Source organism: Dermacentor variabilis, chromosome 10, assembly GCF_050947875.1.
Source record: "Dermacentor variabilis isolate Ectoservices chromosome 10, ASM5094787v1, whole genome shotgun sequence".
Classification (NCBI taxonomy): domain Eukaryota; kingdom Metazoa; phylum Arthropoda; class Arachnida; order Ixodida; family Ixodidae; genus Dermacentor; species Dermacentor variabilis.
The window spans coordinates 93,592,023-93,736,201 of record NC_134577.1 but is presented as its reverse complement, the minus strand read 5'-3'; the positions used below and the strand labels follow the sequence as shown (position 1 = coordinate 93,736,201).

The 144,179-nt window shown below is 47.7% G+C and overlaps 1 protein-coding gene across 1 annotated transcript; it reads right to left on the bottom strand.

Annotated features, from left to right (window-relative positions):
• Positions 1 to 36,929: 36,929 nt before the first annotated feature.
• On the bottom strand, positions 36,930 to 123,502 carry LOC142559339 (tyrosine-protein kinase SYK-like). Its single transcript, XM_075670952.1, has 18 exons — positions 123,396 to 123,502; positions 120,401 to 120,681; positions 115,185 to 115,384; positions 110,726 to 110,922; positions 106,616 to 106,751; positions 97,795 to 97,995; positions 92,348 to 92,626; positions 88,924 to 89,205; positions 76,125 to 76,349; positions 71,424 to 71,646; positions 69,705 to 69,824; positions 68,520 to 68,626; positions 64,272 to 64,338; positions 62,732 to 62,813; positions 58,916 to 59,117; positions 55,846 to 55,986; positions 54,112 to 54,224; positions 36,930 to 48,633 (listed from the first exon to the last, which is right to left on the bottom strand). Exons 1-18 carry the CDS (start codon positions 123,500 to 123,502, stop codon positions 48,564 to 48,566), a joined length of 3,033 nt encoding a protein of 1,010 aa, XP_075527067.1. The 3' UTR covers positions 36,930 to 48,563.
• Positions 123,503 to 144,179: the final 20,677 nt, after the last annotated feature.

Below are 144,179 nucleotides of genomic sequence, written 5' to 3'. Positions count from 1 at the left end.
GATTGTCGTAGCACGCAGTCGACAGCACGCTGAGAAGGTGTAGATTCCGGAGCCCTTTCAGGTTCTGTTCAGGTTCAGGGAAGGAAATGACGCTTAATCAGCAGACTGAACTCCGGCTAACAGCTACGTGACGCGAAGCACTCGCGGTTTGGTAGACTTGTTCCGAATCGTAGATGACCTGCAGCGAACGCGTAATGCTTTGGCGGCGTGTTGCGAACTGATGCTGTAGGGCACAGCGCATGGCGGTGTTAGTTATTATACACAGTGACCTAGGTTGGCGTCAGAGGGGTTCATTGTAAGGGAGTATAATACACGTTGCAGAATTCTGTTTTCTAAAGTGAGCCTTGCATACAGTACAGTGATGTTGCGCTGTTGGATATAGCAATCATCTGGAACGGAATTGACAAAGCTAACTTGCCAACGAATTGAGGTTTTGCAAAAATTTTATAAAGTAAGCGCATTCACAATGCTAAAAATATTCGAAAGATTAGCAAGCATACGAATATAGCGCAGGTGCGAACTTACGTGCTGGCGCCTGATGTAAGCTTGAGTCGAAAATATTGTGACACGCTGACGAAGAAGATGTTTTGATCATCGTCGGAAGAAGACGATGTTCTGGTCTTCGCGCGCTGTCTACCATCATGTCAGCCGACGTAATTATTGCAAATATTCTATAAATACACGTCTGACTATTTTTAACCCCGTAACATTTTTGGTGGAAGTTGCGGGATCATTATGAAGACGGATTTAGGCAGCGGGCGCCTCTTGGCTGCGTATACAATGCCAGCTCAAGGCGACGATGCTTCGTGCCCGTCTGCACCCACGCCCACCGTCATTCTAGCACAACCCCGCGACCGACGAACCTTTTCTGGCACCGACGACACTGATGTTGAAGACTGGCTTCAACTATGTGAGCGGGTGAGCGCCAGCTACCACTGGGACCAGACCATCATGCTCGCGAATCTGGCATTTTACCTCGTGGGCACGGCACGCGTCTGGTTCCAGACCCACTAGGAGGGACTTACCAGCTGGGACATAATATGGAAAAAGAAACTCGAAGATTTGTTTGGCAAGCCTGGTGGACGTCAGCGCGCCGCCCAAAAAGACCTCGCTTCTCGTGTCCAGACATGCACTGAATCCCGTCTCACTGACATCCAGGACGTGCTCGCTCGGTGCCGCAAAGTCAGTTAGTTGGTTTGGGTTTAATGGCACAAAGGCAACTTTGGCCATGCTGCGCCAGACACAGGACAAAATGAAATGCAACTTTAGAGTAGGTAAACCTGTATTACATTATAGTTGGTGTAAATCACCAGTATGTTCTAAAAAGTCGAACAGGTTAGAGAATGGCACTTGGAGGTGACCTACTAGTAATAGGGCAGGGTGTAATGGAGTGTGCAAATTGTATAGGTGTCCCTTGGTGTCCTCCGTCTCAGTGTGTCGATGTGTGGACATGTTATTAGGATGTGTATGACTGTGAGAGGTTCAAGGCATATTTCGCAGGTTGGCGGGTTTTCTTTCCGGAGGAGGAAATTGTGCGTCAAATGTGTGTGTCCAATTCGAAGTCGACACAAGATCAACTCGTAGAACCGTTGCTGGTGACTGCATGATTTCCACTCGCCGATTACAGGTTTAATAAGATGTAGCTTGTTTTCTGTACAATGGTCCCATTCGTGTTGCCAGTTTGACGTTAAGGCCTTCCTAATGGCACGGATACTATCTTTATATGTAGGTGTTGTGTTTATTATGTCTTTGTGCCCTGCCATTGATGCGCATCTATCCGCTGCTTCGTTACCCGGTATACCAACATGGCTTGGCACCCAGCAAAACCTAATTGACCTGCCGTATTTGTTTATTGTTATCATGTTTAAGATATCCCATATCAAGGGTTCACATTCGGATTTCATGTGAAGAGCCTTCAGCGTGCTTTACGAATCAGTGTATATGATTGTTTTCGTGTTTTTCAGCGATGATCTTTTTAACCACAGCCCATAATGCATAGACTTCAGCTGTGTAGACAGATGCGTGCTGTGGCAAACGAATACTTCTTTCCCAATGTTCTGTTACGACCCCCACACACACGTGTTCTTTTGTTTTGGAGCCATCAGTGTAAAATTCCGTGTAATTTTGATATTTGTCCTGTAGAAAACGGAATTCTTTAATGTGTTCGTGGGGGGTGTATTTCTTCTTTAAATGTGTCAATGTGCAATCACATAACGGCGCGAAATCGTGCCACGGGGGCAAACGCTGTGGTTTTCTCGCTACCTGAAGGAATTCACGAGGAATGTTATAATCCCGAATATATTCCTCATATCGTAAGACAAGCGGCTTAATCATGTTTGGTTTGTTTGTATAGTGTAAACGTGAGTTACACTGTGTGACAATGTTGAAGCACATGTGTTGTGGTGAGGACTGAATTCTTAGTACGTAAGAAAAAGTTAGTAGCACTCTGCGCTGCTGTAGAGGAGATTCATTGCAGTCAACATACAAACTCTGCACAGGCGATGTTCTGTAAGCGCCACTTGCCAGTCGCAGTCCAAGGTTATGAACTGGATCAAGTCGACGGACGTAAGACTGTCTGGCAGAACCGTATATGATGCTACCATAATCTATTATGCTCCGCACCAAAGTACGGTAGATGCGTAGCAGGCATTCACGGTCAGAGCCCCAGCGCTTCCGGGACAGGACTTTAAGGACGTTAAGTGCATTGTTCGCTTTCATTTTAAGGCTCTTTATGTGAAAGTTCAACTCTTTATCAAACAGAACACCCAGAAACCTGTGTTCTTGTTTTACTGGTAGTGTGGCTTCTTGTAGCATAAGGGTGGGATCTGGTTGTAGGCCTCTTTTTTGTGTAAAGACAACACTAATAGTTTTTTCACTTGAGAAACGAAAACCGTTTTCAGACGCCCAATGTGTTAGTTAATTTAGTGTAATTTGAATTTGCCGTTCACAGGATGTCAGGTTCGATGTACGACACGCAATTTGTAGATCATCCACATATAATGAATGCATTACAGAAGGTGGAATTACCTTATTGACCGAGTTCATTTTCACCACAAACAATGTTATGCTTAATATGCATCCTTGTGGCACACCATTTTTCTGAATGAATACACGTGACAGCGCCGTTCCTAAAGCACCTGGAATGTTCGGTCCGACATGAAATCGGCCAGACATTTGAGGATTCTACCTGGGATTCCTAAATCTGCTAAGTCCCTTAAGATACCAAACTTCCATGTTGTGTCGTACGCCTTTTCTAGATCAAAGAAAACGGTGAGGCAATACTGCTTGTGTAGAAAAGCCGCACGAATCTCGTGTTCTAGCCGGACTAGGTGGTCCGTTGTCGAGCAACCTTTCTTGTACCCTCACTGATGGATATCTAGAAGGTTTTCCGTTTGAATGACGCATGTCAATCTTATGTTTATAATGGCTTCATAAGACTTTGCAAGGCAACTTGTGAGCGCTATAGGTCTGTAGCTGGTTGCTGTTGTGGGAGGTTTTCCAGCTTTCAAGAAAGGGATAATGATGGCTTTTTTCCACTCTTCCGGCATTTTTCCCGCGTCCCAGATTATATTAAAAAATGAAGCAAGGTTTCAACTGCATTAGGAGATAGATGAACGAGCATTGCGTAATGTACTCTGTCCGGACAAGGTGCTGTTTTTTTGTCAGTGGTGAGTACTGTACTGATTTCTGGTAGTGTTAAAGCGGCATTATACATTCTTTCTGAACTTCCTGTGGTCGAACGCTTTAGTTTTTCTGCTAATTGCTTATGTTTTTGAAATGCAGCAGAGTAGTTTTCCGAGCTTGATATACTATGAAAATGCTGCCCTATTATGTCTGCTTGTTCTACTAAATTAGTTTGTGTGTCTGGGATGAAAGTATGGGCATTGTGTAAAAAGCGTAGTCGCCTCTAAACTTACGAACCTGATCCCACATTCTTTTGGAAATTATCGAGCTATTTATTGACGAGACAATTCTTCCAGGACTGTCTTTCGGCTTGTCTGCGTGCGTACCTGGCTTTTGCTTTTGCTTTTTTGAAGGAGAGTAGACTGTCTTGTGTTGGGTATCACCGAAAGATAGCCCATGCTTTGTTTTGCAGTTTTTTGTTTGCGTACATTCCTTCGTCCACCAGGGTTTTAGGTTCTTTTTAGGAAGCCAGACGATTGTGGGATTATTTCTGCTGTTGCAGCAAGTATACAGGCGGTGATCCTATCATTCATTTCATCTATGGTTAGCTCATCTGATATGCTGTCCAGAGTGGCCTTTTCAGTAAAGAGGCCAGTCTGCTAGATGAAGTTTCCAATGGGGTGGCCTCAGTGGGATGGTAGGACGAGGAGATGTCCTTTTAATTATAGCAGGCATATGGTCACTACCATAAGGGTTATCAATAACACTCCACTGAATATCTCCAAAAAGAGAGGGAGAGCCCAGTGCCAGATCTAGTCAACTCATAGCTCCTGTGCTTGGGCCGCACCGGTGTTTAAAAGGCATATGTCGCTTGTTAGGATAAAATCTTCAAGTGTTTGATCCCTTGTGTCGGTTGTTTTACTACCCCGCAACGTGTTATGTGCGTTAAAATCACCGCCTATTAAAAATGGCTCAGGTAGCTGGTCTAAAATTATCTCTACATCTCTTACGGTAAAATGTGAATGTGGTGGAATGTACATTGAAGAAATGGTGATGGTTTTGTGAGCTAAAACGGTGATAGCAACGGCTTCTATGTGAGTGTTAATGGGAACTTCTCTGGCTGCTATACCACCTGGCAGAACAATGGCTACACCACCTGACAGCCGGTTCGCCTGAGCACGGTCGCGCCGTACAACAGTGAAACCTTCTAAAATGTTTGTGTTTTTTGCCTAGGTTTGTTTCTTGTAAGCACAGGGCTACAGGAGAGAAGTTTATTAACATGTCTTTGATGTCCGCGAAGCTGTGTAAAAGCCCTCTACAATTCCAATGGATAACAAAAGCCATCTTAAAATTGAAAGATAAGAAATGGCACTATGGAAAAATTAAGAGGTGAGGTATAGGTGACGGATTTAAAAAGGCTAATACAAATGAGCGATAACCTTTAGGTTATCGCTTTGTCCACATCTGTCAAATCAGCATGTCCAAATTTTTGGCACTTGAAACATCGCTGGGATTCGGGATATATTGGTCTCACATTGACTTTGACATAACCTGCATCGGGTGAAGTAGGCATTACACTTGTTCCGAAGGTGAGTATAACATGTTTGGTGGGGAATTCTCGGTTGTTTCTGCGGATTACTATTTTTTGTACTTTGGTAACATTTTGTTCCTGGAAGCCTTGCAGCAGTTCCTCGTCGCTTAAGCCAATAAAGTCTTCTTCAGATATTACTCCCCTGCTTGTATTAAGTGTGTGTGGGCTGAAACAGTCACTGTCGCCTCGCCAATACTGGTAAGTTCAGACAGTTTATCTGCTTGATCTTTACTATTCAATTCAAGGAGGAGGTCCCCGCTAGACATTTTGGAGGCTTTGTATGTCCGTCCGATTTTATCTTTCAGGCATTTGGCTACCAAGAATGGAGAGAGCTTTCTAACAGGCGTGTTGTTTTCACTGTGGACTACATAGTACTTGGGGAAAGACGGAGCGTTGCTCCGAAAGGAAAATTGGAATGGTACTTCGGGGCGGCATCTATTCAGACGCCGATCATAAACAACAGAGGCTTGCGCTGCCATAGGAAAATATGTATGTTCAGCAACAGCGCCGACCGCCCACCACAGAGCCCAACGAGGGGACGCGGCTGAGCTTGTGTCCAAGCCTGCACGGCGCCAGCCGTACGCCGTCACTATAACCAAATATGGTGTGCCCAAGGTAGGATAGCCACACAAGGTTAACCCTTGCCGCCATGGAGAAAGGAAGTAAATGGAAGAGAGAAGAAGACAGGACGAGATCAAAAAGTCAGAGAGAAAGACGAAGATTCGAGGAGAAAACAGGAAGAGGCGACTGTCGATTTCCCTCGGGTGGGTCAGTCCGGGGGTGCCCTCTACGTAAAGCAGAGGCCAAAGAGGTGTGTTGCCTCCGCCGGGGGGCCTTAAAGGTCCAAACACCCGGCATCGGCTCAACCCCCAGGATCCCCCTTTCCCCGGACACGGGTGAGCCGCGCACGGCTACACGCGGGAGAGTCCAACCCTCGTGTGCTCGGGTACGTGGTGTCGCAACGCACCAAACGCCGGCTGACGCAGACGCCCCTGCGGGGCTGTGCCGCAAAGGGGATCCGAAGATGTCCAAACCTGATAAGGTTGCACATGTCATTAAGGGTATAGCAGATGATGCCTTCCATTTCCTTGTCTTCAAGAATTCTTCCACTGTGCAAGCCATCATTACCGAATGCCGGCGGTTTGAAGAAGCCAAGAGTCGCCGCATTGCTCAGCCATTTCCCCGCCTTCCCAACGCGGCTGCTACGTCCACCTGCGAAGACCTCCGCAGTCCGCCCACACCAAATCGCTCTGATGACATCCTCCATGTCAACCGACTTGAAATAGAAACCACATCTCCTGTCACGACCCCAACCCATGACTCCGACAATTGCCAGGTGACCGTCTCATTGATACAGTCCATCGTGCGCCAAGAATTGGCCAGCGTTGGCTTGACCAACGTCTGCTCAGTTAATTGGCCTCACTACACTCCGTCGAGCACTGTCATACGCACCCGTAGCCTGAATGCCCCAACGCGGTATCGCAACCCCGCCGAATGGCGTACTCCAGACGACAGGCCTATATCCTTCACTTGTGGCCGTATCGGCCATATTTCACGTCACTGCCGGTCTTCGTGGATTTCGACCCCCTGGTCCTACCACCCATCTCACGGCCCTCGCGCTGCTCCTAGGTTCGCCCCGAAAACGCCGCCAGCAATTTCTGGCGACACTTCTCGTCCTACCCGCTCTAGCCGCTCTCCTTCGCCGCGTAGCCGCTTCTCCCGATCGCCCCCGTCTCGTCTATCACCGTTCCCTAGCTCCTTCCGGCGCACCCTTCCGGAAAACTAACGGGTGCAGCGCCTGGAGGTGATGCTGCCAAACCGACCTGACGCAAAAATCCTCTTTTGACCTTGCCTACACATCGGAACCTCATTAACGTGAACGTCGATGGTGTACATGTTACGGCTCTGATTGACATTGGCGCGCACGTATCTGGGATGAATGCTCAGCTTCGGAATCGTCTCAAGAAAGTCTTCACTCCTGCCCCTTCGCCTGTGGTCCAAGTCGCCGACGGTGGAACACCAGCCGTTATTAGCATGTGACCGGCTCGCGTGAGTGTCGCCGGACATCATACTTCTGGTTTATTTTACGTACTAGAGCACTGCCCTCACGACCTCATCCTGGGCCTTGACTTTCTGTCTACGCATTCCGCTTTGATAGACTGTTCTGCTGGTGTTGTGCAACTCGCTTTACCTGCTGCTATTGACCCGCCAGATAGTGCTCCGATACGGCTATGTTCCACAGAGCATATCCGCCTCCCTCACCGTGCCGTTACCTACATAGGTGTCTCCCCCGTTCCACCTGTACCAGACGGTGACTACATCGTATCTCCTAATCCGTATGACCGGCTCTCGCATAACGTCGCTTTGCCTCACACCGTCGTTACCATTTCGGACAACATGTCCTGCCTTCCGCTTGTGAACTTTGGACTCAGTACACAAGTACTCCCGGGCGGAATATCCCTGGCGCAAATAACGCCAGCCAGAGACTACCATATTTCGACTTTAACTTGTGACAGCTCCTCGCGTTCAACTCTTGCTTCGCCCACTGTCCCTTCAGACTTGAATGCCCTAACAAAAATTATTGCTCCCGACCTTCCTCCCCAGCGTGCTCAAGAACAGCGTTGCCTCCTAGCCTCATACTGGGACATATTCGACCTTGGAGAACGCCTTCTAAGACAAACATCTGTCGTAAATCATCGAATAAACACCGCTGATGCGAGCCCGATCCATCGGCGGCCCTACCACGTCTCGCCTACTGAGCGACATATCATCCAACACGCAGTTGACAAGATGCTTTCACGAGACATCATCGAACCATCTTGCAGCCCATGGGCCTCCCCTGTTGTACTAGTTAAAAAGAAGGACAACAGTTGGCGATTTTGCGTCGATTATCGACACCTCAACAAAGTATCAAAGAAAGACGTCTGTGCGCTACCACGCATTGACGATGCCCTGGATTTCCTACATGGAGTACAATATTTTCCGTCCATCGACCTTCGCTCCGGCTACTGGCAAATTGCTGGCGATGAGATGGACCGGGAGAAGACAGCTTTTATTACTCCCGATGGCCTGTATCAGTTCAAAGTGATGCCTTTCGGTTTATGTAATGCCTCGGCCACATTTGAACGAATGATGGACGTCCTCCTACACGGTTTCAAGTGGTCCATCTGCCTCTGTTACCTGGACGACGGGATCGTTTTTTCTCTTACTTTTGCGACACACCTCGAGCGCCTGTCGACGATCCTATCTGTTTTCCATCAGGCGGGGCTACAACTAAATTCGTCCAAGTGCCACTTCGGTTGTCGTGAAATTTCTGTGCTCGGGCATCTCGTCGATTCTTCTGGTCTACGCCCTGATCACGATAAAATACAGGCAGTCAAAGACTTTCCCGTGCCTACATGTGCCAAGGACGTTCGCAGCTTCTTGGGCCTTTGCTCCTACTTCCGTCGGTTCGACCGAAATTTTTCGAACGTTGCGCGCCCTCTCAATCAGCTCCTCAAGAAAGACGCTGCATTCATTTGCGGCCCTGAGCAAGCTGGTGCTTTCAACGAGCTGATTTGGCTGCTTACGTCCCCTCCCATTCTCGCTCACTTTGATGCGTCAGCTCCAACAGAAGTCTGTACCGATGCCAGTGGCGACAGTATTGGAGTTGTCTTGGCACAGAAACAACAAGGGCGAGAACGTGTTATTGCCTACGCCAGGCGCCTTCTTTTCTCTGCGGAGAGCAATCATTCTATCACCGAACGCGAGTGTCTGGCGCTCGTATGGGTAGTGGGTAAATTCCAGCCCTATTTGTACGGCCGCCAATTCACAGTCATCACTGATCACCACGCTCTGCGTTGGCGTTGGTCCCTCAAAGATCCTTCAGGGTGCCTTGGCCACTGGGCTCTGCGGCTCCAAGAATACAACTATTCCGTTGTATACAAGACCGGCCGGTTACATCAAGATGCGGACTGCTTGTCGCGTCATCCTGTCTACCCTCCTGACGTTTTTGCGGCCGGCATACCTGTCACCGTTCTCTCTCTGGCTGCTTTTCGCGACATTGGAGCCGAACAACGTCGGCACGCCTCCTTGCAACACCTTAGTCAACGGCTCACTTCAACGACGCCCGATTCTTATTCATTTCGCATGTTTGAACTTCAAGATGGTATATTGTACCGCTCTAACATGCACCCGGAAGGCCCTGCCCGACTCTTCGTTGTGCCTGAGCATCTGTGTCAGACTGTTCTCGCCCAGCTTCATGATGTACCGACTGCAGGTCACCTTGGCGCGTCGCGCACTTATGACCGCGTACGTCAGCGCTTCTTTTGGCCTGGTCTATACCGTGACGTCTGCCGTTATGTCACTGTGTGTGATCTTTGTCAACGACGCAAAAAACTTGACTTACCATCAGAACCATTCTTCCGTGCAGGTGTTGATCTTTTAGGCAATTTACTACGTCTGCTACGGGAAACAAGTGGATTGCAATAGCAACAGACTACGCCACCCGACATGCAATAACACGGGCTCTTCCGACAAGCTCTGCAACCGATGTCGCTGACTTCCTGTAGAAAATGTCATCCTTCCCCACGGCGCCCCTCGACAGCTCCTCACCGGCCGAGGCAGCTACTTTCTTTCTAAAGTTGTCAATGACATTCTACACTCGTGCGCGACTAAACACAAACTTGCTACTGCTTACCATCCACAAACGAACGGTCTAACCGAGCGCCTTAACCGCACCCTTACTGACATGCTGTCCATGTATGTCTCCGATGACCATCGCGACTGGGACGTTGCGCTGCCGTTCGTTACTTCCGCCTATAATTTGTCTCGCCATGATACCGCAGGCTTCTCTCCATCTTCCTCTTGTTTGGCCGCGAGCCTACGTTACATTTCGACAGCGTTCTGCCTGTTAGTCTGAATTCCACATCCGAGTACGCCCGTGCAGCCATCCTCAAAGCACAATGATGATGTATGGCGTTTTGTGGCGCAAGGGCCAGGTATGGCCAAAGAGCACCATGTCTGTGCTAATGAGTTTGCAGTGTACTTATGATTACTATGGAGTTGGCGTGAGGTGGCTGTAAAGAGGCCTTAAAATATACGCTCTAAAGTGCGTAAAATCTCTATGATAAAATTATGGCGATGACGTATGACTTGTACTATGAAAATTTAGATGCATATAAAAAGAATGATACGATAGGTAAAATATATCAGATTATGAGAAATGCCAGAGCACTACTGCCTCCTTAGAGCCCTTGAAACACAAGGGCCTGGAGGCATGTGCTATGCAAAACAATTATCGCAGTGGCATCCTCTCTCGAGAGGAGGCGCTACGAATTCATGGGACTAATAACATTTAAGACCACATCTCTCAGAAAACCTAGCACTGAGTCTGTATTAAAAAGAGGTTCTGGACCAAGAAGCATTGCAGGATGAAGAGGTATGTGCTGTCGGTATGCTAATGAAAAATGTCTCTTTCTCTCAGATTCAGCTTCCCGACACTCCAGGAGGACGTGGAGTACGGTCAGCCTCTCCCCGCATCTACCACAGGTTAGAGGCTCACTTCCGGTCAGTAGAAAGTTATGGGTGCCATATGTGTGTCCTATTCTTAAACGACAGAATCGGACATCTGTTCGGCGCGACTTTGTTGTAGAGGGCCAGGGTCCTAACTGTGGCTTTATTAGGTGGAGCTTATTATCTTTTTCCGCGTCCCACATGCGTTGCCAGTAGGCCCGCAGTCGCCTTCGCAAGAAAGGCGTCAGATCTGTGACAGGCACCTCAGCGGTAGGGTTAACGGCTTGCGATGCTATAGACGTGGCCATCTCGTCCGCCAGAACGTTGCCCTCAATGCTCCTATGGCCAGGCACCCAGCATATAATGATACGCTGGTTAGATATGTACGCTTTACACAAGACGGAATATAGTTCATTAAGTACTGGATTTTTGTGTCTATAGGGTGACATCAAGGCCTTCACGACGCTTAGGGAGTCTGTATATCGCTGATTTTTGAAGTTTCGATTTTCCTATGTGATTTACAGAAGACAGTACTGCGTAGGCCTCGGCCGTAAAGATTCTTGTTTCCGGATGCAGTACACCAGATTCTGAGAAGGACGGGCCGAAGGCAGCATAAGACACCCCGGCATTTGACTTCGAAGCGTCTGTGTAGAACTTTGCGCAAGAGTGCTTGTGCTGGAGTTCAAGAAAATGCATTCGGATTTCTATCTCTGGTGCGTGTTTTGTTACTTCTAAAAAGGATATGTCACATTCAATCAACTGCCACTCCCAAGGTGGTAACACCTTGGTTGGATGCATTAGGCGAAGCTCGCAGAGTGGGACACCCATTTGATCACTAAGCTCCCTCACACGAAGCGAGAAAGGCCGTCTTACAGAGGGACGGTTGTGGAAAAGTGTAGTACATGTCATATCGTTAACAGTGTGAAAACATGGATGTTGATGATTGGAATGTATTTTCAGGAAATATGTAAGGCTGATGTAAGTTCTTTGTAGATGGAGGGACCATTCACTTGATTCCGCGTATAAGCTTTCAATCGGGCTAGTTCTGAAAGCGCCAGTGTAAGTGAAAGCGCCAGTGAAAGCGCAAGTAGCCGCCGCTGCGGCTACTTGCGCGATGTTGCCTAAAATCGAGCAGTGGTTGACGCTGGTGACATGCACTAATATGAAAGACAAGGTGAATATAAGCAAAACAACAATCACAACGGGTCTTCGTTCCTTCTCAGTGCCGCGGTTGGATGCCCTGCGGCCACCCGCTACTGCACGACAGGGCCATGTGCTGGATTACTGGCGATGCACGGTCCCCTTCGTCGCGACCGTCAGCAGCAGAGCAACCGAACGGCGCACTAGAAACTTATCAAGCGTGATGAGACCCCCCGTGAGAGTGAGGGCGAAGTCTGGCGTCACTCGGAGCACTCTCGCCGTCAGCGCGCGCAGCGCGATAGCAGCGCCCCGGTGTAGCCCCGCAGCCGCTCCGGTCACCTAAGCCGCGGTCCGTTTACTTTTTTGGCCGATAGTACGTAGACGTACAGCACAAGACGTGGGACGAGATACACTCATACGTAACGTTTGCCTATAATACTGCTACGCAAGAAACAAAACACTTCACGCCGTTTTACCTTCTTTACGGCCGTGAAGTGCAGACTATGTTAGAAGCAATGCTGCCATGCGACAACATCGATCACCTCGATCGCGCCCAAGATGCCGAACTCTTCGTGCAACGCGCGGAAGAAGCCCGTCAGCTTGCTCGAATGCACATAAAGAAACAACAGAGCATCGATGCGCAACGTTACAATCTCCGCCATCGACAAGTCGAGTTCCAACCTGGCGACCAAGTTTTGGTCTGGACTCGCGTGCGCCGAAAAGGACTATCCGGGAAGCTTTTGAGTCGCTACTTCGGACCTTAGAAAGTGTTGCAGCGAATTAGTGACGTGAATTACGAAGTCCTTCCTGACGGAAGCCAGCCTCCCCGGCGTCGACAACCGCAATCTGAGATTGTGCACGTTGTACGGTTGAAAGCGTACCATAGCCCCTAAAATACGACGTTTTCAGCTGCTTAGGTAAGTGTGTTGTTGCTCGTCCCTCAGTGCCTTGCGACTATAGCGCACACCACAGTGATTGTGACTATAGCTTATGTGTTCGTCCTAGGCCATCTCGGCGCTCTCACGTCAAGCCTATGTGTGTTTTCATTCTTTTATCATTATTTTTTTGAAGAGGGGGTAATGCCACATGGTGTGGCACAGCAAGGGGACTGAAGAAGAGAACGAGGTTCGTCTTGGCATCGCGCGTCAACGGTTACGTTTCGTGAAGTACAAACGCCTGGATCCCCATTCAGCACGTATACTTCAGCAGGGTATACGCGACAATATATTTATTCGCGCTCAAAATGAGTTGAAACGTGCCTTCGCATTTGAAATGCATAAGCTTCGGCCCTGTCAAGCCGAGCAGATGAAGTTTAGGCAAACGATGGTCCTGTTTAGCGAAAATGAAGCCTGGTGCCGTTGAGTTCGCGCGCCCTCTGCCGTTGGGTCTGAACCTAAAGGTAAGCAGTTAGGACAAAGGAAACTGCTGTTATAGCTGAGGTGACACTATGCGGCTAATATGTGTAGATGTGTTTCTTTTGCTACGATTGTACATTTCATAAAATCCATGCGCCGCTTCCACAATAATTGAAGACAACAGCGATTTGTAGCTGTATGTGTCCATGGTATCAAATGTACCTCTTTGGTAAATCCGACGCGGGAGGCTGCGCTCTAAGACGGATTGAATATGCGAAATCTCTCAAGAATGTCTAAAATAATAAAAAAAGCGAGGTGCAAAAGCAGAAATCAACGACAAAAACTCCAAGGCAGCCGCGTCAGCAGACAGAACTCGGCGTGCCTTTGTCGGCCGCGCTCTTAGCATAACAACGCACTCAGGCCTGCTCACCCACTAGAAGGTGCCACATGCTGCCCTGGAGAAGTCATTACTAATTATTCGCAATCCTTGAAACGCACAACCGACGCACACTCGACATGGGGCGCAGGTAAGTAAATCAACCGCTGAAACCTTTCCGAAATGTTCCCAACGGTAGAGGGCGCGGATTCGTGATTCCAAAGAATTTATGCACTATTATTCACTTCACTTTGCCGAGTGCGTGTAGCCTCTGCCTTACGGGGGTATGAGCCATTGCCTTTGAGGATATGACCCATTGATGATGATAGTTTTCGGTCGACGTTACGCCAGAAAGAAACCCCGGAACCCTAGCCATAGACGGCTTCGCTGTAAAAGGCGGATTATGCCGATCTGCGCCGAACGAGCTGCCACTGTTCAGCTGGATGAACCAGATGTTCGGCATGTCGATGTACAATTCCCGGACACCCTGCAACTGCTGGAGGTCTGCCGGACCACGTGAAGTCACGCCACTAAACCAGACGGGAGCTTTCATGGTTTCGCGTGACAGAAAGGTAAAGTGGTTGTGGCCCGAAAATATTTTGACCAATTTTGGAGCGCTGATTGCAGAATCAGAAAAAGAGAACAGTTCGAAATAGCTTTACGTTATAGCACCCCTCGTCCTCAAGCGTTCAGGGTCGTTCCATTTTCGTCATGCCTGCTTCGTGATCTTACTGTCGGCATGCCGTACTCGTCACGCCTTGTGCCCAGGCAAGTGGCCCAAGCCGTCTAACAGCTTGGGCCAGTAGGTATAAGCTCGTGGCCGTGATGCCCTCATTTCAGCTTTGCCATCCGACTCACGTCATACCTTCGTCATCAAGTCCTAGTCGTCAAACAGTCATCATGACGTCCTCATCACGCTGCCCCCTTACGATTTTCATGAGAGCAGTAACGTGATTCTATTTTCGTCATGCCGTCGTAGTCATACCACCTCCGTTGCCATTCCGTCGTCGTCATGCCATCCTTATCATGCCGTTGTCGTCATTCCCGCTTCATCCTCTTCGTCATCATATAGCCGTCGTCGCGCCATCGCTGTCATACAGTTGTCATATCTTTCTCATGTAATCGTCGTCACGTTGTCATCATAGCATCGCCATAATTTGAGAATTGACATCTCATTGTCGTCAAGCCATCGCCCTTATATGCCTTTGTCGTTCCATCGACGCCATTACCTCGTCATTCCATTGTCACTGCGTCGACGTCATAGCCGTCGTCACGTCTCCGTGCTCATGCGCGACTTCGATAAGTAAGTGCCATAATAAAGTGGCACAATACTGGAATATTCGGCGTATCACCGAATCAACAAAAGTGTCAGAATCACCACTACACGTGCTAAATAAACGTGACTTCAGGAATATGGCCGGTCACTATACGTTGCTCGATTGGTATTAGCATTACGGTCAGCAGTAATCGTGAGACAAGCTAGACCGTAACTTTTTATGAAGTTTTCTTTTTGTTGCATAATTAGTATCAAAATGAAGACGGTCACCCTCTCTGTATTAGGGACACTTTCATTGCTTTGACGGTGCGCTTAATGCGCGGCCGCGGCCGGAATTGGCGCTGTAGCTTAGGCCTGGAATAGGAAGCTGTTGGAGAGGTGCGCAGTGATTTGTCGGGAAAGCGTCGCCTCGACCACAAACGCATTTCGTGTAATAATCAGATCAGGTGACCGCACTTCTCTTGTTGATTTCCGAGCTTCGTCTCCTTCTCGCTCTCATACGATGCCGTAAATCAAGTGCGCTGCCACTTCAGTTGCACTGTAATCTTATCAAAAAAATTTTTTTTGGTAACCAAATTGCCTACGATGGACGTTTTGCAGCATAATTGTTTTTTTTTCGTTAGGTTCTCAAAAGAGAAACGATGCTTTTGCAGCTATAGTGATATTCACGTAGTGCTTTCACCCGTTTACGGCGTAGTCAGTCGATGTTTCATTTCTCACTGTGAGAGCACAGAACTCGATTACTCAGTCACAAATTCGCGCGCCTGCAAGAGTATTCATGGGCCCTGCCTTGAATTGAGGGACGCCAGGGTTCACGATTGATCTGCCGACGAACTGGCTGCAGCGAAGGCCGAGTCGCTTGTTAGCGCGAACATCTTGATTCGAATCATTCTTTACGGAATTCAACCCAGAGCTTCCTTATCTAGCTACTTTAGCGAAGTGTTTTACTTTTTCACGAAGTAAAACACATTCAACAAGAAGAAAGAAACGATAGTTTGGATGATAATAATTTATGGGGTTTCGGGTGCAAAAAAAAAACGGTCTGATTATGAGGCGCGCCGTAGTGGAGGTCTCCGGAAATTTTGAACATCTCGATTTCTTTAACGTGCACTTAAGTCTAAGTACGCGAGTGTTTTCGCAATTCGCCCCTATTGAAACGCGGCCGCCATGGCCGGGTTTTGATCACGTGACCTCGTGCTTAGCGAACCTCGCCGGGTTTTAATGACCGAAGTTGCTGTGGGGCTGTTTCCATATCGAATAGGCCAACAAATCATAGTGGAGGACGCGTGCACTTTCACCACCGCTGGGTTCCTTGAACCACCACCAGATGGCAATCGCATCCGCGCTTGCGGCGGTCATGCGAGGAAAAAAAGACAGTAAGCTCGTCTTCGTGCATCCGCAGCAGCAGCATTGCATTAGCCTCTCTACAATGCCCGAATAAAGCCTTCCGAGTAATTTTGTGGACATTTAAGAAACACAAACTGGTGCTTCCGACTCCTTGGGCACTCGCACAAAGCTTCGCTGTATATGGATTCCAACACGTTGGATCTGCTGCAGTTTTAGACTGTACTATCTTCAGGATCTGCCAACGACGACGTGATGGCCGTTGCAGAAAACTAGGCTACAGAAAACGGGGTTGAACTCTCGAAGAATCCTTCGCAATATAACTTAACCATAAACAACATTAACTCAACGCAAAACGTCGTGTCCGACGATTGCGATACTCCCTAATGAGAAATTTTAGTGTAGCTCATGTTGATCAGGTATGACCACATGGGGTACATGTCATGCAACAGTACATGGTACACGTGAATTCTCGCATTTCGCCCTTAACGAAATGCGGTCGCTGCAGCCGAGTATCGAACCCCATACATCGTGCGCAGCAGTGTAACGACATACCAGCTAAGCCGCCATGATAGGCCACGCAAAGCAAAGCGCTCGTATGGAAGTATTTACTGGCAATCTTGCGACAGAAAACCGAGTGGTGGTGAGGTGAGACTACCATATTATGTCTAGGCACACCCCCGAAAAAGCTGAATGCCGAAGCCAACTACGTCAGCCGACAAAGTCCTCGGAAACGCCTTGAATGATTTGCGTTCTCCTAGTACCCACATGAGCCTCGGACTATTTCTTTTCTTTTTAATTTTTGTCCCACAACCTTCGCAGCTTGGAAGACGCAACATGAGATCTTCGCAACAAACGCAATCAAACCGAGGCGACTAGAAGCGACTGCTTGGCTTATATCGTGGCAACGCCCACATGGTATCCTATAATGATGGCTAGGCTCCGCGATTGTCACGTGACGCTCACTCTTACTTTTACTCTTTCCACCGTGGTTGTATGCCTCACTAGAATGCATTCGACGAGCCGGCAAGTCCGGCCCACTCGACCACGTCCTAGCAAATTGTTCCTCGACAAAGGCGAAGCTACCGCGGTGGAGCTGGTGGTCGTGCGCTACCATGCCGTGCAGCTTGAATGCGTCTTCAGTTTCATTACAGTACAAATAAACAGGGTGACTCATACTTTGGCAATGGCAGACACAGCTTCATCGGCGTAAGCATGCACAGCCGTACGTTGCCGAAGTTTGTCACAAGGCCTTGGGGTCCGCAGAGCGGTGGGCCAGCGCTGAAATAATAATGGGCGAGAATCCCACAGCCTTAAACGATTTGATACATAGAACTAAGGAATTAGAACTGCGCACTACATCGGAAAAATTACGCTTATTTTGAAGTAAATAAACCAGCCAAGATTTATCCGATCACGCTCAAAACGCCGCAGATATATTGCAGAACTTTTCCGAACAGCAGTGTCGAACGAGCAGGGTTAAGCGTGAGTCTTTGGCTAGTGGACTACCCCTTATACATAGAAAATGCATTGAGCGCTACTACAACATCACGTATCGGCTATTCCGTGATTCGCAGACGTGCTCTTGCTGTTGGTGCTTTGTGTTTTTCCTTTATGAACTCTTAGAATTGGGATTCGAATTTATTTTCTTAACCAAGGTTTCTACGTATACGGCTTTCTCTGCCCTCGCACTCTCCACGTTTCGCAGCTAATAAAAAAGAAGCAACGCTGAACCTATTAATGCGTACCTTGTACAGGTTCAGGTCGAGGCGCACGCCGTCGTAGCTGAGAACCAAGCAGCGCAGCCTCTCGTTGAACCAGAGCAGCTCTCCGAGTCCTTCGGGCGGGTCACAATTAGTGGCGCCCAAGCGCAGCTCCCGCACGTTGCAGCGGCTGAGGAAATCGAGCGAGCCGAATCGCGGCACCCCCATGAACGTGAGCCGGCCTCCATTGTGGCTGACAGCGAGCTCGGCCGCGTCGTCGGCACTCACGTCGAGGCCTTCCCGGCAGCGCCCGCAACTGGAGACGTCGGCGTACACTCGGACGTCCAAGTCGTTGAGCGAGGGGCAGGCGAGGGCGAGACGGCCGAGCGCGCCCTGCCGTCGAATGCCGCAGGGCGACGCCGACAGCGCCGTCAGCGACGTCAGCCCGGCGTGCTGCAAGACTGCGGTCATGTCCAAGTTGTCGGCGCAGTGGAACGAGTTGACGTTCAGCTCGGTCATGTGTTCGTACTCGCCGTGCCCGTTGATGCTCCTGAATTGCTGCAGGAAATAGACTAGCGCGTCGTGGTAGGCGCCATCGGCGCACGGATACTGCAAGTTGTTGAACATCCCGAGCAGGACGAGGCAGAGGTTTTTCACGCGAGTCCACTCGTTCGTAACGCCAGCCTGGCGCATTTCATCTATCGCAGTGCTGCTGGGGTGTACCACCACGAGCGTCTGATGGTTCGTCAGTGCCTGTTTACGCCTGCAGAGATCACGCATAAGCCAGCAGTGCCCAGTAGTGTGCGGGTTCCGAGTGCACAGCACGTTTCCGCAGAGGACGCCGCAGTCTGTGGAGTTCATGTGCGGATAGGCAAACTGGCACGCCGTCGAAGGAACCTCGGACGTGAACGTGAAGCGGCGCAGGCTCTGATGACTTTCCCACAACTTCCTGCATTTCTCGCTGGCGCCCGCGAACTGCCCCCGAAGAAAGTGAACATGCAAGTCGTTCACGTTGGGACAGTGCAGCATCAGGTCACTGAGAATGTCGATGTTGTCGCTGCCAGCGACTTCGACGTATATGCACCGAAGGCTCGCAAATTGTGGGGCGAAGTTGCTCCTCGCCAGGTTGCGAATCGAGCGGGTCTGGAGGGGAGACAAACGTTCATCTATTGTGAACTCGAGAGTCTCCAACTTCGTCAGCGCCGGGAGGACCTGTATTCGGACGTCGTACGGCTTTAACGAACTAGCGACGCAGCGAAGGCACCGCAGCTCCGTGCAGCTACTTATCAAGGTGCAAAGGTGAGACGGGTTCGCGACCACGCAGTTTCGGAGCCGCAGCTCCAAGATATCGTGGCGACGGTACGTAGCCAGTCTTTCCATCAGCACTTCCGCTGTCTGGGCGGCGGCCATAGTGAGCATCATGGCGACGACGTTCGGCGATATCACGCACAAACAGATGTGGATAAAAAGACTTGGCCACTCGGCCGGTAAAACCGGCCGTTGGTCTAACCGCACTGACGACGCTACATCGTCGAAGCAGCAGGTTTTCGGTGCGCGCCATGTCGTGAATCACGTGACTACGAAATTTATCAGCCATCTCAAGACGCTTTCTGGGTTATCACAGTCACGTTGTTTAGGTCGCGTTATAGGAAGTGAATTGTTATCGCTGTTTTCAGTCTTTTTGCACGCGCGTATGTTTTTGCGTTTGTAGGTTTGAAAACGACTGTGCAACATGGTGATAATAAGTTGATTAAGGTAGCCACAGCACGTTGGCAAGAAATGCCGATAGCGGTGGGCACACACGCATAAAAAGGCGCGCATGCGCAATTCCAGGTTGTCGAAAGAAGGTGCTTACTTAGTTGAAGGGCACCCGCCATGGTTGCTCAGTGGCTATGGTGTTGGGCTGCTGAGCACGAGGTCGCGGGATCGAATCCCGGCCACGGCGGCCGCATTTCGATGGGGGCGAAATGCGAAAACACCCGTGTGCTTAGATTTAGGTGCACGTTAAAGAACCCCAGGTGGTCAAAATTTCCGGAGTCCTCCACTACGGCGTGCCTCATAATCAGAAAGTGGTTTTGGCACGTAAAACCCCAAATATTATTAGTTGAAGGGCGCAAGAATACAGCTTGGCAAACCCTCGAAGTTCCCGCGTTATTTGGACCCGCCATTTACATTTACAGACCCTCCTTTTCCATAATGGTTATATTGATCCATTTAAAGTGCTCTTTTTATACATCCTTTTATTCACACTTTTCTGGCCGCATGCATCTGCTATTTTTATTTTGTTAGCGGCGATTTACCATTTCACTATGTAAAGATATTGGATTTGTAATGGGATTTAGGAAAACAGGTGATGATTAGCCTAGCAGCAGCGAACAGCCCGAGCTCTATTGCTTGGTTTGGTTTGGTTTAGTGCTTACGGATATGGCTCAACCCATTGCGGAGAATGAGCCATGAATCGGGCTTCAGTTCGTAAAAAGGGTAGAATACTTAAATTTTTGTAATTTAGGAACGATAATGAATTAATAATAATCATTAAAATCAATGTTGAGCCATACTTTAACATTTTGAAGTTAATATATTTGAATTCATATTGAGAGTAAAACAATAAATTTAACATGACAGTCTCTTTGTATCGCATACAAAATTAAATATGGCATCACGTACGTTCCTATTGCTGTGTCCCAAGAGACAGCATCATAAGAAGCGTAATGACCGATCCAAGTTGGCGAAGGGGACCTTCCAGAAGTGGTTTTCTGTGCACACAGCGCATTCTCGACGTTCTCGTCGACTTGTCGGGCCGAACGTGAGGGGCCTAATCGTGCGCTTTCGTCGCGCACACTTTTTGAAGAGGCAGTGCGGAAGTGCCTGCGGAATGGTCACCCATGACTGGGCGGCTTCGGGTTGACTCCAGAAGCGTCTTCGACAGTGCGCTGTTATCCACGCACGAACGTGTTCTTCGACAACTGCGCCGGTGTCTGCGGCAACTTGCTCTTTGGTCAAGGCCTGCAAATTTGGAGTTGCTGGCTGATCGGTGAGCTCGGCGAAATTCGAGGACAACAACCCTGCCGGAGAAAACACGCGCTCGCGGTGATCCGCTTCACAGACGACACCACGGGAGACGACGGCATGCGTGAAGCCGGCCTCTGTAACGACTGGACCGGCGTGAAAAACGTCTACCTTGGGCTGCGCAAGCCGTTCATAGATGGCCAGTGCACATGCGCAGGTGGCGTCTTCCACGGCGCCTTGGTTGACTTTTTTGCCACGATTCAGGAGCGTCAGGGGGTCTGGCGAGTTGGAACACCTCACCGAGCTGAACGTCAAATCGTTTCACTGCGCCGGCGACTTGGACACGACTGAAGTGCTGTGCGACTCCGAGTTGACGTCGCCCAGGGCGCTGTCGACGTCGCTCTGCGGGATTCGAAGGCCTTGCGACGGCCCGCGCTCTCCTGCCCATCTGTTAACAACTTAGGTGTCCGCGTGTACAGCAGATCCCCGTGGTTTTAGCACTGCCAGGAATACCCCGACCTGAGCGCCGGCAACGCGGCTGAGCTGACATTTGGCCACAACGGCGGCCGGCTCACGTTCAGCCGGAGTTCCGCGCTTCGCCTCGCCCGATTTCTTGGCCCGCTGCAATGTGCAGGAGCTGCGCATGCGCACCAAGCATTGTGTTCTGCCTTCGAAGCTGGGAGACCCGAGCGAAACCCACGAGAAGTTGCGCCGCCTCATTCTCGGCTACGACACGCTACAGTTTGACATGGAGACGTTCGAGATAGGAGGTATTACACTTCACGCGGCGCAATGCGTTGCACGTCTTTTTTTTTTTTTACAGCGAAGTTGGTATTGCGACTAGGATCACTCATAGACGTTATATGACGGTTTTCATGGTTGCATAAATATAACTAAATGACTCCCGATGTCTATATTCTGAAGTGTTCGCATAGTTAAACGCAATGAGCAGTCAAGTTCCGACAATTAAGGGTTAAATGAAAGTTGTTATACCTTCGTTTCCGGCCTACATTGAAGCGTTACATGAAACGCCTTAGTTTTGCCTGTTGCGCGGGAGGACCATAAACGTAAGAATATTTCAGATTTAAGAGAAATAGGAACAGCTCTGTGGCTGACCTGCACCAAAAATTTAGTCTCTAGCGTATTCTTTTGCTCTGAAAATATTTACCGAATACTTGCCTTCCCTGAATTTTTATACGTTATACTTCGCATGTAGTTGCTATTCCCCAGTGTCTTTGGCAAATCATGCAAAGCACGGGTACTTTAGTTCATTGAAGAAGGAGGCGTGTCGTATGGGACGAATGATAAGTGTTTCATCAATGCAGCCTAATTACAACCTTTGTAGAAAGGTATTTATTCAAGCCTTCCAGAGTGTAATACTGCAACTGCACGCTATATTTTGCAACAACTGCACAAGACACCAAAGTCAAATGCGGTGGAAACAGTGGTAATGTTAAGCGTAATGTGTGGCGAAACTTTTGTGTTTCTGGTATAAATAGAAGCACTTCCAGGAATTGCTGAACGCTCGTTTTTTTTTCTTGTGTCTTAAGGTTTATATCTGCTTATTCGTACAAGTGTCTGAGAGCACCAAGGGGTATTGCAGGGGGGGATTCTTAAGGAAAAAAAAACATAAGCAAAAAAAAGACCGCCCCGCAGGGGCGTCTGCGTCAGCAGGCGTTTGGTGTGTTGCGACACCATGTACCCGAGCACACGAGGGTTGGACTCTCCCGCTTGTAGCCGTGCGCGGCTTAGCCGTGCCCGGGGAAAGGGGGATCCTGGAGGTTGAGCCGATGCCGGGTGTTCGGACCTTTAAGGCCCCCCGGCGGAGGCAACACACCTCTTTGGCCTCTGCTTCACGTAGACGGCACCCCCGGACTGACCCACCCGGTGGAAATCGGCAGTCGCCTTTTCCTGTCCTCTCCAATCTTCGTCTTTCTCTCTCGCCTTTTTCATCTTTCCTGTCTTCTTGTCACTTCTCCTCACTTCCTAGTTTCGCGGCGGCAAGGGTTAACCTTGTGTAGCTAGCCAGCCTTCGTTATGCTGTATTTGGTTATAGCAGCGATGTACGGCTGGCGTTGGCAGGGTTCCTCTAGAAGGAACTTCTGTCACGTCCCCCTGTTGGGCTCCAAGGTGGGTGGTCGGCATCGCGGCTGAAAACCCAACTGTACTTATGGAAAACACTTTTACTAAACTCCCTGACCACCTTCAGAAACGAGGGCGCACCGAAGAGGTCTTTCAGTTTTTCGGACGCCAAGTCCACAATTTCCCTCGTTTTCATGTGATCCACGCAGAAAAACCAGCTAAACAAGTGCGAACAATCTCACCGTTCCTTGTATCGAAGTCTCTTACCGAAGTTTTTGGTCCAGGATATAAGGTGTCGAGGATGGCTAGCCGCGACCTCCTCTTGGAGCTCCGTGATCAGAAGCAATTTCAGAAACTGCCTCAGCTAGTATCATTTGGGGAGACCCAAGTAGTAGTAACACCGCACCGCACGATGAATACCTCCCGCGGCATTGTCTCGGACGATGATTTGCTGGAGCTCACTGAGGCTGAGCTCTTGGAGGGCTTCAGTGAACAGAATGTTATAAATGTCAAAAGAATTAAGATGAGGCGAGATGGAAAAGAAATCCAAACGAAATACTTGATAATCACCTTCGGTTCGAGTGTCCTACCCGAGTCAATCGAGGCCGGGTATATGAAATTCCGTGTTAGGTCGTACGTGCCAAATCCCCTCCGATGTTTTAACTGTCAGCGTTATGGCCACAGTTCGCAGAGCTGCCGAGGCCGCCAAACTTGAGCGAAATGCAGCGCGCATGAACACACTTCTGAAGCTTGTGAGAATTCTCTCCACTGGGTAAACTGTGATGGGGAGCACGCCGCGCACTCGTGGTCATGACCATACTGGAAAAAAGAAAAGGAAATTGTAACAGTTAAAGTTAAGGAAAACATAAGTTTCAAGGAGGCACGCAGGCAGGTATCGTACCTGCCCAAGAAAACCTTTGCCGATGTGGCGCGTCAGGGGGCAGCGTCACAACGGCCTCCGGCGGCTGTCCGACCCACAAGCAGTGAGTCGGCAGCTACGCCATCTGTCCCCGCGGCGGTTGCAGCTAGCGCTGCTCCGCCAACCCAACAGACGGGGCCATCGACCCCGAAGGTGGGCGCAGCCGAGGCTGCCCCAACCACTGAGGCCCCTTCCAGCGCAGCCAAATCCCTCAGGGAGCCCCATCGACCTCCAGGCTGGTAAGCGCAGGGGTCTTGCCTTCCGAGGCAGGACTCTCTCGGAAAACCTCTCGCTCGCAAGAGCGCTTGTCCGGCGTCTCACAGGAGGCAATGGACACTACACCTGTCCTCAAGGCGCACCGAACGCCTAAGGAGCGCCGAGACTCGCTCGAACGCTTCAGAAAGGCCAAAACCCCTATTACAGGGCCTCAGAAGGGCTCTGTAATCTAAGGCATGCCATCCGTTTCCGTAAACACAGCACCAATTTTCTCTAAATATGGATACACAAATTATTCAATGGAATGTCCGAGATCTTCTTAGGAATCTTAATGATGTGCAAGAACTCATCCATAAACACAATCCAAAAGTGCTGTGTTTACAGGAAACACACTTAAAATCAAAATACACAAACTTTCTTCGACAGCATGTTACTTTTCGCAAAGATCGCGATGATGCTGTCGCATCATCGGGCGGTGTTGCAATTGTAATTCAAAAAAGCATAGCGTGTCAACGTTTACAGCTACGAACGGCCCTTAAGGCAGTGGCGGTTCGAGTTGGCCTGTCAAACAGACTTATCACTATTTGCTCGCTTTATATACCCCCACATTACAAACTAAGCAAACATGAATTTCAGTCCTTTATAGATGAATTACCAGAACACTAGGTTGTTCTTGGCGATTTCAATGCACATAACTACCTGTGGGGTGACCCTCGTATAGATGCGCGAGGACGTCTTGTTGAACAGTTCCTTTTTTCTTCTGATGCGTGCCCGTTGAATAAGAAGGAACACACATATTACTCTCTTGCAAACAGAACCTAATCTTCAATAGATTTTATCATAGTCTGCCCTTCTGTACTGCCTGAACTTGAATGGGAAGTTACCGACAACCCTTACGGCAGCGACCACTTCCCTATACTGCTAAGATCACCTAAAGGAAAAGAATATCCACCGCACACTCCTAGGTGGGAGACTGACACTGCTGACTGGCAGAAATTCCGAACGCTAACTAGTATATCATGGGTTGACATGTCCTCGTTAAGAATTGATGCTGCTGTTGAGTATTTTACAGCCTTTATAATAGATGCTGCCTCAAAATGCATATCAGAAATAAATGGCCTATCATGCAAACGGCGTGTCCCGTGGTGGAACGACGATTGTAGGATCGCTCGTAAAACACAGAACAAAGCGTGGGGGTTGCTACGCGCCTCTCCCACTGCGGAGAATCTTATTAACTTTAGGAAAGTAATGTCCCAAGGCAGGAGAACCCGCCGACAGGCTAGAAGAGGAAGTTGGGAGAAGTTTTTATCGAGTATAAACTCCTATACATATGAGGCTAAAGTCTGGAACAAGGTCAATAGAATAAGAGGGCGACAAACATATTCACTCCCTCTGGTAAACACACAGGGCGATACACTGAAAGACCAGGCAGATTCACTTGGGGAGCACTTTGAGCGAGTGTCGAGCTCAACGCACTATTCCCAATCCTTTCTTAAACATAAAGATATAGTAGAGCGTAAGCCAATCATACGAAAATCCAGGCAGAATGAACCGTATAACCGGCCTTTCGGTATTGCCGAGTTGAGAGCTGCCTTGAACACATGCAAAAGCTATGCACCGGGACCTGACAGAGCCATGTATGACATGATCAGAAACCTACATAGTGACGCACAAGTTACACTTCTTACACTATTCAACACTATTTGGGCTTCGGGATACCTTCCATCCACATATGGAAAGAAGCGATTGTGGTTCCTGTTCTAAGGCAGGGCAAAGACCCTTCCTTGGCAACAAGTTATCGTCCGATAGCTCTAACAAATTGTATGTGTAAGATTTTTGAAAAAATTATAAATCGCGGACTTATACATTTCCTTGAGCTCAACAATAGGCTCGATCCTTATCAGTGTGGCTTCAGAGAAGGGCGGTCGACAACCGATCATCTGGTGCGCATTGAAGGAAATATCCGCGATGCATTTATACATGGACAGTATTTCCTATCAATATTCCTTGACATGGAAAAAGGGTATGACATGGCATGGCGTTACGGTATCTTGCGAGACCGGTCGGAGATGGGCATCCGAGGAAATATGCTGAACATAATTGTAAGCTATTTGTCGGATCGTAGCTTCCGCGTGAAAATCGGCAACGTATTGTCGCGACCTTTTATACAGGAAACAGATGTACCCCAGTGAGGAGTACTCAGTTGCACTCTCTTTATCGTTAAAATGAACAGACTTCGTCCTTCACTGCCACCGGCCATTTTTTATTCCGTCTACGTAGATGATATACAGATAGGTTTCAAATCCTGCAACCTTACAGTGTGTGAAAGACAGGTGCAGCAGGGCTTAAACAAGGTGCCCAATTGGGCAGACCAAAATGGATTTAAAATCAACCCGCACAAAAGCTCTTGTGTTCTCTTCACAAGAAAGAGAGGCCTGGTACCTGATCCCTGTGTAGAACTGGGTGGACAACAAATTCGCTTCAAGAAAGAGCACGAATTTCTAGGTGTTATTCTCGACTCCAGGCTCACTTTCATTTCACACATAACATATCTGAAAAAAATGTCTAAAAACCATGAACTTACTTAACGTTCTATCCCACACTACATCGGGTAGCGAGAGGAGGTGCCTGTTGAATCTTTACAAGAGCCTAGTTAGATCACGGTTAGATTATGGTGCCGTAGTATATCACTCTGCTGCACCGAGTGCGCTAAAAATGTTAGACCCCGTTCATCATCTGGGTATCCGCCTGGCCACTGGCGCATTTAGAACAAGCCCGGTGGAAAGTCCATATGCACAGTCAGACGAGTGGTCACTACATTTCCAGAGAACGAACATCAGCTTTACCTATTTTCTCAATGTGCGCTCCAATAAAGAACATCCGAGTTCCAAAACTGTTAACGACTTAACGTGTCAAACACTTTTTCATAATCAACCCTCCATGAGACTTCCTTTCTCACTGCGTGCAAGAGAACTTAGCACGGAAATGGACGTCCCTGTTCTCGAACATCGACTATTGCCTCCAACTAAGCTATTACCGCCCTGGGAGTGGCAGGTGATAGACTGTGACGTATCCTTTGTAGAGGTCACAAAACACGCACCTGACATCGAAATCGCTATGCATTTCCGTGAACTTCAATCGAAGTACAGCTGCTCCGAATTCTACACAGACGCGTCTAAATCACATGCTGGTGTATCTTATGCTGCTGTTGGTCCCTCTCTTTCTATATCTGACTTATTGAACCCGCAAACAAGTATATTCATTGCAGAAGCTTATGCAGTACTGTCTGCAGTAAGACATATACAAAAATTAAACCTCGACAGAGCAATTGTATACACAGACTCGCTAAGTCTCGTAAAAGCGTTAATTCCATTACAAAAGCTTAAATATCCTGATTTCGTTGAACTCTACTCCCTCTTATGCAGTATTTATATATCACATATACATCTAGTAATATGCTGGGTAGCCGGTCATAGAGGTATCGAGGGTAATGTACTGGCTGATTAAATGGCCACATAACTCACACCACCAAACACTTTTTCTGCAGCTGCTGTCCCTGTCACAGATCTGAAGCCTTTCTTGCGTAAGAAACAGCGACAACACTGGAAACGCATGTGGAACGCAGAAATAAACAATAAACTGCACGTTATAAAGCCACAGCTAGGTTTTTGGCCCTCCCCAACAAAATCCCGGCGAACAAATGTCCTATTCTGCCGCCTCAGAATAGGGCACACATTTGGTACACACAATTTTCTGCTTACTGAAAATGAACCGCCAACCTGTGGCCGATGTGGTGAGAGGCTGGCCGTTCTCCACGTCCTCTTGGAGTGCCGCAAAGCCGAACCTGAAAGAAAGAAGCATTTTCCTCTTGCATATCGTTATTGCATACCTCTTCACCCAGCTATGTCTCTTGGTAAAGAACCATTTTTCAATACCAAAGCAGTCCTCAATCTTTCAAATGAGGTTGTCCTACATGTTATGAGCCCAATAATTTCGTAGCGCATCCTCTTTCTAGAGGATGCCGCTGTGATAGTTGTTTTATATTGCACATGCCTCCAGGCCCTTGTGTCGCAAGGGCTCTAACGAGGCCATGGTGCTCTAGTAAATTTTATAAAATTATGCAATTTTTAATATCGAATAAACGGAAAATCGGACATCCACCCGTTCGTAGCAATAGCTACAAAGGAAACCCATACGGGTTCCTCGAAAGAAAAGTCTCATAGTTGAAGAAAAATTCGTCCTTGTCCGGGACTCGAACCCGGGACCACCGCCTTTCCGGGGCAGCCGCTCTACCATCTGAGCTAACCAGGCGGCTAGCAGATGGCAGGGCGAAGTCGAATTTGTCGACAACACGAAGCAAAGGCAACAGTTTGACGAAGTAGTTCTGCGGAAACCCGCAAGGTGGAGAGAAGTAATGAATAAACGGAAAATCGGACATCCACCCGTTCGTAGCAATAGCTACAAAGGAAACCCATACGGGTTCCTCGAAAGAAAAGCCTCGTAGTTGAAGAAAAATTCGTCCTGGTCCGGGACTCGAACCCGGGACCACCGCCTTTCCGGGGCAGCCGGAAATCGGCGTTTATTCATTACTTCTCTCCACCTTGCGGGTTTCCGCAGAACTACTTCGTCAATTTTTAATATCATATCGTTATCTTGAAATGCACCTCAATGCTCATAGTACGCGTCATTTGTCATCGCCATAATTTTATTACACGCACATCTTACGCACTTTACAGCGACTATATTTTAGGCCCCTTTACAGCCACGTCCCATCAACTCCATAGAACCTGTCACTCCACTGCAAAATCATTAACACTTGCATGGCGCTCTTTGGCCATACCTGGCCCTTGCGCCAATAAAAAACCACACATTCATTCCTTCAAAAAATGACCGCCCTTCCACTGCTGTGAAGAGGGGTGCACGCGAAGCTCGGGATCCTCGGCTCTTCGTTGTAGCAACGACTCGGCTTCACGCTCTCTCAAGGCGAGCGAGGTCGGCACGTCGACGACGAGCACTTTCTCGAGCGAGTTCCCGGTGGCGTTCATCAAACGCCGCCTGTTCTTCGGCCGAACGCACAACGAGCGGCCCGTTCCCGCTGCCGCACCTTCAGCACAGCCTGCTCTTCGGTGGAACAAACCAAACGCGGCCTCGCCATCTGACTGCCGCGCCTGAATTGGCCGGAAACGGGCGGCGCGAGGCGAGCGAACACGCTATAATATCCTTTCCCTCCTTTGGAGGGAGGGGGCGTCTTGCGCTGCGTCTAGTTTTTCATGCATATGAAACGCCGCTTTAAAGGTAGCGTATGATGAAATGACACTGGGGGAAATTCCAGCGCAGCATACACGCTTCTCACATAAGCAGCACTTTCGCGAAAGAAGTATTTTGTAGATCGCGGGCTTTTGGCATGGCGATCACACAGTCTACATCCTCATAGGCTGTATAAACCAATTATCTTATGGAGACGTCATAGAGAGGACTTCCCGTAACCTTAAACGGCAGAAACCTAATTGAACATGAAGTGATGTCTCAATGTCCTTTCTAAGTGTCCGCTGGAGAATGTCGAGAAAAATATACAGCATTCCTACAATCTATAATTCTGTGATATTTGGTCTCGGCACGTGGACAGTCGACAGTTTGTTGACTACGGCACAAAGCATCCCCTGGAATTCAACCAAGTTTTGTGGACGCACGCGTGTGTTTGCCCGAATTTTGAGTGTGTGGCTGTGTCCTCTCTGTAATATATATTCAGTTTTGCTTTCAATGTTGTTAAAAAAAACTGACCTAGTGGTCTCGCAACCAGCAGGTCGGCGGTGAATCGGTGGGCCGACAAGCGATTTTTATTTTCGCTCTGCTTGAGTTTTTTGTTTTTTTACCACACCGAGGCCGACACGAGTGAGGTAATACAAACTTCGTTTGAATATTGAGTTGATTTAAAAACGCATGCGAGAAGGTGCAGGTGCAATATTAAGGAAAAAGGATGGAGAGAAGAAAAAGCGTAGCGACAGGCTGACGTGTCTGTTGTGCCAGAGAATCACATCACAGAAAAGAAAAGGATAAATTAATGCGCGAAGCTGAATGATATGCGCTTACTACTGGTTAGACGATAAAAACGACTGAAACTAAGAGCACGTTTTCCATTGAAGAACATTCCTATGTATTCCAGTGCGTCGACGTAACCGGGACAATGAATTGTGGGAGAACATCATTGCAACAGCGCGGTTACAGAACTTTAAGCTCTTGATCACATTGCAGATAAATGCAATGGGACGCGAAAATGAACAAGCTCTGGTTTATTCCTCTGAGACCATAGTAAATTAGGCAAGATGGTCCTAATTTCTTTGCTAAGTAGCGTTGTGCTAGTGCTTGGCAGCCAAGGTTTTTATTTATTAACGTAGTACTTCTGCGGAAGTTATTATTTCCAGAAACAAACCAGGCCAAGCAGTTTTAAATGCGTTAGTGTTTGTCTGAACAGTTTAAGCCTTATGGGATCCCAAGGTGAGAAAGAGTACTCAAGTATTGTGCAAAAACTTGTGTTGTAAAGATCGTCTTTTACACTTTTAAGGACTTCACGAAAATTACGTCTAATAGAGTTGAGCATTCTCGATTACTTTAAAGTGACGCATTCGGTATGTGCATTCCAGTTCAAATTTTCCGAAAAGTAGACCCCAAGATATTTATAATTTTCAAGTCGTTCAAGAAGCAGTCCATTCCAATTATAAACGGATCTCACGGGAAGGCGTTTACGGGAGAAAGAAGTTTGCAGTTGGTTTCTCCGATGTCGTCGGTTTACTAGTCCGGGCACCCTGTTTACATTTCTTAAAATAAGGAACAGGATATGGCCAATGTGCAAGCGCAATTCGAAGTAGCATGATTAGCAAGTTTAAGTGCGGAACTTCCAATAAATCCTGCTCACAGGTTGCCCCGAAGATTTATTACTGGACTTTAGAAGTGGCGCGGAATTGAGGCCGCCGCCATGACATAGCCACATATGCCACCAAGATCAAGTTCACTGAAAATAGGCGGGCTACTATGAAAAACTTGTGTGCGAACTTAAGTGCGTGTGGCTTTACTAACTGCTCTTGCAACAACAAAAAATTCTAAAACATATTTTTTCCAAATGTCACGCTGCCCCTAACAGCTACGTTTCCCAAAACCCGGAAAGAACTGCGCGTTACAAAATCTTCATATTTGACAGAAATTAGAGCACTTTTAAGTCCAATGTGTCCCGAAATGCTGAAGTTACCGGCCTTATTAACTGTATTACAAAAAATTCATTAATCTTCGTTATTATGTTATTTGCATGCGTAATAGAGTGGTGCAAGCATGTAATACGTTCGCCTGCTCTCCTTGGTGAAATAAAGCAGGCATCTCGTTTCAGTTTGATAAAGTTAAGCAACACGTAATGTGTAATGTGTAAGAAGAGTTCAAAAAGGGAACATGTATTGCGGTTTTTGAAATAAATTGTGTACATAAGCGCTCTGGGGCGTTGTGTGAAGAAAAGAAAGGGGGTGGGGGTTGGGGAAGAAGGCCTACGACGAAGATATGCAGATAAGAGAGCTGGTGTTTCACCCCAAACATCTCCCTTGCTGGACAGAGGGCACGCCGGGACGTCAGCTATTTTTTGACAGGTGTCCTTGATGAATTACAAAAGGCACGTTGTTTACATTTGTTTAAAATTATGGGCAGGGTATAGGTAATCTGTAAACAAAATTCAAAGTGTGTTGGGACAGATTGCATACCTAAGCAGTAAAATGCATATACAGGCTGTCCGCAACGTTAAGACTGTGTTTCATGAACAATGCAAAATTTAACGCGTTGCCTTGGGCGAACTGTGAACTGCGAAAATGGGGTGAATGACATGGCCGATATTCTGGCAAAGTAAAATGTGTCTGGATGAACTACTGCAATTAAAAAATTATTTACCAAGTGGCCGAAAACGCTCTATGCTGGCGAGCATTCAAACGGACCGGTCATATAGGGTGAATGTTTTAAATCGTCTGATTTAATTGCAAGCAACTAAATTTTTTATTGCAACTGCTAGGAAGAAACAGCATCGATGGCAACTGGGTGGCGATTCTGCAAGGTCGAACAAGTCTGCAGTTCCTTTTTTCTTTCATTCTTAAGGATACCGAATGAACGGGTGCGGGCGTCATATAATCATATAGAATATATATGAATATATTCTACAATTTACTTTTTCACACGCGCATAAAGCATGTGTACAGAATCTTGACCACCATCGTTATCTGTCCGTGTGGCCTGTAGATTGGAAGCGGGTTTGATGACGCGGCAGCTGACAACAAAGCCACGACATGGCAACACTGGCGGCAAGCATGCCATGAAAAAGGATTCATATTTATCACGATTCTTTCTTTTACTAGTCCCTGCGGCCTTCGGCAACAAACTGGTGCAACCTAAGCTGGTCTACTACGTTCATGTTTTACGACATCAAGAAAGAATAACCACAGTCCTTCTTTGGTTTTAAAGGAGACAATTGTCGCAAGATAGTGCGGGCGTCTAAGCAAGTTACTTTTTTGGGCGCTCTTTTCGGTATTTCAAGCGTGTGAAATCGTCGTGCACATGCCTGATACTCAACATGGCGTATGCTTGTTATGGTGACCACTTGTGGCAGACTAGTCGCCATTCCACCGTCTCAGTGTCTTCCCTGGTTCCCTGAGAGTGATTCCCTGAGAAACTGCTGCCTCATCTGCCACCTGGGAGCGTTGTAGTTATGGACAATGCAACTTATCACTCCGTGAAGCAGAAAAAGGTGCTGCCAGTGAGCAGCCTGAAAAAGGGAATACTGGACTAGCTTACTACAAAGGGTGTTGGGTATGGCGAGGGCATGGTAAAGGCTGAAATCGCGAAGATCGTCGAAATCACGAACACGGGTGGAGACCAGTACCGAGTGAACTGTACCCTCGTTGTACTCTTGGCCGCCTATCACTGCCAACTGCATCTGATAGAGTTCCCGTGGGGTGACGTCAAAGTTTTTCTGGCCAGGGAAAGCAAGACATTCAAGATGAGAGACATGGAGCCGCTGGAATGGAAAGGGAGGCAGCAAGTGAGTGCTGAAAAGTGGAAGCACGTATAGCACGTTCTAGATGAAGAGGACTCGATGAAGAAAAGGCATCACATCATTGGCGATGTTCTCGACAGTCTGGACCCTGTGTTGGTGAACCTCGGAGAGGACACAACGAGTGATGATGGCACAATCGCTGCTGATGAAGACGACCTTCGGTGCGAGCCCCTGTGATGGCCTTCATCAAGACGGGCTGTGAATTCTATATTTCTTTATTATTTATTTATTATTTTACAATACTGCCAGCCTTGTTACCAGGCCTTAGGCAGAAGTAGGCATTTAGAACAAAAATAACAAGTATGAAATAAGATCAAACAAGATAATAGACACTGAACAAGTATCTGCATAGCAAACAACATGAAAAAAACCTTTTCACAATCATGATTTGACTGGTAAAAACGAGGGATGAACGCTTTGGTTTATTCACAAAGTGCAGATACAAAGGATGAAACCATTGGACAGTCGACAGTTGTGGCAGGTAATGCGTTCCATTCGGAAATCGTGCGCGGGAAAAAATAATTTTTAAATGCGTTGGTCCTGCAGGAAAAATCTCTAACCTTTTTGTTGTGATAATAGCGTGTATTCGGTGCATTTTATGCGTGTCTTTTTTAAGTGTGTATACCCTTCAAAACGATACCTGTCCTGTGAGGTGTTCCTTTCTGAAGGGCTTTCCAATAGGATAGGCAGCTGTAGCACTTAAGTTTTTGTTGCTGTGGCTTGGTAGTTGTCGAACAAACTTGATTGTTAACTTAGCCAAGGGCCACGACAAGAGGCTGCATGAACACGACATTAGAAGTGAGCCCCATTTTATGAGCCTCGTCAAACGTTTACGTGAAAATTAGTTGTGTTCGGGACCGTCATGCGAAGTAGCGAACATTCCTTGAGCTTGCATTTCACCATAGGATCTGGTTTTCTGGTCTGACATATTTTGAATTGCCTTTTTTTCTGCAGATATAACTTATGTTTTATTAGAGAAATAACTACAGATGTTTCAGTGCTAATCTGCAATGATCGAAGTTCATGGCTCTCAAACAGCGCTTTATGCAATAAGTAGGCCGCCCTGGGGACCACAAATACATAATACAGAAACTTTCTCGAAAGAGCATGCACATTTTATTTGTATCTTTCTGAAGTGCACAAATAAATACCTCTCCTGTCAGGCGTCCTACATCTCTGAATATGTTAGACAATTGTTGTGTTTTCTGTTTCTTTTCTCTTGCGCTGTGACGTGGTGATGGTTGCTGAATAAACCTGCTTGTGCAATGATGAGGCATCCCGAAAACATGGGGCTGTCCGTTTCCCAGTGGCTTTGTGACACTGCTGAAATGACGCAGCGGGGGGCATCATGACATTTGTATCAAAACTGCAACTGATAATTATCCATGATACCGGCTGAAATAAACATCCCCACGGTTATGTTGCTGGCGGTGCAGTCAAACCGCATAAAACATGTTTTGGGATAATTTCTGTGATGTACAAGTTGCAGCCATCTTTTGCATCCTTGCTCCTCCCGTAAAAAAAAAAAAAGCCCATCTACTGACCACAGAAATGAATTCCAAAACGTTTAGAACTCCACGGTAGGGTAAATAATTGTGAAAAGTACATGCAACTCAACATAGTGTTAGAGTTGTCTTGCCGGGCTCTTGCACAATGATTTTTGTCGAAAATAAATTGATGCGACAAGCCATTATGAGATAGACAGAGAGAGAGAGAGCACAATGATTTTTGTCGAAAATAAATTGATGCTACAAGCCATTATGAGAGAGAGAGAGAGAGCAACATTTATTCGAACCATTGAGGTGGTTGCTCTTGAGGTCGAGTGTGTGGAATCCTCATTCCAGGACTTCACTGGCCATGGCTGCTCGACGTACTTGCTGGACGAGAGCTTCGAGAAATTTGGCTTTGCCGCATAGCGTATTCTGCTGACGGACCACGTTACGAAGAAATCCCGAGGCGTGCGCCATATACCGTTTCACTGTAAAATGATATAATATCCATAAAAACAGAACCAACTTTACAGGAAAGGGGCTACATTTATAAGTTTTTTATCGGCTTCCGTGAGGACCAATCGTAGGACACGAACACCCGGCAAGTACGCTACAGAACGCAAAAGAACAAAAGCACTGCTCAAACAGTGCGGTGGAGTGTATTTGGCGTTAGTCAGCGACAAAAGATTAACGTAAGAAACTTCTTCAACTAGACCCATCCGAATTTGAACTTGCGCGCCCTGAAACTCGCATGACCTCGCGGTACGGGCGTTCAACCGATCAGGCCATGGCTGAAAGCGAGCATGGACTGAAACAACGTGAAGGAGCTCGCCTTCCTGATTGGCTGAAATCCGGCCAGCTTCCGCCGTGCTGCAACCAACTTGGGAAATGAACTTTGCAGTGTTTTTGTGGTTGTAGACGCGGCTATGACAGCTTTTGTCGCTTTTAAAGTACATTATGCACGTATGGTAGTCTTATCGTAAAAAAATGCCATGAAAAAGAAGGCTGTATGTTAAGTCATCAAACACCCACTTAAGTACTGTGGGGATCTTGATCTGAATCTGCGTTAATTCATTAACTGTTTTTCCATTATTTTCTTTTTCGATGCTTTGAGCATGGTGTTACCAGAGGCTTTTATGCTACAGAGATGGTTCGATATCTAGCTTGTACCGATTCAACGCAGTAAACGAAGGTGAACTGGCCAAAGAAAGAAGTATTGATAATCAGTAGAAAAACAACGGAGGTGTCTGCCTGCAGCCAACATTCCGGCCATAAAATTTCTTACAAATATTTCTAGAAAAAGACTCTGACCCTAGTGTCTGTCGAACCTCCAAGAAAGTTTGTCAGCCAGTATGGGAATGATGGCTAATACATGAATTAGCCTAAACTTCGTCCTCCTGGCCTCAACTAGCCATATGACTTAGGATATTGATGATTTCCACCAAAAGGTTGCCTTTAATGAGCTAGAATTAGCTAATGATTATGCTTGTGTTCAAAGTGTTATTGTCTGATGCATTTACAAAAGTACGATTTCTTCACTGAGTGCCGATGGAGTGTAGTAAATTGGGTAGTAGTCACAAGAACGTCTGAAGCCACAAGCACGAAGATCGTGCAAGTCCATGTACTAAGCAATATTAGCATAATAGCTAAATGACTGCGACACCATCGTTTCTGCTAGTAGTATTACTAGCACTCTTTAGTGTTTCGACTGGCTTAAATGTCTTCATGAGGGGAACAGCTCCTTTCATGGGCAGGATATGTATTCCTGTTGCCCTGCAAGAGCGATGGAGCTAAGCAGGTAAAACTAGCACGGCGTTAAAGACGGAAGCACAGAAACAAAAGCCGCACATGGTGTTGCCCCAGTCTTCCGCCCTTTGCCCGTTTTGCCATGAAATGTCAACTCGCGCAAGCTGTCAACCTTGCCAGCCTAAGCAACTAAATCTGAGTAAGCTGAGAAGCGGATAAGAAAGTTGGAAATGAAAAAAAAATAACACCGCATTCAGGAGCAGGCACAAAGATGCCAAAGAGAGTAGCGATCTTCATGCATAGAAAGTGACGATCTCGGCTGAACCACGTGAGGCTATAGCCGTATGTTGGTGTACCTTGTGCTCTTCGAGTGGCAGCATCAGCTGCGGACGTTCCATGCGTTCGTCTCTTCTTTCCGACGCTGCAATGTACGCGGCCTGGTTTAGATGTTTGAATGAGTACACTCGCAGACGGTTGCAAGAATTATACCTGTTTATTTCCTTCTATGTACATATGTACACGGTTTCACTCAGTCACACAGACGTGCACCAGTGTAAAAACGATGGCTATACAATGACAGCAGGCGGGCACCGGCTTTGCTTCAGTATTTTTTTCTTCTTTTTGTTACTCCCACTACGGTATTGTACACACAGTGTGTTATCACAGCAGACCGAGTACTGCATGCCAAGAGCTACGCTGCAAACTGAAACGCTAGTCTCCTAAGGGCGCTCTCGCACCGCCCTGACAGCACGAGTGTGGGGGTGAGCCGCTTGCGCACTGGAGCCACTGGACTGCGCTGCCAGCGGTTCCTCCTTTTTGTCGAGGCTACTAGATCCTGACCCATGCTCGTGCAATTCCATCGTCACCGAAGGGGCGGGACACTCATTTACTCGCAGTATCTCGTAACGTATTGCGCAGGAAATCAGCGAGAATCCAGTATGCAGATTTCGGGGATACAGAAGGGTGAAAAATCATCCCTGCTAGTTTTTTTTCATCACAGCAATTTCTTTTCCTCAAGCTTCAGAACCTGACATGCCATCACACTCTGACCTGTCGAAATTGCAGTGGTGCTTCAAGAATCCCAGTGTCTATACGAATTTGCGGTGTTTTCTGGCAACCTTTATGGAGCGATATTAAAATTTCTCGTGAAATTGGCAGTAATGTGTCAATGATCCCTATACGAATATAAATTTTAGCTGTTGTTGATTATGTAGAAACAAACTTTCCAGAACCACCTTGCTATATATAGACTTTCCACTCTGCTACATGAAATCTCTGTGCTGTATGTAGAGAAAACCTCCCTACAGAGATATTTCATTGATCCATTCTTGTCAACAGATGTCATGTCATGTGGCTAGTGTAGAGCTTACAGGCTTTAGTCGGCAAGAATTGTAAGTCCATGAGTCCCCACAGGGCGTCATAGAAAATCTACAGACTTCACATTAAGTTCCTATGGGGTTTTACAGGTACTTTAAATAAATTGTTTAATGCCGCATTCACGTCGAAAGCTCTCGTTGTCGTGCTAATGGTCAACAATAATTGTAGCTACGAACTGCTATTCTGAAAGGGAGAAAAACTGCCGTACTTCTTTTTTCCCTTTAGCTTCTCTATCGTGTAGATTCCAATTTACAGATAACCTAATAAACCACTTAAATACATAATCTGTATCCCGCCACCACACGGTTAGATGAATCTGCGCCAGGAGAGCAGCTACAGAACACCACATAATATTGCACTCCAAAGAAAAAAAACCAAGGATGTCCCCTCTACACATCCTCTACGTTCCAACAGTTAAAGAAACGTTCAGTAAGGTTACGTTTCCTGGTGATGTCAGAATCGAAACAGTTCACAGTGATCCGTCGAAAGCAAGCATGCTTCCTGTTTCTGGTTCCCGGCTAAGACGCCGTTACCGCAGCTTCAAGGGAAGCAAATATCAAGCATATGCGTCTAGTTGAGCTATAAAAACGTGTTCGTTCGTAGCGAATGCATTGGCGAATGCGCCGTGCTGTGAAAATCTCGTGATGGTCAACAACGAGAATGGACAGGGAAAGTATAAGGGAACGTTATCGTGGAACCGTGAACTGGTCTCACCTTTTTCGTCATCGTCTCAGCTTAGAATCAATATTTTCAAATTCGCAAACGTTTCATCTATTCTTTCGACAGAATTAAATCAATATAATATAGTAATAACTAATGCAGCCATCACAGCCAGGTGTTCAATAAGTGAAATCCTATTTCGAACTTTGATTTTTTGTGCTTTGCAAATTTGCAAAAGCATCACCAACAAAAGTTATCTCTTTGCAGTTGCTCCTCCAGCGCCATTACGAGCACATTTTCTGAAAATGGTCATTGAACTATCTACTAACAATAGCAACACAGCCGCGATTCGGGTGAGTTGTTATATCACACGGGGATTATGGGTACCGCTAAAAACACAAAGGTAAATGTGCAAGATGATGTAACGCTGTGTGTCATCGCCCTCTGCCCTTTCATTAGCACGACTTAAGATATCAGGAAAGCCAAAAAGCTTTGAATTTGGAACCATTCTTTACATTAAAAGCCACGTGGTTGTAATCGATGTGGGGAAGTGCTCAATAATGGGACTCATATAAAACACTGCTTTCTTAATGGATTGTAACAGAAGTACCACTTCTTTTACCGGTTAGTTAGCTTATGAGACGCACATTTTTAAGGGTGCTCCACTAAGATATGACAACAACCCCAAAATAGATTAACTATGCCACGGTCCCACTATATACGATATTTAATAGGTCCAGTGAGGCGATTTGATGGAATAAGTGTCATATCCCTTTTTCAGAAAAGTGCATTCGAAGACACTTTGTCTTGAGTTTCATAGATTGTACAAGTTCATAGATGGTGACATTCGAAGGTTCGGTTGCAGTGTTTTAACTCGCAAAAAGTGAATAACAAAAGCAGTACTCTGAGATACGTGGGGTGCAAGTATGGCCATATTGTTAGCCAAAACGTTTGTCATCAGCTGATTTTTCTAAACGTGTCTGGTATGCCACGTTCTGTTAGTTCGCTGAGTAATAAAAATTCGTTCTTTGCACTGTGGCATTGAACTTCGTGACTATTGGCAGTGCGAGAAGTGCTGTCGACAGCCGTTGTATAAAGAACCTCCTGACATATGTTCAGTTGTATAATCAAGTCACAGGGAAGGTATCGGACGAAGGAATGTAAACCAAGACAAGTGGTACTAGCTGCGGTTGTTCCGTGAACTTTAGAAAGGTCATAACTTCTAGGCCTTTCCAAAGGAGACTGTTCATGATTTATATTTTGTTGCCGTAATTATAACATCGCTGAGTTAAATAAATTAAATTATGTGGCTTTACGTGCCAAAAGCACGACCTGATTATAAGGCACGCCGTAGTGGGGGACTCCGGAATTTTGGACCTCCTGGTGTTCTTTAACGTTCACCTAAATCTAAGTACAAGGGTGTTCTCGCCTCCATCGAAATGCGGCCGCCGTGGCCGGGCTTCGATAGCGCGACCTCGTGTTTAGCATTAAATCGCTCAGGTGGCTAGGCTACTTCACTGTCATTAAAAAGAACCTGCTATTGCAGAGATTCTTATACTTAATAGTATGAGTTATCAGCTGTTAGTGCTTGTTGAAAATGAAAATATGGGGGCTGAGCTAACATGGATATATCAAAAAGTTATTTCTTTAAATTTTCCAGAGCAGCTGGGTCTGAACGTTCTCCTGACTTCTCGCACTAATATTCTTGAAACAATTTTGTAATACTTTGCTTAAGCCACATATGATAATTAATTCTGTTTATGGCAAAGTCGTGCCACAGCTTTTTGAGATAACACATTGGCCACAATAATATAACTGCACTGCTCATGGTGGAGTTAGGTGAACTTCAGAACAAGACTAGGGGAGGGGGGCTGACAAAGTGCTAATATATTGGTGGTAGGGCTTTGGTGCGCGAACATATATTTGCCATGATATTTAGCGGTTATGGCCTTGATTAGGTAATCCTTTGCCTACAGGGAATCGATTACACTCAGTGACACAGTTCAAATATCACTCGGATTTTACTGCGTGCTTCGGATATTGAAGAAATTTTAAACGCGATAATGTACTATCAAGAAGCGGGATTCCGTGTTTTGTGACTGATAAATGCCAAGTTAGGCGCCCGCAACAAATATAGGAAATGCAACCTGTGTGAATAACGACAGCAGTCACAGTGATCCTCCCTAACAAATTCGAAGGCCTATTCAAATAAATCTATGTGGAAATTCAGAGTTTACTCGCCATCTCGGGAGCGTTTATCAATATTTAAAAAAAAAACATGATTTTCACATTGTATATCGGTTCTAGCACACGCTTTGTCCATGTAAGACCAAGCAACTTTGAGCGAATTCACTCAAGTGCGTGTTCCATTTCATCATGAACGCTGACATTCAGCCACGAACGCTGACGGAAGTCTCGTTCTTCACCTACGTATGAAGCTTGGGCTCATGCAAGAACATAAACTTCGTCGCTACGAAAAGCGTTCCATAACACTATAGTTTAAAAGAAATATCGGCGCCAGACTCTATAGCAGACCACACAGAACAGATCATCCAGTGCTGCTCTTTCGCTTAGGCAAATAGGTCAGCCATTGTCTATGGCATCCAAGTCGTAACATAAATGAATCCGATGACACATGCGCACCACTCACTGGACAGACATTGGCCTTGTATGAAATAAGCTCATAAAGTTTACGAGGAGCCGAAACCCCGAAAAAGAGAGAGCCAGAGTGCGGATTACTTCTTGCTCCGCACAGCTTAAGAAAAAATTAAGCATTGGCAAAACGTTCTGACGGCCAGGGTGCACCCCAGCGATATTTCTAGGGTACGTTGCACGTGAGACCTTTGTAACATTGCCAGAGTCATTTCGCAAAGAAGCAACACTGTGCCGGCAGCCAAGTTGAAGAACATGCGAACGCCTCGAACGAAACTGTTGCAGCATTGTTGCGCCATGCACAATTAAAGAAGCCTTCCTTTTTTCACAAAGGAAGGCAGCAGTTTCTCAAAAATGAGCGAAGGATACGAAACCGCGTTGTGGAACCATGCGACTAACTTCGCATGCAGTCGTCCACGTCCGGGAGACATTCACCCTACAGCACACAAGTTTAACTCACGGAGCCTGAAGTTCCTGTCGCGTACCAGCAAATCGTGGTACATGGGGAATTTGTAGTCTGGGCTGCGGACCAGCAGTTGCGTTGTGTCACGCTCAACAAGTTTTAGAAAAAGTTCTCTTGTGAAACAGAAAGGTAAGCTAGGAAACAAAGCGCTTTCGGCATACAAACACATGCCCGAAAGTTATTTTGCAGATGTTACACTGCCGAGGCTCCGGGACGACCTTAGTTTCTTGATCTTGTCGGCGCATGTTTGCGTGGGCGCCCCGGGGTTCCTGCTACAGTGGGCACATTTTTGTTAATTTTATTCTTTGTGTTTGCATGCTAAAATGTTGTCACTTAGTGCAGGAGCATCGTTCGTGAAACAGCCCGCTGCGGTTGCCAGCTTGTGCATTCGTTGCATGCGCATACGCTTAAGAATGCTGAGCGAAAAAATTTTGTTCGGACTTCTCTGACGGCAGCTACGGCAAAATGACATGCTACTTCCGGCACCGGGCACTGAAAACAAGGTATGCACTTTGAAAGATGACAAACGTTATGGCACATGATGCTATCCAAAATCAATCAAACAGCATTCTGCTGACGCGTTAGAAGTACAGGATCTACTAGTGTGAGGACAACAAAAACATTCAGAAGATGCAACTAGTTCTGAAAGTGAAAGATGGCGCACATTTATGGAAATCTAACACGAATACTTCCGCCGAACGCTTCATTACTCTAAAACAGATGGCAACAGATCTAATTGCAACCACACCTGACACCTTCTACATCTACTTTGCAGAATTGTCCGTCCACGCATGGACTTAATCGGTACAGGACGCTCCCTACAGGCGTACGGGGTGGCAACATCACTTAATCTGCAAGCCTCTACAGCTAAGCAAGGGCCTCTGATGCGCGAAGCGTTTCGCTGACCATTGACCCCAGCGACGCAGCCATAGGACGACGGTGAAACAACAGCACGGAACAACACTCACCAAAACTACCTGCCATCCCGAGGCTCAGACGGGAGGGCGTTCTCTTTCAGACACTACCGCTAGAGGGCTACAAGAAGCGGCAGCAATAACGCAATGCTACGCTAGCTCGTGGGCTGGCGATTGCATTGCAGTGCATAGATGCCTACAGCTTTATCCGGACACATTCCTTTCAGCTGCAGGAGTGATGGCATTCAAAGATGGCCCACTGACAACAGTTGAGGCCGCGCTTCGTCTTCACGGTCAAGCGTCATCTTGTTTTTGTGTTTGAAATCCTTTGCAACATTTCATCACCTCCATTACGGCAGGGAGTGTTCTGTTAACGCCAGAAGAGGGAAAGCCACAGGTCATTGCGAGGGTTTACGCATGTCACTTAGAAGCACACCGAAGGAAAAGAAGACAGAAAAAAAAAGGCATCGCATCGGGGCATTCTACTTGTTCAGCACCGCTGGAGTTGTGTATGGTGAGAAAATTGACTGGGCGTCAAGCAACTGAAAACGTTCGGTACGCCGTCTAGCAGAAAGACACCACAACTTTGAGAAAAATGTGTTCCGCGATACCTTTAAATGAGGACGCAAGTGGCGCATTACAAGCCTTTACATATGAAAGTGACGTGGTAAGCACTGTCTTGACGGAGAAGTCACGTCTTCAGAATGTGTTATACCTCTGCGCACAAGCCTGGGAGAGAATATAATCTGGGCCAATTATGGCCATCCACACCAATTTCTGCGATTCAAGTCCTTCTTCGGCTTTTCTAAAGCTTTGCGGTAGAAGTCTACTATTGGAAGCACACTTAACTGCGGATATTTGGAAGCGACATTCCGACTTGGTGTGCGCAAAAGTGTGTGTCAGCTGCGTTCCGTCATGCTACTGAGCTTTTCTGACCAAACCGACTAATCATACTTTGACCATACCAAGTGCTGTGGCACTGTTGATGATCCTGTCAGGCTGCCAACCTGGATCACTGCTGTTCTAATACATAGCCGCATAAATATGCAGAATGACGTGGTTTGAAAGCCGACGTGTACTTATGACCCCCAGTGCAGACGTAGATGGTTGTTTATCTCAGTACCCCTTAATGCGTACTGAATTTAGCGGTTTTTAAGGAGTCAAGAGAGCTCTCTCTAACTCACGACGTGGCTTATTTATTGATTTGAGAGCATGAAACTATAAGGAAAGTGTAAAAATCTCCGAAGTTTAGTTTCTGAAGCAAAAGAGGAATAGCATCGATAGCATGTGCCGAAATCTTGTCACGCTTGATTTTATTTTACACTCTTTTGTGATCATGTGCTGCATCGGCTGGCCAATCATAGTGAGGACTGCAGTGCGGCATTGTACCGAACCAGTAGCAGAGGTTAGAAGGAACGGAAAATCAAATAGACAGTTTGAAAATATGGCCACAGGTAACCATAATTTCCCGACAGGTGCAATTTGCAATGCTTGGTGACCAGAGCTCGGTTAACAGAGATGCGTGTTTGATCAGGCCGGCCGTAACTTGTCACTTGTGCTGTGGTGAAGATGTACGAAGTACAAGAATGCAAAAATATAAACTATCTGCATATTACCTGCAGTGAGGTACTGCTAAACAATTTCGTTTCTTCCAATGCAGAACTTACGTGAGACATCAAATGTTAAAAAGTTGCATATTTAATTCTGAAGCTCTCGCACTTTTCCTACCCGAAATGTTGCTGCTATTAGATGAAACAAATAAAGTAGGCTAAGCAATTGTTCCACGATGGTTTACTTTCTCCATTTCATAAAATTTGCATTTGCAAAGGAACTGGCGGGCGAATATATATAACGAACAACGGAAACGAGGCTTTCCTACGCACTCAGTACGTGTTGAAATCGCAAAGACCGCGTTTTATTTCTTTGTAGTTTCGTAAGATAAGGACGGGTATTTTGCACTGACGCTATTTGAGCAACGATCAAATGATGATGCAATTAGTGAGACGTTCTTGTACGCAAATTTTGATGGCTGTCTAAAATTTGAGCAACGCAGTGTATTTTAACGCGACAGTGTTAAGGGCCCCGTGTCGCGAAAAATCCGGTGTCCGCGTTGGACGTCGTCTGACGAAAAATCATTCCCAATAACGACCACGCCGTCCCTTCACGTGGCGCAGAGGTGTTCCTGAACTAATTGAATTCCTCAAAGTAAGATGCATCAGAAAAATTGTAAAGTGCAACCTAAACACAACCTACACACATGATGGCGTCGGATTGTAATTTGAATATACCAGAAAACATAATCCGATTGCGCGGAAACTCAAGCATAAACTCCTTTTCCGGCATTTCTACCATTCATAGAGTGGCGCGGCCTTCTCGTTTCCTTGCAGCAACACCATCCAGATGGCGCTCGCCTCCACGCATCCACGGCCCACGCAACAGGCGGCGTTTCTACCAGAAAGCTTACCAGCTTGCCTTCGTGCATAGCGTTCCCCGCCAGCGTTTCCCGGTAAACATTACGGTTACATAAGATGCAGTTGCGGGAAGAGTGAGAAGCAGTCAGGGATCTTTGAATGCTATTGCGTTCCACTCTTAAAGGCAAAGCTTAAGGGTTCTCTAAAATTTCGTTCTGTCTATATATGTAACTGAAACATGCAGAATGGACGAGCAGTAACGAAGCAGTGCACGCAATGCAAGCATTCTTGATCTCTGTTCTAGCCATATACAAAAACAAAAAGAAACTTGACACATTCGAATGATGCAGCGTAGAACCAATGCTGCCTTCCATTCTTGAAAGTGAAAATGGCAAGCGGTTATTTCGGACAAGATACATCGGTAATGCGTATACCTGTGGATCGAAAAGACAATTTTCACTGCACTGTGATACAGCGTGTAGTAAGATGTTACTCCATATTCGTTCGGGATAAGCACAGTTACAACCAACCCCAAGCAGTGCCACAAGGTCTCAAATAAGGTGTGAGAGAGCGTGCTATCGCCTGCAGAGCATGTCGGCTGTTTGTAAAGGTCCAACACCCATAAGCCACCTTTTGGGCACTTTAACACTTTACCAATAATAATATTTTGTTTAGTAAGCACCTTCAAAGTGTCCTTGGGGCGTTACCAAATGCCCCGAGTTTTAACGTCTTCCCATCATGACTACGGTCACACTTTCTTGATTTATGGCGACAGTTTGCCGACGTGCTATTTTCCATCGAAACCTGGATGAATGTTTCGGACCTGACTGTTTTTACCGATTCTATACATTAAACATGTGGAGCCTGACCACTATTCCAACGTTAAACGCATTCTGCTTGTGATTTTACTTACGGTCCACATTGTATTATTTTCCTTGCAGTGTGCTTCTGTGTCAACAATTATGTTGGCTTGGTGAAATTTAGTTGTCTCCCATAGCGGTTACTGTATTTAATGGAGATACATTCACTGACGATTTGCTGGTGCAATGTCGGTTTTATCGCAAAAAAATTGGCAATGAAACGAACCAGTTTCAATGAATATAAACACAATTATTTAAGCCATATTACTATACTGTCATAGCAAGTTTAAGAACGATCCGCTTGTGATACACTAAGTGAGCTGCAGCTATTTTGTGAAATCTGAACTTGAAAACTATTTCTATTCTGAAACATATCATGTCCTATCGCATTTGCATGGGTAACGTGAAATTGTATGCGTCTGTGTTGTGTGTGTGCGCTTTGTTGGTAAGTCAGAGCTGCATCATTGGAATCCACATGAATCCCAATCCTCGGAACCAAAATGATATTGTTACGTGCCATTGACGCTATTAGGGCTGTGGAGCCTTTAAGCAGTCTGAATAATTAAGGCTGACTTCAAAGCTTTTACCGTTGCGGAAAGAGAAGATGGACAATATGGTAACAGGATAGTTAGCCCCATAAAAATGTAATGTGCCCCATTGCAGCTATATCCAATCACCCGATACAATCAAATAGGTTTTGCATGAGATCGCACCGAATTCGGAGACATCAAATTTATGTAGAATATCGGCTTCCTGGAATACAGAGCCCAAGGAGCATGCATTCCCTGTACGCCCAGTGAAAAATAAAATGTGTTCTCCTAAGCTGCTTTCATTGTTGAATAAAACTGCACTCTACTCATGTCCATTTCCAAGATAGAGAAGGAAAGTAGCATGAGCTTTCCAACCTTCAGACTATGCAATTAAAGAGTTCTTGAAAAGGAAAGTGAGATCAGGGCCTTTTAAGAAGAATTATGTTGAAAACATTACCAAAATTTCTCGAGAATAACGCCAATAGGTATGCCCGTATAGAACCGAAGCACAAGAAACTGAATGTACGTTATGGACCAACACCTTTATAGAGCTTTCGTACGACAGCAGGACAATAAAAAACTTCAGAACGCGGCGGCGTCCATCATCTTCGATATAGAAGATGTTCTTTCTTGAAAATAAGGAATGTGAAGATAGAAAACAAGCATAAGGGCTCGATAAATGATTTGTCAGGCCTGTCGACACTTGCCTGAAGTCTGCTGAATAAACACTGGACAAAAACAGTGGTTCAGGAATTCTATAACAGGCGATCAAACACAGCCCGGAAGCCTAATGTTCGAACGCAAAAAGAGCCCCGATGTTGAAAAAGATCGCGGAAGGTTTTGCCTTCTTTACGAGATGCTCCCAAACTTTTACACTTTCGTCAAGGCAGTACTTAAAACTGGACTAAGAACTTTACAAAATATTGAACACTTCAAGCACTGAGATGCCGAGATGCCGATTTCAACCGCAATTTTACATTATCGAGAAATGATGACCATAAGAGCTGAGCGGAATGAACGCGGAAAACTTGTACCGAAGGAAGTGGGTCAGGCAGGAAACTTCGGCATTATGAAGAATCACTCAAAAGTCGCTCTCTTTGAACATGTGTGTGTTTTTTTTCTCTTTGTTTGAGCTGCACACCGTAACGGTAGTAATTCATTATTGCGTTCCTAGTAAACTATGAAAAATTCTAATCGTGCCCTTCCGAGTGCTATTCTTGCGTCCCAATCACTGGGCTGGGCTTGGTGTCCCTCAGAGGTGAATCGTCCTTGTGCGTAACGATGACTTCATAAGCTCTCACTAGACGACCTGGTGTCTTCGTGGCTTGCTTGCTCTAAGAAAGAGAAGCTTTAGCGTACACGCGTTTGAAGTGCGCAAGATGGCGGACGGGAAGTATGCTAGACTTCACGCACACGTGTGCACGCCATGTTCTTTGGAGGGTAGAACGCCTGGTAACCAGAGCTCTTCAATCATACCAGTGGCAGAACTCTCCATCGACCCCATTTATCAAAAGCCAAGTACAGTAAATGGCTGTCGGTGATGTGACCAACTGCCAAATCACCTAAGGTGAACAAATTAACTATAATACACCACGTTTTGAGCACAGCGACAGCGAAAGAAAGTTATCTATGTTAATTCTGAACAAACCCAAATAAAGCCATATTTTCTGTCACTACCGCATTTTTAGTCAGCCACATGTAGTTCTGCTGAACAGACAACTGGTGATGACAATTTTCAATTTGTTGTTAACTGGGTGGATCATAAATCATGTAAACATAAGGCTCCAGAAAAAGCTACCCCAGAAAACGAGGACTTTTATGAGGAGTTTTGGAAATGGTACGATTGAAGAAGTCTGCAGGTAACTGCGTGTGTTTCTTTTTAACATTCCATTCCCTCGGCAGTCGTACTACTGTGGCTCAGAGAACTCCATCGTTTTCTTGGCCTTCTATACTGTTCTCGATGCGGTGTCAGTCATGGACTAGAACGTTTTTTCAAGCACGCTCCTCACACTGACCGACTGACCGACCGACGAAGCAACAGTTAAGCGCCATGAGCATTTGTCGACGGTTGCGTGGTGGCGCCTTCCTCCTCTAAACTGCGGTAACAACATCACAGATTGGTGCCTTGAGGTACTGTGTTCCCGGCTGAGGAGCCGGGTGTACCGCTGACGTCGGATTACTGGCAGCGTCTAAGCCATCGGTGCTTGTACCACTCGGACACTTGGTCTCGCTGGCCGTGTCATGAGCGCCCAGTCAGGTGCAGTCTTCTAGTGCCTCTCGTAGCGTGGCGCAGATTTCAGTGAAGGAGGGCCGGTCATCGGGCCTGCAAAAGAATGTGCGGCAAGATCAGAGCCCAGTAGTGGAAGCTTCCATGGCTATGTGCAAAGTCATTCGAGAAGTCCTGTCTTGAAAGTCTGCTAGTTTGTTGCTACAGCACCTATGCATATTGTCAGACTTGATCGAAGACAATTCAGAAACAAAGTAATAAATAGGCATAAGAAGCGCGGTACAACCAATTTTTACTGAACCGTTACAACAGAATTTTTTTTAAACTTTCACAGATGCGTATGTACTGCAACGCTTTCCGTCGAACGTATACTGCGAAAAATGAAAGGTCACGCAATCAAAATAAAGCTTTGAAGCCCTCGCTTTCAACAACAACCACGGCAAATGTGTGTGGGCTGTGTGAGGATTGTGTGAGTGGTATATAAACATAAATCACCGCCCAAGCACTCCGTACAGATGGTAAACCAGCGAAGATGAAACGTGCGCACCCGATGTTTATCACTCGGTTAATCCCGGCGGTTTATTAAACGACGGCTTGGTAGGCTGCCGGATTCTTGGTACGCAGTTCTTGCTGGCGCACGGCTGCACGAGCGTGTTCTTGAGCCCCGGCTACAGCGCCGGCACGGCGTAGACGAGCAGCGCGCTGGCTGGCCTGCTGCTGAGTTGTGCAAGCAGAACGTTGCCTCGAAGAGCGCGGCTATGAGCTAGCTGCAGCCTCCCAGTTCCAGTTACGCACTCTCTGGTAGCCGAATTTGGTCAGTCCACAGTTCTGCGGTTAATCGAATCTTTCCAGATGCAAAATTTCATACGGCTTGTACGGAGAGCTCACTTCGCTATCCCGATTACGATGAGCCTGCTGAAATTACATGTTGAAAGGTTAATTTATAGATTTTCTTTAAGTAACGACTAATTGATTACGACATATAACTTGTCCCCCTCTGGCCTTCACGGCTGAATGCATGTCTCCTAAGGAACGGTCCTTTTATTTCAAAGTAGCTCTTCTTGAATATTACTCAAAGTATTCGTAGAAATACGCGGTATAGTGCAAACTGTAGGCAGGCACATAACCCCTTAGAGCTCACATTGCCAGAAACAAACAAGACACTTCACCCACCAACCGAACTCCCAGTCTCGACCGCACTCGCGACTCAAGCCGGCGAAGAAGTCGGAGCAAAAGCTAGGACCGCGGGCCTGGCTATGCAACCCAAGACGTCGCCTGGCCAGCTCTATCATCAAGCCCTACTCTCGCCAACTCCTCGCGCAACCCACCCCAGGTAAGCTGGGATAAGGTAGCCTCTTCCTGCTGCTTCTCAAACCAGACTGCTAATAACGAATCCCTCCTTGAAAAAAATACAATTCTAAAAGCCGAAATTCAAAGACCTAAATTAGAACTCCAATCTCGTCACCCCTCTACTTCAACATCCGAAGCCCCTCTCTCTAACACGACCCTTTCGACTCATCATCCATCAGCCCTACCTGAAACCTCTTCACACCGCCCCATGGACACTAGCCCCTCCACTGAACGGGAACCGCCTCACCCTCCCCCCAGCAAACGTAAAACTCCGAGCACTCCGCGATCAGAGGACACCCTAGACGAGACAATCTTAAATTATAACGACAGACTAACCGCTTTGGAGACTAAATTCCATAATATATTCACTGCAATTGAAAAAATCAATACAGATTACACAGCCAGGAATGAAAAGCTAGACAAATTTATTGAATTCGTACAAGCGCACATCCAACAAACTACAAGTTGGATAGCTGGAGTCACCGCGAATCATCCTAACATAGTTGCACCTGCTCGATCCGCCTCCCCACCTGCTCCGCTTAACAATGGCCAATAACCCGACCCGCTCCGAGTTTGAAGTGTGGCAGTGGAACTGTAGGGGGTTTCGAAAAAAGAAAGCACACCTCCAGCAGTTTCTAGCCTCCTCTTCTAATCTCCCAGCTGTCACTGCGCTTCAGGAAACTCACGGACTAATCAGCTTCCCAGGTTATAATGTCTATCAGAACAATATGGTCTCCCGGCCCGATACGGCAATTCTTATGCAAAAGCACCTCACTGCCAATCACTCCCAATTCGACAGCGTCGATATAGAGCACGATTTTCTAGAAATTATTCCTCGCAAAAATAATGCACCTGGCCTTTATATTCTCAATATCTATAGTCGTCCACAAGACAAACATCACCGCTTTGACTCCCTTTTCGCTCAAGCTATTGCCGCTGCCACCCACCACCCCCTCCTAATCCTTGGAGATTTCAACGCACCCAACCATTTGTGGGGTCACTCCGTTTCTACTCCTAAGGGCAGAGCCCTATGGATCCACATACAAGACCACAGACTCACATTACATAACGACATCGATGCACCAACCAGGCTAGGCAATAGCGTAGCTAAGGACACCTCCCCCGATCTTACGCTTACACACAGAATCCAACACGTCACATGGCACAACTCACAAGTTAACCTCCGCAGCGACCATTACATCATTACCATCACACTACAATTCAAACGCAAACCCTTTGCACCCAAACGCCTCAGCCTTACCAATTGGGACAATTTTAGAGAGGCCCGCCAGATATCAGCTCCCACAAACATTCAAGAAATTTCAGAATGGGTTCAGCAACTACACGCAGACGCCCAGACGCACACTACCACTCTGCCCCCCGAAACCGCTCTCACTACGGTTCATTCCAAGCTTCTACACATGTGGGAAGCCAAACAGTCTCTTCTCAAACGGTGGAAGAGGCAACGGTTCAACCGAAAACTAAGACTCAGAATTGCCAAATTAGACCTCCAGATCCAGGAGTACGCCACACAACTGGCCTGCCAGCAGTGGGGCCACGTATGTGAAAGCATGCATGACAACCTCGATAACAAGCGCACATGGCAACTCTTGCGACACTTATTAGACACTACCACATTGCGCACACACCACAACCATAGCATAAACAAACTGCTACATGCACACAAAAACAATCTCAACGGATTCTTCGACGACCTCCGCCATAAACATCTGCCTCCCGCTCAGAAGTATGACATGCCAAAATATACTGGCGAACCCAACGACCTACTTAGCGCCGCTATCACGGAAGCAGAGGTTCGCCATGCCCTCGCCACCCTGCGCACAATGTCAGCACCAGGCCCCGACCTTATTAACAATAAAATACTCCGCAATCTAGAAGACAACTCTGCCAAAGCCATCACGGCATACTTCAATCACTGCTTTGATACTGGCACCCTCCCAAGTTCGTGAAAAGATGCCAGGGTAATTTTTATCCGAAAGCCAAACAAACCCTTCAACACTTCTAATCTAAGGCCTATATCACTAACCTCTTGTCTAGGTAAAACACTCGAACACGTCATCCTCAACCGACTCAGTAAATACATGGAGGACAACAATCTTTATCCATCAGAAATGGTAGGTTTTCGAAAATCTCTCTCATGCCAAGATATCATGCTTCGAATGAAGCATGACATCATTACACCCAATAGCAGTCTAGATACGCAAGCAATTCTCAGTCTGGACCTCCACGGCGCCTTCAATAACGTTTCACATTCCGCCATCCTCCGAGAGCTTAATCTCACTGGGGTTGGCGGAAAGACATATGACTACATATGTACCTTCTTATCCAACCGTACCGCAACGATACACATAGGCACAGAGCAATCCCTTTCATACGCTTTAGGTAGCTACGGCACGCCCCAAGGCTCAGTGCTGTCCCCTTTTCTTTTTAATCTTTCTATGATGCCGATGGTGCAAGCATTGCGGTCTATTCCCGATCTCAAGTTTTCACTCTATGCCGATGACAGCACTCTTTGGACGACTGGCGGCTCCGACGGAAAGATTCAAGACACTCTACAGGCCGCAGCAGACGCCGTCGTGGCTCATGCCGGGGCTATGAATCTCACATGCTCCCGTCAAAAATCCGAGCTGCTACTTCTGCCATCCCACCGGGGGACCGGAAAACACATGTCTAGCATAGAGGTAATCCTAAACCACATCCCCGTTACTAGAGTGGACAGGCTCCGGGTGCTCGGTTTACACATTCAAAGCAACCGGCTCAACACATATAATCTACATACACTCCAGACCACGGTCGATCACACCCTGCGTCTTCTAGGGCGAGTCTCCAATAAACATGGCGGACTAAAGGAGGCCGAACTTCTCCGCTTGATTCAGGCCTTCGTTATCAGTAAGATTACATTCGCAACACCATATCTACATTTCCTTAAATCAGAATCAGATAAGATCGACACTCTTTTACACAAAATATATAAATTCGCTCTCGGAGTCCCCATACGTACCTCCACTGAAAGGCTAATGCTTACTGGAACTTTCAACACACTTTCTGAACTCACAGAAGCCCACCTCACATCCCAATATAGCAGACTTTCTAACACCGCAACAGGTCGACACATTCTACAACCTCTTTCTATCACTCCGGCATCCATCATCAAGACTAAATACACCATTCCACATCACATACACGAGAACCTCTGCATCCCACAACTTCCTAAAAACATGCACCCTGTGCATCACAAACAGCGCAGGAGGCAGCGAGCAAAGGCTCTCCAAAAACAATTCTCCACCTCTAAAGACGTGCTCTATGTTGATGCAGCCGAATATGGGAACAGAAATCATTACGCAATATCAGTCATTAACTCTCACGGGCAGGTCGCTGCGGCCGCCTCCATTCCTGGCTCTTCCTCGGAGGAGGCGGAGGAAGCGGCCATAGCCCTGGCCCTCACAATTCCAAATTCATCAGTTATCGTTAGCGCCTCCAAAGCAGCCATACATAACTTCGGAGCGGGTAGGGTCTCTTAGCCAGCTTTTTCTCTCCTCTTGGCTCATCCTTTCAATCAAACTGTGGCATTAATCTGGACTCCCGCGCATGCGGGCCTTGCCGGAAACGAGGCGGCTCATGCCAGTGCCCGAGGATTTACAGTCCGGGCTCAGGCATCAGATGCGTCGGACCTCGCCACGGAGGAGGCGCCGTTTACAGCGCGGGATCGACTTATTACTTACCACGAAATCTGCACACACTACCGATTAGACCGCTTAACCTTTCCGCCACTCATGGGCAAATCCCCGCGTAGGTGTGAAGTTCTGTGGCGACAGCTGCAGACTCGCACCTTTCCGTCCCCTTACCTCCTCCACCGCATTCATCCCGCCATTTACCTTTCTCCCTCTTGTAAATTCTGTGTATCTCCCAGAGCAGACTTAAACCATATCATGTGGGGGTGCCCTAAGCACCCCCTTCCCCCTTTCCTCAAGCAATTAATATCTAGTGAGGAGCAGTGGGAGGCTGCCTTGCGCAGCTCCAGGCCAGATCTTCAGGAGGCCATCCTGGAGTGGGCTGAGAGGATAAAGGAGGCCTACTTCAAGTAGTTCCTCCCCCCACCCTCTATTCCATTGCCCCCTTCCCTTTAAAGAGGGATAAATAAAGTTTTTCATCATCGAAGGGTACGAACTCAGTGGTAATATTTAACCCGTAAGAGCGGCTCACTTGTATTGCCAACAGGACAGCATCAGTTGATAAACCCGGTCAGGACAGTCGTCAGGCTGTTCCAGACGCTTGCCGCTTTCCAGCATTGCCAGAATGCTCTGGCCCGCCAGTCCCTGTTTGAAAAGAGAGAAGAAAACCGTCACTCACTCGTGCAATGCCCGTAATGTATTCGATGGCGGCAGCAGCCAGTAGGTGTTATCAGCACGTATAGGGTGAGCTAATCTATCTTTGAAAATATTCTGTTGGACATTTCAACGTACGTATTTATGTCAACGTCAACTGCGTTGACCACGGCCAACGAAAAGCCATAGACGGAGTGACATCACTGACGATCGCTCCATATATAATGCAGCATCTAAATAGTTCCAATATGGCTGATTAGGCGAGTGCTGGCATTGAGACAGCCTCCAGGCATATTAGCTCATTGGTGGCACACATATCGCCATATGTGCATTTCCATTAATGGTTTTGCATTCCGTTTATTCTAGAAAGCAATGTCCATATGCTCATGCGGCTTCCATGTGTTTGGCACACATGCTCTCCATATGTTCCATACGAATTCCATAAGCTTCCATATACGTCCATAAACCTATACGTTTTCCATATTTTTTAAACGAAAAATATAAGGGATTTATTTGTTTTCGGTAAGACGGCATGTGGAATTTACAGTAGGGATGTTATTTATCGTATTATTTTGTAGTTGTAGTTGGTAGTTCGCGCTTTTGCTGGACTGTTATGCGGGCTGCTCACAATAGCTGCTGGATGGTGGTCCTTAAATATGCAGCCTATGGCAAGCTTGTCAAATGCGAAGAATTTCTTTTCCCAGTCGCAGCCATGGAGAACATCGTCACGCTCAAGAATGCAGTGATTTTGTCTTGGGGGCCGAAATGGGGGCCGATTCCAGAGACAGGGCCGCTCCAGAAGCTAGGGTGTCTCGATGGCAGCGCCACCATTCAGGCTCGCGATTCCATTTGACCGAGTCGGCGCCGCCTTTTGAAAGCGTCGGTGCCTATTGGCTCTTGCTGGCGCCGTCTTGTACCGCTGTGGCTGCTTCACGGGCGTGTTTCTCCGTCGTGTTTCTGATCACGTGTGTGCGTGTGTGTGAGGGCGCGTGTGTGTGATGGTTGGTGCGCGCGTGTTCGTGCGAGTGCGTAACTGCGCCTGCATGTGTGCTCGTGTGCGTGTATGTGTACATGTGTGTGCGGGCGTTTGCGAGTGCGTGCGTGCGCGTGTGCGGATGTGGGCGTGCGTGTGTTTGTGCTTGCGTGTTTTTTGTGCAGCACGTGCGTGCCTGTTCGTGTGCGTGTGTGCATGTTTGCGCGTGAATGCACTCTGTGTGTGGCTGCGTGTTCGCTTGTGGGTTTGTGTGTGCGTGTTTGCGCTTGCGTACTTGTGCGTCTCAATGGTCGACGATCTATCAATGGTCGACGATCTATCAATGGTCGACGATCTATCATTAAACCTGCCCTTAGTGCTCGGTCTTCCCGTTTCGTGTCTTGATCATTCGAGAATAAAGTGATGTACCTTCTCGTTTGAGTGCCCAGAAAAAACTGAATTATTCCTTAAATTTAGCTGGATAAGGCACCACATGTAACGCAACGTTGCACAAATGGCTCGGGTTTGGCGATTAAAAAGAAATACAACATCTGCAGGAGCAGCGTAGTCAATGGTCTCATCTGGGCCACGAGTGTAGTATGATATTCGCGAGTATTCAGCGTCGGCTTTCCAACTCACTTGGTAGGGCCTCTCGCCGTAAGACATGGCCTCCCAGAGGGTAACGCCAAAGCTCCACACGTCCGTCTTGGTGCTGAACTTGAAGAAGTAGATGCACTCTGGCGCGTACCACCTGAGAGGCCACTTGCCCGCCGCCTGCGCCTGCACACGAGACGCACGAGATCCAGTATTATTGACGGTGCCGCGAATGAGTTAAACCTGGAGGATTCGTGCCACCAGTGCACTGTAGTGCACAGCGTAGACGGACACGTTCTCAAAGGGGAAGCGTGAGCGTACTGATCTTCAGGGTACGCACTTCTTAGGGTCTACAAGTATAAGGCATGACAGAGCGGGACACTTGAACAGCAATATTTTAGAAGAAGAAAAAAGCTATTCAGGGGCATGCAGGAGGCGACGATTTAGGCTTGTGGGCATGACAAGAACGGGAGGCATCCCCATCAGGAGTATGAACAAAGCTTGTCTCGTCTAAATGAAATGATGTATAGCCCAAAGCAAAAGTCTGCGGACCAGAGGTGCCGCTCAATATTTTTTTTTTCGCAATCTAGGTATAAATCCTGAAATCAAATGGTAATGCCTACGCGCCTGCTTGACCAGCGTCATGCATTCGGACAATTTCACATTGCGTGGCTATGTTAGAAGAAATTTAAAATTTTTTTTTTGCTGGCATTGGCAATGGCAATGAGGGACCCCGAACGTCCTTACGTGTACACAGATTCGCGATCGGCGGCCAGAGCATTCGCCTCGGGCTCGATATCGCGGGAAGCGGCGGCCGTCCTCGGCAGCGAGGGAGCCGCGGGTCATCATATCCTCATATGCTTGCCAGCCCACATGGGGGCCGACGTACACCCCGACTTTCCCAACGCCAACGAGCTGGCGCACGGACGCGCGCGAGGACTCAGGCACCGCGGCGATCATGGCGAGCGAAGTGGCGGGGAGGGAGAGGAGCACTGAGGCTCGCTGCTCACCTTCAACGAAATAACAACGCACTATCAGTTGTCGAGGAGGACCTTCCCGTTACCCCACGCTAAACTCACTAGACCACAGTCACCTATATTCAGAATGCTTCAAGCAAGGTCGTTCCCCTGGAGAGGCAGACTGAGCATTTATTCACCGGACGTAGAGCCACAATGTACGGATTGCGGCGAATCGTACTGCTCGCTAGCGCACAAGCTCCGCGTTAAGCGGCACCGTGTTCAGCAAAGAAGAAGACTGGGTGGACGCCCTGAGAAGCGACGACCACTAGACCCAGCTCCGGGCCGTCCAGAGGGCTCACGAAAGGGCGGAGGCTCACGGGCTTCCCATCCCAACGTGGATGCGGCCCGCGACCCCTGTCGACCACTAAACCAAGAGCGGGTGGGGAGGGGTTCCTCACGACTCAATAAAATTATTTCCTCCTTTTTTGCTGGTGCCTTCGTCTCCAAAAGTTTGCTCTCGGCGGTACGTGACAAAAGGATAGCGAGTGAAGGATTGAAGAGAGAATATTACAAAAAGGGCATATAAAGAAATTGAAACTGCATACGCTTAAAAACAACACAAGAACGAGAGAGGAAACTGCGTTAACAGAACAGATGCATGCTAGCATAAGATAATTTGTGATAAAGCGCTAAAGAGTTCAACAAGCACAATCATTCTTTTAACGTTATCATGAATATTTTAATACAGTGTCACTCAGCACACCCCAAATTCTTCCAATCGCTTCTGAGAGAGTCCAGAGGAGGCTTTTGAGGACTGTTGAGGAGACACGTCACTGAGGAGTGTAATCCATTAAAATAGCTAACCATGAAACGATGCATTTAGGGATGACCTGTGTGTGTGAATGCCCAATTTATACTTAGATCCTGAGCTATTCAGAAGTGTGGAACGGAGTTCTTGCCGAACTGCTGTCCAGGGTTCGATTGCATTGACGCTACCATCCCTTCAGCCTCCTTTTTTTCCGCGGACATAGCGATCACTGAGCACCGACAGCCACTAACAACTTGAGCGCCAAGGTCCCAACCTTGCTTCATCAAATATAGGGTGGCCTAAAACGAGCTCTGTAGAAATTCGCAAGGTTGAGGAAGTGTTATATAGAGAAGAGTAAAGTTAGCAATCCACTCGAAAGGAGCAGAAGGCCACAAATCCTTGTACCCACGAGCAAGGCTTTTGTTTTCAAGGAACTCATGAAATAAAGCAAAATAAATGAGCTTGGAAAGGTTAAGCAAGAGACAGGAATATTTACACATCTATGCCAAAAGTGACTCACACTTTTGGCATTGACTGGTTTTGACACTGATAATTTCGGCACTGACAGTCACTACAACGTGAATTATGGTTTGCTGCGCTACGCTGCAGGAGATGTAAGGTAGGAAAGAAATAAGGAAAGAAAACGGAGAAAAAAAAATTGCGCTCGAACCATTGACAATAATTGTCAGTTTAGCGAGTAGCCTGAACGTACGAACGTACGAACGAACGAATGAACGATCGAACGAGAGAAAGAAAGGAAGAAAGAAAGAAAGGAAAAAGAAAGAAAGAAAGAAGGAAAGGAGGAAAGAAAGAAAGAACCCCAGATCGGGTGAACAAACGTGCGTTGTCCTTGCCGAGCACTAGACAAAGCTCACGCTCAGGAGTCCCTCTTATCCTCCCTCTTGCTCCTGCCACTCCCCGCAATTCGTCTGCTCGAGATGACGCGGCTTTTCCCTCGGCGTTTCGGTATCGCAAGTGCGACCAGCAACCATCTATCACCAACTGCTGATGGCCGACCACCGCCCGTCGCCAACCAAGAAAATGGCCAAGAGGCAAAGAAAGCTATTCGCTTCAAAATCGACGTACACAAAGAGGAGAGTCGAAAAGGAAAACCTAGGTAGTGCGGCGGTCATGAATCCTCTCGAGCCACGTGTTGTTGCGGTCCCTTTCTACAGGCTTCATGCCAATGCTTTGGGCGACAGGCAAGCGCACGGCATAGAAAAATCGGGAGTCGAGGCGAAGTCGTTATTCATTCCCAAATGGTTAGTCATTCTGTGCGCGAGATAAGCGGCAACCACCGCAACATTTGTTGCGGCGGTGTTGACGTGCTGACGGTGTGTGTACGTACCTTGTAGTAGTCCTTGCCGGAGCCTAGCGCTCGCGTCATGCCAAAGTCTGAGACCTTAACGAAGCGGTCGTTGACCAGGAGGACGTTCCGCGCAGCCAGGTCCCGGTGGACGAGCTGCCTTGCTTCCAAATACGCCATGGCGCCGCAGACTTGCGATGCCAGCGCAAGCACACGGCCGGCACCGTCCTGCCGGAGCTGGGATCTGCGGAGGCAGAGCAGAGGCTGTGTTCATCGAAGTGGGTGCTATGACACCGACAGAATAAGAAGGAAGCTCGTTAATGAAAAGGAGTGAACTCTGCTGGCGTGCGTATAAGCTCTTATAAGCTAATCTTCCCCCAACATGTGGGATCGTTTTCTCCCATATATTTTAGGGTGAACTTGCGCAAGGAAGAAAGAAGGCCGGCGACTATGTTCTCCCTAGCTTATGAACACACACTATAGGTTCTTCTGGACTCGTAACTTGAACTCACACGTAAATGTCTGGTAGGCACTCCGATGACGCTGCTCAGCAGTGCCTCGGCGCCACGCAGCGCCTGGTAGCCACCGCTCGCGCTCGAACAGCGAAGGCAAACAATCCATCACACGAACCCGGAGACATTGTTCCGATTGGACGCCTGAGCTCGTTGGTGGCCGATGAAACCAGTTTCACTTCCTACGCTAAGGAGCGAGCACTTAGGAAGTACTTTCGCTTTCCTTCCCAAGACGCATCCGGCCGTAATTACTTAGATATATATCCATTTCCGCTTTTCCCACAATACATCTAGCTAACATAGCTATGGAAAAAAGAAAATGTTTCGGCGCTACACGCGTGCATTGCAAACGCTGTGGACAAACCGCTCGTGCAGTCTCTCCCGCCACGATGAGGATATGTTAAAAAAAACTTGCGTGGGCCCTTCATTTAAAGCAGCTGCAACCTGTCGGCGAGCTCTCAGTCGCCGACCAGCATTCGGTGTGACTTGTCCCTTCTGCACTGGCCAAGCTACTGTCGCACACCCATCATCGTTCTTGTGGAGTTATCACGGACTGAGCTCACCAAGGCGCCAGTATCTGTACCCACCCGCTTGGTACTACCATGTGCGAATTCATATGCTCCACACTATAGATAACTGCATGACGTTGTTGAACAGAACAAGGTGTCATGTACACTGCTCAACGAATGAAACGGAGCGCATACTCGAAAAGCACGGCTGCGGCACTTCTTAGCGCCACTGGTGGGCGCTCGCGACATCGATCTTATATATTTTATGTGAAATAAAAGCGAGTGCCTTTGCGATAGATTGTAACTGCAATTGGCTCCCTCAACGATTACCTAACGCTCAACGGCGGCTCAACGAGGGGCACCATGCGGTCCGAGTATTGCGTTGCAGTCGCTGAACACTGTACTTACGGATGGGATTCTTCACCTGTCTGAGGTTGCAAGCAAAGCGCAGGAAACAGAAGCCGCAGGGTGTAAACGGTGCAACGCTCGTTCGAGTTAAGTCTGGTTCGCGTGCAAGCGACAGCGCGGAGGCTTCACGCCAGAACAGCCACTACTGATGACTATAGCTTGCGGAGAGCGCCCGCAAGCAGTGGGTTTCTTCATGGCCCAGAAGCGTTGCTGGAGATTCAGTTTTACACGTTTCAGCGCATATGAGGTGTCAATTTCATTCTTATCCAGAATCTACGTTATTTCTTCACGGTTTTGTGTAAAATGCACTGTTATATCCATCTTGACTGAAGTTTCACTTCCTCTTCTAAAGCTTCCTATAACAACAAGCGTCTCGTGCTGCAGCCAGGGAGGATAGTGTTATTGACATTTAGCGTGAAACGGGTCTTTCAGCTGCTCTCGTGCTCGATGCCGCATGGCCTTCCATGCACTGTCTAGGCCACACAAATGCAAACCACCTAGACACCAGGCGTAGTGGTTCTTTAACCATAATTCGTCCCTTTTTTATCCCTAAGGTATTAAAACAGAAAGCGGATGACCTCCTGGCCTTGGTTACTTTTTATCGTTGTGAGGTGATTTTTGAGCAAAAAAGCACAAGCCTAACATACGAGCACACATGCCTACTGTGAAAGAGAGAGCGAAAGAAAGGAAAAACAGCTGCGTGTGCCACGAATACGAAACAGGGACTGCCGTTTCGTATACCCTGTATCTTCAGATACATGTGGGCGCCACCACCTGGAAAAAAGGTAAAAAGAAGGAAACCAGTACACCGCACCACATTATTTCGCACCACTTGAATGAAAGCTTCTATCAGTTCGTTCGTCACTAGTTGTCGTCTGCTCGAAACGCGTCGCCACTTCGAACCTGCTTGCACGCCTCTCTCCCTCTTCGGCATCACCCCTGTCACGTGCTTTCCATATCACTGCTCGCTGACGCCGTACCACTGGTCGACGCTCGCGTGCACGTGCGAAATACCGTGAACTTAACCGCCTCTAGGGCAATTTTCCAGATATCTCGATCTCAGTCGCAGGGGCGCACCTCATTCGAAAAACAAGTTTTGGGCAAGCACGATGATCACGCGAAGTCCGTCGCGCCGCTTTTGTGCCAAAAATCGCTTGTACGTGAAACAAGCTTTAGCGACGCAGCAGAGGTAACGAATAAAGGCCAGAATACATGGAGCGAATATGCGACGAATAGTCGGCGTTCGACGCCCGGCGGCGTACGCGCGACGCGCGGCGGCGAAGAAAACGTCGTTCGCCGCCGATCCAGCTGGCGCAGAAAAGTTCGTCGGGCGGCGACGATACCGGAAGCGGCAAACGAGCGGCGCCCCAAAGCGAGCCAATCAGGTCTCACTATCCGCCCCGACTTCCGGCTACGCTTCCAAGCTTGTCCGTGTATCCCGATCCCGCTCTATCGTTCACGCCGGTCTCCCGCTTTTCGTATTCATGGCATCCAAAGCGGTTAATAAGTTAATAACAGCCATGGTTAGACAAGCTCACGTGCGCTACTTTCGGGTCTGCTTGCTTCGGCCGCGCGCGCGTTGAGCCACAGAACAGAGCCGCGGAGTTAGACAGGCGAAAGTTGTTTACCCGCCCAGTGTTGCTACAACGCATAGCATCGCGCTTTCTTTAAACTACATCGGCACATGAATGTCTCAAACACATAAACAACATTAGAAATCATTTCTAAACAAAATTTTACGCGTTTTAGAGTGTTCCGCAATTCAAAAGCGATAATAGTTGTCGTTAAAGTTCTTTTTTTTTTGTTTCATGTGTTTCACTACAGCGCATTTGCCTCGTCTATATTTGAAGTAGTGGCTTAGCGCGAATTAAACTGCCTAGCCACACCGATAACAACGCAGCGACTCACCGGCGGCGGCGGCCGTGTCTTCGCTCCATGTAGCGCAGCCCGACGAACATACGGCGTGAAAGTTCGCTCCATGTATTCTGGCCTTAATGCGAACAGCCTCGTCGCTTGTCACTGTTAGTTTTCTACGCTAGGAGTACGAAGGCAAAGCATGGGGCTGGTCGAGGGAATGCTGTTGATAGAGGTTAGGTTAGCTTATGTCAGGCACAGAGCAGTAGTGGAGATATGTAAATGCATTTAGCTTTCTATAGTATTGTGTCACATTGGCAGGCACGAATTCTGGGGGTACACGAGTGGGCACATACCCAATTGCACATACCCAGTTGCACATACCCAGTTGCACATTCCTCGTGATCCAAGCTGTTTGTTTATTTTTTTTGCCACATAGCCAGTTGCCCACGTAGCCGCAGGCACACCTTGAATATTATCTTATTTGTTGTCAACCAGTTCTGGGAAACATTCCAGGACGATGGAGAGAGAGAGAGAGAGAGAGAGAGAGAAAGAGGGACGAAAAAATGGATTACCTGTTAAGCCTGAGAAAACGGTTTAGGGGCCCTAGTGGAGCCAGCTCCATGACCAGCATCAGCGATTGGCTCTGGGATACCCCTGCACATAAAGGAATATACAGACATATACGTCTTCGTATTATGGTAATGGCTATCAAAGGCTATCAATGGCTAATGACGTAATGGCTATCAAAGCTGGTTGGCTGGAACTTCAATGACATGTTGCTGCAGTGAAAAATACACTAGTTTCAACGGTTACTTCAGGAAACTGAGCTACTCTAAATTTATTCACTTGATTAACATAAAAAGGGGGCCGCTTAAGAGCTACTCGGTTAATATTAACTAGGTAAAAAACAGCAGAATCAATAAAATGGGAAATTGGGCCAGTTGGTGAAGCTTCATAGCAGCTACAAAGTGACGGATGCGGACAAAAGGAACAGAAGGGGATACAATACGACGCTGGCTGTTTCGTAAGTCAGCGCCGTATTGAGTCCCCTTCTATTCCTTCTGTCCGTGTCTGTCGCACCGTAGCTGCCATAAAACAGCAGAATGTCACAAGAACAAGATAAACAAAGTGCACATGAATAAGGCTGATTCAAAAATTACTTTTATCACCGTTCGTACCTGTGGGAAAAGTCTACCATGCACCCACCATTCTTGTGCTAGCGTAAGAACACAAGGGCAGAAGCAGAAATGAACAGCAATGCGCGAGTGAAGCACAGACTTACTAGTGATACATTCTTGTTAAAACCTTTTGAAAAAGAAGAGCAATTTTGGGAAGAAAGTTATTGTTTCGGTGTACGGTAACATGCGTCGCATGGGAACCTTTCGTTTCTTTTTTGAAGTGCAGTGTCTTCCTTGGGCAGTTGCCCCACTTTTTTATGTAGGGTATATTTGTTTCTAGCCTGCTTCGTAGGCCTATCCAGGAGCGAATGCAGTCTAAAAATGTCGGCCAATACCGAAGGTTGCGTAGCCTTAAAATCTGCCGCCTAAAAATGTGGCCTGCTGCCATAGGAATGTACAATCTGAAAAATGGGGAACCGATACCAAAAATAATGGAACCAAAAAATCCACTAGTCGGAATGTCTCTGTTCTTTGGTTTAAAAACTGTGATGATTGCTCCGCATTCCTGGTCTGCCTTGCAGAAACCAGTAGATAACCTTTTTTAACTTGTTTCCTATTGGTTAACTTTCATTTTTATTTTTTCTCGCGCCCAAAATTTTTTTGTAGGACAATATCCTGATCATTTGTTAACATTGTTTTGTTCCGTTTCTGATGACCACTCAACACGTAGCCTATGTTCTATTGTGATGATATGAGCTGTGACCTTAGATGAACAATAAAATGAATCGTCTTTGTGTATCGTAACTTATTTTGTGCACGTGCCTCGTGTTCTTTTATATCGCTTGTAATATAACTAAATTCTCCGTGGCCATTAATTCATATCTCCATGAATCGAATGAATAAATATAATTAAGAATCCCACAAAGAACTGCGTAGTGATCCAAGTTGCATATACAATATGTCGTGTTCCGTTTTTCAGATGTTATATTCTCACCAATGAGACGGACGATGTGCGGGTGATCTAGTTGGGCCATGGTCTGCGCCTCGTTCATGATTTCCTCCTGCACCCAATACAGCCAAAGTTCATGCAACATCACTGTGCACAAACGAAATTGCCAAGGGTACATTTAAAAACACTCATCCAAAAATTATTGGCTTAAAGAGATCTGCAGCGTCTTTCAATTTATCTTGGCAATAGTACGAGCGTGAATCAAGTGTAAACAAGACCTCTGTCGTACAGCGAGGTCTACCGCTAGGCGCGTGCTGCCGCTTGAGGGCCCATTAGGCAAATGAGCTAGAAGTCACGTGAGCAGCCGGCTGGTCTCGTTACATTCCTTGAGTGGTCTGTCATACTATGTACAGCAGTCTATTGCGCTACGTATTACTTTAACAATTCTTGCTCGTGAAGGTGTAAAACCTATCAACATTCTACAAAACTTAATGGCACCGTTCGAGGTTCAGTCGCTGTCAAGGTCGCATGTGTCTCCCTGGCTTGAGAAATTTACGGAAAGCCGCGAGGAGGTTGAAAATGAGAAAGATGGTCGTCGCCCACGGGCGAAGGTTACGGAGCAGATTGTTCAAGCTATTGGTAATCTTCTGGAGACGACGGACATTTGAATGCATCCAACATTTATTATGAGATAAGCGTATATTATGTAAGTGTTCAATCCATTGTCACAAAGATCCTAGGACTCCATGAAACGTTTGCCCGATGGGTCTCACGCCTGTTAGCTGCACAACAAAAATTGGCATATCAGCGAGTGTCAGCAGCTCTCAGCTTTTTGTGAACCCAACCGTTCTAACGCTCGGCTTTGCACTAGACAGATAATGCACGCGTTTCGTTCTTGAGTGAGTAACTACAACTAACGACAAAATTTACAACCAATAACAAATTATGGCTCCTTCACCTAGAACTGATTTTATCTAAAGACCGTGTGCACTACCAGTATGTTTCCCGTTTAAGAAATGTATCTTGCCCTACAGCTCACCACATACCAATTTTGTCAAGTGAGGGATTGCAGAATCGTGCCCAGGGGCTGCATTGTCGTCGTCTTGCGAGCGCACTATGCACAGAAGCTTCGACTCACACATACTCGGACTGAGAGTGAAATGTTTTCCGGATCATCTGCTATCTTGAATTGCGGAATCTCTCTTAGCGGACATTACACAGACAGGTATTGATAAAAGCAATCGAAAGAAATATTTTGCTGTCGCGCACCGCTGTTCTTCCGTATTATCATCGAGTGTCACACTGAATAAAAAAGCTAGCTGAGTAGGTCGGTATCAAGGTTCTCTTTTTCAGCAAATATCAAATTTTACACTATGTGATAAAGTGCATAGAGATGACAATGGGGAGCGCAAGTATGATCAAACACATGCACAATATTTTGACTGCTGCTACAGTGATGTACAAGATATTCACATCGCATGCGGTAGTTGCTACATTGGCCAAACTCGCCGTTGTGTCAACGAGCACCTAAGAGAATATGCCTATCTTTTTTTAACGAAGAGAAGTGTTCACCCAGCCGTGCGTTATTCCCGATGTGACTGTCAGGCCTTCCTTAATAAGTACAAAACGCTCAGGCCGCATCGGAACCAATATCCACGAGACATTTTAGGGACCGACCGCATAGATCAAAATGGTGACACATGCGTAAGAGGGTCGTCGGTGTCACTTCAAAGAAAATTACGTTCCTTTCCCGTGGATGACAGTGCCCAGTTTGTAACTTTGGTACTTTACGCTTCGTTTCCTGCCTGGTGAATCCCTTGATTGTCTGCTCATTGCCTCTTCCGCACGTTCCCCGCACCTACATACATTCATGTGTGCCCAATAAATATTAGTTCATAGCGTTTCGTCCGTTTCCTTTGGTGTTCCTGACCCTTGCACTTGTTAATTTAACTTCAACAGTAACTAGCACATTGCTGAAACGCTCATTAGTGGGCACCGTGTCAGTGCATTGTCATTGCTTGTGCATGTATATTGTCATAAATTGAATGTATTAAATTTATTGAATTCGAAATTTGAGCATATTTTTTTTTCTTTGTACTAATTTACTGTTAGCACTCCTACTACAGCCCTATAATAGGGCTATACGTACGTGCCGTATGTGTAAATTACTCAATAAAGAATCAATCAATAAATACGTTTTCTTGTCATATTTAACAAGCACCATTTTATGGATCTACTAACCACCTTATTTCGGGCCATTGCACATTGCCGAAAAGCCAGCTCGGCACCTTTGGACATATTTTATAACATAGAGAGGAATGAGATATTCATACATATAATAGATACATCAATCCACATACATATTTCCTTTTCATAATGCAATCTTAGTTCTCATGGCATAGAATGAATTCAGAATTGAAGAGAGTTATTTACCTTGTGTTATCACGAACTACAGAAGAGCATGGCGGATTGTATGTGACCTCGGTGATTAACAATTTCAGACTAGAAGATTTATGGCCACATACGCAAAATCAAAACAGAAAGGGGAAGGAGACAAGGTGAGCGCTATGGTCTTATGGCCATAGGGCTCACATTAGGGTGTGAAATCTTATAGTCTGAAATTGTTCAGTACGAACCGACTAGCCCAGCAAGACGTCTTACTGACCTCGGTTACGTGTTGGTGAATAAGCGTTCGCCAGGCTTCTCGGTGTCATGTACTGTATTTGTTCAACATTTGCATTTTCTTTCTTAAAACTTGACATCTTTTCAGTTGTATTTGTTTCCTTGCAAGAAAAAAGAGCAATTTCCTTATCGCATCTTCAACGAGAGAAGCACTGCTTAGTAACCCTGTCGGTTAGGTTCTGCGAGGTTCAGTAGGCGTGAATATAATCCGAAGAACGCTATCCAACGGAATTGTCTTTAAGGAAAAAGTTGGCCGTATTCATATTACACGCAATATTTTCTGGATGATTTCTTTAGCTAGAAGAACTGTCAAATTGTCACAATATTGAAGCTTTTAATAGTTTTCAGTGCTTAAGAGGCGCATTTAAGGAGCACAGCGTTTTCTCGACAGGATACATACATGATCCTTGTTCTCGTGATAAGTGTGTAATCTACGCAAATCAATAACTTCGTTGTGTTTCTTCCCCATTTTCAGCGCTGTGTCAACAGGTTAAATAACGATCCGTAGGTTCCCCCAGATGATAGCTTTTCTGCGATGAGTCTTCAGCGACACATTTGGACCATTCATCTTGTTAAGTTGACTAGTAAGGTATTCGTAAACTTGCTGTGAGCTGCAGATAGGAAAGGTCGTAGATGTGTCGAGTTTACTTTCGAACAATTATCGAACTATAATATGTCCGAAATAAGTGAGCTGCGTAGGCAAACAGTTTTATAAAGCAGACAGGCATTCTGCTTCGTACCAGAGGGCAGAGATATGGTCATCGATGAGTATTTGCAAGCGCCGTAACGAAAACACTTGAAGGTATGCCGGAAGTATTTGTTCAGTTGTTCCGATTTTTGTCCTTCAAGATTAGTTTGCGATTTCATTGCGATTGCTATTTCACGGACACTCGAGGTGCATGCACACAGTCGGTGCCACCGCGGCCATTGCAAAGCTGCCCGGCTGTCAAGGATGCATGCGCAGCCCCCGCACCCAGTCTTTCCAGAGACGGGGATTGCGTTTGGCCACAAATCTGAAGTAAACACGCCATCAACGCAGCGCTCAGTCACTTCGGTGGCGTCGCAAGGGCAAGTTTCTGCCTTCCGCTGCTGGCACGGGGCATTGTGCACACGCATATTACAAGCACACTAATGTTCTTTCTGAACTGTTGTGTGTATGCTCTGGTCTGAGCAGTAAAGGATAAGGTAACGTTATGAATACTTCAAAGGGCGCTGAACAATGGGGATGGTTTCCCGTCGACTTCATCTGTACCAAGGCGCCACAGCTGATGCTCCATCATGCGCTCATCACACCAGCATTATGAGACGCCTGCAAGCTGCCAGAGCGATGTTCCAAGGATGTTCCTTCTGTTCAGCAGCAGTAGCCTTGCGGGTTGGGTCACACCATCCGAGAAGTCCAAGCGTAGCGCTAAACTTTGGCATCGTGGCCAAGGCACTGCCCTCCTGGAGAAACTGCCAGTTTTTTTCTTTCTAATAACTATAGTAATGATACTGCATCTACTGCTGCTTTGTTTCGCGCTCGAACTTTGCGAGAAGACTGCATATTTGGTCCATATTATTCCACCGGACACTCGACAAATGTTGTCCCCATCAAGGCAGGGTGAGTCTTACCTTGTGATCGCCCACTATTGTGTCCCTGAGTCTCTTCACCGCTATCTGGACTTCCACGGGTCCACTGCCGAACAAGGCACGGTGCACTTCGCCAAAGTTGCCGACGCCTGGGTGGACAAAACACATGTGCACTAGTGTTAGATCCGCTGTTAACACTTTAGGTACTACTTCTGTTGCTTGAATAAACTCGTATTGCTAAATCAACATGCTTCTACTTCTGTTTCAACGAACTCGCATTAGTCGTAATTCAAGTTAGTAATTAATTATCCGTCCGCCTTTGATATTTTATTTCGTCCATGTTTTCGAGCACTGCAGGAATGTACTTCAATAGCTAGCAATATAACGTAATAATTTGATTGAGCCTACTTCCGCAAGATTCCAGATATATAGAGCTTGTGGAAATTGAAAATAAGTGACACGTAAGAAATAGTGAGCATAAGGGAGCTACGACAGTACCACCATGCAATACCACGACAGTGGTACTGTAGTAGCTTCAAGTGGTATTGGTGCTACCTCAGCGAATAGTGCCAATACCGACAGTACCATCGCGAGTTTGCACGCCAAAGTTCCGATGCACATCTCATGGCAGCGGTGTACGAATTTTAAGCCATATTGTAGCCCTCGCGCTTTTCAAGTTGTTGGTGGTTTACGATAATGACGTGGTCTCGGTGATCATTGTTGAAGGGAACCGAATTTCCTTCTGTTACAGCTCAGCAGCAAGGCTCTGAAGCGCATGCACAACGACAAATAGTATAACGTCGTCATTGGTGATAGATCTGGGTTGTGGCATCAGTTCTAGTAGCACCGCTTGCTCGCCATGTCAGCGCGGCAGTTCACAAAGTTTTTTTTTTTTCATTCCACGCTCTACCTACCTTTACCCTAGAAAGTTTATGGCCGCATATCCCTTCGTCCAAAGTTGTCATTGTGCTTCATTGACGCTGTATAGTCATTCCTGCGTGAACATTTGGCAAGCGGGTGCCCTCGTGGGGTGCCTACTCAACTGTGCTGGCATGAATGTATGCTCGATTGTTATCTAGCTATCGTGTGTGTTATTGATGCTCAATGTCTTTTTTAGCTGGAGTCGAGCAGAGCTGCGAGTCGAGGCCCTTTAGTGAGCGCCGGTCTATCGACGAAAGCCTTCGCCCGACCCAGTGCGTGGCAAAAGGTTCTTTTGGCGCCGCTCACCGATTCTGTCCTTGAGGACGATAAGCTTGGGGTCGAGGCTCATGGGTCCGCTGACGAAGCGCTTCATGGCCTGGTAAGCTGACTCGGACTCCTCTTTCGACAGCCACGGTTTGAGACCACCTGCGAGAACGACGGACGTTTAACGCTCACATACGGCCTAAAAAAGTAAAACAACCGGTGAAAGAAAACTCAGTAAGCAAGAAAAAGCAAAATGAAAGGGAAAGGACGACGGGCAAGGGGAAAGGCCACCTTGATGTTCTCGCACTTGCTCGCGCCGTGGCTTCAAGAATTTCGACAGCGTGTGCGTTAATCAAATGGCAATTATTTACTGCTAAAAAAACAACTACGCTGCTTTCAAATGAAGTGGGGCGCTCAGCCTTGCAACTTTCATGAAATGTTTTTACCAAGTGACCCAAATATGGAAAATTGCATAGAAATCCGTGGTGGTGCACTGGTGTACAGGTGCTGAGATTTAGGTGTGAAAATAATTGAAACTTTGTATGGGAATTTATTTCATTCATATTAAACCTTCGTGCGGGAAAAGAAAGAAAATGACGTTTTCTAACAATCATTGACAAGACTAAACGTAGCTTTGAACTTTGAAGCCCATTTCACACGTGAACTAGGGTTTATGGTTGCCCGTAAGTTTGCATCAACGTTTCAAACATGTTGATACTGTATCTGTGGCAAAACTCTTACTCAATAGTTATATTTGTCATACATTTCAACTAATGGACAAGCAACATATTTAATGGATTTTCACTTACTTCTTTACCTGAACACTCAATGTGCACATCTTACCAAATGTCTAGTTGTGCTCACTGCTCTGCTCATTCATTGGAGCGTGCTGACGATAACAGCTCGCCATTGCGCGTGTGTGTGCGTATGGTCTTTCTTGCTGATTTATTTATGTCATATCTTTAAATTCATTAGACAGCCGAATGTTGAGGAATTCCCTCCGGCAGCACTCATGCGATCGCATCCTCACCGTGTCTCTCTGCTTCCTCCCCCCTCACCTTGCTAAGGTCCAGGAAGTTGTGCTTACGAGCTTCAATAACGATGCTGAAGTGCTAGTTGTGGCTTCATTTTTCTGAGCAGCTTCACAGCAGCTACAAGCGTAGGATAGAACTCAACGACACAGGACAGAGTGCTGACTTAACACAGACGAATAATTTGAAAGTCACCACTCGGGCTTCATTCTGTTAATGTAAAGTCACTACTCTGGCCTGTATTTTCTTATTTCCTACATTTACATGTGCTGTAACACTGTTACGAAGAGTGCTTAGGAGGCTGCGTGTCGGGGTGGCCTTTTCGCCGGCTTTCACCAGTTTCTGGAACTGGCCACACTTTCCACTTCGTGCCACGTGACCGTACTGCTCCATTCCAGTGAGGGAAGCAGATGCCTACCACTTAGTATGTAACAGTACAGGCTTGCAAGCGGAACGCTCTCTTCTCCTACTGCAAGCTTACATCCGCCACATTGCCACGATTCGCTATTTTCGGTAAGTGCATAACAGATGCCATAAAACATTGCAAGAACTTATACGCAGCACTGGCCTGACGCCACATATTTATTACGTACAACACGTTGTTGTTTAAGGCAAGTCTCTATCACAATAAAAAAGAAATGCAAAAGCAGGTGGTGAAAGTTGCCAACACTGCCAGTCTCGTACAGAAATCTAATTATATCAACAAAAGGCAAACGCCCTGCCTCCGTACCATCTGATCCGGCCGCCGGTGGCAGGTATCGCTCGGGCGAGGCTGGCGCGCTCGAGTCCTTGTCTTTGGGGAGAGGAGGCTCATCCTCCTGGGAGTCGTCGATGAGACGGCCGCTGGCCGGACTACCGCCGCCACCGCTGTCCGACCCAGGAAGCGTGGCCGAGTCCGAGAGGCTGCCCGCCGAGTCTATCTCCTCGTACGGGCCGTCCTCCAGGTCCCCGCACTGCAGGCAAACAAGAGCCTAAATTTCACTTGCCAGTATGATTACTCTTTCTAGCGCGATGGCTTCACGCAGCACAGTTACCGGCCTTCGTTGGTTATCAATAGCGTCAGTGGAAGGATTGTGATACCAGCGTTCCGTATGTGTCCTTGCAAGACCTTTATTACGCAGAGATAGTCCAGAATGGCATGCGCTGTTTGACAAGGGGATTTGCGCGTGCAACGGCGATCGTGCTGCACTGTATCTGGGGGACTACTGACACTCGTATGTGTAACCAATGCGGTGGATATATACCGAGGTGATGCGTGACAAGTAGACAAAATAAGTAGGCTATAAGGTCGTTACGAGTAGCTGTAAGAAGCACCACTCATAAGGATTTGGTAGGCAGCATCAGTAGATGATAAAGTCGGAAATGTTCACAAATGGCCGTTGGAGGACGAGGCAGTTTTTATGGATGTCAATGAAGATCCATCAACTATTAAGGCACCATATCGCCTCTTCTTTACAGTCGCTGAGGCGTCGCATGATGCCCTGTAAGTTTATTTCGGAGATTATTCGCCCCTAAAGCTTTGCTAAAAAATCACACTAACAAGGAATGAATCGTTTAAAAAATACCAGCGTGCAAATTTGTGGAACATTTCGGTTGCGTAAAACTGCGTCGCTTCATAGTGAATGCAGTCGGGCAAGTAGTGCGCGCCACCTGGCGCAGTATATTCACGAATAAAATAGCGCAATAGACGGCGAGCAATCGCGTTTTTGACCTCGCTCTTCATGCTATAATTTGCACTATTTTAGCCTTGCGAATGTAGCAAACTACACACCTATTACACCATCAGTAGCCTCTTCTCGAACACCCAATATCTTGTATGGTTTCTTTCTATTGGTTATCTTTCGAAAGCTACAACCAACAAGGAGTTCCATAATCTGGCTTGGCCAAAGTAAAATAGGGACCTGAAGACATTGTACAACAATGGAGAGCTTTCAACTAATTACACTTGGTATAGCTGGGCTCCTCAACGCAACTTCACTGAAGTGCGCCTGCGCTTTTGATTTCCGCCAACACCATTCTCAGGAGACCATCGCGGCAATGAACCTAGCCCCTGACCTCGTCATCCCCAAGCCATAACCGCCTTCCCTTTCATGGAGCGTACACTAACCACTGTCCCATTCAATTTGGTTATTCAACTTGCTTAAGAAGTAGTGGTGGGCTGGTTGTTTAGTCACGATGAAAACTGGCAGCAGAATTCCAAACTAGGACGTAACACAGAATGAACAACCACAGCGCTCGTAGTTGTTCATTCTGTGTTACGTCTTTGTTTATAAGTGCGCTGCCATATTCGATCTTGATTATTCAAGCTGTGCTCCGTGCGAGTGTGGTGCGGCGTGCGAGAACGTAGTCCGTGTTTTGATGGGCTGTCCCTTTATGCACAGCAAATAAAGCGCCTCCGCTAAGACTAAGTCAGTCAGCTGTCATTCGGGACAATTGCTGGACCATGGCCGATTACTAGCCTGGTGACATGAGAGAAAAAAAGCACTGAAAGGAAGGGTATAATGAACAATATTAAGCTATCTGTGTGGGCAATGTCGCATAGTTTCATTGCCACATATGCGGACATACAACACCACGCAGCGAGCTGTGTCACTCAGTACGCATTCGCTAAACAATGTCGTATATATTATGGGACGTAGGAAGGTATTAGGCTGCTTGCATTAGGTCTCCGTAGGCATATGCCCTGGAACTTCAGTTTTAACTATTGCGCGATTGTACCACTGGTCTGATGCCAAGGAGAACGCTGGTTTTATCTATCATGTTCTTTGTTCTCTATGAAACATAAACAGTCTGATAACAGAAAGAGTCGGCTCTCCTGAAATCTTATCTGGGAGCAAAAAAATTGCCGACTAAGGAGTAGTTGACATCTATGCAATGCGAAGCGTTGCGTGAAACGTTGCAGCACGACATGGTCGTGTGAATAATGTGACTATTGTGTAGTGATTGGTTGTGTGCTCATTAGATGTTGTAGTGTTTAGATATAAAAAAGAACAAGACGTTTGTCATGACAATGTATGTGGTTGAAAGCATACTGAAACCCAGCTGGCCCAGTGCGCATACCCAGTGCACATATGCCCACTCGCCCCTGTGGCATATAACTTGCTACTGCACTATTACCGTGATCAGGGGCCCTATAACGTAAAACTATTCCAATATGTTTCTATCCCAATCTCCTGACGTCAAATTTGCGTAACCGCCAACGCAAGCACCGGGCGGTCATCCGTAGGGTTGTCTGAACCGACCAATTAAACGCTCTCCTCGTTCATAGGAGGTCACTTTTGTTTGCTTGAAAAACGAATAACATTGCCTACACTGAGCGGCTTGTCGTATCTAATTGGCTCACAATAGGCGAGGAGAACGCTCAAGTGGAGAGGGATTCGATGGGGCCGAACCACTGCACTGAAAGTCGATAACCGGATGAACAGGGTGGTGCCGGCGTCTACGATTGGTCGGCTTTCCCATACTTAGCTTGCGGTGGCTGGTCGAAAATCGCGGCGGCATGCAACGGAAACTCAAGAATGACGCTCAAACGGACCCTCAGTAAAGAAGAGTTGGCAGAATGAGGGGGTAAACGTGCCGAAAGTGCTCGAAAACGTTACACGGCCACGCAAGTAGTTTTATTATACGCAAATACACCCATGCTCTCCGGCAGGTGCGAATAGTCAGCGTCTAAGCGATCGGCGGCAGCCATCTTCTATTCCTTTCGGAACGGGGCAGCCTGCAGCTATTCCGAAGAAAATTGAGTTTTGTTCGGCATATTAATGCATCTTTATCGCGCACACGTCACTATGACGCGTTGAGTTCTTGTGGTTTTGTGACGTCGCGTGACAGGCAGGTGAAGCGGGTGCAGCCCGAAAACTTTTTGCCAATAGCCGAGGGCTAATGGCGAAAACGGGTCGAATCAGAAATAACTGTTTTTCTTTTTTCTGTCAAATCATGCATAATAAGCGTGTACACATCATATCAGATGGGGAGGTATCGCGGTTTTCGTGACGTCGGGTGACAGACAGGTGAAGTGGGGATGGTCGAAAAAAGTTTTTGACTAATCATGGAGGGCTGATAGCAGAATTGGAATAGAAAAGTTTGGAATAGTTTTATGTTATAGCGCCCCAGGCCACAAAAAGGTGGAACTGGCTTTCCCGCCAAAAAGAAGATAGACTCAGAGAAGAGTGATTATCATTAAACAAAACAATAATTGGTTAAAACAAGGGCACACGCAAACAAGGCGATCGGTTCGATGTGCTACAAAGCATGGACTTGGAACGTGTTGTGGCAATCTAAATGAAGCGAAGGTTGTTTGAGTTAGTGAGGTAGCAGCAGTAGCGGATGACGCGCGGCCTGTACCTGTTACAAGGGCAAAGGCTATATATGGTGGTTGTCGAGGGAAGAACGGTGATGAGAGATGCATGCAGAAATAAGTACGCCATGTATACAGGTGCTGATCCAGGTTTTCTGCATGGGGCGCTCTGACTTTGAGATGGTGTATAATGATGATGATGATGATGGGTTTCGTAGGTGCTGGTTGGCTCTCTTCAATAACCATTAAATCTTTCTTGTATCTCCAGAGCGAAATAACAGTAACAACTGGTAAGAAGGACTTCATGACTGTCACGTGCCGTAAGCTGGTGCTGTGGGCAAAAAATTTAAGTGAGAGAGGTCAGTACAGCCCCCCCCCCCCCTGGATCTGCACATGTCCACATATTGAAATACATTTAAGACTTATTTTCCTTGGTGCTACAGTGGCGAAGAAACTCTGAGAGATGGGCCAAGAATGGGCGCATACCCACATGCACACACCCGGTGACCCTAGTTGCCTATTAGGCCAGACAGAAGCCAGTAGCAAGTTGGCTGCGGGCAGAGGGACCAAAGTTGTCTATAATTTCGATTCGCATTCTTCTGCAACTTCATCCTGCTTGCAGTATGTGCTTGAGTTCATATGTTTGTTTCCCCTATCTAGGGTCTTCAACGTAAACTTGTGTCTATGGGTACCTTATACTGAGCCGCTCTTCCATGAACCTCTTGGGCGCTTTGAAGTCAGCTTGGGTCACTGGTAACATGCCACTGTGTATGTATTACCATTCAATGAAACTTTTTCGACGCGAACGTGGGACACGGGCCACGCGCAATGGCAACGCTAGATGGCGCACCGAGTCCAGAGGGAAGCGCGAAAGGAGCCGGGCTGCAGTACAGGCACCATACATGACGCGTTTCGGCTGTGCGAATATGGCGTGTTTCCACACATTGCTTCAGTACTGTATGCTAATCGTGTTAACTTGGACAGTCATTCTGATATGATTTCCGCCAGATTGTTATATATTCACTAATATATCCGGCGAGGGAACGACGGCTAAGGAAAAAGCTCCAGGAAGAGAGAAAGAAACCTTCTCCTTAAATTTGCTCTCATTAGCTTGGCCGAGGTTGGCAAACGTACCTCCGAGAAAAGTATGAGCGTGGGAGACGGGCTCCGGGCCTCGTCAGGAAGCGGCACCGGCTGCGGAAACGAGTCCAGGTCGGAGAGCACCAGGGCGCGCGTGGCCACGCTGGGTGAGGAGGCGCTTCGCCGACAGGGTCCGCCGGGGTTGGGCACCGACGACGAAGACAGCGGGGTTGGAGGACCGGGCGGAGGGCTCTCCAGCTCGATCAGCGGGGCCAACTGCTGCGCAGAGATTCGCCGTGTTTGAGTCACCAGACTTGCTGCCGCGCGCGATACAAAGCCGGAACTTTAAATTTTCATCGTGATTCGAGCGAACTGGTAATACTTACTCATTTAGAATGTACTGCACACTGTTTACTCTATGCAGGGGAACAACTAATTATTAGTAATAAAATACAAAAGCGCACCAAGAATTCGGCAGGGACACTTAAGACTGCTTACGTGCATTATAGTCCCGCCAGTGAAATGTGTTTGATTGATGTTTTCGATTGGGAGGCAGTGCGCTCATTTTATCACTCATGACGTGGCGCCACCACCTCCCTATTGGCTGCGCTCTCACGTGCTCAATGACGCATGCACTAGGCCACATCTTTAGTCAGCCAGATCGCTGCGACGTGACGTGTGAAATGATGCCCGCACTAAGCACACGTTTTGTCAGCCAGAACCGTGGAGCCACCGTGGCCTCAGGGTTGCGTGCTCATTTCGCACCCCGGAAGCCCGGCCTCTATTCTCACCTAGACCGAAGCGTTCCAAATTTCCTTTTCAAAGTCATTAATTTATGTGTTTACAGCAACATCCCTCAGAAATTTGACGTGATTCGGAGCTTTTTAACGTGTTTGTACTCTTTGCGTCGTCCGTCATTTTTGGTTACACCGCTTGGCCGCGACGCCAGGTCTTCGCGCAATGGGGCATCTAATGCTTTCGCATTAATAAACTTGATTGTTTGTCTAATAACAGCAATACAACAACAAAGACCTTACAATGCCGCAACAGTGGAATTTTGCCTGCGTAACAAAGAATAAAATGTCTGGGTTAATTATTACGAATCGCATACCATACGTGCATGGAAATAAAACTCTAGAAGTACCAGTTCAACCAGGGTATGAAACGGTGACACCTCCTCCAGCTGTCAGTTCTACCACTGCATTTGTGTAACAAGTGCTCTACCAATGAAGCTAATAGCAGGTCATGTGGAGTGACAGGGAATTATCAGATATCTAGAAGTGCAGGATCAGTGTATGCGCAAATGAGGTCGGCAGAAATGAGCAAGTTGGAAGAGATTTCACGGCAAACTGCCGACCACTCAGAATTGTGATGTTTAGGCAGTGTTACGACTCCCCATTCCGATGAAAGCAAAATGTGGTGTGTGTTTTTATGTTACGTCAATCACTGCACCATCGGGGAGGTTTCCTTTGTGCTTTTGATTACACGGAAACAAGGACTTCTGGCCGCTGACTGGAGATAACTTCTAAGTGATGCTACGATCGTATGAAGCCCACAGAAAATGAAGTCAAGGAAAGCAGAATTGCTAGTGCAACGCCCGCACAATGCAGAACTTGTAGGCACGTATACCACCGGTGGCAGGTTGCTTTATCGTCGAGTTCTATTTCGCTTTAATTTATCATTTTTGAGTTTCAATTAAATCTAGAAACACATTTGCCTGTGCTTTCCGCGGCTTCATATTTTGTTGACTTCATATGGTTGTGATGAGCAGAAATTGGGACCCTCATTTCCTCTGCGCATTCACACTAAGCGGAGTGCAGTGATCACGTGATGCACTGCTCATGTATTTTTCCTCAACTCTCTGGGCGCTTTCAAAATACTTCCGGTCATCCGGAAGAAAGAAGAAATAATTCGTAACCATAGAGAAAAAAAAAAACCTCGTCGACAGGATAGGCGTCCTACCTACCCACAAGGGAAAAGAATGGCTTGATCGAGTGACTCGTCGGTAGCCCCTCATCCATCAGAGGCAAGAAATTCGCATCTGTCACCTGATTCGGAGCGAACATCCCTGCTCACCAGAGGTCAGATGATCTCATAACCATAACCGCTCACCAGAGGTCATAACCTCGGGGCTGCCGTAACCTCGAGGCTAGTACGTGCGCTGAAGTTTTATTTGTTAATTTCAATAGGGGGGGGGGGCGACTTTCAAAAGACACATACAGGGCACCATACACTTCACTGTCATCTTTTGGCGCTGAGAAAGTGTTGGCTGTGCTTGTTTGAGCTTTAGCAGTCCGTGAGCTCCACGGCACGGGTTTTGCGTCACCTCGAGAGATGGTGGCATTCTGCCTGTCGCCTCCTTCAGGCGATTTCTTTCTTCTAGCTGGGCGGTGCATTCTGTCTCCTTGGTGTCTTTTGCCGCCTGTCCGACCACTTTCAGCCGGTTTTCTTCTTCTAGCTGCGCAGCATCCATATGAACCACTGCACAGTTTGGCGTGGCGTGGTGTGGTGTGGTGGTGTGTGCCATTGAGAGCACGCGCTTCACCCAGTTTAAGATTGTGGCTAGTATCATATCCAACCAATTTTGTTAGCCGGCTGCCATTTCATGCTTACATCTACTCTCGATTACGGGAAAGCGAGCAATCTTTTGAAAAGTGTCTCATCCTTGCCCGACCGCCTCGTCTCCTGTCGCCGATGGCCCATCACCCTCGGACATCTACCACATCGTAGCGTCGGATGTCAAGCGCCAAGTTCGAGAATCCAACGCAGTGACAGCTGGCTGGCAGTACAAGGAACAGAAGGCGAGAAAGGTTAGACACGAAGCAGGCGCTATCTCAAAGCACCGGTAGAAAACAATAATGCTTTATTCAAGATACATTTAGGAGACAGAAAAAGTGGCACTATCCACTCTGAAGGCGAAATATTGATGCCAAAGCAAGTTTAGCGTTGCGTTTGAGCGCCTCACGTGGTGTTCTAAGAGCGCGCGCAGACGACTTGGCGCGGCGCAGGACTCGATACCAACTGCTGCGGTGCAGCGGGAACAGTGCCCCGACAGATGCCAGGCTTGTCACAGCGCTGCCGCTATGATAAACGCCGGCAGCGACTTTACAGGAGTCGCAGCTCGGTTGTGCACAAGGTAAGACCGACGGAAGAGCGCCGGCATTCGCCCATCGTCCAATAAGATTACTCAAATTAAGCTGCGGGGTTTTCGCACGCCAACAAGCACGATATGATTGTAGGGGATGCCGTAGTGGGGAGCTCAGGGTTTTGACCACCTGTTTTCACTAAAACGTAACCATGGAGTGCTCGTTACATGAGCATTTCTGCATTCCGCATCCATCTTAATGAGGCCGCCAGGGACGGCATCGTTCCCGAGTTTGGCAGCGCAACGCCATTGCCACTGGGTTACCGCACCGGCTGTCCAACGAAGTTTTAGTTGGCTTTTACTTTCCTTCGCGCTGTCATCAGCGTATGGGCCGCAGTGCGGTATACACACAGTTGTTCAGCAGGAACCTAATGCGTGTCATAACGTTCATGCCAGCAATAGAATCCAGAACGCTGGCAAGGCTTCAAGCAGAGCTTGTTGTGCGGAGCGTGACCATTGGCTCCATTTTTCTTATCTTATATTCCACTTTACCCCTCTCCATGTGTATGGTAGGCAACCGGGCAAGTCGTTGGTTAACCTCGCTACTTTTGCCTTTTCGTTTCTCTCCCTCCCTCTGGCTGTAGTTGGCTTCGCCGCTAGTGCCGCCAAACGCACCGCACGTATCTCGAGACCTCAGCAGGACGCACATGTGTCGCCGATAGCGCCTCCAGCGTCTCTATGACTGCTGTTGCAATAACTATTCGAAATGCATTATAATGAGAAACAGCTGCGGGCTTTGACACTAACATTGCAGCATGGGCAAAGACACTGAACCAACGAGCTATCATTGCTGACAGAGCTGATTTATTTGCGACTCTCATGCAGGGCTCTTTCTTTTCAGCAGCAACGTTAGCACAGTGTTCTTATAAAACATTTACAAAACACTAATCCGAACAACAAGCGTATAATTATGACAAGCAACTCTTAAACTTTATATCACAAGAGGCAATGAACCTTATTTTAAACTAATAGAGGAAAGCAATTTCAGTTTAATGCTCAACCTTCCGGGCATTGGTGTTGCAACTGGTTATTTAAGGAAGTAGTGGTGACAGAAAAGGGAAAGTAGCGCAGAAGCTCACCACTGGGGAATTGCCACATACGGCGTAGCACTCATCGCAATCATTATTTATGAAGCGTATACTATGCTCTTGAAACCGAGATTGCCGTATTAAACGCGAAGCATTTCTTAGCGAACATTCGCGACTTTTACAGTATCGATCTATCTAGCCCCCTACGTCTTGGTGTTCTCATGATCGTTTCGTTAATTTCGTGCGTACCGAAATTGGCATAGTATGACTAAAGTGTATGACGAACATAAATGATGGGTCATGAAACGAATGTCATGACATGCGTGTCATGTTTGTCTGGGAACAGCCGCCTACGTCTTGGGGCTCTCATGGTCGTTTCGTTAACTTGGTATCTACCAAAACTGGCATAGTATGCTAAGAATGGATGACGAACACAAATAGTAGGTCATGGCACGAGTGTCATGACATGCGTGTCATGACATGAAGCGCTGTTCCCGCATTCTCGCTTCGCGAACGAATACAAAAAAAGCTGATATCATCTTTTATATACGCAGAATTCCGACTCGATGATCGGCCGCGTGTTTCTGCCGGCTTTGGGGCGCGATGAGCATAATAGCGCCTGCGCCCACCTCTGAGCCTTTGGCGCCGGCTTAGAAGATTATCAAGCATGCACACTGGCGGCACTGTAGCTTGCAATACTTTTTCGAACCTTCAGAGCAGCGTTCGCCCGTGCGCTCTGTCGTTCTTCTTACGTCATAGCTGATACGCGCCACGAATTCACATGGTAAAGACGGTGCGGATTACTTAGGCTACTGAGGCTTTACTGGAAGTTAGGATGTTGGCATTCGATCGTACATGTGTCATTTACAACCATTCGCAAGAAAATCTTGTGACAATCGCTTGACAAATGTTGCGTACCTAATTGCAGTGCCCGCGATATATTCGGAGTCGTCATGGCACAGCGTTACCGCTCGTTCAGATACTTGTAAACAAAAAATAGCTATCAAAACAGAAAAAAAAACTACCGTCACTGAATTTGCATAACCATCCGTGTAGAAAAGATATGCTGTGCACGAAGTTACTCGGAGCTAGAAAGCCAACGCGAACGCTTAAAGCCCACCGCCTTGCCATGTGTGCGTTCACTCTGCGAAAGGTCGTCTGCTACGCTCGAGTGGTGTAGGCGGCGCCACAGGCGAGGAGACAGCATGAAAGAGAAAAACGAAGAGGAGTGAAGGCGGAGGAGGAGAGTGTGCTATTCTATTCTATGCTATGATTACTTCTGCACCAGTAAATTACCGTTCTACAACACCGAAAACACCACTCTTGCAACGATAAGGCGTTTGGTAAGCCAGAAAAAGCGCAAGAACGAAATACGGGTGGCGACGCCTACTGAAGTTCCCGCACCTGGGAGCTGTGACGTCTTGGATTTTGATGGCATCTTCTAAGGCCTACTAATTCTATATAGCGGTACAGATTGACTACAATGTGTTCTAAGGGAACCAAATATTAAACACGGCAAGTTTCGGGAACCTTTATTCAGCCAACGCGGCATAAATGCGAAAACATACTTTGGAATCCCTGACGTCATGCTGACGTACCGGCGCTAGGGTTTCGGCGCGAAATTCAAATACTGATACTTGGACCTTCATTTTATCATCTAATAACCAAACTATTTTTTTTCAATGACTGACTGCAGAGTTCTCAAACAATGCTTCATTAGTCTAAACTGATTTATTGTTTCACTTTAGTGTCCCTTTAAGGGACTTTAGACCTCCTGGGTTACCTGTGCGCCGTAGCGGACGTTTTCCGAACCGTCGTTAGCCGACAGGGTACGAAATTTTGCATTGGCTCTCACTAAGCCCTTTTTCATGACTGGACACGGTTAATATACTTGCCCTAAATGTGCAGGGTTTCACAAAACCCGACAGAGAGAAGTGATCCACTTTGCGAGAGAAAAATTTGTTGATTTGTTGTTCCTGCAGGAGATGAATTTTTTCTCGCTATCTGATGTCACGAATTTTCAGAAGCGCTTTAGCTTCCCGACTTGTTTTTCCTTATCATCTTCGCGTAGCCGGGGGATCGGTCCAGTCATTCTGCATCCCGGCCACTTTACTGCGGTGTTTGACACCGTTGACTGTGACGGCCGCCTCCTAGTCTCAAGGTGTTCAGTTGCGGGCTTGCACATGCGCGTAGTGTGTTATACGCCCCTACGCGGAAAAGATATACGAACACATTCCTTCGCCCGCTGAAGCCTGATCTGTTGGATGACCATTCTCTGCGGCGATTTCAACAGTGTTCTAGACAGTATGTTCAGTGACCAGGGGTGGTATTCTGTGAGAGTCCACCCAGTGGACTGTCTATTTCGGGCACTGCTGATTGGATGCAGCTCTATGAGAGAGGAGGACACGAGCGACCCTAGCCAATCAGCAGCGGCCGAAATGGACAGTTCACTAGGTGGACTCCTACAGAATATCACCCCAGGTCAATGCAGGCCGGTGGACAACGCGCGTCAGCTGTCCCGCATACTTCATGACTTTAATATACATGACTCTTTGGTGCTTAATAACGGCGTAGCGTTTGCTACAACTTGGCAACGATGAGGATCCGCAACGAGACTAGATAGATTTTACGGGAGTAAGGATTCAATACATGCAGCTGCAGCGGTCACAGTTAGTTCTTTTCCTGCAGACGCGGGTCACATTTCGGATCATTACCCCATGAGGTTACTTGACACTCGTTTTGAAGGCGAGCATCACTGGAGGTTAGATCGGGCAGTATTGAGGGACCAAGAAGCCAAGGTCATCTTTCGAGCGAAGATTTCCACTACAATGGCAAACAGTAACCACCCCCCTCTAGAGTGGGATCACTTAAGATCAGTGTGGCAACACTGGGTTAGGAAAACGGGCCGGAATCTCAAAGTAAGACTCGCATGCGAGCTAAATGAAAAGCTTTGAAGAATCAGGATAGTATTCATATAGTATAGTATAGTATAGTATAGTATAGTATAGTATAGTATAGTATAGTATAGTATAGTATAGTATAGTATAGGATAGTATAGTATATCAGATAATTTCGCGAAAAACTTCGGGCAAGGAATGATCGTGTGTGGCTGAGATCAACTCAGAAAGGTAATTCGTACGGGCAGAAGGGCCTACTTCGAGATAAACCACGATTGACTCGGGGTTCGCGGCGCGCACAGGACGAAGCCGGTGGATTCGCGACATTAATGTTCCTTTTGAAAATTTTCCGCCTTCGAAAACACTTCTGCCGTTGAGAGAGTATTCTTCGACTACTTCTCGAACCTCTTTTCAGAAAGCGAGAATTCTGACTCAGATTTACCGGGAAGGATGTAAGAGACTCTCTATCCTAAGGCTCCGATGTTACCAACTTCTGTTAGCGAAGGTCTCCTAATGCCCACTACAATTGTAGAAGTGCATTCTGGGTTAGGCGTGATGAAAGTGGGGTAGGCTCCCGGTCACGATGGTCTACCAACCAAATTCAACAAAGAATTTTGGCACCATTCAGGCCTAGGTTTGGTAGCAACGTTCAGAAAATGTTGAACACTGAATTGCTCCCGAAATCCTTTGCACAAGGTCGGCTCATTCTACTTCCCAAATACGGCAAATATCGCCGTGACCATTGTCCTTTGAGTCTGATCACGGTGTTGAACTCGGATATTACAAGGCATTGGTCACAGTATTAGCGGTGGGTGGACAGCGGGGCTTGCTTCGGTATTGGAAATAAAGCGTCGCCATGACACTGGTAGCCAAAGGAGAATTCGATAGCTTTTGCATATGTGGCTCTATCTTTTCAACCTACATGGCAATAAAGTGATGCAATGATGCATCGAAATGAAATGTGCTTTCTTCTATTTTGTTTTTCGACGAGTTATATCTTTATTTAGTAGCTTTACTTGTGGCGCCAACGGGCGGAACTTTCGCTCTTATCGCTTCGGCTGCGATTCTGTTCGTCTGCTCCTGCCACATTCTATGCACGTGCACGTTTTATCGTATGCTCTGCAGTTAAAAATTTTCTTTCTGTGCAGGCGAACGTTCCGGCAAAAGTAGGAAAAAGTGAAGAAAGGACAAGCGGTACTGCGTGGTGTGTGGTGTGGCGACTCCGGAAGGGACAGCAGGGCGAAATTTTCCCGCTTCATAACGGAAGAGAGGTAAGCCCGCTTTCTCTGCAGTCATTTTGAAGAAACAAGCTCTATCCTTATGAAAACAGCTATATGACGAGAGGAAAGATCTTCCGCGGTTGTTTTCAAATGAATATCTTTCTTTTCTCGGGTGGGGGGCGGGAGTGTTCTGGCGCAGGCGCCTTTTGCTGCTGTGTTGCATGAAACTGAAGCTACTTGTTGACTGAAGCACATGAGTCGATTGATGCTAGCTGAAGCGCAGACAGAAATCTTGCTTCGCTATATGTTAGCAGTTGCTGTTCATTTTTTTTCCACGAGTGTGGCAGCGACATTTCCTCTCACTTACGCAGCGCAAGCGCTCAGTTGAAACAGCATGCTCGCGTCGCAAAGGAAGAAGGTCGCGCGCACGCTCACACTAACTGAACCGACCAAAGTGGGCTGCCGGCGCCGAACATGCTCGCTTGTCGCAATGTCGCCGTTCCCGCCGGGTCTGACGACGCCTGACCCTTCTCAGCTCACCTTCGCGAGGAGGGTCAGGCATCGCTAGACCCTACGGCGCCGCGGTGAAAGCTAAAGCTCCGATCGCATTGCGCACAACGCTTGGCGCTCGCCAGCGATCGCTTCCCACGCTTCCCTCCCAAACTGCCTCCGTCGTGTCGCAGAGGCGCGAAATTTGGGCACACAATTTCAGGAGCGAGACGAGAAGCACCGGGCAGTGAGGGCGGTGGAAGTGGCTGGACGGCCGAGTCGGAGCGTCTTCGCTGCTGCGACGGCTACGGACTGGAGCTACAGGCGCGTACGTAAAGCTCGTGTGTGTGCGCGCGTGCGTTTGTGTCAATGAATAGGGAAGTTCAACGTATAAGTGCGAGCGTTGTGCTGCCATTAACGCGGCGGTCGCACAGTTCCGTGATGGGTCCGTTTCTCCCGATACAGTCGTTCAGGCTATGGGGCGCGCCACTTGGATGAAGTTTTTACGTCGCCGCCGGCGCAACGATTGTAGCGATACCTATTTTCCAGTTCACCATGTAGTCAAAAAAAAGATAATCGGAACACTTATTTTTTGCTGAAGGCTCACTCGCACTCGACTCATCAGAATTCTACACAGCCAGCCTCAAACTAGCGGCTCAGTGTAAGATTGAGTGAGTCTGGGTGAGTCGACTCATAAGTGAGTTTGGTTACCTATGCCATAAGCACTTTCCATTCCCCTTCGAGCTCAGCGCTTTCATTCGCAAGCTCGCGGTGACAATAAATCCAAATGAGGATAAGACGCCCTTTTCAGAATTCCTATCTCGAGATAATATCGATCGGACGGCTTGTGTGGCCAGTTTCCCTGTGAAAAATTTTCTCCGGTGGCAATTGGGATGGTAACGAGTGGGCTCGTTCCCGCACCAACTATATCCTGATGGCAGATACTGTTTCGTTTCGCTAAGCTTCCGGAAACACGTGCAGGATTCAAAGGACACAAATGACTGGCGTAGACATGTATTTTAATGCAAATAATTAATACAAGAACATAAGCCAGGCGCGGCTGCCAGGAGTCAGAATGCTTTAAAATCCTTCAGAGCTGCCAGCCTTCACTGCACAGCGACCTATGGCGGCGACAGCTGACTACACACACTGGCTTTAGCGTTCAAACGGGATTCTTGTAACACAGAAAGCAGCCCTGCTTCGGTTTGTCCGCAGCTCATCCATGTCTGTGCGCGATGAAATAATAAGACGATCTTTCACGGGATGAGGACCACAGAATGCATTAGCGACCACAATTAGCCCAATTTCAATTCCAGATAGCTCTTGAGCAAAGAAGGATGCCAGAATACCCCTATTCCCCCCACATCAGGATATCTTACGCTGCGAAGGAGCGGACATGAATAACATAACGCAATACTAAGACAGACCAAAAGGTATATCCTTACAATGATCTAATTTTGGAAACCTTAGCCAAAATAAGTGCATTTGGAACATTTGGAAGCTGCTCATTTCCTTTCGCTGTGAAAATGTTTCGCAAGAGATGAAAAAAAGTCAATGCGCACTCGGAGATCTCGCGCGCTCTGCCTTGTACTGCGGCCTCCACTGGCGCCTTGGGTGGATGGATGTTATGAGCATACCTTTTGGGACGGGACGGTGGGTTGCGCCATCAATCTCTTATTTTATTGCCTAATGTCCTACTTATATTAAAGATGAAAAAATAAAAGCAAGAAAATTTCGGATCACACCCCACCTAAAATTCGGCCTGGACGGACGGACGGTCGGACGGACGGAAGGACGGACGGACGGATGGATGGATGGATGGATGGATGGATGTTATGTGCGTCCCCTTTGGAACGGGGCGGCGGGTTGCGCCACCAAGCTCTTGCTGTTATACTGCCTAATGTCCTACCTAGGTTAAACAATAAAAAAAAGAAAAAAAACACTATGAACTTCCACATCCAAATTTTTTGATCCGCTATTGCGAACTGTGCTTTTGCACGTCACCGTTTTTTGTTCTTTCCCTACTTTTATTCCATCAATCCTCCGATCGCCTCTTACTGATGCCTATTGCGGACATGTTTGCTTTTCCACTGCACCCGCTCAAACCAAGGGCTTCAAGGAGGCCAGTGATGCGAAAATTGACCGCTGGGTAGACGTCTTCACATTCTAATAAAACATGCTCCTTAGTTTCCCTAGCTCAACCGCAGCAAGCACATGCTTCTTCTTCCTTCTTATATCTCACTTTATAGGTGCGTGTTCTCAGGCATCCCAATCTCGCTTCGAAAAGTAAAAGTAATCAGCTTCCCATTGAGTAATTATAAATTGTTTCTTTCCTGATTTCGTTTTTTCCTCTAAAGTAGTTGCTCATGGCTGGTTTCTTTTCCATTGCAGCCACCCATGAGATTATTTCAGCCTCTCTGACTTTCCGCTTGTCCTTCTTTGTTGCTGTGTTGCCCACCCTACAGGCTGCATACTTGCTGGTAAGCTTCCTAGTTGTTTTCCTCCACTGTGAAGCAATGTTTTTCCTGTACAGATACCTAAACACTCTCCCAGCCCATGTACTTTCTTCCATATACCCTCAGCGGTTCTTCATACTCAATTTTACTGCGAGCTTCCATCACTTCAAATCTAGTCCAGCCCATATCACCCTGCACAGCTTCATTTGTAGTCTTTCCGTGAGCGCCCGATGCGAGGCGACCCACTGACCTTTGGTTCCCGTCGAGCCCTGATTGTACCCCTGATTTAAGGCAAACAACCGCAGGACAACCAAAAGTAAGTCCTGGAACCATTACACCTTTCCACATACCTCATAGCATCTCGTACCTATTGTATCCCCATAGAGCTCTGTGCTTCATTATGGCTGAATTTCTCTTTCCATTCACTGTTGCTGTTTTTTTCCTGTGTTTCCATATATCTATTGTCTTCGTTTATCCATATGCAAAGGTATTTATATTCTTTTACCCGAGGTATTTCCTGGCCCTGTATCGCCGCTGTCTGTTCACTGTTTTTGTTGAATACCATAACGCCTGATTTTCTAACACTAAATTTCAAACCTAAATTGTTGCCTTCGTGTCCACAGATATTAGCCAGACGTTGCAAATCACTTTGCTTATAAGCTAGCAACACAATGTCATCCGCATAAAATAAACCTGGGAGCATCTGCTTCATTGCTGTACCCGCCTGTTTGTATGAGAGATTAAACCCGATATTACTTCCTTCTAGCGCCCGCTCTATCCTCACCATGTACATCATAAACAGCAGCGTTGATAAAGGGCACCCCTGCCTCAGTACCTTGTTGATATGAACTTTCTTCGCACTCCTCATCCCTTCCCATTCAACGCAAACGGTATTTTCTAGGTGAATCTCTACACATCGGCTAACAGAGCCCTCTGGTGAGCGTGGCGAACGGGATGGCCGGAGCAAAGTCTGCGAGCGCATGCAAATCTCGGAGGCCATGGCTTGACCCTGCCTTATATTATAGGGTTTATGTCTGCTTCTCCTCCCTACCTTATTGTTATGGGTGTATGTCAGCTTGCCTCTGCCTTATTTTCTCAGGTCTACGTCTGATATCAGCTGTCTTTGCTTCTCGCGTGGACGTCTGACACTAATCTCCCTTCCTTATTTTGTCTGGTGCACGTTGGCTGCAATATGCTTCATTTTCGGGAGTTTACGTAAGCATGACCCTTGATTTATTTTCTTGGCTTGTGCCCGCTTAATCTCCGTTCATTAGTTTTTCGGGTGCACGTCTACTTGACCTCCCGCCTTATGTTCTCCTGTGCACGTCTGCTCGACATTCTTTCCTCATTATCTCGGGGGTGCGTCTGCCTAATGTTCTTTCCTGAATTTCTCGGGTGTACGTACACCTGCTTAATCTCCTGTATTTTCTTGGACGTAAGTCCGCTTGACCTCCCTGCCTTATTTTCTCTGGCGTACGTTCGCTATACCCTGCCTCATTTTCTCGAGTGTAGGTCTGCATGACCTCCCTTCCCCGTGCTTTACTTCCCTGTGCGTATGCCCGACCCAGCCTTTATAAACTCTGCACTGCATTTCCCGGCCTCTCCTTCTGTCACTCACCTCTTCTTGGGCGGGCTTCTCTTCGGCGAGGGGGGCCTCGTCCGCGGCGGGGGCCGCCGGTCCGGACTCGGCGGACGCAGCAGCGGCGGCAGCTCGCCGCAGCAGCGCCTGCCGGTTCGCGTAGACCGGGTCCTCCTGGTAGTCCCTGCGCGCCAGCGAGTGTCGGGGCGCCGGCACGGGACGCTCGCAAGAGTACTCGGACGGCACCGAGGGCACCCGACGCGGGAGGGTCTGCTCCATCTCCGGCAGTCGCTTGCCGCCCGAGCTCTTGCGGCGAAGAGTCTGCGCAAGTATAACGTCCACGCGCTGAGGTTACTACTACTAACACGGGGTCGCAGAGTGGGGCCGCAACTTGGAGGCTGATAAAATAAAAATTCGCAGTTCCGCCAGCAAGGCCAAGCACCTATTGTGGCAATAATTTAGTTGATAGCTGTACGAAGTGAGGATAGTAGTTTTATCAGCCGTATAAACTTGTAAACAATCGCTTACTAAATTAGCAATGAAAGACTATGTAAGCATGGCTCAATGAGGACGTAGAAAGAAACAGACAGATTCAGCGCTGTCTTTGTGTGTCTGCTCCTTTCTACGTCCTTATTCAGTCGCGCTTACACATTGTATCATGGATTCAAACTGACTAGCCTGTCAACAGGTTTAAGTAAATTAACCAGCACGGTGTCATGCGCGCACAGGTAAATACGAACACACCTCTCGATGACCACGGCAACTCGCTGTTAGAATTCTGGAGTGAGGAATCGCGGCAGCAGCGAGCGAATTGATCTTCATGCATCTCTCGCTTGAACGCGAACAAAACGTCGAGAGCACAGCGCATACGAAGTTACTGGCATTACGCGCACTCTGCAAACATTACCGATGGCTTTGAAGATGAGGCCCGCACGGGCGCGCACTTTAGCCACGTCGCAGACCACTTTCAAGACACGAGCGCCGGCAACGCGTCCCTAAGGCTCCCGTCAAAGGCGTCTACTATGGCGTCCGCGATTTGCGTGACCAACTCCGTAGTAGACGCCGCAGTTGTGTCCACTCTGTACGGACCGGCGGGCGAAGAGGACATCGAGGAACCGTAGCAGCCGCCGGAGAAGAACGCCCCTCCTCCCTCGCCTCACCCCCCTGTCTCGCGCGCCACAGCAGAGGGCACGCATGCGGGCCGCGTTCCTCGTTGGCGAACGCGAGATTTAACCGCGTTCGCCAGCTCACCAACACATGGCGACGGCAGAAATGCACCTGGAGGGTCCATCTAATTGCTATCGCAATAAGATGCGCGCGACAGACGGAGTTCGGCGTAACAATTACAGGTGTATGAACTGGAGAGCGAATGGCGGTAGCCGATATCCTGGTTGAGATAGCATGATTAGGAAAACAGATATCTTTGCACTTGCAGCGACCTTGTACAGCGACGACAAGCATAGTTAATTCTACATTCTAGCGTTCGCTTACGGTAAATCAAAGTTACCAAGGGTGAGTTCAACGTCTAACGAAGAATGTACCGTCATGTTTCATCGCGGAATCGTTGCACAACTCTGTGCAAGAAACCAAAGAACTAACGAACGAAAAAAAAGGAAAGGAGTCGTAGGCAGAGGAAGTGAATAAACAAGAAGGGAGCTTGGCGGGCGTTGTAATGCGTGGGGCAGATAAAGTTAATGCACTGGTGCCAAGAGAAGCGCAGCGAAGCGAAGACGACAGAGAGCTAGGCGGTGGGTTGGAACTACAAAACCTGTAAGCTTAAGATGGGGTCAGCTGGCGCAAGACGGGGGCAAATGGACATCGCTGGGAGAGGCCGTCGTCCTGCAATCGACCTAATAGCCTGGTGATCATGAAGATAATGAAGATGATGCTGATGGTAATTCCGATTTCCAACTTTAAATTGCTACGTGGAAACAAAATCAGATATTCATCGTTCACTTTAGCTCGTATATCCGCGTTTTTGTTCTCTGTTCATCGGAATTTTTGGTGTACCTTTGTATTTTTTTGCTTTCTGCCTGCCTAAGATAAGTTTGTAATGCGGTCGTTACACTAACGCAAGTAGGCTCTCTACCACTGTAAACCCGAGGTATAGGGGGAGGCGGGCGGCCATTCCGTCAAGCTTCTGAATGTGGCAGCTGGTATGCGGCTGCTAGCTCCTTCATTTGATAAAAGAAAATGAACTTGAATTCATGCGGCTGAAGACGTCTCGATAGGTTACGGACGTTACCGAAAAAAAAGCAGCACTTATATTTTTACACGCACGCTCGCTGTCTGCAGCCAACATCGGAAGAAATTGTGAATTCTTAAAATTTCTTGTTAACTTAGCTGAAATGAGATAGGGTGCAAACGAAGAAAACGCATGTCAAACCCCTCTTGCTCTTCTGGCTGTTTGCTTAGCGAGGACCTCGCGTACGGCTACCTCTAGTCTCGCGTAGGATACGTTGGTTTACTAATGAGTTGCCGGCTCCCAAAGTTCACGTTGTATGTGAACATCCGTCGTTATGGCCGTGCACACACACAGACGAGAAAGTGGGCGAGGAGACAGCCGTCGCCGTATAGCGCACCTGATAGAGCATCGCGTGGGATCTGCTCCCACCTGAGGCAAATTGTGTTCACTGATTCGTAGAAAAGATACTATACGACAAGCCGCGAAGTTCCTTCTGTACAAACCAGAAGAAATGGCACATTTAGGGAAGGCAGGTGGGCTATACTTGGTGCTTATTACAGACTTGAGACAGTGAGAAGCATGCAAGACAGAACGCTAGTGTCGTTCGTTCTGGAGTTATGTCGTGTGTGCTTTTTGCTGCCGTCCGATGTCTTTTTCGCGCTCGGTAATGATGCAGTAGGAGTCATTTGTATACCTGGCCATGCGGGACTGCTAGAAAACAAACGGCTCGCCTTATATAAATTAGAATAGGTTCCCAGCATCTCTGCCCTAATTTCATATGGACGCGCGGAATGATCACCATTACAGGTGCCCTACAGAAAAAGGGGAAGGGTTTTTCCGCAACTACACTCAAACTGAACACGTCAGCAGAACACTATGAGAGGACAAGCCCAAACAGAGCAGACTACTGACACCAGCACGCATACACCTGCTCCCCATACTACTGATCTAGGGACCCCTACTCCCCCCTCCCCGTCCCTCTTTTTTCTCAGCGGTGCCGCGGATACCACACACATTAATAACTATGTCCACCACTTCCACACCTACTTCACTCTCTTCTTGCACAACCACGGCTGAATGGCTGCCTCAAGTCCCCGTCTATCTGGACCAACCTCACCTGTCGGAATTAATCAGAGCAGCAGTTCAGAATAACGCCAGCAAAGTCGAGGAGTGCTTAATTTAACCCAGTTTTTTTAATTAATAAATTGTCGTCTTGCTCATTAACGGAGGCCACCACAGCTTCGCCCGCAGCCCACTCCCGGGCTTCGCAAAACTCGCCTTTCGGTCTCCGTCTCCCGAGAACAGGTAGCTGATGAATCCCGGTAGCAGGTGGTCGAAGCTGGAAGCCTTGTGCAGCCGGCTGCCCGTGGCCGATCTCCGGCCCCCGCCCGACGATGTGTGCGCGCCCGACGAGGAGTGGTGGCAGCCGATGGTGGCCGCGGTGGAGGCCGCCGGCAAGTGGTGGTGGTGGTGCTGTTGCTGCGGGGGCGGCGACGAGCAGGAGAGCCGTGAAGGTGCCCGAAGCCGAGGCATGGTCCGTGACCGCTCCATGGCCTGCTGCTGGAACAGGGCGGTAAGGGTTCAGGCTTTCCCCGGTCCAGCAGACAGTCAGCACCGGTGCCAAACGGTTTTGGGCACTTAACAGCGCTGCTCTGCTTCGCGAGTCTGCCGCACTGTGTGACTCTCTATTGAATGCACCGAACTATAAAAATTACTGTTAATTTATCCCTGTTCTGCAATCTACAATTTATTTAATTTCCTTTTTCCGTTTTTGGTCGGCGTACGTTAGAGAACCAATCGCATTGATGGTTAACTCTCTTGTTCACATAATTTTTACCACTTTTTCTCGGCCTCTAAATGTTCGCGAACTAAGAAAGTAATTGGAGTTGGGACCTTACTCGGTGCCCAAGGTTCAAGAAGATTCGACAAGAAAATGAATCTTCTGGAAGAGTTGGAAAAATTTTCTGCGCATCCCACGCAATGTGGGAATCAGTTTAAGCGATGCTTTCAGCAGGATTGGCAGGCGAGGCCTCGGTAAGCATTTAGTCATCTTCGTGATACAGAGATAGCATTCTTAAGACTTAGTCACGCTAATTCACTTGCGGAAAGGAGAATGTTGGCATCCAAAGCTCGTCATACCAGCTCCTGCGAATTTTCGATCTCGCTGATGTAGAGAAACGCTCACATGTGATATTTGAAACTTTGTTATCTGCATGATACCGTAGTAACTTTTGAAACAGTATGAATAGCTAGCGTTGAACTGCTGAACGGCGGCCGTTATCCCGGACTTCACTTTTTCGACGGACTGTTCGCAGCAACGCGAGGATGACCGTGGCGAAGATGATAAGCGTCTGTCCGCTACGCTTGTCTGCAAATGCTCAGTATCATCCACATAAAGAAATTTTAGTTTTCGTAAATTGCACATATCACGTGCATTCGATTTAGAGAACACTAGTGCTGCCAAACTGCGGGGGAAGATGAATCAGTCCCTATCTTTCTAGTTTAGAAAATCTTGTGGTACCCTGTCATTTGTCCTAGAAGGTGCACAAGCAAATGCATCGAATATTTGCCAACAAATCAGCAGTTGAAACACTCAGAAATCAATTACTCGGTACTGAAGGTCTGAGTGACTCTCCCTGGCTCACGTCATTACGTCGAGCACCGACCTACTTATTGCCTGCCGCACTATTGTGCGTCAAACAATGTGTGTGCAATTAACGAGAGACACAATTTACTGTGCAGTTAATGAAAACATTTTGCGTGCACTGTGGGAAAGCTGCCATCCTCTATGGCGTAGCCCGCTGTCAATATTTGTATGTGCATGCCCGTTTACCTAGGAACACATTGAAACTTCACACGCTTTGTGAACATTTTGTCTCGTTGTATAGTTTGCACCGCCCCCAATGCTCCCGTTTTGTATCTTCATAATAGCACTGTTTGCCTAAGACCACCTCTTCACCTGAGTTGCCATTATTAGCTCTCTTCATCCTTAATTACTGAACTTGTGACGCTTCGTCTTACCCTTCATTAGTCTTTACTGCTACGTGAAAATAAGGAACAGTCATTTATTCTATGAGAAAATTGGCAAGGCGATGCAGCTTAGTTATTGGTTTAATTGGTGATTCATCAAGCTTTAGCTTATCAATCATCAATCCTTTAGCTTATTTTCTCTGCATTTCAGTTAAACAAAGCAAATAACCTCGCTAATGCTTTCTCTGGCTTCAATGTCTGTCACTTCACATGGTTCTAACAGTTACCATTGTAAGATAACAATCTTCTTGCTTTTCAATAAAAATACTGCATAACTCATCTCACGATGGCTGTCGATGGTAATACAATCAGCATTAAAGCAATGTAGCTACACAGCGTATTTCTGGCGTTTATTTAACATCTGTTGTTGGTCATTTTGTGACTTCCGTTGCTTCGACAATGTGCCACATAATCCGGTGTGCTCCTATTTCGACATCGCACTGGCTTGCCAAAGTCACGCATGAGCATGGCGGCATGACGATGGCATTATGACGCCAACGTGCTGGCCAGTACGTAATGACCAATAAGGAACGATTGGATGGAATGACAAAGGTGGTATGACGAGAATGGCATGGCTACCATCATATGACCATTCTCAAATGATGAGGATGGTATATAAAGTCGACAGCGTGACGGCTCTGACACAAGGCCAATTGGATGACGACGAATGTATGACGACAAGCGGTTGGCGAATCTGGAATAACAATGATGGCACGACGTGGATGGCATGGCGACGATGGTATGGCAACGGTTGCATGACAGGGACTGTCTGACGACGATGCAATGACGACGATGGCATGACAGTGGCGGCGTAATCAGTATTGAATGACGGCAGTATATTTGAGAAACAGTCAAGAAATGACATTGACGGATTGTTGAATGCGGTACGACGACGACGTGATAACGATAATGTAATGGCGTCACTGAAGAGATGACACTGGTAAAACGACAGCGTGATGACGACATGACAGTGGATTGACGACGACGCTGTGACGACGACTATGTGACAAGAATCGGATGCAGAACTTAGAATTACGGCGATGAAACGACTACGACGCGTCACGATAATGGTGTGAGAAAGAATGCGTGATGGTGACGCAATCACGATGATGACATGACAACGGTGTGAGGTCAATCGGATGATGACAAGTGTGTGGCGACAATGTCGTGAAGACGACTGTGTCATGAAGCCTGGGTGAAAACGATGGCTTGAAGACGACGGCATGCCAGTGGGGTAGACCTGCCGGTCCCGACGTGGGACTAGCCGTGTGGACTAGCCGGATGTAATGCTAATTCTGAACCATTTGTTGATTCGACTATATTGCCGCGTTGTAGTGACGGAGCAGAACGACACAGTAACGAAACTGACTTACAAGTTTAACACTTTGTTGGGAAAACTTCTGCTCAGCTAACACAGCTAACAAAGTAACGCTCAAGCACAACGACAGCGACGAGCAAAGTCGGCGATTGTCGAAAATCTGATCTGCAGGTCAAGCGCATCGCCTTTTATACATGACTCGTCGAAGGTTCCATGCTGATCGCTGGTGCCAGCGTACCTTCCAGAAAGCACTTCACAATTCGTGTCGCGCGTACAGTCCGCTTACACAACGTTTGTCGAGAACATACGCAACAGGTAGATTGAAAGATAATATTCGATTAATTTCCAAATAACGCCAGCGCGTCTTTCGTTGAGCGACAAAATTAAGTTGTTGGCGGGTGAAATGCAGCCCCCGCAATAAGGATAAATAGGTACACGGGCCAATATGCTGCATAATTCCACATCGTCCCACTTTGCTACGACACTTGCTTACCAAGGCCGCCCATGAGCATGGAAGCCTGTCGATGAATGTGTGACGCTGACGCTGTGATGTTAGACTAATGAAGAAGCAATGATAACGATGGAACGACAAAGGCGTATGACGACGACGACTTGACGACCATGACATGCTGAGTCCTAAATCGTGACAGCGGCGTAACGGCGACAGCGTCACGCCGACGACATGAGGACAATAAGATGACGACGGTGGCATGATGATCACAGTATGACAACAACCGGATGAAGAACAGAGAACGACGACGATCGCATGACTACGACGTGCTGGTCACGACAGTGCGACAATGGATGCACGATAGCGTCTGTGCGACGACAATGGCACGACAACGAGAGCACAATCACGATGGAATGATGACAGCATGATCATGATAGAGTGACGAATAAGCATGAAGGTTGATGGATCGATGCAGGCAATACTACGACGACGATTTGACGACTGCGGTCTGACAAGAAATGCATGACGACTGTATGACGACAAGACAACGACATGAGGACAATAGGAGGACGACTACGAGCGTATGATTACAATAGAGTGACGATGACTGTGTCACGAAGCCTGTGTGCCGACGATGGCTTGACGACGGAAGCATGAGGGAATTCAGATGGCTTAGCCGGAGGGACGATGACGGCACTACTATGATGGCATCGAGACGATGGTTTGACAACGGAGGCATGACAGCGACTAACGACGACGGCATACAAGGGTGCCATAACAACAATTGAGTGACGTAAGTGTGATTGCAATACAATAACGAAAAAAATAACGTCGATGGAACGACGAAGGCGCTGTGAGGACGATGGCATGAAGATTAGATGACGTTACTGAAGTGATAAAAGATAAGAAGTAATAAAAGGATGACGTTACTTAAGTGACGATGATAAAACGACAGCGTGATGACAACTGCGTGACGACGATGCCACCATAATGGCGACGGCATCACAAGAGTCGGGTGACAACGATGTAATGACGAATCAATGACCGCGGCGGCGTGCCGATCCTTAACACATACCTAGTGACCCAAGCTATTCGAAGAACTTAATTGGAGTAGACGGCGTGACGACATCATAACGAGAGTAAGATTACGAAGTTCGAATGACGAGGATTGAATGACCACGACGTCAACAGTATGGCGGTGTGATCACGAGCGTAGGATGACAAAGCTGCATGACAGCGCTACAACGACCACGATGGCATCACGACCACGAGCCCGTACCTGTTGGCTCAAGCTATTACCATAACTTGGGCGAATGGGGTTGGGATATATTGCGTGGCGACGGCGAAATGACAAGAGTAATATCACGAAGCTGGAATGACGACAATAGAACGACCAGGACGGCATCTCGACCAGGAGAACCTACCAAGCGGCCGAGGGAGGTAAACAACTTGGGCACTGTGTTGATAGATAGATAGATAGATAGATAGATAGATAGATAGATAGATAGATAGATAGATAGATAGATAGATAGATAGATAGATAGATAGATAGATAGATAGATAGATAGATAGATAGATAGATAGATAGATAGATAGATAGATAGATAGATAGATAGATAGATAGATAGATAGATAGATAGATAGATAGATAGATAGATAGATAGATAGATAGATAGATAGATAGATAGATAGATAGATAGATAGATAGATAGATAGATAGATAGATTCAAAACGGCTGAAGTAGGAAAAGAATGCTATACAAATAAAGGAGCGAATAAATTAATGCACTAAAAACTTAAGCAACGAGACAGTCGGTCAAATAAGCGTATTCACTTACCGTATTCTCTCTACGGTGCGGCGTAAACATTCTGGTTTGCAACACACGAAGTGGTCAGCGTTACAAACAGTCACTTCAGGGCCGCTCACCTGCGGCGTGATGCTCGCGACGAGGCGGTTGAGGATGCCTGTGCGTGCAGTAGTGGTGGTGGTCGCGGCGAAGCTTCGCCGTTGCTCCGCTCTGCTGGCGGTGGTGGTCGGCTTGGCCACCAGGTGGCAGTCGGGACGCACGCACGCCTCGGTCAGCGGGCACCAGAGACCGTCGCTGAACAAGGTGTAGTGGCTGATCAGCTGCAGAGATCCCAAGTACACCGAATGAACTGAAGGCTGTCTCTCCGCCACCTTAAGGCGCTGGGATCATGATTTCAACAAAACTGCTCATCGCTTCTTCGTTTGCTTGCTTTTCTATCGAAATTAAAACAATGAAAAATAGAGTATCTTTGTAAGAACCCTTAGCGTGAACGCAGCAATTTATCCAACGCGATGACTCGCTTCTCCGAGTATCTTAACGTTCTTTATCTCCATCTTAGCATATTCAACGACCAACGCCGCAGCGTAATAAAGGGACCAAATGTGACTCATTAGCGCAGTCATATACGCACATGTATTTCGTTATGTAGAACGCAAACACTAGCTGTACCGTTAGTGGGGTAACATTAATATAGCAACATAATACCACATAGTTCGCATTTTAAATGTGAACCTGTCCCGGCGCACACAGACACACACAGGTACACACGCACACGCATACACGTGCTTGTGTGTGTGTGTGTGCTCAGGGATGCGCATTTCCTAGGTTCTTGATAAAAAGTAACAGATGGACAGCTTCTCGATTATCATTACCATCATTATCAACATCAGCCCACTTTTTTTGTCCACTGCAGGACGGCGGTCTCTCTCAGCGATCGCTAATTACCCCTGTCTTGCAGTAGCTCTTCCCAACTTGCGCCAGCACATTTCCTAATTCCATCACTCCACCTGATTTGCTGCCATCCTCGCTGCGCTTCCTTTTCTTGGCACCTATTCTTAAACTCTAATGGTCTACCGGTTGCCTGCCGTACGCATTACATGGCCTGTTCAGCTCTACTTTCTTCTCTCAAAGTCAACTAGAATATCGTAGTTCACGTAAGATAACCCGTGCATATTCCTTTTTTTTTTGCCTAGTGCATGGTAACTGCGACACCCTGCATGCATATGCAACCTGTGATCAATAAATACGGTGAATGGTTGGTTTTATGATTGATTTGTAGAAAAGGTCGTATTACAATAGAGCAAGCAGTCACATACGACACTCCTGTGGTCTCCGCAGCCATTGTAACCGTTAGTAAACCATCTTCGATCAAGAGTTAGCGTATTCTACAGCGAAGATGTAAAGGGCTCATCATAGCCTGCTGGTGAAGCAGCGCAGTGACACGGACACGGCGAAGACACACAAGAATACACGACACTGTGTCTTCGCCGTGCCCGTGTCAGCGCTGCTTCTTCACCAGCAAGGTATGATGATTTATCACCAACTAGCCCAGCTTTCCACATTACTGTAAAGGGCTACTTTCCCCACTATCGTGTCCGCGTGTAGAAAAAAATTTCGAAGATATTGCGATGGCGGGCCGACCCGCGGCAGAAATGAAGCAGGCATTAAACACTCCCCGGGAGCCGATCCCGAAGATAATACAATACCGGGCCGGCCGGCGCTGGAAGTGAAGCAGGCGTTAAAGGGACACTAAAGGCAAATATTTGTCAAGCTAAAGTGGTAGATTAGTGCTTGAAAATATCTAAGGCGTCAATATTATCGCGAACAGAGCCTTAATAATCGAGAAACTGAGGTAAATGCACGACATAATTAGAGACTCCCTCCGGACATTCAAGTACTTGCCCGATGACGAAAGCACTGCTCAGTTAAATTCTGTCACTAGTACTCAACCACTCGTTCCAAAAATCATCATTGTATTCTATGACGAAATAAAATGCTGCTTGACCAGTTCTATTTTGTTTTTAGAAAAAATTACCGACGATTACGTTACTTCCTAATGCGAAATTTGAGCGCAGCAAATAAGCTGTTTCACCTTTTCGATAGATTGAGGCAAAGAAATCGAGCAACACATGTATGCGCTATCACAGAACTTTTTTTTTTATATTTCCCGTACTCCTGGATCATCTCGACGGCGGCGACGGTAAGCTTCTGCTTCGGCGGCACACACCTCTGGATTCTGACGGCGACGGCGCTGGGCCTCTGCTCTGGCAGCTCGTTTAGCAGCAGCAGCAGCAGCAGCAGCAGACGGAGGACTTCCATCGGTCGTCTCGCTCATGGCTCAGAAAGAACTGGCAGATAATTTCGCAGTGGCGAACGGCAGCGGCAATTTCGGCTCGGGCGGTGCACATATACAGATCCGCCGCCACCGATCTGGCTCTCTGATTGCCACCGCACAGGGCGAACGGCAGCGGCAATTTCGGCTCGGGCGGTGCACATATACAGATCCGCCGCCACCGATCTGGCTCTCTGATTGCCTCCGCACAGGGGTTGCATTGGAGGAGGAGCGAAGAAAGGAATTAAGTTCGAGCCGGCGCTTTGACAACCGGAGACTCGCAGGAAGAGGGGGGAGGGGGGCGGCGTGTACACCCAGCGGCAAACGGTGGGGGCAGAAGCGCGCGCAGCAAGCGGACAACACGATAAAGGGAGGAGGGAAGAGATAGCAGCGACTGACTGATGCCGCTGACGCCGATAGTGAGTCAACCCCAGCTGCGGAGTTGGTTTCAGGGACAACGCCGCCGATGCCGACACAAACAATATGATACCCTCGCTTCCGCAGCGCTAAGAACCAGGTCTAGCCGTGGGAAGGTGGTCACGTATTCGTCGACGTGCCGGGGCCTACGTGAAATAACCGGCGCGTCGGCAACTGAAGAGCACCCTATCCGCCACACAAGAACAGGGGGGGGGGACCCTTTCCTCCTCTTTCTGCATGGCGGCGACGGTGTTCTATGCAGTCACGTTATCTTGACTCTCAAGCGGCGTCAGCGGCATCCAGCGGTATCAGTCGGTCGCTGCTAGCGCTGGGGGGATGAAAGGGGGGCGGAGCTGGTTACGAGGCCGACGACAACGCCGACGACGACGCGAAACCCAGGAACGGACGCCAAAGAGCTGCGCTCTAAAAAGAACTAATTGAAGTTACCCTTGCGAACGACGCGGGCGGTCGAAAGGCTTCGTTTTCGCTCGACTCTGCGCCGCCCACGCTTTCGCGTTTCAGCAGTTTCGTTATCGCGTAATGCCGCGCTGCTTTTGCTGGCGCGCGAAACTCGCACAGACTGCAAGTAGCAGAGAATCCAACTTCCGCGTGATGTCGCGAGATGCCCGAACGCTCTACGCCACTTGACCAAGAAGCAGCTGCAGCGGCGAATCCGCCACTCTGTCTTGGCTCGGTGCCGCCGTCTTTCGGGCGCCGTTTTACTCACCGAAAGTAGCAAAGGGTGGTGATGGCTTACACTCCCCTGACTCGGTGGCGGGAGATTTGAATTTCAAAAGAGGTGTTCGGACCTTTCAGATGCAATTTCCTCGTAAACGATGCCCTTTCTTGGCACGAAACAAGGGCTGCGAGGTTTCTGGAATGGTACTTAAACAGTCCACGTTGACTTAGCATTTTCCTTTATTGTCCTTTTAACACTCCCCATACGGGAGCCGATCCCAAAGATAGCGCAATGACGGGCCGACCAGAGGCGGAGGTGCAGTTCGCCATTAAGGTGCCCACATGCACAGCTTCGCTGATCATCCTTCGTCACAGAGTGGAAGGGCACAGAGTTTTTTCAGTGTTTTCTTCGGTGCACGACGTCACTGGCCTACCTTGACCGTTGCAGGTCTTGCACGCTCTCTCAGCAGTCATCGTAGCGATTGCACCACTCGTGCGCACACTTTCAATGCGGAAGCCTTTATGCCCCATGAAGCGGGAAATCCGGCGTCCGTCCGGCGTTAACATCCAATGGTACCGAAACCCACGTCACCAAGTGATGACGTCACCTTCCCAGCACTGGACCTGCTGCGGCGCGGGCTGCGAAATCCCACGGCGAACAGCCACGGCGTCGAACGGATGCCGTGCCCCACATACGAAAAAGTTGACTTTGCCAAATGCTAAAATTGAGTGGACCCGCGTTCAACACACACCTGGCCCACCCTCAAAATGTGGGCGCCCCGCACCCAAAATTGATTTTGCCCAATTAAAGAGAAAAAAGAGTTGACGCACGTTCAAAACCGACCTGGCCCATTCCCAAAATTGACTCGGCGCACCCTCAGAATTGACTTTGCCCAATTAGAGCACATGACCAAGTGAAAAGGCTCGCGCGGAAGATTCAAACTGCTTTCGCATTCAAGGCGCGTAAGGAGACTCAAGCGCCTCTGTAACTTTGTCGATGAAGCACAGTTTTCCTACATCTGACGGAGCATGTTGACACGCGTACTTATCTTTATCGGGTGACCACGTAACGCCACCTAGCAAATTTTATCGCCCAGCGCGGGACGCGCCTGCATGTATCCGAAGCTTCTGGAGAATTATCGATGATTCTATCCGCTGTCGGTTGTCGCCGAACCTTGTGTTATCTGATTTCATCGCGTAACGCGAATGGTGTAGAACTTTGTGGAAGGCACGCGGGTCCCAACGATTAGTCTGGAACATTCGACGACTGCTGTATAAAAGCCGACGCGCTTGACCCGCTGATCAGATTTTCGATGATCGCCGACCGTGTTCGCCGCTATCCTTGTGCTATAAGTGTAGCCTGTTTTTGTGGGCACAGGTTCGCCAAATAAACGTTAGTTTTGTCTTTCCCCGTATTGCTACTGTGTTCTTCAACGTCACCGCCACGTGACAATATCTTGACCTTCCCTTGCCGTTCTACTAAATTTAACTCATGATTTCAAGTCCCAACGTTGTTCCAGTTCACCTGCAAGAGTGTCGTTGCACTACTTACTGCCTTTCTGCATGCCTGCACAAGTCTGGACGCAGCTTCGTGAACGATGGCTGGTCCACCTCGGGTTTCACTGTCCGGCTAACCAACCAGTAGTACCAACTGGAGCACACACCGGGAAACCCAGTGTCGGCTCCTATATGTATCTGGACAACGCTTTGCAAATATATATATATATATATATATATATATATATATATATAGAGAGAGAGAGAGAGAGAGAGAGAGAGAGAGAGAGAGAGTTGCAAAGCGTTGCCCAGATACACATAGGAGCGGACACTGGGTTTGGGGAGGCTATAAATGAAAAAGAACGCGGGTGTTGCTAAGTGTAGAATACAGGTGTTCATAAGAAGTAGAGCTATTCTGTCAAGAGTAACAGATATTTGGGGCTAATGGAAGAGAATCCTGTGCTTATGAGCTGGAAGACGATTGGGGAATTTGCAGGAATAATATCGAGCCTGCTGATGCTCCGCAGGCGTACTTTGGATGACACTCGGTGAGTGTTTCATGGTGCACTTGACGTAAATATGGCTGATGATAATTAGGAAGCATGCTGCAATGGTACGACCGCGTTATCGAGGTCCATATCTACATATGCAGCTGCCACCGCAATCGAGTAAAAGAATAGAAAGGTAAATAAAGGAGACAGAAAGGCATATAAAGAAAATACTGACTGCTGGCCACGAGAATGAAAAGAGGTCTTAATTATTCAGATCGAAGAGCAACATGCGTGCGCTGTTGTAGTTTTGGCCGGAGGCCATTCTTCAAGTGATTACCGCTGTCATCAGGTTATCACACCAGGAAATTTCTCAAATATCCTCGCCGATTCTTGAGCAAAATATTCTCGCCTAATCACACTGCGCACGCGATACGAATAGAGTTGTATATACTTCTGAATGTAGGCGATCACCAGTGAATGCTACTGTACGCCTAGACATAAATAGCGGGTGGGATTGAATAGCAGTATTAGATTCGACGTGCGAATGACCGCACTCGCCGCATGTTCGTTGTGATTTGGGTGTTGCTTGTCTTCGTGAGTGGAACTTCTCTCCAAACAAAGGGTTACATTTTTCGCTCATACTTTTGGCAATGCTTGCTTCCTTGCCCTCACTGCGGCCTAATTTAAAAAGTAATCTAAGCCGTCCGTCGCTTTCTCTTGACCGTCTTTCTCGGGTTCCCTTTGAGCGCCGGGTTCGGCCGGAAGAAGTAACGCCCACGTTGATTATGGCACCTGCCCCGAGGCGCGGGTCACTCCTAGGGCCAGTCAAAAAAAAAAAAAGCTGGCGTTTATTTACTCGCTGAAACACGGGCCCAGCAGCTGTTTATCCTCGTCAGGGTTAATATCGCTGCACGGGAGGATTCATTTTGAATGAAGCTGCTGGCGACGCTGCAAAACCAAGCGACGGGACAAAAAGAAACTAAAATACAAACATTAGTGCGCTTCGCGGGAGAACAGAAAGGGCCGCAAGAAAACAGCAGTCGCAATGAAATGTTGAGTCTTCCTCGCCGCGGTAATGAATTTTTCATTTTGTGCTCGTAGCCACGAAAACGAGAAGCGAGGGGAAAACGTTGCCCCCGCCGAAATTATTTCTAGACGCAGGCGAGGCCGTTTCGTTCAAACGCTCCGGAAGGAGATGGGACGGAGAATCAGGCAGTTGAACACACACACACACACTCACACACACACGCAACAAAGACAAAGGTGGCCCGGAAAACTCTATTGCTCCCAAGGGTTGTGTTCTTCTTGATCATTTTTTTTTGTTTGCCGTTGGCGTTCTAGGAACAAGAATTACATTTCTTGGCATTGGAAACGACATTCTCGGCATGCGTGCACCATTTTTCTCCAGTATGCGTACATGTATCTTCAGGGTCTTCTCGTGTTCATAGCTTTGCGAAAGTAAAGGATTAGGAGAATGTCTATTCCTTGCAGGAGGCTTGCCCACGCGCTCTTGCGTAGAGGACAGGCTATACGAGTGGTGGCAATACGAAACTATGGATGGAGGGTGCGCTGCGCAGATATTTCTCTTTCGAAGAGCAATTAAGATTACTTCACCGAATGGCTGGTACCGAGCAAATCATGAATTGTGTAGGCGTCCTTGTATCCGAAAGCGCTAGAAGGGTATGATTTGGGAAAGGAGACTGTTCATTCATTCCTGAAGCCTCACCGGATCACTTTTCAAAGTGTGAATCAGCCCAGAAGGAATCATGGAGCACCAGTTTCATTCTTTGGGCAGAAAGAAAATGGCATTCTCGTTGTCACCTCATTTTAATGAGCGCAACTGTTTAAAATGTTCCGGCCCCCGGCGGTAGCTCATTGGCTTTGCCGTAGTGTCACGGAGGTCGAGTTCCTGCGATCATTTCGGGCGGCCCAATTGCGACGGGGGCAGGGTGCGAAAAGGCTTGTTTACCGCGCATTCGGTGCAGGGTGAAGAAACTCATATGGTCAAACGTAATCTGGCGTCCACCGCTACGGTGTGCCTCACAACGTGATTTGGTTTTCGCGCCTAAAATCCTTGAATTTAGCTATCTCTGCAAAGAAAGTTGCCGCCTCTGCAGTGCGGGCCAGGGAGAACACACCCAGCTCTCTTATTTCCGTTCGACTTGTGTTGCTTGCGTTCATTCGCTGGTGTTCTGGGGCTTCTGTTTGTCTAAAGCGGGCTGTGTGCTAATAGTGCTTCGCAGATATCTGAGCTGGTTCTATTTGAAGACTCTTTTGTGTCGTATCTGCACTCGTGGAAAAAACTAACGAGAATGAAATTTATAATTCAGGAATAGGGGCGCAAGTGTATTTTCGAAATCTCGAAGGCCATTGGTCTCGATCAACAAAGGCCTTCATTGGTCGAAGGCGTGTCAGTACTTGGATATTTTATGTTTGTTGAATGAAATGTCAAGTAATATCAGATGAAAGGCAGATCAAGCTAAAGAAATTAAAGGTTGGCTTTGGCGAGCTGCTAAGATACAGTCGTATCACTAATTGGTTGAGTGGAAAAGAGACGGGAACTATAGCGTCCGAATATGTTGTCTGTGCTATGACCTCTAACAAGAAAAGCGAACTTTTTATAAGGCGCGGCAGGGTAAGTAATAATGTGTTTTTGTAAAGGCACAACTAACGGAAGCGCACATCGATGATGTCACTGTAAATGATCAACCGCGTGATCTGCCACCAACTGCTAATTAACTGCCTGAAGATTTCTTTTAGGGAGCATGTTGCAATTTCAAAACTGCAGAGAGTCTCTGCTCCAAGCATGCCAAAGTTCTGCGAGTAGCACCGATCTTGATACCAATCTACATATCTGTAGACAGCGGCACTTATGTTCTGCGTACAATTTTTCTAGAAATTCGCTATTGCGTAATGCGGAACAAAGCCAAGCTGGATGTCCATGTATATTGGGACAATGTATGGGGTTAAATATTCCCGAACCGGCAGTGGTCCTAGCATTTCTATTAGGCATACAAGCATAAGGAGTTAGAAGCTTCAATTTTTTTATTGCAGCAAATCCCATAAACTATAATTGGTGTGAATCGTGCGAGAAGTGGGAAAGTGAAGGTAGAAGCCACGGTGCAATTCCTACTGCCCTAATTTGAAAGCTGAACTGACAACCGAAAGTGGTGCCTAGCAGTAAAAACTACAAGGCAAAAAAAAAATAAGTAATGACAAAACGAAGCAGCATAAGTCGTAGTAATGAATTTATACCAACGTGCCAAGATGTCAGCTCTGTCAGATATTCCGAAGTTGTTATTATTAAAAAAGATCGGTGAGTGTCTCACACCTACTAATCTTCGGCACTGCTCTACGTTGCCCAAATGACAAACGCCATCCTACTTCTACCGCGTGGTCTCAAAAACGTTTTGGTACTTCTGATTTCTAGCGAGGGCCACAGTAAACATATGCCGCTGGCAAGATAAGTTGCTGGCCGAGCAAGCAACGCGAGTTTGGTGGCACGCATTAGATAGGTTCGCGTACCGACATGATGCTGGGGAAGCGCTGCCCATCCTGGATGGCAAACTCGCCGCTAGGTGTCACGTCCACCTTGTAGTGCTTCACTGAGCCGCCGTGGCTGAGGCACAGGGCGTAGCTGCTGTCGTCCCGCTCCCGGACTCTGCACAAACGACGCGACATTACCGTTAAACAATACGAAGTCCAGAGATGACAGGTGAAACTTCTCCACGGCCTAAAGATGCCGGTAGAAAAGACTCGAGGTTATCATCACTGGTCGAACGAGAGGTGTCAGGAACGTGAGTTCGGGGTCCCGACGAAGACAAGTATCGCTGCTGAAACATTGGCCCCGGACACATCTGTTGGTCGCTTCATTATGTGAGAGTGTTATGCAGACGCAGTATTGTAGTCCAAGCTCAGACGAGACGTCGTCTCGCGATATGGGTGTGTGTTATGAGTAGAAAACCAAGCACTCGCCGAAAGAACAGAGGAGCCGAGCAAATTGAAGTTTCAGTGTTGGTACGAAGACTCCCGTCTTGAACAGTGAAGACAGAAGGTTAGGGTGGCGCTTTATTTCCTGATGGCTGACGGCCCATATTTTCGCGCCGAGAGCACCTCAGCTCAACGTTCTGCGATACACCTCCTGATGAAGAGCACACGTTGTCTAGATGTAAGGCACGACCCTTATTACCTTCCTTAATTGGCAACGGAGACCCGCAGGGGTCCCGAAATGTCAATTTCGTTCTCATCGGTGTTTTTTTGGTAATATCTCGTTCATAACAGAGAGCCAACATGATTATGCGGTTGAAGCTGCTGCTCACTGCACGTGGCCTATTTTATAGCAAATATTTATGTAACATCAGTCTCTATTGCCTGTGTGCCTCGTTACATTATGTTGCTTTCTAACCCTGAGGTGGCGTTAATTATGCCACACGTAGGCTCTCGTATTTCGTGTATTATTTTGTTTCCTCAAGTTTGTGACCTGTTGCAGTGATTTCGTTTATAACATATGCTTAGTTTAGATGTTAAAATGTGTGTTTCGCTAACCATATGTGAATTTAACGTCTCCCGAGCAAACCAGGCCTCGTCAGGTCTAATAAACCTCCAGTGTTTGCCCTATAGATACATTTTCCGAAATGGCGTTAGGAGAAGAAACAGGAAAAGCTGAAGTGAAACACTAGCTTTAGCTATACATTAGTAGGCCAGGCTTTTAGACCTGCGAATGTGCAAGTATTACCACGGGCTGAACTTCGGTAAACCCGACATGCAACAAAGAGACTGTAAAGACGGGCAGCAAGTACCGACGCCGTAATGAATTTCCAGCACCAATGCCTCGAGACGTGCTAGATAACACTCAAAGTCCTTTCACTGTTTGTGTTGAAAACAAAATGTATTGCATTTTAACGTAAGCAGATATTTAGCCTGTCAACTTTTGTGTACTCTCCCTGCACAGTGTATTGGCCTAGCCAAGCGAACCCATAGCGAAAATTCTGCGACTGCTAGAGTGATATTGCCCTACCCATGGGTTTTGCTTGAAATTGAAAGCGGGTGATATATGCAGCGTAAATTCTAATTAAGTGAGCTGAATTATTTGTTACGTGTGTGTGAACACTGTTAAAGTACAGGCGTGCCCCCGCCCTCAAAAGAAAGCTTGGGAGTCCTTGTACTGAATACCGCGCCATCCTAGATATCTTATGCTGTTCGCCTTCACAACTAAATAATTTGACAAAGGTTGTTTTGAATACGGATGTACAAGAGTTTAAATTTATTTCGTCTCTACTGTAGTCACCCTATATATTAAATATTGGGCCAAGTGAAGTCTTCCGTGCATATAGCAGTTCAAAATTTATGTAAATGCCTGATGCCTTGTGACATTGTAAACGCGCTTACCAGACTTGGCCAGAAGAAAGCGCGACACACAGGCAGCGCTTGATAAGTATGCCTGTCTCTCTTTCTTTTTTGGTGTCCACGTCTGGTAATCGTGTTTACGCGCGTACAATGCTCAACCGGCTCACCTACCTAGCTGTTCTATATGGTTACAAAACGTATTTCCTGTCTTTTTTTTTTTACGTGCGTCACATTGAGCGCTTTCTACGTTCGGAGTTTTCATAGTATAATTACGTTGTGTTATCTTGTGATTGCGAAGCCTTCTCGAAAGCGCTGTTGTCACTCATACCTCAAGGGCTGCATGACCAAGTCAGGCGTTAGTGCCTTTTTATTCGTGTCTCCGAAGACGATGTTGTACGTTGTCTAAACAAATAAAACAGAGTAAAACGTTAGCTCGAGTGTGTCGACTAGAAATCTCTGTTCGGGTCGATTAATGTGCCGACGTGCAGCGCACTTTTTGCCGCACAACCCTTATAAAACCTCTCAGAGTGGCATAGCTGTAGGAGGCTTTGGCTTTGGATGGGAGACGTGAGAGGGGAGGGAGTGCTGTGGTGATTACCAACACCAGTGACGCATCGTCCCCAAATGATGCTCGAAGCGACGATGCCACACATTGCCGCCTCGAGGAAGCGTTGGGGACGAGCTGTCATTAACCAACCAGAGAAGCGGGCGACGGCTATGCTCGCCCGTGCACGTTGCGCAATCTTGGACGGCCGTGGGAATTCCGTGGCCGTGCGCGCGTCGTTGATTCGAAATCGAAGCGCCGCACTCGGGGCGAGCCCGCATTACCGGCAGTCCACCGCCCGGGAGCCAGGTCTTGTACGAGAAGCCATTATCCGTGTCCCAAAGCAGCCGCGTCTTTGTGGCGTGCCATTAGGCTGAGGCCCGTTCCTGTGGTTCCTGTAGCTGTCGCGCGCTAGAGCGCAGTCTAATGAACTCTCTTTAGAGAGGAGGGGGGGAGGGGGGCGGTAGGGCCGTGCTCTGTCCTGCGCTGCAATATAACCATTGGCCTAAATGGTGTTCTCCCGCGTGACTATCGCGTTATGTTCACTTAGGATAATCCTTTCTCATCCGCGCCAGTACGCGAACTCAGGGCTGTTTTGGTAACTAGTTTTCATATCTCTCAGACTCATAGTGAATGGATGGGTTGATTATTGCCTGATTGTTTTTTATTTGGATGAGATGAAGCGCGTTTCTCGCTATTCGACCTCGAAGGTGTGCTTGAAATGCGCGAACACGTGTTTTTGGTCAGCTTTATTTCGTCTAGCGTCGGATGCAGGAAATTTCTTTGGCTAAGTTATTCAATTTAATCTAGCACCTATGCACAAACGCACAGTCTCACAAGAACGCACGCTCGTGTACAGTTTTTATATGATAAAACTGATTTCCACTAACAATAGCTGCAAAACGACATACGAACATTACACAATTGGGCATGTGTTTTAGTTCTGCCTCGAAACCCCGTTATCTTGTTTCTCCTTTTGCCATTGCACGCTACCATAGCCTTTGAAATGAAATTTTTGATTACACCATGTGCTAGTTTGAAATTGCTTTTGAAGGTTCTGTTTTTGTGTTTGTACCTCATGTTCTTTAAACACTCACCAGCGACATTACAACTCAGAAACATTTGAAACGGTCCCGAGCTCTGGGTTCGGTTTCTCCTTATTCAAAATGGGTACGTAGGACTCTACAGGATCGGATATCATAAAATCCTAAACACTACTCAAGAAAAGAAGCACAAAACCAAATGAAGTTAACAAACACTACACACACGCCTCGCTAGAGCACAAATAGGGACCTCGCAGAAATCAGCACAGGAAGCATGTTCTGGTTATTCGGTACCGACACTGCATCACAATATGGGAGGACAGCTGACAGAAAAGAGAAGCAGGGAGGTCAACCAGATAAAACATTCAGTTTGCTGCCCTACATTGAGGTGTAGAGGAGGAGAACGTAGAAGGATAACGAAATAAAGATTGAGAGAAAGAAAAACAAAGCGTATCCAGACAATCACTGCTGCTTCCATGACAGGATGACACTTAACACCTCTCAGTGTAAAGTCGCTTGTGGAGAGGCGAAATCTCACACAGCTAACAGCCATCAAATATTAGGTATATCCAGATATGCACATAACGTTATGAGCGGATTGCATGACATTGAATTGACACAACAAAAAACACTCTCGTTCTCTGTGCATTGTTTATCGCCGTGTGGTTCCGATCTAGGAGCACGCGATCAGCCTCAGCTCACAGAAATCGTCCGTCCAGGTGGCCCGCGTCCTGCAGTCGCCTCTCGGCGTCGGCTCGGCTCAGGCGCCCGTGGAACCAGGGTTGTATCTCGTGCAGGGTCTTGCTCAGCAGCGACCGCAGGTCCCCGGGGCCGGGGCTGCCTTCGGGACGCACTCCCTGCGGCGACGGCGGCGTGGGGCTGCCTTCCAGCTGCTGCTCCTGCGAGCGCAGCGATACGCGTGGCTGCCTTCGAGACTTTTACCATGACTACTTGTGTATGAGGAGTCGTTTTTAGCGTCCACGGAGACAAGCTCCCGGTCAAACTCGTTGCATTTCCTCCTCTCTCTTTCTTTCTCTCTCTTATGGGAGCAATAGAACCAAGATAGATAGATAGATAGATAGATAGATAGATAGATAGATAGATAGATAGATAGATAGATAGATAGATAGATAGATAGATAGATAGATAGATAGATAGATAGATAGATAGGTTAATCGTGGTCACGCCCGGTTGGTTACCGTACACGTGGGCAAAGGATAACGGGTAAGACAGATAAGATGGAAGGAGGAGAGGCTGGGAGGTATTCAAGAATTTCGTTGCCGCTTTTGTGGCGCTTGCATACTAGGTTTTACCAGCCAAGGCCCTACAATCATTATTTCCAAGTTTCGAGGGCGCTATGTAGCAAGGAAAGTGCATGAAGTACAAGGAGCTATAACATGTGTGAGAAGAAAGAAGGGATTAGGGAGCTAGATTTTCAGCAATGAGAGAGATAAAGAAATGAGATGCGAAATGCACGGATGTTCACCGGAAGAGAAGCTTCTGGTTTGCTATGCTGCACTGGGGGAAGGGTAATGAGAGAAATAAAAACGCAAAGAGTAGCCGAGAAAGAAATGTGAAGTCGACAGAAAATGAAAGCCAGGAAAGTACAACGGAATTTTACTGTACAACTAAATAAAGGCAATTGTTAAGACCACGATGAATTCCTATACTGAATGAAGTAAAAAGTGAACGAAGTGGAAGAATAAACATATTGACAGCCGGTGAGAGCGAAACCCGCAACCTCCGCATGACGCGTGCGATGGCCCAGCAGCTGAGCTACGGCGACTGTTTTCATCGCGTCCAGCTTCAGTAGTAGAATCAAAATCAGAATCAGACTTTATTTCAAATACATTTTTTGACAGATTTTGTTTGCTGGTCAATCTAAGCACATCGCGCTTGTTAGAAGACCAAGCAGCAGGTGGTACAGCTTTCAATAGAGATCGGCCAAAGAAGTAAACGGACCACGGCTGAAGTGGCCGGAGCGGCTGCGGGGCCACGCCGGGGCGCTGATATCTCGCTGCGCGCACTGACGGCGAGAGTGCGCCGACTAACGCCACACTTCGCCCTCACTCTCACGCGGGGCCTTATCACGCTTGATAAATTTCTAGTGCGCCGTTCGGTTGCTCTGGTGCTGACGGTTGCGACGAAGGGGACCGTGCATTGCCGATAGCCTAGAACAGGGCGCTGTCGCACAGTAACTGAAGGCCGCCGGGCATCAAACCGCGGCATTGAGAAGGAACGAAGGCCCGTTCTGATTGTTGTTTTGCTTATATTCGCCTTATCCTTCATATTAGTGCATGTCGCCGGCGTCCACCGCTGCTCGATTTTAGGCAACATAACGCAAGTAAAAAATTATGGGGTTTTACGTGCCGAAACCGCTTTCTGATTATGAGGCACGCAAGTATGGTTATACATAACGCAAGTAGCCACAACGGCGGCTACGGTGATGCGTGCTCTTTCACGCCGGCGTGATAAGTTACAGGTGCCAAACTTTACTGAGGGCACGGCTTTTCTCTCGAGATTACTTTTCCGGCATTGTCTCCAGCAGTGCGTTCAATATTTACATCTGCGATGCCTCTGAAAACCGCTTTAATTAGCTACTACAATGCGTATATAGGTCGTTATGAAACTTTACACAAGTACGGCCAGGAAGAGATAATTGGGACGACGAATCGGAAAAACTAGCCAGTCGTGAAAGTTTATTCACGGAAGCGTTCTATGGCTTGAAAGGGGTCCTCAGTGCGATAAAATGTTGCCGCCGATTGCGATGACTTCGCTTAGTCGCCTTGGTGTCGAGAGCGGCGCCGCTATAGCTTCGGACGTCCGTGCGTGCGTGCAGCGCTTCCCACACACTATCACGCCGACGTGAAAAAGCGCGCGTTACCGTAGCCGCCGCTGCGGCTACTTGCGTGATGTTGCCTAAAATTGAGCAGCGGTAGGCGCCGGCGACATGCACTAATATGAAAGACAAGGCGAACATAAGCAAAACAGCAATCAGAACGCGTCTTCGTTCCTTCTCAGTGCCGCGGTTTGATGCCCTGCGTCAGCCCGCTACTGCACGACAGCGCCATGTGCTGGATTACTGGCGATGCACGGTCACCTACGTCGCGACCATCAGCAGCAGAGCAACCGAACGGTGCAGCAGAAATGTATCATGCGGGATGAGACCCCCCGTGAGAGTGAGGGCGAAGTCTGGCGTCACTCGCTGCACTCTCGTCGTCAGCGCGCCGAGCGAGATAGCATCGCCCCGGTGTGGCCCCGCAGCCGCTCCGGCCACCTAAGCAGTGGTCCGTTTAATTTTTTGGCCGATAGTACATACGCATATGCATTTAGCTCAGGCCTGCGAGCCCTAGAGGTACTAATTACATGGCGGTATCTGTGAAACGCTGATTACAGCGCCAAGGTAACGTGGAATGTGATCCTGGAGGTGGACAACTGGCCAATTAATTGTCGTATTCTTCCAAATCCATGGAGTCTCCAAGGACGAAGAACTTCGTTGTGCGATAGGCTATAAATATGGAGTGTAAAAGTAGTTTTTCGTAAAGTTCGTTCGAAGAAAAAAACTAAGTAGGATGAGTTGATAGCTCACAGGCAGGTAAGTAGGTAAGCAGCATTGATGTGAACTACAAGAATGGCACACGTAGAGAAGCACCCATAGTATTTGCTGCGGAAAATATTAACTGAGTGGTTTTGAGAGCCGTCGTTGTGAAAATAATTGAAAGCTTTCCGAGCCAAGTAACCTCAGCCTTCGCATGCAATTGTGCAATAGTTGATGAATTGTTCGTGTGGAATGATTGGCATGCAAGTGTACAACGATGATGCGAACCCCTCACTGATTAGTGCTTTTTACCATGAGGGCAAATAGACGTAGGTAAAGTCTATTTGCCTACGTCAAGCGAACGCCACTGAACAATAAAAGGTTCTTGCCATTAGGGCAAATAGACTTTACCTATGTCTACTTGCCCTAATGGCAAGAAACTTTTATTGTTCAGTGTCATTCGCATTTTGGGTGCAGGAGAAATCTCGATAAGCTCAAATAGCACTGCGCTTCACTGACAACTCACGGCGCAGATACGTGGCACCGGTACCATGACATTATTCTCATCCACCGCATACTGTTTTGCTTCACATAGTCTGTGTTGGCTTGATACGGTGTAGTCCAACTTCTACCTGTTCGCTCTTCCACGCCCACTCCCCCACCCCCCGCCGCCCATCTTGGGCGCTAAATTTGACACGCTAAAGCCACAGGCTTTCTTTCTTTTTACACACGTTACAAGACAACCCTGTTTAAAGGCAACAAGGTTTGCTGAGGTTTTCTTGCTGAGGTTTTCTAGGAGATTTCACTAAATCACACACAGGGCGAAGAAAAGGCAAGCGCACTTGGTAACCTCGATTCCCACGGACGCAATAGGAGCAGAGCTGATCCTCGTCGAACGTGAGTGTGACAATATTCGTTCTCACACTCCATCTTGAGCCACTCAGTACTTTTCACTACTTCTCACCCCACTCATCGCTGCACCGCTAGAGTCGCGACTAGACAATGTTGAATGATCATGCTTTAATGTAATGAAAGACTGATCTTTCCCAAAGAAGCTAACGCAAAACGCTCTTTGTAGATCATGATTTAGACAGTGGCAGACGCGTTGACTCATTCAAGGACTGGATCGTCGCAAAGAGGTGAACACGAGAACGTGTGCTCTTTATAAGCTGCTACTTTGCTCTGTGATAGAAGAACAGAGAGCGAAATGTGTGACGGATGGTCATTAGAAGGAGATAAGGATGGAAAAGTAAGGTGGCTGAATACACCCGAGCAGTCAGTGCAACACCATACAAAAATGGCAATCAGGCTCTCGTCTATCTTGTATTTCAAGCGTCATGTCATGATCCCAGAACAGTACCCTTCAATTGTGGCTGCCCACCCGTGCTTGTTAAGAATCCCAGCATTGTCGCGTAGACTCTAGACCACACACATTGAGTGTTGCAGCCGCGGTCATTCATGTATAGGAGAGTTCCTGAACAAAGCTTCGCTTTAAAGTCTGCTGGGGATGATTATCGCCAAACCTGATTTAGCGGTATTGTGATTAGGGATACACGTCATTGCTGTTGTCCCTCGTAAGTCCGAACAACGGATGCGCTCCGTTCCGGCAAAGCGTCCACTCACGTCCATGCCCCACTGGCGCGCCTTGAGCAGCATGAAGGCGCGCACGGTGTCGTCCGAGAGCCCCCAGTGCGTGGGCGGCAGCATGGCGTCCCTGGCCCGATTGCAGGGAAGCGAAGGTCTCGTGGCCAGGCCTTGCACGCCCTCGAGAAGGGCCCACGGGTCACGGAACTGCTGGCCCGGCAGGCCGCACAGCTCCACGCCTGAGAGAAACAGCGGCGGTCAATATCCCCTCCAGACGCTGTGTGCACAGTTGTGCAGGCCAATATATGGTACATGAATAGAAAAAGAACTGTTAAAGAAAATGGTGTTTAAGGCGCATTCGTTACATCTTGAAACACTTCTGATTAAACCTTACAGCATGTTTCAATAATCTCCGTGAATTGTTTGAGTAAAACGAGTTGGAAAACAGAGCATGTGGTCATGTAGAGGTTTCCCTTCTGCTATATTTTTTGCAATGTTTTATATCAGCATTAGATTTAAGGGGCTGCATGGGTGCTTTCAGAATATCCTAGACATAACATAGGTGATGTTCTTACAGATAGTTCTCTCGCATTAAGTCTACATTCTAAAAACTTGCCCATAGTCACTCAAGAATGTAAAATCCTTAAACTGTTCATCAGGGCTACGCCCTTTGCCATTATGAAAATGCAAGAAATATGGTGACAATAAATTTTCTCATTACATCTTTAATTGCCACCTGACGGGGCAACTACCAAAATCAGGCATGACACTCGCATGTGCAGGTCACTGCGTAAAATTAGGATCAAGCGCAGTGGTGCTTAATGTTTTGTTAGGGCAATTAGGATGTACAGAAATCGCTGCAGGAATTAAGCGTTAAGAATGGCGTAGAAATTATGAGACACGGCGTGGTACCTCGACTTCCGAACTAAACATTTCTGGCAAAGGCAAAGTTCACTTCACTTGAAGCATGTCACCTGTATTTCACTTTTCAGTTCCATATTGCATCCGTTTTCCAATAAAGAGGTAACCCATGCAATAACTAGACGGGCCAAAGTACCGCACGACATCAGAAATTTTGGCAGCACAAGTTCGCAAGGAATGTCGCAACAAAGGCGATTCCAGCTATATACTGAGATTGTTGCTCTATTTAGGATGGTGTGGACAGGCGTCGCAGCGCTACTCCGAGTCCGCCCCCCCCCCCCCCACTCTTTTTTGCGTCGCCGTCCTTTGTTTCTTTATACGCCTGGTTGGCCACGCAGCACAAATTCAGTGTGAAATTAAATATAAACACGCCGGCGCGTCTGATGCAGATACTGCTACGGTGACTCATGAATATGTTGTTCATAACCAATCGTTCAGAGACTTCCCGTTGGTCATTGTTCAGCTTCACACGTCTTAGTGCACTTTCGTGTGTTTGTCCCAGGGCACGTCCTATGTGGATGACGGGCGTTGCAGGAGCTGATGCATTTCGGGCTCTGGTCGTCATCTTCACATGGTTGATTGCAAGGGCAATTGATGGGTACTCTAAGGGAAAGGCCACCACAGGCCGACGTTTCCGAAGAGAAACTTTCTTCATCCGGGAATGATTGTGGGTAAGTGAGCAGGCATGCGGGGGGGGGGGGGGGGACGAGTACACGCGTGTATCGCCGGGGGATATATTTTCGGGCACTGTGAGTAGAGCGAGGATCAGAGGAATGCGAAAGAGGAGAGGTATAGGTGTGGAGAAAGAACGAGCGACGCGGTCCGCAAGGTCATCGTTGTGATCAGGACCATCCACTTGCACCAAGAAGGGAACAGCAATTTTCACTCGTCTAAATTTGTGAATTTTCCGAATCTGCTCATAAATAGGTACGCAGCGTTTCTGTTACTTCTTTGAGCTGCCTAACTGTGTCAAGGGTGTCAGTGTAGATGTGGACTTAATTGATATTAAGCGGATCGATAAAGGTCTGTATGACAACGTGTATGAGCTGCAGCTCAAATAATACAAAAAGTCCGTTGCATAGCTACGGGTGGTTTGGATCTCAGGGTGTCTCGGAGTCGCGAAATTTATTTGTCATCCTCTTGGGCTAATCACCACGTCCGTATAGATCACACAGCATCCCGTAAGTACTCTTGCTTTATATACAGGAATCGATTGAACCCGCCGGTGGAGCTTTGTCCTCTTGTTAGTGACTAGTGATGTTCGATTCCTTGGTGGAAGATTGCCTAAGTTCGTAGTCATGGAACAATCTCTGCAGAAATAGGAACGCAGTGGCGGGGCGTTCGGCCTTAGGCATCTTTTTGAGCTTTCTTGCTTGCTGTCGCTGCTCAACAAGCTCAGAAGTGTTGTAAAGTTGCGTATGCTCTTGTAGAGTTGGTAGGATTGCATTAGAAGAGGGAGGGCCGTGATTGCCGTCATGCCACTTCTGCAGGTAATATCAAATTTGCCCTACTGCTGAGCAGTTAGTCGTAGGAAATTCGCGCGTCCCTGTCATTCCGACAGTATTATATGCTTATAAACAACACATATTTGTGGCGTTTTAGGACTTGGTTCTCTGTTAAAAAGACAACATAAATTTCTGCGGCGACTACAGAAATTTCTATTGTACGACAAGTTCCTGATGTTTCTGCAATTGCAACAGACATTTCCGACGTTAGGACAGAAATTATGACGTCGCAACAGATACATTCTCTCGTGACAACAAGAGTTCTGAAGTCGCAACAACAGCTTTCTATCGCGACAGCGACTCTGACATCGCAACAGGAACTCTCTGTTGCCACGACACATACTTTCTGTAGCGGCGTTAGAAATGTGCCACTTTCTATCGCAACGCGATAAGTTCTGACGTCGCGACAGAAGCGCCTTGCGTCGGGTCGCTTTAGAATTGTATGTCAGTTTCCACATCGGTGCTGTACACTGTACTTTTCTCTTATGCGGTATTCAATGGTGCGTTCTCTGTATCCGCCAATGCTGATAGCCCCGACACTGGTATTGAAGTGGACATGGCCAATTGTGCTAATCGTGCCGCGACGACGAGGTACCAGAAATCGCCCTACCGGTTCCCTCAACATCGGCCACTGATTTATGTCATAGCATCTGCTGGAAGGGCTGCGTATCCGTTTTGTTTTATTTCGTAAATGTGACACACAGGCTTGTGGATTTGCACGTAATGTTACGCTGACACGTTACTTAATTTTCCAGAAACATTACATAAGCTTTTGCCAAGCCGAAGGGAAGTTCTGGCTTGTTCCACAGAGCTTCAAGAAAATCTGTCTCCCTTTGGCATACAGACGAGACACCGGCGCTACCTACAGGCGCTACCTGTTCTGGCACAGGCACTACCGTTGGAAACCGGTACGCTGTCTAAATGAGCACTTAACCACGAATGTGTATATAGCTATTTTGCACTGAACACAAAAAACATCGGCTCAAAAGTGTAAAGTGTAATTACGTGCTCAAAAGTGTCGCGAGTGAAAGATATCAGTCGAAATCAGCTGTAACAGCCCTTACAGGGGCCCCGGTCACCGTTTTCTATTTCTCAGTTTCTTAAATGATATGGACATTGTAAAGCAAAATTGATGTTCTAGAACTTCAAGGCATACTTGTCGATGGTAACAGAACTTTTGCTGTTCTAGAGGAGCGCCACTTGACATGGCAAAGTGAAAGCGCACTTTGGCTCTCAACGCACAAATGTAGAAAGCAGCGCCGACAATGATTCTTACTGTTGACATGATCAAAAATGTACAAGTATAACCACATTCGGCCTGGTGCACTAGGAAGATAATGGGTTCAGAAGCGGTAGGCCGAAGGCTGAACAGTTTCTAAGACTATTTTTTTTACTTTTCACTTTTGCTTTTCTGCACTAAGAATTGTACGTAGTCCTAAAGAGCTCTTCCTGGACTTGTTAAATAAATATTGATCAAGAACTATATACATAACGTCAGACAACAGGACGTCAAACTAGAGACGTCGGGGAACTTAGCTTCAGACAACAGAAACATCCCAAAATACGACAGACTGAAATTTTCTGTTGTGTTTTTCAACTGGGTTGCGCCGGAATTGTCCGCAAGAGCGCTTGATTGAGGCCCCAGTGGAGTGGTTCACGCACTAAGACTGCGAAGGCACGGCGTGCGCGTGTCGTTGTTATCTAGGCGGAATGCCAAGTATATAGATTATTACATATTAATTATTAGGCTAGGCCGAAGAAAGCATCGGGACATAAAACACGTTTTGTATTAAACACTGTAGCGAGTGTTCGGGCTTTATAGATTTTACTCCATAACTAAGCGCGCAATTCAATTATTTGCGTGGGCATTCATTATAAATCGACAAACACGTTTACCATCAGCGCGGTCTTGTAGTTTAGTGAAAATTTTCAAGCCAGAAGCATAAAAGCGTAAATTCATTGTTGTTTCGATGGAGGTGAAATGCGAAAACACCGGTGTACTTTGATTTAGGTGCACGTTAAAGAACCCCAGGTGGTTAAAATTTCCGGAGTCCTACACTCTGGCATGCCTCATATTCAGAAAGTGGTTTTGGCACATAAATCCCCATAATTTAATTAAAATAATTCTAAATTCATTGTTTTCAACCCAACAGTGCCACTAGGTATACGATCTAGTGAAGCCAGTATCCGTTTACCAGCAAGAAAGTTTCTAAGCTTTTCTTTTTTTCGCGTAGGAAACATTCTTTTCACACACTGATATGTGTTTTCTTGCAACTTCGGGCTAATTTCGGGTGGATGGATACCAGGCCAACCCCGTCTGTAGCAACACCATCATCATCGCCACCATCGGGTAGATGGAAATTTCTTTAATTTCATTAGGGTTGCTTCACTCCAAGAGATGTGCGATAGCAGGGCTCCTTCCACGTCCATTTAGAAGGAAGTCACGCCTATCACATCCGTTATAGAGTAGGGCGACTGCGGCCACGATGACGAAGACGCACAGCATCTGGTTTTAGTGGATCCTCTGCGTGACATCCGCTAAACCTACAAACTGGGAGAGTGGGCCAGTCGTCCACCAGAGTGTTGCGCATGTAACGAGTGGCACGAAGTCCCACGTTTGACGTCACAGTGTTTGTAACTGTCCTTGTATATCAGGTTCGCGTATTAGTGTGTTTGTGTGTGTGTGTCTATGTAATGCACTCTTCAAGGAACAACGAGTAGCTGCGGTGCCGCATTTGTATGCCAAAGCATCCATTTAATCGCAAAGCATAAATAAAAAACAAACAAAAAGAAAGATGAGAAAAGCGCCCGGCATGGCTGCTCTCTCACCAGCCCCGGCGAGCCTGCGTATCCGGTAGTGTAGCACGCTGCGGTCGAAGCAGAGCGAGAGCACGTAGTCGGGCCCGCTTCGGCGCAGCAGGTACAGGCCGTCGGCGCACCCCCGCTCCCAGAGGATCCACTCGGCCGTCTCCCGGCTGACGGCACCGTAGAAGCAGGCCGCTTCCTCCAGGGGCTCCGCGGCCGAGTCGCCCCCGTCGCCGTCGTCGTCGCCGGCGCCGCAGCACGAGGGCTCGGCCGACAGCGTCACGCCGCCGCCCGCGCTGCCAGCCCTGAAAACGCGGCGAGGAACGGCTTTAGAGGAATGACCGGAGGGATCGGTCTTTAATTATGCGTCCGCGACCGTAGCTTATAGGTCGCGGTACTGCCACACGCATAAATAGGAATAACATACACGCTCGGACAACTTGGGTGCACTAAACAGGTTCACAGACAGGCACGATTGTCGGTGACAACCTGAGCGGGAAAGAAATCAAATGAGAGGGAAAGGGAAGGAGGTTAATCAGTGTAAGTCACCTCGTGCTGAGTAAAGGGGTAAAAGGGATAAAGTGTGATAGGAGGAATAAAAATACAGAGGAAAAAATCTTAATTACGCGATGCAACGCGCTACAACTTACTATGTCGGTCGAACAATTAGGTATGGACCAACACACTCGAGCCAAAACAAGTTAATAATAAAAAGCAGAGACACTTAAGATTGCTTCTTTGTGGGAATGCGAAGGCATTCTACCGTTTGTAGACCTCAGAACCTCATGAACAAGCTTCCTTTGTACAATCAAGACGTGGCACCACCTCATTCTCATTGGCTGCGCCTTCATGTGGCCAATGACGCGCGCATCAGGCACTCTTTTAGCCAGATAGGACCATGGAGCCACCGCGGTGCCGGAGATGCGGGCCCGTCTCGAGCCCCGGTAGCCCGGGTTTGATTCCCACCCAGACCAAAACGTACCAAATTTTATTTTTATACCCATTAACTTAATTTGTTTACAGATACCTCTCTGAGAAATTTGACGTCAATCCTAGCATATTATGAGGCTTTCTTACTCCGTCGGCCATTTTTGGCTGCATCTTTCGGTCACGCCGATGCCGACAAATTTTCGCGTATTGGGACATATAACGCTGTAGCAATCAAAAGGTTATACGTACGATGTTCAACTCAATATCATTTGCTTAGATGCGCCTGCCAATTAACGTCGCTTATTTTTGTGGCAGCAAGCGCTATCCCGCATTTAAAATGTAAGTTTTCTTCGCACAGATCGGTATTTCCGTCACTGGAGTTCGCTTGAAACCAGAACGTCGTAAAACTTGTATGGATGATTCTCACATCAGTGCTTAACCAAAGGCAATATTGTTGTTTGAAACAACCAGCTTTTATTTTCCGATTCGATGTCAGCCAACTGTGAGCGGGCTTCAGCTGGTTCGACCCTTTCAGACTTGAAAGGCAGTTGTGCTGCGCTTTTGTGGGTGGAGCTTGCAGTAAGTTCTTAGGCTGTCACCGACTGCTTTATGGAGAGATGTCAAACAAAAGAGTACATTTAAGTATGCGTCGTGACACCAAGTTTTGCAAGTGTTACACGCCACATGACGGTCCTCGAAGAAGACAAGTCCACTAGTCGAAACGTTGGCTCCTGCTTTCACCTTGTTCTCGTTTTGCTCATCGTCTTAAGTTTCCATCTCCTGCCTTCCCCGTACTTTCCCCACGCAGAAAGACGGAGGCGCACATACATCAACAACAAAGATAAAAAGTACACATTTGAAATTATTTCTATGATGGTGCTTTGCATAATAGGTACAAAAAGAACAGTAATAAAGGTTTCTACTATGGACAATAAAAGGATCCCGTACGAAAGACAAATTCATCCAGCCTGTAGACAGCAAAATATCGTAGAGCCACACTCGCGCACAGGATGTCTGTCCTTCCAACCATTCCTCGACTCCTTCTTTCTACTGACTTAGACTTTCTGTCGTGCAGAGACTGGGCGCGCCAACACCAGAGCGTCCTCGTGGCCCGTCAGTCTTTCTTCAGATGAAAGCCTCTCTCTCTTTGCCGCCATTCAGTTAACTGCGATGGCAACGCAACGCCTAAACCCTTCTCACAGCGGTGCGTGTCAGAGTTAGGAGCCCTCTTGCGCAAGCAGTCGTTCAGGGTAATCGAATCGCCGGAAGAGCGAGAAAGGACCGGCACACAGAAGCCTACGAGAGAGTAGGGTTTGAAGAACCGCAGACTCCAGCTACCGTCTGGCGCTCTGTAATCGACGCTCGTTGAAACGTTCCGCAGTCTCGGAATCGACGAAAAATAAAAAGACAGGAAAGTACATTGCGCTGTAAGAAAGCACTCGTTCCCCCTTTCTTTACTTCGCAAAAAGGCTCGAGAAATAAGTGCCAGGCGCGGCGCTATTTGCCACGTCTGTGCTGCTGGAGAGAACTGTCTGTTTTCTGTGCCCCGCTGATGACGTGTTCACTTACAGAACGCTTACACGCGTTTTTTTTTGTCCTTTGATGGCCGCTGTTTGATGTGTGAGTACGTTTCGACTGCGTTAGTGTCCAGTGCAAGCGAAACCAGCCGTCCTCTGTCTGAGACTTGCTGGAAACGAGCCAGATGTGAAGTAGGCCGCAGATTGATAACTCCATACGAAGATAACGAGGTTTGAAACAACCTTAACGAAAGGCTTTTAATGACACGATTGCTTCATGGGGGTGGTGAAAGGGTTCTCGGTGAGGGCCTGCGTTTAAATTTCTTTGTGGAATACTGCTGCCACTTTTTTCTCCCCTTTGTGACTTCGTGCTAGACAAAGGTGGTTAATTTGGCCAGAAACTGTCGCGGATCACATTGTATGATCTTGCTTGTGACTACGGGCTCATTAGTGCTTAGCCACACACACACACACACACACACACACACACACACACACGCACACGCACACGCACGCACGCACACACACACACACACACACACACACACTCACACACACACACACACACACACTGTTTCCGGTTGGACGAGAGCCGGTGTGGAAAGCGACTCTGCAGCAACCGCCACAGGGGGAAAGGGTTGTCCTTCCAGGGCGCTCCCAAGATGATGACGATGAACATGATAATTTACTGGCACACCCTTTCAAACGGGACGAGTACCTAGCCTGCTTTAAATAATCAGGTCTTGCTATGCATCTACCATGGCCTAGCACCTTGCCTACATCCATCACCTTCATTTTATTTCTCATCATAGAAACCTCTATATCTACATTATACAGTTGCCTGTGCCTGTAAATGATCCGGTTCTGCTCCTTCACAAACCAATACGCTAAGCATGATTTGCTTATCTCGACTGCTGACCAGTTATTGCTTCAATCTGTTTCGAATCCCTGAGCTGCTCGAAGGTGGTCGTTCTCGAAGGGTTTCGCTGTGTGAATAACTTGGCATTTCATTACGAGGCCTTCAGTCGTTTCTGAACTTTTGCTGCAGCAGGCACCATGTCTCATCCTGTTCCCTATATTTGTTCCAGTGTGTTTTTGGTTCATTAACAACCAGCGGGAGTCTCAAATAGCAAGAAACTTCTCTTTTTGTTACTGTACATTTTTTCCCTCCTGAAATCTTTGCTACCACATTTGTAAATTAATGTCCATAATATTTATTTGTTTCTGTCCTTTGGATCCCATTTAAAATCTATGTTTCTCTCCCCCCTCTCACTTTCTTTATGACTCCGGTTTGTCTATTTACACTTTCGATTACATTGTACTTGGTTATAAATTTTCACGACCAGTTTAGTTCCTCAATTGGGCATCCGCGCTTTTGAGATCGAGTGATTTTTATCACTTTAGCCGCACATTTCTTTTGTTCTACGTTCCTGGGGTTTTTTTCACAACCAGTCTTTCTCTGTGCTTCCTTTCCTTCAAAAGTGGCCCAAGCCATGGATGTCACCAAACACTGCTCAGTTGTTGTTTATCTGTTGGGCCCCCAATGCCAACTGGCCCGCGGACCTTTTTGAATTCTATGGGTCAGTCACAGCATTATGAGGCCCAGTTCTGGTGCGCAAAAGCTCCCGCGCGGCAGTGCGCGCATCGTAAATAGATTTAACAGTTGGCATTCGGCGACGGTTATGCGGAAGCCCCTGCCCCTTGAATCAGCGCCTTTTTATCGGCGGTGAAAGTCCGACCCCAACAAGCTTCATAAAAACGGGTGAAAAAGCAAAGAAAAAAGAAACAAAGCTGCTTCGTGCTTTAATATCACCATGCAGTTCCGCAAGACTTCTTTTTTTCACTAAGTATTGGAGAGCTCCACACGATGTGTTGAAAGTTGAGAAATTCCAGCAGCTCAAGCGTTGCTTGCGTTCTGTGTGCTTATAACGGACTTCTTTGTTTACTCAAACCGTGCGCGTTAGCTGCAAGTTCTCGCACAGTCATGTCCGTCACCTGGTGCTGTGGGGAGTCGTGATAACTGATGGCGATTTCGGTCTCGATCTTCCAAAGTGCGCCGGATGGATTTGAGGAGAGGCTGTCTAATGACTTGGAGCTTCCACGCTTCCTTAAATCTCAATGAAATCACACTGCTCCGAAATCCTTTCTGCGCCGTTCCCATGTTATAAGGGCGCAAGCCTGAGTGAGGTTCGAACTCGTGTCTTTCCAGGCATCAAACGAGCGCCGCAGGAACTGGCACACCTAGTGCGGCGGCAGTGTGACATGCAATGCCGAGAAAGAGGCCGCCATGTGGTCCGTTACTTAAGCTCCTTCTCTTAAGCGCAGTGAAAATACTGTATGAGGACGCATGTAGCACCGTTCAGCATTGCTGCCTGGATTAAGAGAGTGCAAAAACATTTTGCAGCGAAGCTGTATGTGACCAAGATCCCGGGATATATTCGTCTCCGTAGCCAAAAACTCAACCGATCCCAGCGGAAAGGGTGTGCCGCTGCGTTCCTTGCAGCACAACCAGATGGTGCTCGCCTCCACAAATCCGTGGGGGGAAAGAAAAAAAAGAACCAGAAAGCTCGCCTTCCCGCATAGTGTTCGCCGCAAGCGCCTCTCGGTAAATATTTCGGTTGCATAAGCCACACTTGCCTGGAAGTGGCAACTGTAGCATGCGAAGGAGGGAGAGACGTCCCTGCACTTTCTTATGGAAAAGAAGAACCCGCCTACAAAAGATTTCATTTGTGCTGCGATAGCGCCATGGAAAGGCGACGCATAGTTAGGAATCTCGAAGATCAGCGTGAACGGAATGGGCGGCGACGGGAACATCAAGGACAATATGCACAACGGCGTCGGGCTCAGCTGGGCAAGAAGCAGCGGTTCCTGTCCAAAGAAAGCCAGGCGCGGTTTTTTAATTGCTCCTCGCGCCTCGCTACGGCCCCGTGCTGTCATAGAGTATCGCAGCGCACATAGCGCGGGCGCAAAATAACCAAGGTAAAACTGGTGTAAGGCTCGCCCATGCGAGACGAACAGCAACCTTCCTTGCAGCAACCTCAATTTTTCGCGGTTACACGGTGTTTGCTGGGCTAATTGGCGACGTTATTTTCACCGTGCCACATTATGGGCAGCAGGTACGTCGAAACAGGCGGATTATTCTGCAGATCTATAATCCGTTTTGTATAGGCCCTAACATTGGGGAAGCTACGAAAGTAGTGCATTCATTGAAATATCGCTCCGTGCGTTGAGCAACGCTCATTTTCTAGCGAAGCTTTCTAGCCCATTTCCACTCATATCAAGTATGAAACGCTTTTAGCTCTCGTTGTCGGCGACCTTCAAGTGACCTTGAGCCAAAAGCCAGAACCGTTATCCGGGCCAGTTGACAAGAAAAGTTATTCGCTCGTGGGCACGTGTACAACTGGCAAGTTGACAAGAAAATTTATTCACCCGCAGGCACGCTTACAACTGTGGTATGAACGTAAAGTACAATATAAGGTATAGCACATGTAATACATCATACTAGATGTAAAGAAAACAGATTAACAAACGAAATAATAAATGGTGCCTTCTTGACACTGGCTTTGCCACACACAACAACAACAAAACTCATTACCGCATCCACGCAAAAGCATTATTGTGAGCCTCGAATTTATGAAAGGTACCCGGGGCACCTACAGATACAGTCTGAACTCAGGTAACAGAATTGACCATTATTCTGGCTGTACAAAGACTTTGCCTCGGGAGACGGTTATGTACCGCGTAGACCAGCGGCGAAGAAACTCGGCTTCACCGAGTTTGAACAACTGTTCTTCAAGATGACCCCATACTATCACACGTAGTTTTCGCATTCTGGGGTACATTGCTCTATTTGACTGCCGAGATCGTTCTGCGATGTTGCGGAAGCACCACAAAACGTAGCTAGCGCTGTAGTAGACGAGACTCGCAAACCGATCTCGGCGCTGTGGTGGCCGTACGATGGATATTCCGAACATTCTTGCAACTAGCTTCCAGAAGGTGCGTGCTACAACGCAGTCCTTTACAACATGCGCGTTGGTCTCTGTTTGTGCGCAATATATGCATTTATCGTTCGCTACCATATGCCAGCGTTCAAGCCTGTCTCTTGTAGGTAGAATGCCCCACTGATGTTGCCAATGAAAATTCTTCACTTGAGAGGGCAAATCAGGTGAAAGCACGGCTGTCCATGTTTGTGTAGTAGCTGTCCGTGGAGGTACAGCTGTCTCACACAACATTTCACAAAGCCTGGAAACTGGTGTCGCACGCCACTTTGTAATTCTTAGTTGTACAAGCTGGCTTTGCAAGCGCGCAGCCGCCGCATACAGCGGTGCTGGCGTTACCGCCGTCGGAAGCAAGTTGCCTGTATTCTGCGGCATGAGCGTTCGACGGTAATGACCCAGCCAATAAAGGAGCAGTGGCCTACCAGGGTACTGAGCATCATCAAGTAGATCACATGTACTCTTAGTGCACAACAGCCTACCGAATGTAACTATGCACGGCAAGCTCCATCCTCCGCTGGATTTTGGCAGACGCAAAAATTGCTGCGCTACGTATTGCGACTTGTTTAGCCAGAACCATGAGAAAATAAGTGAGTTTACTGCTCGTGCTGTTGGTAACGGCGGGAGAGCTACCCTTGCAGCAAACCACAGTTTACTGCACAATACGTTCTTAATGAAGAAAGCCCTTTCTGCCAGCGGCAGTGGCGACGCAGTCACTGCTTCCGACTGTTCTTTAATGGAGCTGACAATGTCTCGCCACGTGTGAGGTGAAACACCACTTGTACAAAATTTGATACCTAGTATTTGTATATGCTCGGTCTGTTTAATGTCCCCTTTGCGAGAACAAAACGATATCATCCGGGCAACCAGTCGAAGCCTTTGAAAATGCAGTCTCTGGCCCCCAACCATTCCAGAGGACCACCTTACATACGCTAGTTACTACCCAAACAGGTTACAAAAGATATTGATTCCGCGTTCTTCCTAATGTTTCTCCACAATATCAAGCTATACCTTCTAGTACACTGAACTTTTTCATTTCCAACGACAAGGCGTCTCTCGACGTCTGTCGTGTATTACCGAGCGTCTTTCGCTGCCTGTCGTGCAACCTTCGGCCGGTTTCCACCTTCCGGCTGGCCAGCGTCAATTTAGACCAGTGCACAGCACGGCGTCCTGCGATGTGGTGTGGTGGAGTGTGTCGTTGCAAACATGCACTACAACCATTTTAAGATTGTGGCTTGTATCACCTCCAACCAATCTGCTTTGCTGGTTGCCATTTCATGCGTACATCCACTCTCGCTTACGAGAGAGGCACTAATTTTTTCGTACGTATCTGGCGTCTAACATCGACGAGTGGCACGGAACACCCTTGCTTACGGGCAAGCCAACGCGCAGTGACACTTGGCGCGTTTCGATCCGCAGTTTCACGAATCGACTGACGCACCAGAAGAACCACGAGTGCAACTCGACACTATATGGTACACCACTGAAAATTTTGCCACATAATATATGTATGATGTGCTGAATGTAGATATGTCTATGTATTGTAGCCTGTGTTGAATTCCCTGAAAAGAAAATGTAATTTATTCCTATAACATGCTGCTCTTTAGTACTAATAATTATAGGTCAGAAACCCCACTTCATATTGTCACACACACGGTTCATGAGCCAATCGCACCATGAATACTTTTAAGTAGGTATTAACAGCAGCTGAGTAAGCTTGTTTTCCTTTCTTTTTATCTTTAACGCTTTTCGCGCAGTAACGACTTCGTGCATTATAAGTGCTACAACTTATAGGAGCCAGAATACGCCGAATCATCTATTATTTGCAGTCACCTGTGCTTCCAGTAGGTGGGTCACGAGCACGAGCGGTGCGCTTTGGGCGCGGCTCGCAGAAACGTGTCGTTGCACTTGTTCAGTGGCAAATAGGCCCAAATGTGTGCCGCCTTGCATGCGCTAAAAAGGTATATTTCGTGGCATAAATATGGGAGGCCAAACGTTATATTGAATTACTTCACGCCCCCGTACCTACATCCTTCTATAACCTCTGACCTAGTCTATTTCGGTCGTGTATGCGAGCATTGAAATAAGTGGTAGGGGTTCAGCGGAGCTTGAACCCAGTTATGCATCACGGTTTTGAGACACGGTTTTGGCACGGTTTTCCTTCTTTTAGTTTTTATTGCACATCAAAGGCTTGATCACTGTCTCACTGTGGCTTGACCAAGGTAAAGACTGATTTATGGTCTGTAAAGTAGTTGCGCGCAGTTAAAACTAGGGTTGCTGTGGATGTTCAGAATCAGCCTGGTGCCTGCGGCGAAGAATTAACGCGCTCGAACCGGAGCGTGCTTCATCCATGACGAGACTGAGTGACCAAGCGCCGGCGAAACAACAGTTAAAGGGACACTAAAGGTTACCAGAAAGTCAAGTAAAAGTGATAAAGCAATGCTATAGAACGTCTAAGGCGTCAATATAATAGCAAACAGAGCTTTAGTAGCCGAGAAATTGAGGTAAATGCATGACACGATTTGAGACCCCGCAGCGACATTCCGGTACTAGCCCGATGACGAAAGCACTCTTCATCGTAATTTATGTTACTAGTACTCAACTACTCGTATTAAAAAGATAATTTCATTAGATTATAAGACGGAAGAAAATGCTACTTGTCTACTTCTATTCGATTGTAAGAAAAAATAACATTTGGCGTTACCCTTGAATAGTATGGGTGATCGAAAGGTTTCGTTTTCGCTCGACTCTGCGCCGCGCGCGCTTTGGAGTTTCAGTTGTTTCTTTATCGCGTCGTGCTGCGGTGGTCCTGCTGGCTCTCGAAACTTGCATTTGGAACAAGCAGCGAGAATGCCACGTCCATGTGATATCGTGGGATGCACGAACGGTCCGCGGAACTTGGCCAAGGGCAGTTACAGCGGCGAATCCAATGTTACTTATCACTGTGTGCCAAGAGTGAACCTCTCCGTTCGAAGTGGTTAGGTGCCGTACCTCTGTCACAGCGCGCTGGCAAAGAGCCGAAAAATCACGTAGTGTGCTCGCTGCACTTTCCTCCAGAGGATTACGAGTCCAACGCCGACTTACTGAAGTCGCGTGAAGTGCCTTTCAAAGCCGGCCGTCGTCGTAGTAGTACGCAACGACGCCGGCAGCGCGAGCCCTCAACAACAGGTCACGTTCATCAGTGCTTAAATCGCTGAACTCGAGCCCAGCATCGCGAGGTAATGTGTCGTTGTCAGGGTCATCCATTGCAACAAGCGTCGAAGTTGGCGTCATAAAATAAAGAACCACCTTATCGTCGTGCGCTTTCCCTTCCGCTAGCCACCATAGTTCCGCTTTCGCGCCACTGTCGGCTCTGTCTTGGCTGTTTCTGGCCGCGCGTTTGTGTTTTGTGCAGAAAAGCCGTAGCGCCGTCTGCGGGAGCTGTTTTACTCACTGACGGCGCAACGTCACTATGAGACCATGACGTCAATACTCCTCGATCGAATGGCGGGGGATTTGAACTGCGCTTGATTTGAACGCATTTCCTCTTAAAATAAGTCTCTTCTTCGCACGAAACAAGCGTTTCGAGGCTGCTGGGATGGTATTTCAACAGTCCACGTTGACTTAATATTAACCTTTAGTGTCCCTTTAAACCCTCGCCTAGTCACGTGATACACAACGGCGAGGCTCAAGCTGGCGCAGCTGCGACGCCTCTCCGCAGTGAATCACGTGACGTGACGTCATACCTTAACGCTTGCGCGCCGGCGGCTGAGGGTCAAAGGCGCACCGAGATTGACCTTAGGAGTTGTACCTCGAGAAGTAGTAAAGCTTTCGCTCTAAAACTTTTCGCTGGCCTTCTTAGCTCTTCTTGGCTATGTATGAAACGAATCACACGTGCAGCCGACCATTATCTTTAGTTCCATGTCATCGCATTTGGTGAATTTTTGTGCCCAAGTCGGATGAACTTTTGCGATTCTTTGTTTATTTTTTATAATTGGCAGCAGAACTCCGAAGTTGGCGCCGAAAACTCTCGGCCTTCAACTTCTAATTTCTGATGAGGGCAATGCGGACTGCGCTAGGTGGCGCGAGTGGGCACAGACGTCTCGCTTTTGTGCGGTGGCATCGCGCGTGCCGGTCTTTCCAGTTGTGCACGCACTGCGTTATTGCAACACGGTATGGCAGCGCTGTGGACTTAGAGGCAGTCACCGCGACAAATGGCGTAGTTTTGTAAGCAGCGGGCAAGAGCGCGTTCGCTACGACGTAGCGCGGTTTCCCAACCGATTTTGTCGACTCGAGTCCTCGTGGTCTCCTTCTCGAGCAGTATACGTAGCGATTGTAACGCATACAAGGCGTTCGATGACGATGCCCGAGTCATGCACGGCTGCTGTTTTCGACGCTTCTTAAAGCGCGTTTTCCCTTGTTTCCCTCGCTTTCGGTCGTGTCACCTTTATTGGCTCTACACGCCTCGCATCGGCATATGTGCCTCAGTGGCCCGCTTCGCGCGTCGCTGCGTCTGTTTATGGCCACCGAGGCCAGCCGTGCTGGCATCGCAGGCGGCTGTGGCAAACGTGGAAAATAACTTCTATTTTGATGTTTGTCTTATTTATTGCATGTTGTTGGTTCGTCAGACTCGCCGATGCGGGTTGCGTGGGCTCGCCAGGCGGTCGGGCGTCGGCGTGCGGAAGGTCGCGCACGCAAACAAAATGTCGCCTATAGTGGGGGGCGTATACTTTTCACCTTCTTTATTTCTTTTCTCGATAAGTTATTTATCTTTTTTAAAGCGCACGCTGCAGTACGAAAACCAAGAAGCGGGATGTAAAAATAAAAGGCAATACGAGATCCTGAACAAAGAATATGATCGATTCATTCGGCAGTAAGCAAGAAAAATAAAGAATCCCTATGGGTGACAAATTCCGCGCCGATATAACCTAATCGCCAGTTCGTCTGCGTATGAGAAAAACATGGTAATCAAGAAGTTGCATTAAACTGCATTGTGTTGGGTACAATTCACTGTAAGCATGTACCCGGGCGTGAATTCACGCGTGAGCACGCAAGTGTGCGTATCAAAATCCGGAATTCCACGTAACGAAAAGACCTTCGAGGGATAGTACATTCCACTTGCTGTCTGTCAGTTGAAAGAAGACGCATTTACAAAAAGCTCCTTTTTTCATTCTTTCTTTCTTTATTCCTTTCCCTCTTTCTTTCTTTATTTCTTTCTTTTTTCTTTCTTTCCTTCTTCCACTCATTCTTAAACAGTTTAAAAATTAAATTAGGGGTTTTACGTGCCAAAACCGCTTTCTGATTATGAGGCACGCCGTAGTGGATGACTCCGGAAATTTCGACCACCTGAGGTTCTGTAACGTGCGCCGAAATCTAAGTACAACGGTTTTTGTGCCTCCGGGGCCGAGATTCGATCCCGCGACCTCGTGCTCAGCAGCCCAACACCATAGCCACTGAGCAACCACGGCGGGTGTTAAACATTTTCCTCTTTTATGTTGAATTGCAGTTGATTTTCACTCAAGGCAAATCTCTCCTTATTCCCTTCTCCTGTGCGCCATCGCTGTGCAAGTATTTTGGTTACGCTGCCTCTATTTCATATCTCTTTTCTCTTAGTCTCTCCGAGTACGGTACACATCTTTCTTAGACAGATCCAGGAATTCCTATCTAAATCGTCATTTATGAGTACATAATCTTGCTTCCGCAACCATCGACAGAACAGAACCACGGACGTAACGTTAAGTCACAGGGAAAAATCCGTCTCAATTAGCGAGCATGAAAGGAAAAGAAAACGAGAAACGTAGTTTCGTGCAAGACGGTTCCCTTCATTCCTTCGTCGTCAGTCGTGTGGAGGAGAAATTTTGCCTTTTTTGAACATAACCTTAACTTGCAGCATACTGCGGGCCTGTTTTGCCATATTGAGTGTCCCAAATGCTTCGAGATGTCCATTAATTTACATTCGCTCTGCGATATTATAGGCTGTTGCATAACTAAGATGGCAGAACGACCATCCCGGATGCGTGTTTGTGTAGTGCTCAATTACTGGACGAAGACGAATTTTTCTTCAATTGATAAGCTTTCTGTCTGAGAAAGCCGTGGAGGTTTCATTTGAGATTTCGTGCTGCTATTCGGATGGATCACAATTTTGCTTTCCTTTATTGAAGCTTCTTCCATCCTGCGCGCTTGCGCAGGGTTGATTTGTCATATTCAGATTTGGGATAACTTAGCTGGCAATAACAGAAAGCAGTGGCGTTGTACAGCTCATGGAACGCATAGGACTGCTTAAGCGGTCGCCTATAGCACCAGCGCAATCAGTGGCACGATGGTTAGGCGGGTATAGAGGATATGAGGATTATGTGGTGTGGTGAGATTAGGAAATTTTTCAGGATTGAGGCGCAGCAGGACGACGCAAAACACGGTTAATCTGGAACGTTTTTTGTTCATAATTTGTCGTTCTCTGTTCGAGGATGAGAAAACTACGAAGAAAAGGAAGACCCAGAGGAGATAGTCTCTTTAAAGTGAGATCCACCTTTGTGAAAGCATGGAGAACTGACAACAAAATGGAGAGATAAACCACAAGAAAATACACAAAAAGAAAGCAAAAAAAAGGAACAACCTTGAATGCATGTAAGTAGAAATTTTCTTTCACCAGAGCTGGGCTGCATGCGTAGATTTAGGCTTATTTTTGTTTTTCTTTTCTTTTTTTTTCGAAAGGACGGTATCAACAGGCAGTGTGCATTGACGTTTCTTCGGATGTATATAAAGCATTTATTATGGCGCCTTCCATGAAACCCTCGACTTGAGCTTCTGATATCAAAATACACGTTACTACTTTTTAACACTGACACACACGTGCAACACGTGCACGTACACACACAGTAAAGAGAGCCCGTATGCACTGAAATTCAAGCCCAGATCCCCTCTCGTCTCAGGTGGCTGTGCTGGCGAGAAAAGAAAGCTTCGGTGTGCTTCGTCCCCTCAAACGATTCGCGCCCAACTGAACTCCATACGCCAATATTTACACGGTTGGTTCGATGGCTGGAAATAGTCGCTGAGAGGGGGCGGAAAGTTCCCTGCCCACGCGAGCTACCTCGCTCGAGGTAGACATGTCAACTGTTACTCACTTTGCGTCCGCAAATAGATGGGTGGCAGGAGGGTGGCGAGTCGAGTTCGTCGGTGGCCACCCATGAGCGCAAACTATGAAGTTCCTCAATTCAGATGGTTATTTTCGCTGACATGCAATGATACTTTTTTTCTTTCACGGCTCGAAGTAGCGTCCTCTTCGCATATTTCTTTTTGTGCTGCAGACTCTGAGGGCGCGAGTTCAATTATCGTTGGCTCGGGATATCAGCTACCGGTTCGGATGCGAGAGCACATCTGTTTCTGGCGCTCTGACTCTCTTCGACACGCGCGCCTTTAGCGCTTCGCCTTCTTGTTTCGCGCATACTATTCTTCTCTCTCGCATCGGCCACGCGTCCAGACAAGCATCGTAAAGGTGCGTCGCTTGTTGGCCGTTTTACGGCCGCTTTTGTTTGCGCCAGTGGGCGGCCCTGTTAAATCTAATGCATAACCACGGCGGCATCGATGGTCGAGCCCAGGGCATCGAAGCTACCAGCACCTGGCGACCATAAACAACAGCCGGGACAATCGGGTTTGATGGTGCTAGCGCGCGACTGCAACAAGCAAGTGGCTACGCAGCGTCCCGAAGGCGTTCCAGAAGCGTCTACCACCGGACGCTCTGCTGGGACACACCAAGAAGGCTATGATAACGCTACTGCTGACCTGCAACATAGACGTATAGTAGACGCGAAGGTCAAAAACGAAAGAACAAGCGGGAGCCGAACGAACGACGCCGCAGTCGCCGCCGTCGTAACAGAGACCGCTGTCAACGACAGACGCCCGTCAATTACGACGGCCAGCGCGGTGTCGTAACGAGCACGGGACGACTCTTTCACGTCATCGGTCTACGAAGACGCGCCCGTCCCTTCTGGCGACGAAGACGACATGCAAATAGAAGCAGCACTGACATTGTCAAGCTAACAATCTGCTGTGACAACGCCACGACAAATAGAGACTGTACTGCCCGCGTCTCAATAGATGTTCTACGCATCCTCAGCTAAGAAGCTAGACACAAGTCAAGACGCCGAAATCTTGGTCCAGTACGCATTCGACGAGTATGGCGACGGAGGAGCGTGGACAGTGCAACCAGTGTAAGCGCAACCAAACAGGGCCCGAGAAGGAAACACCGCCAGAAGCTTTCGTGCTAGTCGTCAAACCACGGACAGACGCTCACGAACGTACCAAGCAAGGACCTCCACCGCAGCTTCGTGATGGCCACATCCGCTGCCGTCAACTCCAAATATTTGACGTAGGCGCTGAAACCCAGATCTAACACCATAAAATTGTTCGTTTACTACAAGACGAAAGCAGACGAGCTTCTCAAGCTTTTGCACCAAGACGTGAATCGGGGACAGACATGAGTACAAGTCTATCAGGCACCCGGATGAGACATGTGAGATAGAACGCCGTAATAATAATAATAATAATAATAATACTTTATTGATGACTTGGGAATCGTGCAGTGGATGAATCGTGTGACAAGTAGTGTGACAGAAACTAGAAGAGAACAAAATAGGCATGAATTTTCTAACAAAGAAGGAAAGAAAGAAATATCTGCTCGAACGGCTTCGTGAAAGCGATAGCAGCAGCCATGTAATCCGCAGGAGCTCATTAAAACACATGGAACAACTTCGACTAACACACAGCAGACAGACTTGGCTCTTCTGGTACAACAAATTTTGCATCCTTTGCCCCAAGCGCAAGAGAAGCAGTTCCAGTGACACTATGGCTTGCTACAACAGCCCCTTTCCTCGCGTCAATAGCCTCCCTCCCCCCCACCACCCGGCTTCGCGTAAAGCCGTCGACAGTCCTACTGCGCGCACGTGCTACAGTATAACTACCGGTGGCTGGGCACCTGTGCGACAGAACTCAATCCCTTGTTTGACTAGGCCCAATGCCTTCTTGTGCTTCAACGTTCAAGAGACTAATGGCACATATCAGGCACTATACGGCCATTCAATGGTTGTTAGCAACTGTTAAAAGAGCATCGGAACCGGAAACAACAGCAAAACCCGCAGCCCGATGGTATCGCCGGTGCAGCCGACGAATTTGGGATAGGGGGACTAGCGACTATCCTTGTCCACACACACATTCTGCAACCGCACATCGACACGTATATATTCGACTGCCGTGCAGAATGTGGTAGCGGTCCGCTGCAAAATCGCAAGGTGCAACGCAGTGCTGGTATCGGTATTGTATCGATATCGGTATCGGTGCTGGTATTAGCACCCGGAAGTTAACTCCCGCACACGCGGTTCGTTCACATGGATTCGCACTTTGCGCAGATGTTAACCAAACGAGGGCTTCCTGATAGGTGGCGAGCATACGCAGCGGGGCTATGATTATCACACGCCCTGTGGAACTGCACTCGTAGATGTCACTGAGACAGCTGACTTAGTGCTCGCAAATAACACCGGCTACCTCACCCACACCGCGCTGCATAGTGGACAACGTAACACGACCTTGGACCTGAAGTTTTCCCTTCCCGTGAACGCCTGACGATCTGATTCGGACGCATGGAGCGGCATTCACTGTCAACTGCGGATTACTTTGAACATGGGCGCAAACGTTCGGTGGGGCGCACTGTGCGCAGAATCGGATGGGACGCCTACAGAAGAGCATTGGCGGGGCAAGCCAAGACTGTATCCATACGAGACTGGGCGTAGCGCACCCTCAGCATGGCCACTGTTAAGACAGAGGTAGGAACTGACGCTCCGGCGCCGGATATACACATGCTAAACATTTGGGGCACGCGCAAGCGAGCACAGTTGACATATGCAGAGAATGACTGACAACATCGCGACCCAGTGCGACTTTGACGTCGCACTGCCGTCGTTAGAAGATACGCCAAGTGCCTGTATCGGAGACGTTGGAAACGGCACTGCTCATCATTCAACGAAATAACTGGCCTCCATAATATGTGGTGCTCGTTCAAGGTTATGACAGGTCATCACAAAACACGTAGTGCTATTTCAAACGTCTCGCTTAAACACTGGCCAGTTAGTCAGCCAGCTCCAAGATGATTCCGTGAAGAGGTGTTTTTTTCACCAACCGTCGAGGCCGCCGAACGCCGACGTTTACACGAAAATGCCGCCAGTGACCGACAAGGACGTCTAGGCCCCATTCTCACTCTTCGAGCTCCAACAGGCACTCAACGCTCGCAGCGCTACAGACCATGACGGTGTAATGTAGGCGGCTCTGTGGAATCTTGAAGAATGTGCAAAGAAGCGGCTTCTCGATGAAATTAACGCAGTGTGGGTCAACGGTGAAATCCCATAAATCCCAGAAGGATGGAAGCACTAGATAGTCACACCCATAGCAAAACGAAACAAACAGCCGTGGAGATGTACTGTCGAACATGCGCCCTTTATCGCTCATACTTACTAGGTATACGCTGGCGGAGCGGATGGCCCTGATGCGCATATCTCACTTTCTAGAAACAGAGGGTCGTTTCTATCCAACACACACAGGGTTTCGGTCAAAACTTGGCACCCATGACAGCCTTCTGCTTGTGAAGAAAGGTGTACCGCGTTCAGAGACGGCCGATCGAGGAAACAGCCACCCGAGCATCATCCTAGTGGCGGACCTCCGAAAAGCTTTTGATGCCGTGACACATGAGGCCATCATCGAGGCCGCAGAGACACACGGAATAGCAGGCCGCCTATTAAACTTTGTGCACTCCTTCTTTCAAGATCGCACATTTTCCGTAAGGGTAGACGGAGACGCCGGAAAGGCTTACTCAAACATGGTGGGAGTCCCCGAACGCTCTATACTGTCCCCCCTGCTCTTTAATTTGACGATGATAGGCCTGACTGAGCGACTAGCGGCTATGTCCGAGCTGCTGGCCTTCATAATTTACGTGGATGACGTCACCTTATGGGCTGCGTCACGACCAAATGACCATCAGCAAGAAACCATGCAGGTGGCACTTGACGTTATTGGCAACTACCTGCCAGAAACTGGTATGCGGCCATCATCAGATAAGACAGCGTGCGCGGTAATCCGAGGCTCAGCGCATAACAAACCAGCCATCACGCACACTCTCGAAGGCAAAACTCTGCAGCGAGCGGAAGAACCAGCGCGCGTTCCCGGGATACCTATTCACCACGCAGGCACAGTGAATGCGTGGCTCGCTTACCTTCGTCGGGCGTGCCACAAGGCTATCCACTGCATAAAACAGATCTGCTTCTGCATAGGTAGTCCTAGTACCGACATATGCCGAAAACTTGTGAGTGCTTTGCTGACATCCCGGGCAATATATGGAACACGTTGTTATGACCTGCTTGCTCGGCACGGGACACAGCTAGAGGTACTCCACAGAGCAGCTCTCTGTTATCACAGCAAATCTCCGTTACCGAAACACACACGTGTCGAGGAGCTGCATCGATATGCGAAGTTGCCTACCCTCAACGCAACCATCGAAGCAACAGAGGTAGGCCACGAGGAACGCCTGAAGCACACCAGGCAATGAAGGACGCTACTAGCCTACGTGGGAATGGACACATCAACTTTACCCCAACTGCCATCGGAAATTCAACTGTGGGATGACATTGCTGCCATCAATACTACGCGAACGCCCAGAAGCATGGGCGCCCAACATGCGCAGCGCCGGACAGCATTCGTTGTGTGTCACGCGCAGATATTGGCAGTCGTACCACCAAACCAAGAACAGATGTACACTGACGCAGATTTCGACCGACGCACCAGTGAGCGAATAGTCGCCTATAACGTAGTCGGTCCTTATGCAACACATTCTACCTTTACAACTGCTGATGCTGACGACCCAACGGAACTTGAACTCCGCGTGATAGTCTGGGCAGTAGACAGGGTCTCAAGCAGCAAGCAGGCAAAACACATCGGTATATGCAATCACTCCCCATATGCGCTGCACGCCTACAAGTCTTGGCGCACAGCCTCATCAGATGTACTCCTAGTCACGCAGGCCTTCAGGCGTGCTGAGGCCCGCGGGCTCACTGCAAAACTTAATTGGATCCCTGGTCACCAGGGCATCGAGGGAAATGAGAGAGCCCACGTGGTGGCGCGCGCCTTCTTTGCAACCGCGTTGTCTCCCGAGATCCTTGAGAAACCCTCAACACCAGCAGAAGCAGCACAGCAGAAGGACCACCCTATCACCCAGACAGAGCTCTGAGAGCAGCAGCCAACCAACGCAAGAGGGAACTCCGTGTGAGGCCTGGGAAGACCCATGGGTCTTCCCAGGTCGGTGGATATGCTGCTGCATAGGCTCCGTTCCGACTTCGTCCTAACGCCGGATGTGTTATAGCGGTGGCGGCAGTACCGGCCACGCCGGGAGAGACGCGCTCCTTTCCCGTCTCCTGACTCCCTTACGTCACAGGAATCCGGCCCCTCAACAGCCTTCGTTGACCAAGAAGCGCCCCAGGAGAAACACAAGTGTCCCGACTGTGGCGTGGCCGTGCGGCAATCCGCAGCCCATTTTTGGGGGGGAATGCCAGCGACCCGCTAAGCAGCGGTACCGCAACCTGAGGGCAGTTCGAGTGTTCTACTGCGAGGAGAGGATTAGGCCGGCAGCTGGATCAGCGGATTCCGACAGGTTCACTCTGGACTCGCTCTTAGGTTTCGCCGAGGACACGCAGCTCCTAGGACGACTTCGAATAGGCCTGCCTTCTCCCCTTCCTATTTCACACAATAGAACTTCGAGCCATCCATCAAGAAATACATTCGATCATTATCACCGTTGGGTCCGGCAACATTCAGACGTGGTGGGGAACTAAAGGAATGGAAAAAGTCCTCCTACATTCCACCCTATGAAAGTGGATGTACAGCGAAGCTAGTGCGGACGTTAAAGAAGTACTTCCACCCCTACTGACGTTAAACGACGTTACACAAGCACTACTACTACAAACGACGTACGTGTGTGGAAGAGCCGCATACATCCTCATTCTTCTAGGCCGTCCACCAAGTGCAAGTGCCTTGCTGAAAAAAATTATGTTTAAAAGTAAATTGCGTCACAGAATGCTTAAAGTGCGACTTCCACACAACTGCGGACATGGTAGCTTCAGACTGCAGTACGAATACACAAGAAAAAAATAATTCTGCTGCGCAGAAACTGAAAGACAAAGCCCTTTCCAACCTGCCGTTCGAGATCTGTATGAGTGGCCGCGCCTCCTAGGTGGCGGTACCGGTAGCAGAGCACGCGTCATGATTCTTATAGGCCCTCCGCCAAGCGCAAAAGTATTACTGCAGTAATTGAATTTTCAAAGTAAAATGCGTCAGAAAATACGTAAACTAGGGCTTGCACTAAAGCAGGAGACACGACAACATCGATCTGTAATTCGAATATACGAAAAAACAATATTGTTACGCGGAAACTGAAACACAAGATCTTCCAGCTTCCTCTCGTTTTTGGGCCCTCCACCTGGACCATGTGCCCTATTGAATTCCTTGAATTTCTCAAAGTAAAATGCATCGAATATAAGAAAAAAATAATTATACTACACGGAAGCTCACACAAACCTCTTCCCCAGCTGCCGTTTTTTGTGTGAGCACGCCCAAAATATCCCCAACAACCGTTGGCTAACAGCTTCCATGTAAAAGGAAGCAATGTTGTACTAGTGTTTTGGTGTTCGCGATGAGTTAGAAAGGAGACGCTGATTGCGCATTTAAAGCCGGTAATTATTACTCGTCCTGTTATAATACAAGGCCGTACACATATTCCATAAGCACGATGCTTCAGTGCGGGAGAGCTATATACCAATTAGTCGTGAGTTCGTGAGGTTCCGACCCATACTTGTGCAAAAATTGCTTCGTAGAGGGCGCTGAAAAAACATAAAGTGGTCATAAGAGGATTCCCGTGATTTCAAGAAATTAAGAAAACACGATTTTCTCTACAGTGAAGAAAAATTACTTTCAGAACACAATGGCTGGAGTTTTGGATATTTCCGCAGAGCCCGTTGTTGGCATCAAAGAAATAAATATATAAGGGCAAAGGGAAAGCAAAGGGCGATTTGTCTAAAGTAAAGCACTGAATCTTCAAGCTAACTTTGGGGGCGTCACGAAGACACGCTAGGCTCATCACCAGAAAGCGCTTGCGAAAAAAATGGCGGTATTTTCCAGCTAGCTCCTGTTTTCTTCTTTATAAATTTCTTTCTTTATCACCAGAGCACCCACGTGTCGAGAGCAGCACGTTGCGCTGAGGCGCCTGCTGACGGGCCCATTGAGCTAAGTCATCGAGCTCGACAGGAGTGCGCTTGAAACACTTCTCTATCCCTTATCTTTCTTTTCTTTTTTGGTCGACCGGCTGGCCCGGAACTGTTGCTCCGAGCCAGCGATAAATAAACCGGATTTAAGGTTTCCCTCGCAGTTCACGACAATTAGCTAACGGCGAGCGGCTCTCGAAAGCGCTAGGAGATACGAGTCCTCGGCCACCGCTTTCCGGAAGACACTCTGTTCCGTTTGCACAACGAACGACGACCGTGCGTCATTTCCTGCGAGTTAGCTAGCCGGCCCCCGTGCTTGTGCTGCTGCTATGGTAGGAGAGGAGATCCCAAAAGAAAAATAATAAAACGCAGGAGGGAAAACGGAGAGTTACAAGCCGGCCAGATTTCCTGGTGAAACGGAACCGGCCGGTTCGCGCTAGATGGCGCGCGGCGATGGTGCGAGAAAACGGGGAAGTCATTTGCGCTGTCGGTGGCGAGTCTGGCTGCTGGCGACGTCAAACAAAAGCGCAGGGCTGCTAGTTTCTCTGCGAGCAAGCAGCAGATGCGCGCAGCTTCCCTCTCCCCCTCTCTCTCTTTCTGTCTTGCCTTCGTGGCACGCACGGAGTGCCGAGGTTTTTCGTCCGCTCCGCTGCTGCTGTCTCTTATCTCCGCCGAGCACGCAGCCAAGCGAGCGAAGCCGCCGGCTTCGGCGTCGCTGCGGAGGAGGAAGAAGAGGTTCGGTAAATACGGATTTCTGCGGCGACGCGCCCAAATCCTTTTCTTTCTCTCCTTCCCCCATCTCTCTCTCCCTCCCTGATTCTCACGCCGGTGTCGAGCGAGTGTTTATGAGCGCCCCCGGTCGTACGTTTGCGAAGAGGTAAGGGTGCGTAGGTGGCTTGGTTCCGATGATGGCGGTCAACGCTTATCGGCGCGCAACCGCGCGGCTGGGACGCTGTGCGGGCGCCGTCCACTCGGCGACACCTGTTGGTCGGAAAGTTTCGAGGATAGCGGGAATTGCGAGGAGTCTGAGAGCCGTGGGGTCACGGAACGAGCGTGTAAACTTGCTTCTTGTGTACGTGCTTATAAATCGAAATATTTGAAGGAGCACTCAGAAATGGAGCACATTTGTAGCAGAGGCGTAGTTTCGTGCGCGAACGTTTAGTAGACGTCCTCAATACACGTACGGCGGCTTTCGAGGTATAACAAGTTCAGAAAGACGGCTTACGAGAGATGTAATACATTTATGCATGCTTATTTTCTTTCTAGTAGTAGTTTCGAAGTAAGAAGTGCTCAAGTGAAGGCGTTGTAGCGTACGACGCCCTTCGGACACTGCCTTAAGATAGTGTAATAGAGAGGTTGAACCATTGATTTTATAGAGGCTGTTCGCAGACGAAGCCCACCGTAAAGGGTGCGGTCTACTGTGATTAAGATTATGTACAATAAAGGGGATAAAGAACATCACGCATATGTTTCTACTAATGTTTGTGCTCCGCATAATTACGAAGTGAATGCCTACAACGACGAACGTGTGTCACTGCGAAACAACTTCGCGGAGCAATATATTCCAAGCACGCTGGGTTTCGTCCCGCTGCTTTATCGCTTGGTAATTTCCGAACTAAATCCTCGCTAACCTGAAACGCGCTTTCCGAAGATTTGAGCCCACGATATGTTAACGGCGACGACGGTTCGAGCAGAAAGCAACGTATGCGTACAGGACGAACGAGGAAAAACAAAAAAAACCTAGATGCACTTAACGGTAACTTCAAGCACCAGCACGAGCGGTTAGCGGCAAGTGTGTGTATCCCCAGCTTCCTTTGTCTCTGTCAGGGCTGTGCTACGTCTTCTGCTTTAACGGATCACCAAGAGTACAATATACCGCCACCGCCTAGCTTCGAGCATTAGTCCCCCTGCCGTGTTTAGGCCACACTTTTATTGACCTTTTATTCAATTTGCAGAATCGTCAATCGGGAACTAGTAGTAAAGTACGTCGTATTCATTGTTACTTGGCGCAATGCAAAAAAAAAAAAAAAAGAAACACCGTCCGTGCACCTTGGTTTTTGTGCACGTGAAAGAACCTCAGGTGGGCGAAATTAATCCGGGGCCCCTCACTACAATGCCCGTCATAGCCATATCGCGATTTTGGCAGCTAAACTTAAAGAAGATAATTCAAATTTTAGAGATGGAGAGATAGAAGGAAAGGCGGGGAGCTTATCTAGAGATTGTCCATTTCGCCGCAATACGTGGTCAGGGGATTCAGGCGTGAAAGCGAGAGAAGAGATGAGGCTAGAGCAATCACACATAGTTTGCAAGGTGCATACAGTCGGGCACTGAAGTCTGTCGTACTTCACATAGCAAGGTCGTCTGCTACTGCCTTCTTTGCTATGGCGTACCAATTCCCTAGGGGGGGGGGGGTGCAAGCTCGCCACCCCAATCGCCCCCTCTCTCTCACACACGCACACACACACACACACACACACACACACACACATATATATGCGTCTATGTACTCTCTCTCTGACGGAGAGTGTGTCTGTGAGAGGGATATACATATATATATATATATATATATATATATATATATATATGTATATATATATATATATATATATATATATATATATATATATAGACATATATATTGCTAAGAGCGGCCAGCTGCAGTGCAAGTTTTGCCAACCAGTTGCGACTGTGGCGGCAACTTTCCTGGAGCGTCGCCGCACACTTCTAGCCACGGCGTGACTAAGTCGTCGACTGTGTGAGAACAACAATACGTGCGTCCTCGACTCTCCGTCGCTGGAGCCGAGTTTGACGAAGTCGCCATTGTAACTAAAGAGGCTCGGTGGACCAACTATTGTTACTGAGCCTCGGGAACGTCTACTGGCACCCCTTCCCACGCGCCCACCAAGACGCCAGACAATGGGCGGCCGGCGGGCGCGCTGCAGTTCGGGGAATAAATGCCCCTACGGTGCCTGGTGTCCCCTACGGTGCCTGGTCAACTCGCCTACGGTGCTTGGACGGCCGTTTCCGTCACCTGGGTATCGGGGGAGGACTTAGTGTTTAAAAACTGCTGTTGCGCGGCTGCTCAGGACAC

What these genes read in the sequence shown, in the direction of transcription:
- LOC142559339 (XM_075670952.1), bottom strand. Translation starts at nt 123,502, where the DNA reads ATGTTCATCGTCATCATCTTGGGAGCGCCCTGGAAGGACAACCCTTTC. An exon ending in AGAAGCCCGCCCAAGAAGAG is followed by an intron (nt 76,350 to 88,923) that starts GTGAGTGACAGA and finishes ATCTCTGCGCAG; the next exon opens with CAGTTGGCCCCGCTGATCGA. An exon ending in CAATAGTGGGCGATCACAAG is followed by an intron (nt 64,339 to 68,519) that starts GTAAGACTCACC and finishes TATTGGGTGCAG; the next exon opens with GAGGAAATCATGAACGAGGC.